This window comes from Phaseolus vulgaris, chromosome 1 (genome assembly GCF_000499845.2).
Source record: "Phaseolus vulgaris cultivar G19833 chromosome 1, P. vulgaris v2.0, whole genome shotgun sequence".
NCBI classification, from domain to species: domain Eukaryota; kingdom Viridiplantae; phylum Streptophyta; class Magnoliopsida; order Fabales; family Fabaceae; genus Phaseolus; species Phaseolus vulgaris.
The window spans coordinates 38,511,954-38,654,740 of NC_023759.2; the positions used below are offsets into that span (position 1 = coordinate 38,511,954).

The following is a 142,787-nucleotide window of genomic DNA, read 5'->3' on the forward strand; positions in this document are numbered from 1 at the left end:
GCTGGTTTTTAAAAAGACTCAATCCTCGTATATTCGATTGTAATAAATAGTTGTTTTAATGCAGGAGTAAGTATCCATAATATTATATTAGTATTACATGAAAACTTATAAAATAAATTCTACTACAAGAATCCGGATCCAAGAAAGTAATTTTATGAATATTTTCCTCACTAAACAATTTTTCTAGTTTTTATTTAAATTTTTATGAATATTTTTTCTCACTATACTATTTTTTTTTGTTATTATTTAAATTAAATTCCTTCCTGCACAAAAAAATGAAGAATTTATTAGAGCTGAATAAAAATTGGTATAATAAATGTTATGGTTTTTTTAAAAAAAATTTATTCAGATATTGTGAAATTATTAAATAATTTATATTTGGGAATTTTATATATATTAGTAATGTGTATATATATATATATTACTAATTTAATTTTAATTTGTCTTTATAAAAAAATAGGAACATAGTAAAAGTAATTTTCTTAAAAGTTTACAGTGTTTTTTGTTTAAAATCTTTAAACATGTCGTATTAGTAATGTTGTTTATTTTAAATGATTTTTGTTACAATCACTGTTCATTAATTTCTTACACTGAAAGCTACTGAAATAATTAAATATGATTTCTCCAACAAACTCTATTCGCGATCTCATTTATATATATATATATAGAGTTTGATTGATTGACAAGTTTAAATTCTATTTTTTTAACGTTTTATATTTTAATATGAGACATCTTGCGGGCGGTTGCGTTGAATTTTTCTATGATAAATTGTTTTGATTCAATGTACACAAAACCCTTATATGGTAAAGGTCCACAAAACCCTTATATAGTAAAGGTCGTCATAACTTTCTCTGGTTTAGATCTAAACACCTTCTTTGATATCTTCCTTGGAGGATGGCGGCTGCTCCTTTTTCTCAAGGGAATGTGTTTAGAAAGTGATATATGACTATTTATATTTTTTAATTTATATTATTAGACTTAGGTGGGTTTAGGGTTTTTTTTACATGAAGCTCAGGATTCTATTATCAATTTAACTTGATTTCAATTTCAATTGCAATATTTTCACTTTTTTTTTAAATACTTGTGACATTGATACAAGAAGGTATTGCGTAAGTACCTAATCAAAATTATTTGTTTATATGCAACCTAACACATGCTGATTCTAGATTTCCTTATTTCAAATTTTTGATGAATTCACTTTAGAATTTTTGATGTTCAAATTTTGATTTTAAAAGAATTGAGGTTAAAAACTTCATAGATATTTGGAAGTATTTCGAAAGTGATATTTGAAGCAGTTCATTTATTTATATAGTAAAGTATAGTTACTTTTGAAATATGTGTGTAAGTACGTATCTGAAAATTTTAACTGGCCACATATTGGGATTTAATTTAACTCAACTTTTTTGTTCAGTTTTACAAATTTATTTACTTATTTTGAAAACATTTTTTTGTCGTACGCTGATAATCAAATGAAAATCTAAAACAAACAGTAAAGCGTGACATACTGTATAAATCAGTTTGAGTTTTTGTATCATTTGCTTAGTAATTGACACAGTTCTACTTTTTGCGTCGAAGATCGTCACTAGGTAGAGATATGGGGAAAGTTATGGAAAGCTAGTGTAGTGTCATATCCAGCTATCTATGCTTATTATTTCTCATTGGAAAAGTCTCCCATTTTGTTTCCAGATCTGGATGCTGTTGCATGTTTATTTTTCTGAATTGTGAATGGACTTTTTTTCAATTACTTTTGCACGTGGGATTGTTTTTTTTTTTTTTAACTATAAAAACATAGCTTAGACATCATCCCTGTCCATTTTGTTTTTGTTTTGTGACTATGATGTACATCTATACCATGGTTTGGACAAGAGAGAATGGTCCATGCTCAAGTCCATTATAAGAAGAAAATAAATATATCAGGATGAGTAGTGGTTTCAACATACTCTTTTAGCAGGTTTTATCTAACACACTTTCTCTTACTAAAAGTATTAGTGTGTTGCCAGCAAATCTCTATTTTTGTATAGGTAATAATGCGTGTTTCTCTATTCGCATTTAATCTGTATATTATGATTACGAGTAGGATTATCTCCTCCCTTATCAAACTGGAGTATAGAGATGAAAAGTAATGAATTAGAAAACGATAATGGGAGGAACATGTTGCCTACTTTTGTTGAAATTTTCTGTATGCAGTATTTTAATAATGCATTTTTTGCTCTGTAAATCACGCACATTGTATCCATTCTAATGCTGTGCGTTTTTAGAACCTTCTAGGTAGGTATTGTTGGTAATCCTTGGTTTAAGAGACATTACTCTTGTTCATGTTGATGTTGATGTTCATGGAAAGTGTTGTAACAATATGCCGTGATGTTGTTGTCTTTTTGCAGGTTGTGTGAAGATGGGGGCTGGTGGCCGAACCTTTGTCCCTCCTGCCAACAGGAAATCAGAGGCCGACCCTCTGAAGCGGGTGCCATTTGAAAAACCTCCTTTTAGCCTCAGCCAGATCAAGAAAGCCATCCCACCTCACTGTTTCCAGCGCTCTGTTCTCCGCTCATTCTCTTATGTCATTTATGATCTCACCATAGCCTTCTGCCTCTATTATGTTGCCACCCACTACTTTCACACCCTTCCCCGTCCTCTCTCTTTCCTTGCATGGCCAATCTACTGGGCTGTCCAAGGTTGTATCCTCACTGGCGTTTGGGTCATTGCTCATGAGTGTGGCCACCATGCATTCAGTGACTACCAGCTGCTCGATGATATCGTTGGCCTTGTTCTCCATTCTGCTCTCCTAGTCCCATACTTTTCATGGAAATACAGCCATCGCCGTCATCACTCCAACACCGGTTCTCTTGAGCGGGATGAAGTATTTGTGCCAAAGCAGAAATCCGGCATGAAGTGGTACTCTAAATACCTTAACAATCCATTAGGCAGAGTCCTCACACTAGTCATCACCCTCACTCTTGGTTGGCCCCTGTACTTGGCTTTTAATGTGTCAGGCAGGCCTTATGAAAGGTTTGCTTGCCACTATGATCCTTATGGTCCTATTTACACTGATCGTGAACGAATGCAAATATATATATCAGATGCAGGAGTACTTGCAGTGTGCTATGGCCTTTTCCATCTTGCAATGGCAAAAGGGCTTGCCTGGGTGGTGTGTGTTTATGGAGTTCCATTGCTAGTGGTCAATGGATTTCTAGTGTTGATTACATTCTTGCAGCATACTCACCCTGCATTACCACACTACAATTCCTCTGAGTGGGACTGGTTGAGAGGAGCTCTGGCAACGGTTGATAGAGATTATGGAATTTTGAACAAGGTCTTCCATAATATTACAGACACTCATGTAGCACATCACTTAATCTCTACAATGCCGCATTATCATGCAATGGAGGCTACAAAAGCAATAAAGCCTATTTTGGGAGAGTATTATCGGCTTGACGAGACTCCATTTGTGAAGGCAATGTGGAGAGAGGCAAGAGAGTGCATCTACGTGGAGCCAGATCACGGTACTGAGCACAAAGGTGTATTTTGGTACAAGAATAAGTTGTGATGATTAGTGCTGCGGACGTCTCAAGTTTCCTTTGTGACTGTTAAGTATGCAAACTTGGTTATTGGGAATAATTTCACTGAACCCTAATGTTGCTAGTAGTATCTAAACAGTAAGTAGTGTAGCGGTTTTGTTTGCAGAATAAGATATGGCATCTCGGAACAGTTTAATTATTGCACCAAGGTTTGAAATCAGTGCATGTAGACCAAGTCTCTCACGGCTGTGGGGAAACCTTATTCTTGTTCTAGTTTTTTTATTGCTAGTAATTCGCATTTTCTGTTATTGCCTCACAATTCTTAAACTTCTCTCGTGTTTTCTACTCATTCGCGTGTTCTGTTTTCTCAATATTAGCATCTTAAAGTTATAAAATCATTATTCTCAAACGACTCACATAATTATTAGACTTGTTTTCTAAATGTTGAGGGGCATGAATAATGAACTTTTAATATTGTAAAATAAACTTAAAATATGATATACTTTCTATTTTTAAAATAAGTGAATTACGTAAGCTGACCCGTCTTACCAAATTTACAGACTAAACAAACTGAATCAAGAATAAATGATTGAATCAACTTATCCCGTCTAATCCATATTATCATCCTAATATTAGAAAAATAAGAAAACAAACTATAAATTTTATTATAGTCTCCTATAAAATGTCTCTCTACAAGTACATATTAAGATTTATCCAAAAATATTTTTTTCATTACACCTCTTCTATCTTTCACCTGAAACAGGATTTCACAACTTAGCCATTAAGTGAGGACATGAAACTAACTTATTTTCAAAACTCTGAATAATAACAACATAAAAGTTAAAATTCGAATTCTTAGTATAGTCCAATGAGTTTGCTATGTTCATGTTATTTCTATACTGATAAACAAATATTTTAAATTTTAAATTTACCTCTTATGAGTATAAAACTAGTATGTAGAAATGTGTAATGTACGGAAAATTTTACAACATTTTATATATAAATATTATTATGATAATTAAAAAAATATTATTTTTTTACATATAATAATTATAAAACTGAAATTAAAATGTTAAATTAACTTATCATAAATTTTCAAGGTTAGTAGTCCACAAATTAATTATAAGTAAAAAGGAATGAATAAATTTTTGCCATAACAAATATATTAGAATAAAAAACAATAACTTGAACAAATTTACATTATATAAATAATTATCTAATATTATGTTCCCATAAGATATTTATGGGAAAAATGAAGTACGGTTCACCAACTTCATGCTGTAAGTTAATCTACAAAAATCTCTTAAATTAATTATTGCTTTTAATTCATTATATTATACCAAGTATAGTAATAATAAAAGTAATAAAAAAAATGTGTGTTTCTTCCAGAAACATATTGTAGGCGAAAATCACTTTAAATTATGAAGTCACCTTTTGTCATATAAATTAAAATATAATCTAATACAAATAAAATATGATAAAATATAAATACGATGAAATACTATTTATAGAAATAACTAAAAATCTTAAAAACCATACTGCAAAAATAAACATATATGCATCAACATGTTTCTACGAAAAAACAACCAATTTAATACTTCAATTACTAATTAATAATAAACAATATATAAAGAATACAATGAATATAAGCATTTCATAATATTAACACAAAATATATAACATAAAAAATATGATCAAAGATTTTTACGACTTTAATATACTGACAATTCTTATAGAGTTAAACATATGTAATAATGCCAACACATTATAAATATGTCACACGATGAAACAAAATTGTAATAATTTATGTATGCACATTGCAAGTAATGCATGAACAAATAGAATATGAATACTACTAAACATAAACATATAGTCAACAAAAACATAAATAGCACTTAACTATTCAGGTTTCTAACAAAGGGAACAAAAATAAATATGTTTGATCTTTCATAAGTACGGATAACTGTTACCCTAAGAGAATAATAAAATAAATTATCTAGGATAACTCAAGTAACAAAACTCTGATATGAGAAGAAGGATTTCTGGTATCACATTCAAAGATAATCTTGTATCCTTCACAGAAAGAATGAAGACGACAAAAATTCTTCGACCCGCTGCCAAGTTTAATGGCTCTAGAAGGAAACTTCCCTTTTAACACCTTGCATGTCACCTCCATTAGTAGACATGCAGAGTAACCTTATTGAATCTCCCTTGTCGAATATATTGTGCAAATGGAACAAAAAGATCCTACAACAATTTTTCGTGAAGGGGATGCGTGTGCTAATAAGTTGGCTAATTTAGGATTTATTCATAGAGAATCATTTCATTGGTAAAATAGGCTTCCATCTAGTCTGTTCTTATAATTCTTTATGAATATGTGTAGTCTACCTATGTATCGTTTTTGTTAACATGAGTTTTGGTCTAGTCCCCCCATATTTTTGTATTATCTTTATTTTTTCTTCTTTTAATAATACTTTTGTCATGTGATGACAAATGATTGTTCTTACTTAAGGTGTCAGCCTAGCTGAGATGTCAAGTTGCATAATGATGCCTAACATGAAAGTTTTTATTAAAAAAAAACTTGTGTAAAGTATAATAACTTCATTATTTTTTATAGTGAATATACATTTTTGTGTTATTAAGTACAATGAAATTCTTGTATTAAAACCATTTAGAAGAAACAAATTTATCAAACTAATATTATAGACAATTAAAATTATTAAAAAGTTATAAATTTATACCTTTCTTGGTTATCCACTATAGTCTCGTTGAAAGATTTACTATCAGAAATAAGAATATCCAATCAACAAACTCTTTTATTTTTGTTGCAATTTGCATTGATTTCTCATTGATTAATTTCATATTCTCTGTAAGTTTCAAGACTTTGCAATGTTTCCATAATTCCGCATAGTTTACTGTTGCCTTCACAATGGCATATCTTGATCCATTTTTTACAACATGCAATATCTGCCTAAAATCTTCTCCCAATACAATGATTTTACCACCAAAAGTCTTATGAGCGTTCTCTTGACTTCCAACCCTCATGACATCCCTTAGAGTTCTATTTAGAGCTTCAAAACAAAATTTATTGATCATTGGAGCTTCATCCCATATAATTAATTTAGTTTAAATCAACAATATGGCACGAAGACTTCCTTAGGGTATGTTGCAGGTTGATTGTTCATTTATTAACAAAGGAATGCAAAAGGTAGAATAAACTGTTTTTCCCTCCCGGAAGTGACAAAGAAGCTACATTCAACATAATCAACCCTTTTTATCTAATGGCAATAGAAAAGTTTTCCACATAAAAGTTTTTCTTGTGCTGCCATAACCGTATAAGAAAAAAAACTCAAACTTCTCACAATATTGTTGTCATTATATTCTCATAGATATCCACTTGCTCAGTAGTTAGAGATTGAAAAAGAAAATAATACATTTCAGACATTTTTATTTTTTCATAATTTAATTCATCAATAATGAATCTATTCTCATAAATAAAAGAATGTGAATTAATAGGTTGTGGTAGACTACTAACGTCTTTTAAAGACTTACCATTTCAAATTAATAAGTCTTTTACTTGTAGAGGACAACAGTTTTGTATTTGAGTATCTTCAATTGTAAGGTCTACCAAAAAATTAATATGTCATATAAAGTATTTATAAACCTTGAGGAAAACATAAAGTTATATTTGGTAGGTTAAACTTTTTTTTTTGGTATACAATGTCATCTAATAGTAACTTCCAAGTTTTGTTCCACACTTCACCAGGTCTAGACATAGTATTCATGAGTAATAGTGTAACAAACAATCTTCTGAACTGAAGTCTCATTGCATAGCAAGCCTCTTTATATGTTTTGTAAATTACCTCATTAACAATCTTGATGTTATCATAATTATAACACCCTTTTTATAATTCAACAATATCCTGAGATAATATAATTCTCCTGACCCAAGAGGAATATATGTAAGCCTTCCAATACTAACACTCATCTTCCTTGGCTTTCATTCTCTTCAGTCTGCCATGCTGGATTAGGATTCCTCAATCATATAATGAAACGAGAATAATGATTAGATAATACCTGGTAAACCCGTGATCGCATGGCTGAGGGACGAAGACATGATCTTGATCGGGTTCCCCTTTTGGGTGTATCGCTTAGAATGAAATTATGTGAGCAGAGAGACAAAGAGATGAGAGGCTCGAAAATCCCTTTAGGGAATGAGTTTCGACCGTGTGATGTTAGAATATGAGAGTGTCTCTTTAGTTGTCTGGTAATCTCTATTTATAATACACCCAAGGGAAAATCCTAATTATTTATGGTAATAGTAATTACATCCATCAAGTAATTACCAACAATATAATAGGATAATTATGGTAATTGATCAATTAATAAGATAAATAATTGTGAGGTGCCACATAATATTCTTACATTCTCCCACTTGGCCAAAGGATTATTTATTATGAGAATTAGATAAGTCTGGCCAGATTTTAATACTCATTTTAGTCCTAAACTGTAATTGTAGCAGAGAAATACAGTCTTTGAATCAGTATTCAACTCAAGACCCCCATTAATCATACTACAATACAAATTTAAAACTTAAGTAAATTTTAGGATCAATTGATAAGTAAGCCCTTTAGACTTTGATTTGTACAGTTAGTGTCTATGTATATTTAGGCATGCATAAACATATTTAAGGACACACAAATCAAGGTAAATGAGGAAATTTTATTAAACATAAGTAAGTACAAATATGCTAAATAAGGTCTTTAGATAATCCCATCTTCGAAACATGTTCTTCGAATACTTTAGGTGGGAGACCTTTAGTCATCGGATCCGCAAGCATATTTTTAGTACTAATATACTCAACACAAAGCTTATTTTCCTCAACTCGCTCACGTACGAACAAATACTTTGTATCAAGATATAATCCAACGCCACTCGAACTGTTATTGTTCGAAAAACTAACGGCAGCTGAGTTATCACAATAAAGCTTCAATGGCCTGGAAATAAAGTTAATGACTTTGAGTCCAGCAATAAGATTTCACAACAACATTCCATGACAAGTTGCATTGTACACTGCAACATATTCTGCCATCATTGTTGAGGTTGTTGTTAATTGCTGCTTATGACTCTTCCATGAGATAGGCCCGCCTGCTAACATAAAGATATACCCAGAAGTGGATTTCTTGTCATCTTTGCATTTTGCAAAATCAGAGTCAGAATAACCCACCACTTCTAAACTGTCACTTCTCCTATAGGTCAACTTATAGTCTTTTGTGCCTTGTAGATATCGCAGTACTTTCTTAGCTGCTTTCCAGTGATCTAGACTAGGATTAGATTGATACCGGCCTAGCATTCCAGCAATGTACGCGATATCCGGACGAGTACAGACTTGAGCATACATAATGCTTCCAACTACAGATGCATAAGGTATCATCGCCATTTGCTCTTTTTCAGCCTCTGTTTTCGGACATTGAAAAGAACCGAAAACATCTCCCTTAATTACTGGAGCCACAGAAGGAGAGCAATGCTACATGTTATAACGAGTGAGGACACAGTCAAGGTAGGCCCTTTGGGATAATCCCAAAATCCCCTTAGCTCTATCTCGGTATATTTCGATGCCAATAACATAAGCGGCCTCTCCGAGATCCTTCATGTCAAAATTATGCGAAAGTATGCGCTTTGACTCATGCAACATGTCTATACTATTACTTGTCAATAGAATGTCATCTACGTAAAGGACAAGTATAGTAAAGTTGCTCCCACTCATCTTGAGGTAGGTGCATTGATCCACTTGATTCTTAAGGAAACCTTGTTTCTTCATAACTTCATCAAACTTTATATACCACTGCCGTGAGGCTTGCTTCAGCCCGTAAATGGATTTCTTCAGCTTGCAGACTAGGTGTTCTTGACCTTCAGGTTTAAAACCTTCTGGTTGTTGCATGTACACGTCTTCATACAAGTCGTCGTTAAGGAAAACGGTCTTGACGTCCATCTGATGTAGCTCTAGATCAAAGTGAGCTACGAGGGCCATTACGATCCTTAAGGAATCTTTTCGAGAGACAGGTGAAAAGGTCTCTTGATAATCAATTCCCTCTTTCTGAGTGAACCCTTTTGCAACCAATCTTGTTTTGAAGCGTTCAATGTTTCCATTCTGATCTAGCTTGGTTTTGAACACCAGTTTAGATCCTACGGGTTTTACTCCGTGGGTAATTATACTAGATCCCAAACATTGTTTTTCTTCATGGAGTCAAGCTCATCGAGCATGGCATTATTCCATTCAGAAGACTGATCACTAGTAATGGCTTTATTGTAAGAGGTAGGATCAATATACCTTCCTGCATCCATTTCTGCTTCAGTCAGGTAGGTTACATAATCATCAAAATTTGTAGCAGTTTTAGTTTTAGATGACCTCCTGAGCTGATTAGCGGGTTTTACATTGTACTGATGTTTGTCGTTCAGGGTGACTTCATTCTCGGATGGATTCAGAGTAGCATCATGTTCTGAGCGTGGAGTAGGTGGCGCAGCGGAAGAGGAGTGGGTACAAAAGGAGTGATCAAAGGCAAATTAGTAGTTGATGTAGATCTCCCCCCGCCTCTTGTACTTCTAGTAAATCCAGGTAAGGATTATCACTGCTCCCACTGATCTTGAAATCCTCTAGGAAATGAGCATGTTTGGTTTCTACAATGCGAGTGACGTGGGAAGGACAATAAAATCTATAACCCTTTGAGTGATCGGGATACCCGATGAAGTGACAAGTTACTGTTTTCATGTCAAACTTCTTTAAGAAAGGGTTATAAACTTTAGCTTCAGCAAGGCAGCCCCATACTTTCATATATCTAAGACTCGGTTTCCTTCCAGTCCAAAGTTCATAAGGAGTTTTAGGGACAGATTTGGAAGGAACTCTATTGAGTATATGAACTGCTGCTTTTAATGCCTCGATCCAGAGGAATAAGGGCAAATTGGAGTTGGCTAACATACTACGCACCATGTTCATTAGGGTCTTGTTTCTCCTTTCAGCAACACCGTTTTGTTGAGGAGTACCGGGCATGGTGTATTGGTTCACAATCCCCTGGCTTTTACAAAACTCATAAAATGGACCAGGGGCTTGCCCCAAATCAATGTGTCTACCATAGTATTCACCTCCTCTATCTGATCGAACAACTTTTATTTGAAGATCAAGTTGTTTTTCAACTTCAGTTTTATAATCTTTAAAAGTTGTAAGTGATTCAGATTTCTCCTTAATGAGATACAAGTACATGTAACGAGAATAATCATCTATAAAAGTGATAAATGAATTATGTCCTGTTATTCCAACGATGCTGTAAGGGCCACTAATGTCAGTATGAATAAGTTCTAATAATTTTGAACTCCTAGTGGCACCTTTCTTAGTTGTGGATGTCATTTTTCCTTTGAGGCATTTGACACATGTTCCAAAATCAGTGAAATCGAGAGATGGTAAGACTTCATCCTTCACAAGTCGAGATAAGCGATATCGTGAAATGTGGCCTAAACGTTGATGCCACAACATGGATGAAGTTTCTAAGTCTCGTTTTCTCTTGGTCTTTGTTAAGTTCTCATTAATATTATATGATAACAAAGATTTGGAGAAGCTATCATCTAGTTCTAACTTATAGAGACCGTTATCCAGAAAACCAGTACCAAACAATTGAGAATTTAAAGAAATAGTAAGTTTGCCATGACCATGGGAAACATAAAAACCATCAATGTCTAACTTTGGTCCTGATACAAGATTCCGAGTAATCTCGGGAATATATAAGGTATCATAAAGTTTAATACATTTTCCAGTTTTCATAAGTAATTCTAAGGTTCTCACAGCTTCGACAAATAGTCCTTGTCCATTCCCCATCTTAAGTGTTCTTTGGTTTCTTTCCAGCTTCCGGATTGTAAGGAATCCCTGGATTGAATTGGTCACATGAACCATAGAACCAGAGTCAAACCACCAAGTATTAGTTGGAACATTTAAATTAAAGGACTCAATTATCATATTTAGATGATTACCTTTCTTAGCCAGCCACTCCTTAAAGCTTGAGCACTCAGACTGCTTATGTCCTACCTTGCGGCAGAACTTGCATTAGGACTTGCTAGTGGATTTGTTAGATCTGGAGGGTGCACTTGCATCAGTTTTAGGGACCTTATTAGATTTCCTTTTATGAAATTTGCCCTTCCGCTTCTTCGATTCAGCAGCCACGAGGTAAGCAACATCTGGTTTCTCCAGCTTCAGGCGCTCTTCTTCTTGAACAGTCATAGCAATCAACTCACTCATGGACCATTTGTCCTTATGAGTATTATAGTTGACTTTGAAGGCTTCAAACGCAGAAGGAAGAGAAGTCATAATGAAGTGGACTAGGAAACCTTCACTAATCTCCATGGCTAATCCCTTAAGTTTACGGGCCATGTCGCTCATCATCAGGATGTGCTAGCGAATGCCGGTGCGCCCGTCATATTTTGTAGTCACCAACTTCAAGATAAGAGTACTAGCATGCGCCTTAGAGGTTCCTTGAAATTGTTCCTCCACAGAAGCTAGATAAGCCTTAACATTAGGTGAATCAGGAATGCCTCCTCTGATGATTGGGCTGATGGAATTCTTGATAAGCATAAGACACATCTTGTTACTCCTTTGCCATTTCTCATAAGCCATCTTATCTTTAGGAGTGCTCTTATCAGTGAGGGAAAGAGGAGCAACTTCAATTAGTGCATGATCAAAATCCAGCATCCCAAGAGTCAGCATCAAGGAATCTTTCCAAGAAGAATGATTTTCACCAGTCAAGGTCTCAATTCCCATATTAGGGGCTGGTTAGACGATGAATTAAGATACTTAGGCTAAGGAAAATGTTAGAGTGACATAGGGAAACTTAGGTCTAAAGCAGGCATAAGTAAGAACCATTATGATAATGAAGCTGTGATAAAATCTATTATAACATCAAAATAATAGACTAGATTAGGTTCTACTTAAATAATCAACTTTCACTTTGGTTAATTACCAATTATTTAAGCATAATGAACAATTATAAGTAAGGTATGTGCAATAAGAATGTGACACATCATCTTTGGACAGAAGTGAACATTTAAGCTTATGCACATATTAAGTTTGCAAAACACAAGTGCAACAAACATCGTTGGACAGAATAGAAGTAATTGTGTTTTTAGGCAAATGTCATGTGAATATTTAATAATTAAGTGTACTCACAAGTAAGTGAAGGTGCTTAATTAGACTCAAATAACAAGACATAACCCATCATCGTTGGACAGAAGGGAGACTCCTGTTATTAAGTTTAAGCAAAAAATTTAATTTTAATTTTGTCAAACTTAATATTTTTTTTTAAGAGTTTAACAAAATAAGTATTTTTTTTTAAACATAATTACGGTATCATGAGATTTACCATATTTAATTCGATAAATAAAAGGAAACGCGTAAATATGTTACTCATAAACCCGATAAGGTGAGTAGCGGAATATTAAGGATTTGATTTTAGATTTGGTCTTCAAAATTTTAATTAGATTGATATGTTTCCAAGTTTGACACGACTGCTATTTTCAAAAATAGTAATAATAATAATACCCGAAAATTAATAAGGCAAGAATATACTATCCTAAATAAGGAAAAACTTGGAGACTAAGATATCAATTTTTATTTATTTATTTATTTATTTTAGGAAAACACAATCAAATCAAATTCATTCATAATTAAGGGAATCAATTGTATTTCGAAAATTTGAATTAAGGAAAAATATTATTTTCGAAATTTCCTAATTAAGGGAATAATTAATTTCCGAAAATTTTTTATTCCTAATTTTTGAAAATTCATACAAACAACAAATAATGATGATGAACATAGAATCAAAATTAATTTCATTCCAAATAAGGGAATACTCACAAAAATTATGAAGAACACATAACATTCATATTAAATTTTAATTTTCAAAATCTTAAAATAATTATGGATCACGAAAAAATTAAAATTTATTTTATGATATCAAGGTGGATTTTCAAAAATAAGTGGTTCAATAATATACCAAAATAAAAACATCGAGAAAATCAATAGGTTGAATAAAAATCCTCGTTTCTTCCAAATTTAGGGAAAACGAAAGAAGAATCGATTAAGCAACATAAACCGCTCTGATACCACATGCTGGATTAGGATTCCTCAATCATATAATGAAACGAGAATAATGATTAGATAATACCTGGTAAACCCGTGATCGCATGGCTGAGGGACGAAGACATGATCTTGATCGGGTTCCCCTTTAGGGTGTATCGCTTAGAATGGAATTATGTGAGCAGAGAGACAAAGAGATGAGAGGCTCGAAAATCCCTTTAGGGAATGAGTTTCGACCGTGTGATGTTAGAATATGAGAGTGTCTCTTTAGTTGTCTGGTAATCTCTATTTATAATACTCCCAAGGGGAAACCCTTATTATTTATGGTAATAGTAATTACGTCCATCAAGTAATTACCAATAATATAATAGGATAATTAGGATAATTATGGTAATTGATCAATTAATAAGATAAATAATTGTGAGGTGCCACATAGTATTCTTACATGCCATCCAAACAAATTGGCTAGGATATTCATAATAGGTCAAATATTGTCGCTCTAGATAAATTTTATTAGCCTCAAACCAAGCTAAAAATAGTGTTCGTTTATGTTCATTTGTGTTCAATATTTCATCAATTTCTTCATTGTCTTTAAATAGAATGAGTTGCTCATATAACAGATGAAAATTCAACCTTTGAACTACATGCCATCTAGTCTAATTGACGAAGTATGTCAAGCAACAAACAATGGGAATTGAATAACATAATTTTCTTACTTTAGCTGGAATAAATTGAGTGTTGAGTAATATTGAGTTATAATATCAACACATTTCAATCATCATTGCAGATAACTTAAATGTAGAACTGGTGGAAGGAAATATATGAAAGATAAGAAACTAATTTTGTACGTGTCACACTTGTATTGTCAAGTCTTAGAAAAAAAAGGAAGTAGAAGTATTATTTTGTCCAAAAGATAGGAATAGAAGATTTTGATAAGACATTATATCCACTGACCGTTGGCTTATAATATTGGCCAAGAAAAAAAAGTAAACATTTGGAAAGTGTTTGACCTTGACTTTTATTTATAATCATTGCAAAGCACAAGGATACTGGGAATTGTCTTCTTTGAAACTTGAAAGGCGGTCCTTAATATGAAGTGTTCAAGTCCATTTTAGGAATGAATATTTTATGACCAATGTTTTTGTCTGTAATCATTGTACCACCAATAACATTCTTCCCAACTCATTAACTTGTAATAATGTGTCATTACATAGTCCATTAGCTTGATCAATATTTCTTAAAAGCATTATTTGGACATTAGTTTTTAGTTTTAGGCAATGATTATGAATCCTAAACATCTAATATCGTTTAAAAACTCTGATGTAAACCACTCAGCTTAATTGTTTTCATCTTCATCAGATTGGCAAGGTGTGTTTGAACTTAAGTAAGTAACTTCTTCTCTAGGGATTAAACACATGATAAATTCATTGACTTTATCTACACATTCAGTTGTCAAACAAAGTATCACACCGTTATAAAAAAAAAGTTAGCACTGTTCATATTATTCAAGAATTTAGGATACACAAATTCAACTAAACTAAGTAGAGGTGAATCACTGTGTTCGACTAAGAGATGTTTGGGTATTTCAATTATGCTTTCACCCATTTCGTTTAAGTTCATATTTCCATCAACAATCTTTAGAATCCAATAAACAAATTCTTTGATATCTGTAGCACTTTCAACTCATTCCTAACTTGTTAATCTCATATTCTCTAGAAGTTTAAAAAATTTGCAATATTTTCATAGTTGAGAAAGGTTATTGCTGCCTTTACAATGTCGTATCTTGATCCCTTCGTGTCAACAAACATAATTTGCCTAAACTCACCTCTTAATACAACAACTTTACCATAAAAAGACTGGTTATTGTTCTCTTAATCTACAACCTTCATAATAATAATATCATAAAATAAGTATAATAAAAATACTATAAAATTGTATATATTGGTTTTAATTCTCATTTTTAGAATGATTTGATATAATATAATGTGTAGATTTTGGAACCTATTAAATAAGTTTCACGTGTAAACAAATCATTACATATTAGTTATAATAAATAATTCAAATTTTTAAATAAATAAATTCTTAAAGTAATAAGTGGAAGTCATTTTTAACAATGTTTACAGCTGTAACCATCTTTATTTTTATAATAATGAGTTTTTATTTTTTTTATGTAGATTTTGTAGAAGTAGCATTGATTTTAATTTGTGACTTTATTTGAACATTTGTTAACATATTTTAAGAAATACTTTGTTAAATTAGACCTAGTTGTAATATTTTGTATTAATGTGAGCTTGATTATTTAAATAAAAAGATAATGACAAAACCATTTTGTTCCAAATAATAATGTGAGATACTAAAAATAAGCACGTGAGATTTTCAATTTATTGAAATTGATTCTGGTTAAAGAAAATCGATAAATATTTGCAATAGATAGAGAAAAATATTTACAATATTTATTTGAAGAATTTTGTTTTAAAAAAATGATTTAAATAATAAACATGAAACAATGTCAAATAAAATATTTCATAAACCACACAAATTTAATTGTTTTCGTTTTTATTACTAATTAACTTATTTTAAAAATCAGAAAAATATTTATGGTTATATGCATATCTATTTGAATTTGTTCAATTAATAAAACATCTAAAATAAATTATTATTATTTGAGAACAAATTTAATATTTATTAATAAAAATAAATTTTATATTATAAAATAAACTAATTTTATGTTTATTATTTATATTATTACAAATATTTAAATTTTGTTTATCAATTGTTATTATTTCCATAAAGTATTTCACATTTGTTACTTCAATATTTGTTTTTTTAATATTTATTGTCTTTGTTATTTTTCATGCTAGGCATTATTTGCATTGTTCAAGAAGAGTCTTTTAACCTTTTTATTTGGGATTCTCCACTAATAATATCAAAAACAAAAAGATGAAAAAAATCGAAAAAACAAGAAACTTTGATAAAAAAATCCAAAAACAATATTATTTTTATGCTACGAAAAAAGCATAACAAATAGAGAAGGGGTGACACCATTAAATAAATTGAGTATTTATGTATTGTTGTTCCGTGCAGAGTTGAAAGAAAGAAAGAAAGAAATAATTGAAGCAGGGAAGTGTTCCCGCCAAGGCCATGAGAATGGAACGAGTGCAGTGTAGCTATGGCTGTCTGGTTAATGCTCTCGCTCTCTTTCTCTCTCTCTCTGATTCATTTGTATTGTGATCTTGATGATGAATGTGTTGATTTGATTTCAATGGAAGCAGGACGAAACGTTCAAAATTAGGAAAGAGATGTTTCACGGCCAACAGTACAGCCATATTTACTTCGCACGCCTTCATTTGATGCGAACTCTGTTGTATTCTCTCGTTCCTCATTGGAAACCTAATTTTCCCGGTACCCCACTCCTTCTTTTTCTACTATCACATCCACTTAGGGTAATATAATACTATCATATTTGTGTGTGCTGTGCTGTGCTGTTTCATTTGTTTTGAGGTTTCAAATAACTGCTTACCGGTTTCTGTTTCCAACAGTGTGCACGGTGCTGGAATTGGAAGAGGGCAAGGAATGTGTCATTGTTGGAACCCTCTACAAACACATGAAGCTCAAACCTTGTATACTTGACGAGTATTCTAAGCAGGTTCCTTTCTGTCTATACTTCATGGGTATCCCCAATATTGCATGTGTGTTTTTTAAATTTTAAGTAAATTGTAACAATATAATTAGAAAATATTACAGAGAATATTAAGAGTGAATTGTGAGTGCATTGACAGTGTAAATGTTTTTTACATGTTCATTCGATCTCAGATTGACAGTGTAAATGTTTCTTACACGTTCAATCAATCTCAGATCGACATGTATGATAATTTGTTGACATTTAAACTACCAGTCTTCAAAGTAGTATCAATGTGGATATCTGATTGGTTCACAGCGTCAAGATAGAAATTAAGTTTGAATTTAGGAAAATTTACTTGTATTGTCAATGATTTGTAAATGTTTCGTTTATGCGCAATGTAAGCTGTAGGAATTCGAGTTTTTGTTTAGGAGATGCAGAGAAGCGAAAGTGTTTTCTGGTTGAATTGCTAAAGAGGAGAAAAAATATTTATTTGGTTTAATATGGAAGCTTTTAAGTTGTGTTGTATGGTACTTTGAAGAGTATATGGTCTCGAGAGTGAGGACTTGAATTCGTTATATAAGGATGAATTGTGAGCTTTCTTCTATGAAATTTGATAATAATGTGCCGTGGTGCTGTATTTTACTATTTTTCTGCTGATAATATGCAGAAATCAGCGGTTCCACTTGTCAAGCCACATAACTTCATGCACTCGGATGATTACCTAGTTTTGGAAGATGAAAGTGGGCGGGTTAAGCTCAGTGGAAATATCATTCCGCCCTCTGAATATGTGACAGGTCTATATGATGAACTACTTATCCTGATTTAGTAAAATAGATTTGGTTATAAGAAGGCAATTATGAAACATGTGCATGTTAATTCCAATACATTAAGTTTAGTTTCCACAATTTCTTTATTTTTCCTTCTTCTGTTTGGATTGCTTTGTTTTCAGATTTGTTTAATATGAGGTACCTAGGAATAATACATGTGGCTACTTTATAGCAATGCAACTTGCCTTCTGTACAAATGACTGTCATTTGAAACATGACAATTTTATACTTACATTATCTGCAACAGGAATTGTGGTTGCTTTACTTGGAAAGGAAAGTGGGGCAGGTGATTTTTTGGTTCAGGATGTACTAGATGCTGGCTTACCCCCACAGATAGAATTTCCCCTTAAATCAGGTACCTCATTTATATCCCTTGCATTTTATAACCCAATAAAGCACACCCGTGACATTTATGGGATTTTTGCCCAGACCTTGCTTACTGATGGTAGATAATGATTTCCCATTTGAGGACGGAAGAATATTTGCTCAATTGGCATCCCGCTTTCCTGCATAAAGTGATGTTTCTGTTATCTGTTTAGTATTTGGTCAGAAGGATTTGTGCTGTTTGAAAATTTTATTATTCACAGTCTGCAATTATAAATTGTCTTCTGTTTCCCTTTTCTTATCATAGTCTCTTTCGATTTGATTGCATAAGATTTTAGTTGTATTTGCTGAAGTTAACGGAACTAGTTTCTTATCTTTTTTATATGGTCAAACTTTGATAAGTTACCCAATTCAAATATGCTGCTTGTTCATTGCTTCTCGTGCTTGTCTTAATGCAGAGATAATGAGCAACATACTTGCCATTTTATCCTTTTAACTTTACATCTTTGATCATCCATACTTCAATATTTGTTATTAAAATTTCAAATTTTAGTGAAATTATTGTCTTGAATTTTCTTTTATTTGGATTCTACAGGGGAAGACAAATACGTTGTTCTTGTGTCAGGTTTAGGGGTTGGGAGCAGCACCTCTAATTCTCTTCGGTTTCAGCTTCTCATTGATCATATCACAGCGCATTTAGGAGATGAGAAGGTTTGTCCGGTTTTTCTCTCAACTTCTCAAGTTGATAATTATGCACCATTACATTTTAACTAATAAAAAGTGACAAATTACACAGGAGCAAAGTATTGCGTCAAAAATTGTTCGAGTTGTCTTTGCTGGAAATTTAGTTGAGATACCTCAGAGACTTCTTAACGGACAGGTATTCATGTTCCTGTATAGGGAGAGAGAGATAGGAAAACAAAAGGATTTTAGAGAGAAATCGTTATTTCTGCATATGCCATTTACTACTTACGTGAGCTTTACTGTGTAAGGAGAGATCTGATTTATTACAGGAAAAGAATAGTATAACTACGAGACAATGCGAGGTTATACAAAAGTAACATAATAGAGTAATATGCACCACTAGTATCTTAATAGTTTCACTGACGAGTTTCTTTAATGATTATGCATTTTTTTCTACTATTTGGTTTCCTATGCCAATATCTCTTTACATAACAAGTTTAAACAATGCATTCAATATAATTCAATAGTTTTACCTTTTTCTTCTTCTAATAAAGTAAACACCTTCGTTTCATGGACCAAAATATGATTACCCACTATTCTCTTGTAATTTGTATTGTATAATCACCAATTAATTTTCTCTGGTATCTGAATTCCTTGATTGCACTTGCTCTCTCTTATTTGATTTAGTTGCCATAGTAATTCACTTTTGTGGAGGAATATTACAGAATCATCTGATTTGTATTAATGAATAATTAGATGAGAAGAACTAAGTTATCCTGCCACTTCTTAACATCTTAGAGTTGCATTTTAGATTCACGCACTTTAGTTGATTATATAAAGTCTTGATTGATATCCGGTTGCTAGACAGCACCCATTGCTAGCAAAACAGCTAATTGAGCTGATTACAGTAAATAATACAACCAGTTGTCTGGCATTTAATCTGTAATTTCTAATGTGATTTTTGGCCTTTTCATCAATATTTGTAAAATTTGGCTTCAAAGGATCTTGCAAAAATGTCTGAGACAATAAGGAAGCTAGACATTCTGTTGAGTCAGGTTTGTTTCATTACATTCATTCTTATGTTGTACTCCTTGTTTTTCTCAATAATTTGCCTAACTTTTACTTGCTTTTCAGATAGCTGCTGGTTTGCCTTTGGATATCATGCCAGGACACAGTGACCCTGCTAATTTCTCATTGCCACAACAGGTTCTTATATTTCTCTTTCAAGGGTTGAGTGCAGATTCTCTGCTGGGTTTTTAGTGTTGTTCCTCTACTGTGCCTTCAAAATACATTGATTTTGATATATTAAAAAAGTTTTAATATATTTTAAAATATCAAAATCAGTGTATTTTGAAGACACGGTAGAGGGATAACACCAAAAACCCAGCAGAGAATCCAAATTCTTCAAGGGTTATATATAGCCTAGGTCATATTAACATGTGCTGTTTTTCTTTGTTACTAAAATCATCACTTGCAGTCATTGCATGGATGCCTTTTCCCCGGGTCTTCCACATATAATACTTTTAGATCTTGTACAAATCCTCATTGTTTTGAGCTTGATAATGTCAGGTAAATACTCTATTCTCACTATTATTGTCTTTGTTGCTAAATGCACTATACATTGAACATGATCCTGCACTGCTTCCAGGTTTCTTGGGACATCGGGTCAAAATGTAGATGATCTTGAGAATTATTCGGATGCAAAAGATAAACTTGAATTCATGGAAAAGACATTAAGGTGGAGGCATTTAGCACCCACTGCACCTAATACTCTTGGTATGTTCATTATGTATGCCTCGATGCTTTTACTCCTTTATTATCAGTAATCTATTTTTTTTTTCTGCTTAGGTCAGAGGTTGAACATTTGTTATATTACCTGCTATTTCTGAAAAGAAGCATAGTTGTTCTTCCAAAAAATAAAATGATTTATTCTGACTTCTGTTACTAACTGTTGCCTTCTAGGGTGCTTTCCTTATACTGAGAGGGATCCTTTCTTCATTGAGAGCTGTCCTCACGTTTACTTTGTTGGAAATCAAGATAAATTTGAAACTCGGATCATAAAGGGTATTTTTATTCTAAAATCAATATTGCAGTTGCAGAAATAAAAGTTACTTTTTTTTTTCTGTTTTGCATTTACTATAATATCCCTTCCCTAAAACTTTAATTAATTTTGCTTGATGATTGCAGGATCAGAAGGGCAGTTAGTGAGACTCATATGTGTTCCTAAATTTAGTGAAACTGGAGTTGCTGTTATGGTGAGCTCCAAATCTTGCACTCTTCATTTTAACTTAGATATGGCCTTTTAATTCTTGTATAAATATATTACTCCATTAGCACATCAGTAACATGTCTCTGTTTTGGTGCTAAAGTAATGGATTGCTGTCCCTATGAACGTACTAACGAGACTCACTTTAGGCATTTCATTGCAGTCAATTAAAAGTTGAAAATGGGTTTCTTTAAATGGTTAATAAGCTTAAAATATGGTTCTTAGCTAGAATTTCAATGTTATCTTTCTCGCTGCTTTTCTCCCGCCTATTATATAATGGAGCAATTTTAAAAAGTTCAATTAAAAGAAAGAACATCAGAAAATATGTTTTTACTATTTTGACAGAACTTTCTATAGATAGAGGGTTCTCTTTTAAGAAAATCATGAAAGGTTTGGTCTTGGTATGTGCTAGATATAACTGGGTGTTTCTAAATATTTTGGTTACGGATTGGTCACGTGAGACAAACAGGTTTTGGTATGTAGATTGTTTTTTTCTACTATTATGGATAGCCGGTATATTTCCTCCAAGTCCTCCAAGCTATACGATGGTTGATATAGTTTCCAGTTTGGTTGAACGTGATGCTTGTAAATCTGTAATTTTGAAATTTAATAAATAAAATATGAAGCCCTGTTGCAATCTTTTTCTCTCCTCGTGTTATTTACTTTGTTAATATGCCAGGAACTTTACTGACCTAGTTAGGTATCTCTTGCCTTCTCTAAGAAGGTAGAAATTTTAGTTCGATCCTACTTGGTTGTCACTGATGCAATCCTGGAAGGATCTATATTTGATGAAAATGTAGTTAAGAGCAATATTAGTTGTAGGATTACTACTGCTGAAGGTTGTTTTCTCTGCTTAATGTTTGGTTGATATATTCCTGGTTTCATCTGATGTAATTCTTCTTTCCCTTTATGCAGCTTAATCTAAGGGACCTCGAATGTCATGCTCTCAGTTTTGGAACCCAATTCAGCTCATAACAGTGCAGAATGAAGTTGTTTTGGTAATTAAATCTGTAAGCTTCTAAATTTAGAGCGGTTCTAGCATGAATATAGTGTTTATATAGCTCTTTCAAACGGAGAAAATGTAGAGTAAGAAAGGTTTACCCCTGATCTATAAAAAGGGTTGAGTCTATGAGGTATTTTCAACTGAAATCAATGGTATACATACACATCCTTATTTTTTTTACTTTACACATGTTATCACATTCAAGAGCCTAATTGGCTCGTTAGGCGTAGCTAGTTAAAAACTAATAAAGCCATTACTGAAGTCATTTTGACGTGTCAGTTTTCCCCTTAAATTTGTTTGAAGATTGAAAATGTCATCCATATATATATGTAGACAGATGATTTGCATTTACATCCAATACAGGTAATGCAAAGTTTGTTTTGTTATTGTGCTGCCATGTATCCTCAGACGTAAAGGGCGAAGAACTGAAAATTGAAGCTTAAAGTTGACAAAGGCTACCTGCGTTTCTTGAGTCTAATATTTATAGTATCCTGATTTATCGATTCCCATGTCCATTTGTCTTGCTAGTTTTCAATGTAACAGTGTTTACACTTGTCCATTTTGTTTGACAATGGATATTTATAACATTTCAATGCATTTTGTTTATAAAAAATCACATTATATTCTTGCTAATTATTTTTGGATTCGTCAAATATCGAATTAGGAATCTCTGAAATACTTAAACGCCCGACACAGTTTTATTATGTTATAAATATTTTACATCTTGGAATTCATACATTGGGCGTTGTCATTTTGCACATAAGATTCTCGTCGAAAACTGTACTAATCTTATTCGTTCTTTTAATTGGGTAATTTTATAATTTAAAAATGCATAAAATTAGTAAAAGTTTCCCCATATATTGAAGAGAATTCTTCTGTTGGTGAAAGAAAAAAAATGACCACCCTAATTAACTCTTATACTAATTGTAAAAGTTAGTTTATTATATTATACATGCAATTTTTTGATTGTGACGAAGATAGTTTATTCATTATATTAGGATAAGGTAGGTAGTAGTAGTACGTCAGAGAGTAGCACTGAAACTGAAGGAGAGCGCAATTGTGGGTCCTTTCAACTTTAGTATTCTATTGTTCCCATCACAACATTCACATGCCATTCCCATCCTTAAACAACACACCACACCACACGAAAATCCAAAACCATACACAAAAATAAGAAAAATCTTACGAAAACTAAGCCAATCACAATTTATTATCCCAACCCAACGGCTATATTTTCTTCCATCTCTCATTCATTATTCTACAATTATCTCTTTCCACTTTTGCATCTCGTAACGGTCCTCATCACACAACATATATAGTCATGTTAATATTACCTTACATAACATAAATAGTGCCAATTATTGTTTCACTTCCAATGGACACTGCTAAGGTTCAACATGTGACCAAACAATCTTCGGATGAGCTTCTGAGGAAGTTTGCAGAAGTGGGTTGTGAGGAGGGTGGAAAAAGGAGGAGGAAGAAGAGGAGGGAATATGATTTCTGTGACAGCCCTTCAACAGGTGGCGCCACCGTGGTGGAAAGGAGGTCCCTTCTGCCGCCCAAGTTGACACGGAGGTCGCTGGTGCTCCGGCAGCTCAGAGTCAGAAACAAGTCATCACTCTTTGGAAACATTCATAAGGTGAGGCCTATTCAATTCATTTTCTTCAGACAAGCCATGTTTTTGGTCCATATATATGATCATTCAAGTCCCTGTAGATGGCCATTTTTTTCACTTTATGTAAATATAACAAATTTGTTATGTCAGCCAAAAAAAAACTAGTTTGGTCGAAGAAACGTATTTTTTGAAGGCCGAAATAAACACTAACTTTCAGAGCTTTGTTTTACAGACTTGGGATTGCAATGAAACTTTTGTTTGAATGTGTCTGAGAAAAAAAAATGCTGGTCTGGGTGTTTCTGAAATTATTTTTCAATTGAAACTAGAACTTTCACCTTAATGGTTTAGTGCCCAGTTTTACTAGTGCATTAAAGAGATGAAATTTGAATTTGAATTCAAAAAAAGCAAGGAATTGTTTTTACATTTTGTCTGGGTTTTTGTCCTAAAATTGAACTTTCAAAAGCAATAATAATAAAAATTATTCTGATTGATTAATTATATGAACTCCACCTTGCTGTTGTGGATAAAATAATAATGTAGGAAAAGCTATATTATAACATGCTTTATTTAGAAGGCATATTTAAGCCTGATTATGGCTTAACTTGAAGCTTCAAACTTCATAACAAAAAAATTAATCAATTACTCCCAAGAGGTAATTTTATTAATTTTGATCACTAATCAATCTTAACTGAATGTTTATTTGTCTCCATTTAAAAAAAAATATAATTATAATAGTAAATGAATTGTTTTCATGACTTGTTGCAGACATGGCGTAGAACTGTTGAAGGTGCTTCGAGAGTTTTGTTGGAAAAGCATTATAATCGCCACAAACGTTTGATCAATGACAGTGTTTAAGCTGTGTTCAGAAATTTACAGCTTCTCTTTGATGCTGCATGTGCGTTAGTTCCTGGTCAGAAGGAAAATGCAAACCTCACTACTCTATGTATATTGTCCCATTATATCTTCTTTAACTCTTTTTCATTCTTTCACTTCCAAGTAATAAAATTTATGTCCTCATTCTCCATTTTGTTACAATATCTCCTTTGAAATACTAAAAACAAATATAATTTATAAATCTTTGTTTATGTCTCTTCTAATATGTAGGTTTTCTCTATTTGAATTTGTCCAAAATACTTGAAATTATGTTTGTTGGACAATTTGCATCTCAATTATTTATAAAGGTTTTTTAAAGTTAAACAACTTGATAAAAAAATATGATTGCATCATTTTAAAAATTTATTTATGATTGCATCATTTAAAAAAAAAATATATAATACTCAGTTTTGTTTCAACGATAAAAAAAATTAATATATTTTTCAATTTTTACTTAATTAAATTTCAAATAAATTTTATTTAAGAATTTGTTGAGTTTTATTAGAAATTCGTATTTTTAAGTTGAAGGAACCGTCTTTGATATCATATTTTTTTCTAAAATTAAAGAAAGTAGTAAAAAAAAAGTTAGTACCAAAAATTCTTTTCAAGATCATTTAGTTTCTCGAAGTTAATTATTAAACAATCATTATTGGAGATGCTATTATGATTTTTTTTCTCTCGAGAAAGATAAGTTAAATTAAGTTAACGTTTTTAGTAATTCAAAAATGTAATAACAGATTCAGAAAAGGCCATTTCACATGGGACTTGTGTTAAAGAGTTTTCCTTTTAGTCTACAAGATAAAATAGCTTCTTCCATATCTAATCAAGAATCTTACAACTTCATGTTTTAAGGCACACTTATTCAATAAGACTAATATTTTATATATATATATATATATATCCACTAGTTAGCATTGAGAAATCATGATAGATATAAATCGGAATTCTCAAAGTAATTTTCTGAAAAAAATAATATATATTAATTGTCACTTCTCAATATACTTGGTTAAATTAGAGAATTCTTTATAATTTACTCAATTTTTAAATAAAATTATAAACTATCATGAAAGTAAGAGAGAAACATTAAATGTAGAAAAGTTTTCATAATGGATGATACACTAAATAATAAATCACACACTAAATTGATACATTTAATAAATTAACAAAAAATTTATTATGCTTTAACAATAATTATAAAGAATTCTTTATAATTTACTCAATTTTTTTATTGTTTCGTTAAGGGTATTCTTTCTCAAGCCACTTTTGGTTCGGCTAAGTATTCTTTATCAAATCATTCATGACTTAACCAAGTACTCTTGACTTCAGTCATTCCTAACTTAACGAGTATTCTTCACTTCAATCACTTTTAGGTTAACGAGTATTCTTTGACATTCATCAACTCCTAACAAACATATAAAGATTGTAAGTTTTATCATCTAATTCAGATCATATGTTTACTCCCTAGGAATTGATTACATCTTTCAATAAATACAAGAGTAAGCTCACTTCTCTAGGTAGTAGGATGAAACTGTTTATAGTTGTTGAACAACTTCAGCTTCTATGCATGTTCATCTTACATCTGACGTGTTTGAATATGGTCATTGCATTAAATTCAATTTTAAATGCTTTTGTTCCTTACAAACATCCCAGATGACTATCAATACACACCTCCCTTAGTAGTTTTTATTTTTTATTTTAAATTTATCTATTAAAAAAGGTTAAATCAAGTTCACTTTGTGATTGCTTTATTTTGAATTTACACTCATTGGAGCTAAATTGGATGATGAGGTGAGTTTCACAAGTTTATTAGTTGAGATGAGATATTCCAATGATAGATAATTCATCTCTTGATAGAAACAATGAGCAAATTTTCTAGAAAACAATTCTAGAAGTTGGCCAAGGAAAAATACAATTACATTTCTCATTAGATGATATCAATAATGATTCAGAAATTTCTTATACTAGTACAAAAGTTTAAAACAATGACCCATTATTTAATGCGGTTTTAGGGTTAGACACCGTGTTTCAAAATATGGTTACATTTTTTAAATTAACTTGATTTAAGAAGGCAACTATGTGTAATAGTCACATTCTTAAATCAAAATGTTTGATTTAAGAATGCGGCTATTACAAATAGTCGCCTTCTTAAAATCATTTTTTACCCTAATTCTGAAGCACACCACTTACGCTTTCATAGTTTCTTTCTTCTTAGCGCTTCCCGTTTTCTCTCTGTTTCTGCTCTGGTGTTCATATCTTCTTCTGCGGGCTTCATTATGTTCTCGTGTCATTGTAAGTTTGTTTCAACCAACTCTCTTTCTTCTTCACCAATAGTTTATAAATTTTTTTCATTTCATTTATTTGTTTGTTTTCTTGCATTGGCGAAGGGTTCTCTGGCGCTTCATTTTCTCTTATGTTTTTGCTCTTGTGCTTCCTTTCGTCTTTTGCGACCCTTCATTGTCTTCTTCGTGCCATTGTAAGTTCGTTTCGATTTCTCTTTCTTTTTCACCATTGGTTTATATATTTGTTTCTCTTATTTGTTTGTTTTCTTGTATTGGCGAAGGTCACCACTGCTCTGTCGTTGCTGCCTCCGTCGTTGCTGCCTTAGGGTTTAGGGTTTAGAGTTTTATTTTTTATTTTTAAATTTAAATAAGAATGCGACTATTTACCATAGCCGCATTTATAAATGGCATTTAAGAATGCAGCTAAATAGCCGCCTTCTTATCTCTTGTATTTACTGTTGAAGATGGTTGTTGCCCCTTCAAGATTGTGTTTGATGAAGACTTTTATGTACATTTCATGTGTATTTTTTGCTTTGCTTTAAGTGTGTCTTAGGTAGTGCTTAGAGGTTGTTTAAGAGTGGGCTTTTTGCTGAGTAACTCACCTCCTAACCACTGGCCATGTGATAAGAACAAACATAAGTTTTCTTAAGCTGTTTTTCACATGTTTTACAAAAAACACATTTACTGCATAAAAATAAATCTGTTCTTTTCTAAATAAACAGATTCTTTTTAACTGATGCCTTGGCTAAGTCCTGTGAAAATTAGATTTTGTGCATCATGTATTTTGACTAGTCTTCTACCTTTCAAAACGATTGTGTTTAAATAGTTAAGCTTTTCTGTTTTCGTTTTGAAAAATAAATCTGTTCATCTGTAAATGAATAGATTCTTTTTGTCTCTGGTGCCATATCTAGCTTAAACGTTTTTCAGTTTTATCTCTGTACCAGAATGGTTGACTAAGTCTCCTCACTTAACAAATTCTCTAACTACTTTTGAAAATAAATCTGTTCATTTTATTCTCAATCTGTTCATTTTATAACAGCTTTAATTGTTTTTCAAAATTCTGTTATAAGTTGGTTTTCTATAAAATGAGAACTTGTTTTTGAGTTTAAACATCGTTCATACATTTGTAAAAACAAGTTTTACAACAGAGAATTAAGAGTTTACAAAAAATTAGCATTTGTTTTTCAAAGATTTCGAAAATTACAAAGTGTTTGTTCTTGGTTTGGTTCCAAAAGCTTGGTGTGAGGTGTTGCTACTGTTCTAGCAATCTTGCCTACTGGTTTAAGGCATATCTTTGTATCCTCAATCAGGTGTAGTCGTTTCACTTTTCATTTCTTGTAATAGTTTGGTTGAACACCCTTCTTGATAGGTTTTCTTGAAGAGTGTGTGTGAGCTGAAATAGGTTTTTTCAGCAAGAGTACCTAAGTTCTTGTAGGTTTCAAGAACAGTGGGAATTGTGTTTGTTTGTATTGTGATTTAGTGAATTTCACCTTGGTTTAGGTGAAGACTGGATGTAGCTCAGTTGAGTGAACCAGTATAACTTCCTTGTGTTCATTCTCTCTCAATCTCTACAATTAAGTTTCTGCATAATTGATAAAACAACAAAGAAATGAATCTGTTCAATTAAAAATAAATCTGTTCTTTCTGGGTACGGTTCATATTGTTCTTAATTTCTAGAAAACTGGTTGATTTCAATAAGAACCCTTATAATATGTTAAAAGCCATTAGAACATGTTGATTGTAATAGATCACTCAATAAACTGTCAAGCCATTAATTGAACCTTAATCACTTCACCGTTTTTTTATATTTTTGCACCAGTGTTAGTGCAAGTGAATTTCTCTAATATATGTCAAGTAGGAACACTTACGTTAATGGTGCAATTCGCTTTCATTATTACGGGTATGATTAATTTTTTTATTATGTATATAGGTAATTTTTGGGTACATGAAACAAATTTATTCATTGAAATTCTTTCGAACTAGCACGACTTCATATCTACGAGAAAGAAGTCGTTAGAGAGAATAATGAATTTGATTATTATTATAAAGTCGTGGGTTACCTACACGAGTTTGTTAAGTTTAGAAATTAATTAATTGAAATTGTTGATGACTATTTTACAGAAAGTATATCGTGTTAAAAGTAATAGTTAGTCCCTAAGGACGGATATTGAACCTATAAGGAATAATTGAATTATAAAGTATAAGTTTCACTAAATAGAAGACAATAAGTAAAAGTTTGTAGGATTTTTGTTATGAATGATTGTAAGAATGTAAATAAAGTAAAGTAAAGAGTTGTTAATTCAATTGGAAAAAATGAGATTGAGGTTCATCCTTCTTACTCTTTTTAATTTTGAAAAACATAATAATATTCTATCCTTGGATTGATATTGATGCCCATATAAAATTCATTTATATGGATTTCTTGCATATAAAATTATTAAGAAAGTTTTCAAATATTGATTTCTCACATATTTATAAAAAAATATTTATCTTTACGATTAGATGTTGATTGCAATTAAAATTTCAAATTTATTCCTAGCATTCAAATATGTTAAGCATTGTCATTTAGGTCAGAAACTTATAAGTATTTTTCAGTCAAATATAAGGATCAAAATCATGGTAAACAAGCCTTCCGAATAAAATGACAATATCAATCATCAATTAAGAACATAATATTATATTTCAATATCACCTCAATACATAAGAGCCTTAACAGATTACTCTCAATTCTAAAGGATAGAATTAGCCACTCATGTTGGTTGTTACAAGCATGGAAAACAAGAAAATAAGATTCAGGATGTTTCTCCTTGACAGCTACCTCCTCTAGGGTTTTTTTTATCACTTTATATTCTTCAATAATGTCTAGGGTTACGTCTCACACCTCATATTTAACCTAGTTGAGCTTGGGCTAAGTGACTAATCGTCTGGCTGTGATTGGGCGAGTTAGACGAGAAAAAACCCAATCTCTTTAGAGTGGTCTCGCCTGAGTGAGAATAAGCTCGTTTGGACAAGTTCCTCTAGAAGGCTTAAGCGAGTTTGAGTGAATGTTGGGGCATTCTAGTTTTCCCTTTTTATCTTGTATATATTCCTTTAGCTCTTTCATCTCAATTTCCCCATAGAATCTTGAGATTAACACAAATTTGGGAATAAATCATTCTTATTCATATTATAATCACAAAATATGTAAAAAAATAAATAAATTCATAAATTAAGGGTTAAATTGTATTTATTTTATCAACAAATACCCAAGTGTCTGTATTTTAATATGTAATATTACTGAGATATGACACTTATCAGTTGTAGGCATGTTGAACGATCCGGGTTTCAAAAAACATGTTTCTCCTAAATGGCTCCAGTTGATTTGAAAATTCAACTTCTTTGGGAGTCGTGCATGTGTTTAACGAGTTTGGTGATTGTGGTACATTTGGTTTATTTCTTAATTGAGTCATGCATTTGGTTATTTGAGCCATGATACAACAATTGGTGGTTTCGTAGTGCATTTGATTATTTGAACCATGGTACAACAATTGGTGGTTTCGTGGTACATGGATGAGTCATTACTTTAATTATTGGAATTTGGCAAAGATTATTAGTTTGGAATTTGGCAAGACGACATCCCGGATAATTTGGTGACAGCGAATAATCTTTAAATTTTTATTAATTACTATTAATTAATATAATTAAATGATATTAATTAATATAATTGAATGATAGTAGTTAATGAAAATAATTATAAAAAAAATAAAAAATAAAAATCAGCAAAAAATGAAAAAAAAATAATTATAAAAGAATGAAAATATTGTTTATTAATATATTTTGCAATTTCTGTTTATTTATTACAGCTATAATTTTTTAAATGTAGGTAATTGTATGAAATTTATTTATTGCGGATTTAAAATAAGAAAAAATATTACGTTAAGTCATGTAATAGAATAGAGATAGAAATTAAATAGTAAGATAAAGTTATCAATGAAATATGAATAAGTAATTAAATAAATAATGTGATAAAAAAATAAAAATTGTTGTATAATAGATATATGGGAACTTTTTTAGGTTTATTGTGATATTCATTACTATATAATATGAATATTTTTTAGATTAATTTGATATTGACTAATTGTGTATACGATTAATAGTTAGTTTTTCAAAAAAAATTGTTGCATAGGACTCAATCTTTGTTTTGATTTTGATTTTTTATTTTTTTAATAATTGTTTTTATTAACTATTATCATTCAATTACATTAATTAATTAATTAGTTACGAGTTTTAGAGTATGAAATAATTGATAACTAATTAGATATCAATATAAAATTTAATTTATAAATTTTATTATTAATTAGTTACGAGTTTTAGAGTATGAAATAATTGATAGCTAATTAGATATCAATATAAAATTTAATTTATAAATTTTATTAATAATAAAGACTACTTATATATTAATAATTTTTTTAGTGTCTACATAGTATATAATTTAGTCAATATAGTGACTAATTATTTTTTCGTCTCTAAGACTGTCTATTTAATGTCGTGGTGATATTTGATAAATTTAATTAAATATTTAAGAAAATGGTCCATATAAGAAAATGTTTAGAGAAAATAAAAAGAAATCGTAAGTGGATTTGAGAGTGAAAAAAAAAATGAAAAGAAATTGAGTAGAAAGTCAGACCCTAAAATTAAATCCTAAAGTTTAATTTGTGTAAACTGCTTTTAAAATAACAACACAACAAAGATTATAGATTAAAAGAATGAAAGAAATTTATAATAATAGAATTATTTGTCTTAACTAATGATTGAATAATTAAATTTTTAATTCTATAATTAAATTTTAGAATGTATAAAGTTCATTTGATTTATTATAATATATTATTTATGTACAATACTATATACAAATATCAGATACACACGCTCATAAATACTTAAATTTTACAAATTATATTTTGATGACATAAATTATTTTAAACTACTTTTGATAATAAATTAATTTTAATAGTAGGTTCATTATTTCTTGAATTATGTTTTCATGTTGTTCTTTTGAAACTACGTGATGTGATGTGAATGTCTTCAAAAGACATATTTCTTATTGTGCTAAATTATATTACTTAACTTGTGTTATTTGGAATACAAAAAGTTATACACCAAAAGAATGAAAGAAATTTATAATGATAAAATTATTTTTCTTAAATAATGATAAAATAATAATATTTTTTTAATTTTATAATTAAATTTTAGAATGGATAAAAAATATTAATTTATTATAATATATTATTTAGTTGTTCAGTACTATATTATACATGTATTAGATACAAACATTTGATAAATACTTGTATTTTACCATTAAATTTTTTATTACATGAATTATTTTAAGTTATTTTAAAATACTGAATAAATATTTTTTCTATCTTGATAATAGGTTTAAATTTTATTAGTTCTTGAATTATGTTTTTTTTGTTCTGTTAGATTCCAAATACATAAAATTTTCCCAATTTTGTTCTTAGTCATTAATATAATTTTTTCAAAATATTAACTGCACAACATAAATGTATTTTTTTTAGTATATTTTATAGTTTGTAATAAATGTATAAATTCAATTTAATATTATTTTAGTACCTGTAAAATTTATTTTATTTCGTGAATTATGAAAAATAAAAATGTGCCGTGTAATGCACGGAAAGAGATAAACTAGTCCTCTATAAAATCACCTGCTTAAACACCATTTTCATCATTTCATTTTCAACACTAGTCTCTTCTATAAGATCTTCATTCTTGTTTTGGAATTTTAATTTCACTACCAAACTCTCTCTCTCTCTCTCTCTTCTCTCTTGACCACTGTCACAAGTTCTTGCATGAACTTCTAGCACATCAAGAAGGAGAGGTTAGTCCAACTGTGATCTTTCTATTCTTTTACAAAATTTGACATGCATTGCAATTTCTCATTCTTTCATGCTTTTCTTTATCTTTCTTGAAAAGTTAAATTTTGTTCTCTGCTTTTTGTTCTCTGCATTTTGTTCTGTTCAAGCTCAATTTTCAATCTTTGCTCACACCCTTCTTTAACTTCCAATTCTTGCTTTTAATACCACTCTAATCACAATTTTTGTTCTTCTGGGTGTTGATCTTGGAATTCAGTAGGTACCAAAGTTTGGGTCTTGTCAGTTCCACCTTGAGGATTTTCCCGCCAAGAATTTAGTCAATGTTGATGTTTACCTGGATTTCAAATATAGTTTTTTCGTGCTTCAACTCTTTGAGGCACTATGCACGAATGGACAGTGATGATGAAGATGAGTCTTCCTCCACTGGAAACTCGCTTATGTGGCGTAGAGACCTTCAGAGGCATTCTTGTGGTGAATTCTCCTTTGCTGTGTGCCAGGCAAATGGAGAAATTGAAGACTATAGCCAAGTTGAAATTGGCTCTAATGTGCTCTTTGTTGGGATTTATGATGGTCATGGTGGTCCTGAAGCTTCCAGGTTCATTAGAAATCGCATCTTCCAACACATAATAAGTGAGTCTTGAGAGTTTCTATGGATGGTTTTGCTTTGAATTTTGGAATCTTCTGGCTGAGTGTTTTCCTATTTTTTTATTTTATACTTTCTTGTTGTTATCTGGTTCTATTTTTGTTTTGTTTTCATTGCATGTTCTTTTGCTGCTGTAAGAAACTGCATGAAGTTCAGTTTGCTTTCTGATGCTTTTCTTTTTGGCTTCCTCTTCTCTGTGTTCATTTCCTGCGTGAACTAGTGTTTTCTGTTTCTGAAAAAATTGAGGAATGAAAAATGAATGAAAAGATGAACCTGAAATTCAAAGGAACCAAGTGGTGATTATATATCAACGGATTTCTGCTATACTTTCTTGTGTATACTTATAATTATGTGTAAGATATGGAAACATTAACTTCTGCATTTCAGGATAAAAAAATGGTAAATTGGTAAATCATGAGACAAATTTATCTGCCAATTTAGGATCGATATGTTTTATGAGATTTTATATTGCCTGCTTTTATTTTCTTAAATTTCCATTTTAGTTTTAATTTGTGTGTAACTAGTGAGTTAACATGTAAAATAATATAAATATGCTTATTTTATTTTGCCATGCTGTTGTTGATGTTCATTGGTTACAGGGATTGCTCAGGAAAGTAGAACTCTTTGTGAAGGAACTCTGAGAGAAGCTATTGCTGCTACTGAGGATGACTTTATGACTATTGTTAGTAGGAGTTTTAGGATAGATTCCTCAATGGCGCAAGTTGGTTCCTGTGTTCTGGTTGGTTTGATCTGGAGAGGGATTCTATATATCGCCAATCTTGGAGACTCCCGTGCCGTCGTTGGTTGTGCTGGTAGATGTAACTCCATCATTGCTGAACAGTTGACTAGAGACCACAATGTCGGTAGGGAGGATATTAGACAAGAACTTAGGGCTTTGCATCCAAATGATCCAGATATTGTAGTCATGAATCGTGGAGCATGGCGTGTTAAAGGCATCATCCAGGTTTTCTTTTGCTTTTACCTTCAGAATGGGTTTCTAGTAATCTGCCTCTTTGATTCTTTATGGAACTTTTTTCCTGTACTTTTCATGTGTAATGACTCCATGGATAAACTGATTGTGATTTGTGACATTGCTCTCCATCTTTTGTTAACAGCTTCCTGTAATACATGATAATTGACCCTGGTTGTTGCAAAACTAATAAATGTTATATGAAACGTAGTAGGCTCTGTTACAACTCACTATTTTGTGTCATGATTATCTTTTGGCTCATTTGAGTTGGTGGAAACTATAACTAGTTATTGATTATGTGCGAACTGCTGAGGTTTGAGATTTATTTCTGCGTTTCAATTGTGTTCACTTCTAAGATAGTCTTTGAATCAGTAGTATAACACTGTAATAACATACGGTTTTCTTTTTGACACAAAAACTGGTATCAGGTATCCAGAACCATAGGAGATGCATATCTGAAGACGCCACCATTCTCTCTCGATCCAACATTCCCTCATATCCCGAGTGGACCTCTCGCTGAACCTGTGCTGTCTGCAGAACCATCTCTATTTTCAAGAATTTTGCAACCCAATGACAAATTTCTTATATTTGCATCCGATGGACTTTGGGAACACCTGTCAAATCAGAAAGCAGCTGAGATTGTTAATCGTTATCCACGAAATGTATGTTTTTCTGTACTTGTCCTTATATTATCTTCACCCTTGTATGAATGAAAATGTTCTTATGCCATGGTTCCAGGGGATTGCAAGAAGACTTGTTAAGACTGCATTAAAGGAGGCGGCTAGAAGAGCGAGGATGGAATATAGGCAGCTTCTGAACGTGAAGGAGGGAGCCAGACGGGTTTATCATGATGACATTACTGTGATTGTTATCTTCTTACGCCAAGAAGCAGATGTTAATGTGCCAGAGTTGTCCGTAAGAGCCTTCGTTGACGCGTCTGGACCATCAAGTTTTCGAACTTTAGGTGATTTGTTGATGCCGTGATTCAAGGATTGTTTTTTCCAGAACTACAGCAAATAAAGTTGATTGGCTCAAAAGGAAACCAATAATCTGTAACATAACACTTACATACAGTTTGCAGCATACTATTCTCCATTTTGAGCACATACATTGCCACCTTATCAAGGTTATTTTACTGTTAAAACTATAATTCCTGTTTCTGAAACTCATTTGCTTCTCATTGGATTAGAAGGCTTTTTCTATTTTGAATGCTAAACCGTTTATCACGCAGTCTTGAAATACACATTAGGAACACTGCCATTTGCTCCACTCCCAAGGTTTCATTACATTTAAACGGGATAAAAGAAGAGCAAGTGGGTGTCAGTTATAAAAGTAGCACCGCACTATTGTTTTATTATTGACTTTTTTTTTCTAATTCTTTTTCGTAACGAAAATTCTTACAAAATCAACCTAAAAAGAAGAGGATCTTACATCATCACCGATGAATCAATTATCTGATCTGTATCATTAAATTTCTTAAAAATTCTGAACTTTTTATTTGGTCTCGTTTTTAGTTTTTAAAACAATTCTTTATAAAACTTTTTTCTTTATAGAATGATTTCTATTCATTTTTCATTTCTCAGTTGATTTATTAAATATCACGGGTTTTTCCCCAATGTTAAGAGTTTTACTTTTATTCTTACATATTGTGAGTTTTTTCATTTAATTTTCAATTTAATAGGTCCTTGTGGAAATTTTGAACTATTTAGAGAGCTTGAATTGAAAAAATAAACAAAATGAATCACTTAGTGACCAAATATATTTTATGAAAAGCTTATTTGAAAAAATAGAAAAATGAAGATCAAATAAGAAAATTACATTTTTTATGGATTAAAATCTTTGATTAAATCCTCTGTAATAATGGACTTATGGACATGTAAAGTAGCAGGAAAATGATTTTTCTTATAATAATAGTGGAATTATAGTCATTTAAACATGCAGTCCCAAAAGGGAATTACTCTTTGGTTCCATTAGAAAGAAATTTTCAAACAGTCAGAGGAATGAATACAATAACCACTCAGTTTTCAAGTTTCAAGCTCAGTAAAGCTGGATAAAGTAATAAAGTTAAAAAAATAACAAACTTTAAGTTAAAGTGAAATTAAAATATGAAAAAGCAGATTCTAGAATGAAGAAGAAAGTAAAACATGATACCCATTTTGAAATACTCAAAGCACACTAACGCAACGCAACCGAAGTCATTTTGGATATTCATCTCTACGACATCACACCACAACTATTCGAAAAAGATAATTTATTTTAATCTAATGTTATATATTATTTTTGGTAAAAAAAACTATTTTCTCAACATTTTAATAAAATCAATCATAATGTAAAACATATTCTTTATAAAATAAAGTTAGAAAAAAAGATACACGAGATCTAAAATTCACCATCAGTAGAAGGTTGCACTCGTCCTCCCTTGTGTTGTGAGACTGTATTCCCTGGATTTTAGTTTGCCGATAAAAAAAATCCCTGGATTTTAGTATTTCCTTAATATCGACAACTAAAATAAAAACAAGAATGACAAATGGGTTCAACTTCTGTGTTTTTTTTTTTTCTGTTTTAACACATTAAACAAGATAATTTGAATTAGAGTTTCCAAGTTTGCCTTAAATTTGGGAAGGAACGAATGGCCATGAGAGAGTAAAAACCCACAATTGAGCTTGACTGAAATTGCAGGGAAGAAATTCCCCATATTGATTGAAAAAAGAACATGCTTTTACTAAAAGCTTTGTCGTTTCTTACGCTAAGTAGTACACCAGCATAATTTTAACAGACTGGTATATAACTTTATAGGGAACAAGTAAATACCAAGCTGGCAAATTGACAGATGAACTGAGATAAACATCAAATGTGGTGATAAAATATTGGACTGTGATAAAAAAAATCACATTTTCGTTGCAGAAAATTATAAATCACGCAAGTACCAGACCACTGCGTTAATCAGAATACTTCATAAAAAGAATTTGTTGATTCAACCAAACCAAAACGGTAACAATGCACATCTCTTCTACTACAACAAAACGGGGAAAAATTGAATCTTACATATCTTGCCAGCCTTCATGCTCTTATCTCAACATATCAAAGAAAGGAAAACACAAAAACATGATAAAAGGAATGGTAAAGAGTAGGAAATGCAAGTTCCTCAACCACTTGATGGTATTTTTGTAGTATTCGTATAAATAGTAATTTCCCTGGTCCAGCTTTCATACTCCATGATTATAACTTAGAAGCATTTCCTGTGTACGATTGATGGCCCAGATTCATCATACTCTGCCTTCGCAATCCACATCTGCAGACGGGAGAGAAAACATTAAAAAGGAGTACACTAAATTTGCTACTTTCAATGCTTTGAGTTGGCTTCAGCAAGTGCTTGCTCTAGCTACGTATTTTAAACGAAAAATAATATATTTTAAACTAATTATATTCCCTTCATCTATAGCTACGTATTATGTTTGATATTTCCTCTAATTTTCTCATAATATTTATTTTATTAAACTTTCTACATATTATTGAAATACAATTTCCCAAGTTATATGCTGTATTAACATTCCAAATTCAACAGCTTCACTCATGCAATTATGGTGATGCATGCAGTTTACCTGTTGGAAGGTGCTGAGGGAAGCCAAGATGGAGCCTCCAATCCAGACACTGTACTTCCTCTCTGGTGGTGCTACAACCTTAATTTTCATGCTACTTGGAGCCAATGCTGTAATCTCCTTGCTCATCCTATCAGCAATGCCTGGGAACATTGTTGAACCACCACTCAAGACAATGTTACCATATAGATCCTTCCTAATGTCGACATCACACTTCATGATAGAGTTGTATGTTGTCTCGTGAATGCCAGGAGATTCCATCCCAATCATGGATGGCTGGAACAGAACTTCGGGGCACCGGAATCGTTCAGCACCAATAGTGATCACCTGCCCATCAGGAAGCTCATAGCTCTTCTCAACGGCTGAGCTAGTCTTGGCAGTTTCCAATTCCTGCTCGTAATCAAGAGCAATATAGGCCAGTTTCTCCTTCATGTCCCTCACAATTTCCCGCTCTGCAGATGTGGTGAAAGAGTAACCACGCTCGGTCAGGATTTTCATGAGGGCATCGGTGAGATCACGCCCTGCAAGGTCCAAACGCAAGATTGCATGCGGGAGGGCATAGCCTTCATAGATAGGAACCGTGTGACTGACACCGTCTCCGGAGTCCAGAACAATACCTACAACAAACATCATAGAAAAATCAACTCATTTCATTCAATACCAAGTCATGTCAACAAATCGAAATCATCATACATCATAGAAACATTCATGATAAAAACACATCGAAATAAACCAAAAGTTTAACTTCTAAACATATTCCCACAACTTCCCCCTCACTACCATGCAACAATCGGAACTCTTTTAGGCTTCAAGGGTGTATTGATTTTTTATTTGATTACAACAACAAGGAATCCTTGCAGTTTAGTTCAATGATAGCGTGATCCATGTAACCGATCTCTCTTCTTGGCGGCGTAATAGAAAAGTAAGGATCAGTTTGGTACCATGTCATGATCCAAAAAACCCAGAAGCTTAAACTAACATGCAAAGACACACGGACCCAGTTCGGATTAGTTTGGAGCTCATGCAAGCCATTTCAATTGAGACAAACACATGATCGGTAACTTCACAAAACATCAAGTTAGATGAGAAAGACAGATCAACAGTTTCACAGCATATCTACAAAACTGGCAGCCACAACATGCATGTTACACCAAATAAACAAGAATCAAGAAAGGTTGATGAAGATCAGTTACCAGTTGTACGGCCACTAGCGTAAAGGGAAAGCACAGCTTGGATGGCAACATACATAGCAGGAGTGTTGAAGGTCTCAAACATGATCTGAGTCATTTTCTCACGATTAGCCTTAGGATTAAGCGGTGCCTCGGTGAGAAGCACGGGGTGTTCTTCAGGAGCCACACGAAGCTCATTGTAGAAAGTGTGATGCCAGATCTTCTCCATGTCGTCCCAATTACTCACAATCCCATGCTCAATAGGGTATTTCAGAGTCAAAATACCCCTCTTCGATTGAGCCTCGTCCCCAACATACGCATCCTTCTGCCCCATCCCAACCATCACCCCAGTGTGACGTGGGCGTCCCACAATGCTAGGAAACACCGCCCTCGGAGCATCATCTCCGGCAAAACCAGCCTAGCAGACAAATTTCAACAACATTCACGTCATCAATAAAGAAAATTCAATTTTCTAACAGATCCTCAACAACATTCCGTTGATCTGAGTGAAACTGAGTTCGGATCTCGAATTCGAGTTTTGTTAATGAAGAAAATGATCGAATAAGACCACACCAAAGATGATCGGTTAGGTTTCAATTTCAATTAACCATCTATAAAACCGGTAAAAATTAAAAGTAAAAAAAAAAAAAACTATGATCTCATTTACTCATACCTTGACCATTCCAGTTCCATTATCGCAGACGAGGGGTTGAATATCCTCGGCATCGGCCATTGTCGTTTAAGGTAAGGACGTTTGTTGCTGCAAAAACACACAAAAGTTGCGTTAATCGGTGGGTGGCTGTTCTTATCGGGCGAACGAAAGAGCAAGAGAGAAGTACCTGCGGAAAGAAGGAATGTGTGTGCGACAACGTGTGTGTATGAGAGTGTGTCGTGTTTTTTCGAAGTTTGTGAAATTTGTGTGTGTATGTGTGTGGCTGAGGTACCCGCCCTGTGGTTTAAAAAAGGAAGGTATGGTCAAATGAAATTCGCCTCAAATGAAGCGCAAATTGCACGTCCTAGGATCCTGACCGTCCATTGCGAATATCGCATCCACGGGCCACATTTGTTGTTGGAAATAGCTGGCACTCTTGCGCTTTTTCTTACTTTCCAGTTACACCCCTTTCGCTTCTCCAATAACCTCACCTCATCTCTATTATTCATTTTCATTATTCCACTTTTCTTGTTTCCATTATTCATCCTATTTTTCTTTTTTCCATTATATCATTTTTAGTTTATCCAAATTTTATGCATAAATAAAAAAAAATCATATAAATTAATCGCTAAACGGATTCAATATTATTTTAAAAAATTATTAGTTTAATATTCCTATTATATAGAAAATAACATCAAGATTACTATTAGTTACATAATAACTCTACACAATGAACATTTAATAAGAGAATAAATCAATATTACTTTTTGAGAAACACACGTCTTATCCCATCACTGAGAAATTATAGTAAGTTTAATATTTTTTATAATAATTATATTAAAAGTCAGATATTTACAATTGAATTAATGACACTTTAAACCTGCTTTAAAATCTGAATTCATTAACATTAAACACGCAAAAATGTTAAACTCGTTACATATTACGAGTTTAATGAATGTAAAGTAGTTTTAATTATTATTTAATAAAGAATTTTAGTACATGATAAAATTATTAAATTTTATAATAATTAGTTAACATGTGTGACCCTCGGACATACTTTAATAATTATTACAAGTAAGCTATATTTAAAGAACACTAAGTTTTATTTTTTATATTATTCATTTTTTATTTTTAGTCCTCTTTTTTCATTATTTCTAACTTATCACAATTTTAAATTCATTTACTGTTTAAAAATGTATAAATATAAAAGTTAAATTTTACAAAAATAGATTGAAATTTTATATTGAAATTTTATATTAAAAAATTGTTTTAATCAATAAACATTGTATATTGTTATCTTATTATCGATTAAAAGTGATATACTAAATTTCATTCTTTTATTAAAATTTTATTATAATCAATAAACATTTTAGCTTAATCAAGATTTTAAAAATAATCTATGGCCATAAATATTTTTTTCATATTATCAACTTCTTTAGTGACGAATTTTTATTATATTATCAATTTTTTTTTAGTATGTTAGTGTAATTATAATTGTATCAATTATATATTGTTTGTAATATTTATGTATAATATTAAAAAGTGTAAAAGATATACAATTTTCATCACTTATATAATTTATAATTTTGAAATAAAAAAAATATAATTATGTAATATGTTTGTTACGAGGATACTTTAAAACATTGAATTGATATCTATGCATATATAAATAATGCTCGTTGATAATATATAAAAACTTTTCATGTTAAACATTACTATGTAACTTTACATCTTAGTTAGGCTAACACATTAAGTAACAACAATCATCTATCATCACATGAAAAAAATATTATTATTAAAAAAAGAAAAAAAAATATAAAATATATGGAAGAATCAGACCAAAATTCATATGTTAACAAAAACGATACATAGGTAGACTATACCTATTCATAAAAAATTCTAAGAACATGTTAGATGGAAGCCTATTATACCAATGAAATGATTATATATGAATAAATCTTAAATTAACCAACTTATCAGCACACACATTTTTTTCACAAAAAATATGAATAACCCTAAACCTGATTTTCTCACGCTAATTAAGACAAGTATTTCATCGATTACAAAGCATTGCTCGTTGACAATGTTGGAGATCTCACATATTTCATTGTATATAAGTGGGTGCAAACCTCACCCCATGAGCCGGTTTTATGGGATTGAATTAGACTTAAAGTCCACTTTGTAATAGGAAACAAGAAGAGGTTTTTGAGGTAAAGATGAGAAATTCACACATAGGAGCTTGTCACTTTTTGGCAACCTAGTGATAAACCTATTGAATTGAACAATATGATGTTTGAACACACATTGTGTTTTATGTACCTTTTTGTATTGTGACATAAAAAGTAAGATGTTATAGAACATTTCATAATGTTTTGTCACCTCCACTTTCCAACTAATTAGTCATATGATCAACTATATGATATGTGATCGATCACACCATGTAACTTCTTCGTTTTAGTGACTCAAAATCGAGAAATTGTATACCATCGAATGGATCTTTACCCTTTAGATTTGAACATGTTGATTTGATATCATATAGGAGTCTCTTCACCTTACCAACTCAAGATTAAATTATTATGTGTCCTCATAAAAAAATATGTTGACATATATAATTAAAAAATACATTAACCAACAAAAACATGAGATATACAAACCACTACACTCACATAACAAATTATCACTTGAAACAAATCTCATATAAATCAGTCACTACATCTTATAACCTTATAGCTTCAAAAACACACACATATATATATATATATATATATTAGATTATAATACAAATATTGTTTACACTGTTATCTAATAAAAAATTATCATAAAGATTATATTTATCATTATCTTTGTAATCAAATCATAATATAAACATTTTAAATTATAATATATAAAAATTAATCTGATCATATTATCAATGAGCATTAATTATATAAAAATTAATATGATCACATTATCTATATAGAATCGATATGAACAAAAGAGAACAAAGATGAACAAAAGAGTAAAAAGAAGACAAATGATATGAGAATGAATATCTCTTTAATTGTTATGAAATCAAAATGAATAGTCTGAATATATACAACTTGTACACTCATTTTAAGTCTAGCCAAAAAAATAAATAATCAATCAATTCATATCCTTTAATATTTCCATTTTCTTGTTTTTATGTTTTGTGCATTTAGGAGATCTTTTGATTCTTAATTTTTTTAAAAAATAGATTATACTCTTAGAACATATTAAATATAGTGAGTGAAACATCTAGTTACACGTATGTAAAAAAGAGTGATAATACATGTTGACACCACTAAAAACCAAAATATATTCATTTGATACTATTAAAACATAAAAACATTCATTTATTTTTAATATAAAATATTAATATATATTACTATATTACTAAAATTAGTTGTTAGGTAAGAGTATTTTTTTTAAAAGTGTCAAAATAGTCTTTCTCATGTAAAAAAATGTAGACCCCTAAGAAATATATGGTCAATCAATAAAATGGAACAAGAGAAAGATACTTGTAGAAGAAGTAGAAGTTTATATATCCAAAAGTAAGAGTGTGTTTAATATTATACTATATTAATTGAATTAGGACTCCAAATTCCACTTTAACCATTTTCCATAAATAAATTTTAATTTTAACTCTAATAAGTATAACTCAAAATAACATTGTCAGGTAGTTATTAAGAAACGTATATTCAATATAAGAAGCTTGAAAGTATAATAATGATCACGTGTGTTTGAAGTAATATGAAATGTGATTTATGATTGTATTATGTTTGATTTATATAACTAAAATTAGGAAAGCAAAGGTCAATGTGTTTTGAAGCATTAAATATGTTTGGTGAGGTGACTTGTTCTGAATTTTGAGAGCAGTTAAAAGGCATGGTATATTCTTAAAATCCGATCCAAACAGACTTTATGAGGGGATGGGAAGGGCAAAGGTGTGGGATTTATTTGAGGAAGTGTTGAGAAGTTGATGCATTATGGTGTGAGTGCCAACTGCACATAGAGTGTGAGCTGGATATTATTATGATATGATGATGAAAGAGGGGCAAATTGGGAAAAGAAAAAGACCCCACATGAAAGGAAAAGTAAAGTAAACCAGGGAGGGCGTGTTGGTAGAAGAAGCAGCTTTTCTTGTTCTGGGGTGTGTGTAATTTTCACTCTTAACTTTTTAGAGGTTGATGATGAAGTGTGGTGTGTTGTGATGTGGGGGTAATCATGCATGGGACGGTGCCAAAAGCGACATGCCACAACATTGCCAACTCACCATTCAGTTTGCAACTGTCCATGGATCGTGTCTCACTCTTTTTTAACCTGCGCTTCACTCCACCTGCACTTCCTGCACCCTCCTCGCTGCGATTGCTTCCTTCCTTCACCGCTTCAGATTCGCTTTCTCATCGGACGCTTCACCCTTCTTCTCGTTGCTATTCCCCAAGACGTGCACCAGATAACCACCAACCAAACAAACAACGTGCTTTCCCGCTTCGGACAATCCCCGTCCCCCGTTGACCACTCTTTTAGGTTGTCCAATGCCTTTTTTATGTCATACCAAATTAGATTAAATATTTTTGTTTGTTTTTTACAATGCTTAGAATAAAAATGTAAAATAAAAATTTTACTTTTTTTATTCGGTTAAGCTTTTCTTTGATTGGTTGGAGAAAGTGAAAGAAACAAAATTAATTATATCAGGTCAATTTTATATCATTTATTTCATAACAATTTTGGTTTAGTTTGTTGTATTTATGAAAATATTTTTTTAATCCTTTCTTTTTATAATTTACTCTGTTTATTATTAAAGTATACTATGTTTTTTAAAGAGTGAAACAAATACGTGAATTCACCTTTTCTTTATCAATTTTTTCACCAACAGTGCTAATGTAATTGAGTAAAAAACACATATGTCATTGCTGAACTAACATTATTAGTAAAAAAATGTTATAACATTTATATTTATTAGTGTAAAGAGAGCCGCATTCCACCACATTTTTCTCTTTTACTTAATTTTTACCATGATAGAAATATAATATACATATAAAAATAATTTTGGATGAGTCTAAATTAAAAAACTTAAAAAAAATGGAGTGCGAAAAGTGATTAAAAGTGGAAGTTATTTTATTTTATATATGAGATTTGATGTGAAAATATGTGCGAATATGTTCTCTTTGTTATCTTAAAATAAGGAACTAAGGGAAAAATGTGAAGTCATATCAAAACTTTACATTAATATTAATTTAAAAAATAAAAAATAAAATATTTTTGAAGTAATTCATATGAAATGAAAAAATACTTAATTTGTATTAATAAAATGAGATATATTAAATAATGGTAAAATCGAAAAAAAATTCTATACACCAAAAAACGATTATTATGAGAAATCCATTTATATATAAGTATAGATATATAAAAAAAATTCTCTTATTTTTTTACACATTTACTTTTTTATTTTATCTTTATACCAATATTTTATTTTATTATTTTAAAAATATAAAATAAGAGGTTTTTTGTCATTTTATTATTATCTTTGACATTTTCATTATTTTCTTTTGTTGGTATTCACTGTTCTTTTCTTAATTAATTCTATCATTTAAAAATCCAAAGTAACTTCTCTAACAATTCCTTACTCCCCTCTCTATCAAAAACTTCTCACTTCCCTCTCTATTAAAAACTTCTCATTCCTCTCCCTTTCTTAATTGTTTCTTTAAACTTTCTTAAGTCTCACTTCCTTCTCTAGCATCATCCTTTTCTTTTAGAGAGACGCACTTTCATTTGTTTCATCTTCTTTACATGCATTATGTTTTTGTATATAAGATTTTGTATATAGTTTTGTATTTAGTTTTGTATTGGTTCACAGTTGTTGTCATCAAGTGACTCTTCGTCAAACACACTCTCTTCCCAATTTCTCTCACTCTATTTTCTCCACTATCAAAGAGTAAGTTTCTCAACTTTTTTTTTCACAACACACTTGCGTTTCAGATATCTTTTTTCACTATTTTTCTTCCTAAATCCCTTTTCTTTCTTTTTTTTCTTTTTATTAAAGACTCATGTTTTTGTTTATTTCATATCAAGAACACTAAAATGACTGTTTTATAAACATTAATCATTCACCACTTTTCTTCCATCTTCAAAGATAATTTTTTAAAGTCTTTAAAACTAAAAAGAGATAAATATTTTGACAGGTAGGATATGACATCCTTACAACACTAAAATTTCAATCTAGATTTGAGAAGGAATTTAAGTTTATTTACATGTTTCTGTTTTGTTCCCAAGTTTCTTAGATATGAAGGTGTAGAAGTCATTAATCCAGAGGGATAAAGAAGGTGCAGAGGAAGAAACACAAAGAGGAAGATGAAAACAAGAGGTGTTTATCTATTTATTTATTTTTTCCTTGGACTCTTTTATGTAAAGGAAAAAGATGGTTAATGGAAGATGATGCAATCATATATTAGCTCAGATGTAACATTAATGGTGATACTAACAATTATTAAAATAAACAAAATATCACGTTACCAATACTTACATTTCAAAACATCAAAATATGAAATATTAAGATAATTTTTTTAATCATTATTAAGTTATTACCATACATATATAACTACTAAGTTTGACAATGTTTCAACCACAATATAAGAGTAGGTGCAGTCAGAAAATTTGTGTGCTTTCTAATGTGCATTCGTATTTATTAAAATTGATTATAAATTTATATTAACAATATAAATGTGGAAATAATATCATCTTTTAATATTAAACATAATTATACGTAAATAATAAAAAAAATGTGAATACACAGATGGATGTTGTCTATCTCTGTTTCCGCTAGTATTATATAATGAGAAAAGTATTTAACATATCAGTTTTTTTGGTGTACAACTGGTTGTAGATTATTTAATATATCTCATCTTATTAAAACAATGAAATATTTTGTCAATTCATATGAATTACTTAAAAAAAATTAATTTTTTAAATTAATGTTAAGGGACAATTTTTATATCAAAATCTGACATATCAAATAAAATAACTTCTATTTTCAATCACCCTCTCCACTCCATTTCAAGCAACTATATTCTATGGTAAAATCATCATTCTTTTGTATACCATTAAGCTTATGTGAACGTCATCACACTCTCTGATCCCATAACCATTAATGGAAGAAGAGAAAAAGCTTGAAGAATAAGAGAAATTCAAATTAGAGGAGAAGAAAAAAGAGGTTGATTGATTAATCAATTCATCATTTTTTTTACATGTTATTTTTTGCTTTTCAATTTTAACTCATACAAAATTATTTCTCTATGTATGTTAAATTTCTATTATGGTTGAAGTGGATGAGATGAGAAGTGTATGCTTCCCCTAGTTTTACTAAATAATTTTTAAAAAATACTATAATACAGATTTAGTTTACTTTTATTTCTTGATTTATAATTTTGATCTTCTTATTTTTTTTTATCCAGAGGTTTTAGTCTTTGTATTTAAAAAAATCCATAATTTTAATATTCAATTTTATATGTTTTAAAATTTGTAAGATTCAGGGTGTTGAATCTATTAAAGATTACAGACCGATTGTTGTTGCTAATTTTAAATTTAAGATTATTTCCAAGATTTTGGCAGATCGGCTTGCTCTTGTGGCTGCCAGAATCCTAATCAGTATGGGTTTGTGCAGAGCAGACAGATTAAAGATTGTATTAGTATTGCTTCTGAAGCTATTAACTTGCTTTCTAAAAAGGTTCACGGAGGCAATGTGGCTTACAAAGTTGATATTCACAAAGCTTTTGACACTCTAAGTTGGAAGTTTTTACTATCAGTTTTGTCACGCTTTGGTTTTCACCCCTCGTTTGTCGGTTGGATTAGTATTATTCTCCGTTCAGCTATGCTTTCTATCAGAATAAATGGTAGTTTTGTGGGTTTTTTTCCTTGTAGTAGAGGTGTTAGACAAGGTGATCCTTTGTCTCCTATACTTTTTTGTCTTGCAGAGGAAGTTCTTAGTAGAGGTCTCTCAAAGCTTGTGAATGATAAGAAGATTCTACATATGGCTAGTCCACAAGGTTTTCTCACTCCCTCTCATATTTTATATGCGGATGACATTTTTATTTTCTGTAGGGTGGATACTAAGTCTCTTAGAAATTTGAGAAATTTTCTTAAAACATATGATGATTTCTCTGGTCAATATGTTAATAATTCTAAGAGTAGTTTTTTCACCATGGATAATTCTACAAGATTTGTCACCAAAATTCAGCGTATTCCTTCTTGTAGTAGTCATGGTTGTTTGCCTTTCACTTATTTAGGAGTGCCTATCTTTGTTGGTGCTCCAAGGGGTCATTTTCTTCAACCTTTGGCTGATAAAGTCAAATTGAAGCTAGCTTCTTGGAAAGGTAAATCTCTTAGCATGATGGGTCGAGTTCAGTTGGTCAATACGGTGATTACGGGTCTTCTAGCTTATAGTTTTAATTTGTATAAATGGCCTGTTTCTCTTCTTAAGCAAGTTGAATAGTGGTGTCGAAATTTTATCTGGACTGGTGATATTCTGAAAAAAGGTATAGCTACTGTTAATTGGGATACGATTTGTTCTCCCCTTGAGAATGGAGGTTTGAAAATTATTAACCTTCACCATGAAAATAATGCATATCTTCTTAAGCTTGCTTGGAACTTTGCTTATAGCAACAAGCCTTGGTCTCTGCTATTGAAAGCTAGGGTCCTTAAATCAAAATATGAGTTTCGAATGGTTTATAGATCGTCATCTCTTTGACCTGGAATTAAGCAGTTTTATTCTACTATACTTGATTATACTTCTTGGACTGTTGGTACAGGTTCTCTTATTAATTTTTGGAATGATAAATGGTGTGCCACTACTTCTTTAACAAATATTGCAGGATTATCTGATGGTGCTAGTATTCCGGATACAGTCTCTCAGTTTTGGACAGGTAGTGATTGGAATATTCCATTGTCTTTACAGCAGATGCCTCATCTTTTTAGTCATATCATGGTTAGGGCGGTACAGGATATTCCTAATTGGATTCTAGATGAGTCTGGTCGTCTCACTCTTAAATCAGCTAGGACTTTTTTCTTGGATCCAGGGGTTTCCAGTGGTTGGGGTAAATTTATTTGGTCTTCATATATTCCGCCTTCCAAAACTCTTGTCCTTTGGAAAGTTTTTCATGGGCGGCTTCCTACATATCAGCATATTCTAAATAAAGGTTTGCATATTTGTTCTATGTGTACGCTTTGTGAAAAGCACGAGGAATCTATTCAACATTTATTTTTTTGAATGTGCTAATGCTTTGCGTATTTGAAGTTGGGTTCAACACATTTTTCCTACTTATCATTTCTCTAATAAGGATGATCTTCTTTCTTTTATTAAGAGTGATGGTAGTTCGTTGGTTAAATTAATTAAGCTAGCTGTGATAACTTTTTCTATTTGGATGATATGGCGTATGAGGAATTATGTTCGTTTTCAGGATAAGATTGAGGTTTCTATGGCTATTTTGGTTATTAAAGACTTAACTTGTCTAGTGGGTAATTCGTGTAAAGCTTCAATGAAGAATGATATGTTTGATTTCAATGTGCTAAAGTTTGTTGGTATTAACACTCGTACTGGTAAAGTTCTACGTCCTCTTCCTGTTAGATGAGAGTTTCCTTCACCAGGCTGGGTAAAAATTAACACACACTGATGGGGCTGCTAGGGGATATCCTGGTCTTGCTACTTGCGGAGGTATTTTTCGTGGAAGTATGAGGGAATTTATTGGAGCTTTTTCTGCGTTTCTTGAAGTTCAGACTGCTCTGGTTGCTGAGTTTTATGAGGTTATACATGCTATGGAGGAAGCTCAAAAGATGGGGCTTACTAATGTCTGGCTAGAATGTGATTCTGCTTTGATTTGTGCTGCGTTTACTGCTAGGACAAATGTTCCTTGGATGCTTCGTAATCGATGAAATGCTTGTCTTAATTACTGTGGGAAAATTAGGTTTACAGTCACTCATATTTTTCGTGAAAGAAATGCGTGTGCTGATAAGTTGGCTAATTTAGGATTTTTTCACAGAGAACCTTTTCTTTGGTATAATAGGCTTCCACCTTGTCTGTTCTTAGAATTATTTATGAATAGGTATAGTCTACCTATGTATCGTTTTTGTTAACATATGAGTTTTGGTCTAGTCCCCGTATTTTTGTATTTTTTTTTCTTTTGTTTAATAATATTCTTTTCATGTGATGGTAAATGATTGTTGTTACTTGAGGTGTCAGCCTAGCTGAGATCTTAAGTGGCATAGTGATACCTAACATGAAAACTTTTATTTAAAAAAATTTGTAGATCAATTAAATTCTACATTTGACATATTTATTTAAAATATAATAAATAAATTATTTAATTATTTAAAATGGAAATGAAAATAAATATTCAAAAAATGTAATTTTATTAGAATGTCTGAGTGGATTTTACCGTTACTTGAAAGAATTTTTAATTTTAGTGATACTTGAGTTTTTAAATTTTGTTTTATTTTATTAAGTTATTTATTTTTTTAGTATTTGTTATGAAAAAAGAATTATTACTAATAATAATGATAATAACAAATTATAGTAAGAATTTAAAATATATGTATAAATTATTTCTCAATACATGTAATAATAATAATAAATTAGCTGTCATTAGTATTAATTTATACCAAAAATACCTTTTTATTAGAAATTATGAGTATGTTATATTTAAGATGAAAATGTTATGATTATGAAAATGTTATGATTATGATTAGGTCAAATAAATAAATAAAGGTTACAAACTTAAAATAAAATCAATGGTGTTCTCATACTAAAAGTAAACATATGAAAACTCATAAATATAATCTTTGTTGTTTTTATAAATACTTACAAGTAATATGATAAATATCCAACAATAAATCCAAACATCAAATACATTAAATTATACTAATTTTTATTTCGAAATATTTAAATTAAATAATAAAATTGAAAAATAACAATAAAATGGCTCGTGAAGAATTTAAATCCCACATAAATAAATAAAATAAACAATACTTAAATAGTTAGATTTTTCAACATCTTGATTCATTTAATCTTGTTAAATTTCTATAACAAGTTCTTGAGTTTTAATTAATTGATTTTAAGATTATAATTCATTTTAAAGTTGAATATTACAGAAAAATACTAAATAATAATTAATTCTAAAAACAAAAAAGAATTAATTAAGTTAAATATTATTTTATAAATTAAAAAATTGTTGATATCTAAAATAATTTATATCATTAATATAAAATTTTAAATTAATATTCAATATTAATTATCAAAATTTTAATTATTAATTAATTTATATTTTAAATTAATTTTTATAGTAACTAATTTGTAATATAAAATATTTAGTAACCAAAACTTGATATTTAATTCATTAGATATAAATTTATAAACAACTTTATAAAATTTTATTAATAATATAAATTATATTAGATAATTAAATTACTTTAGACATTAACAATTTTTTAACTTATAAAATAATATTTAACTTAAAAATATAGTGATAATTTTTTTTTCTAAAATTAATTGTTATTTAATTATTTTTTAATATTAATTTTTTTCTCTCTCTTTTGAATAATACTAGTTATTCTTTTCAAAAAGTCTAAATCATTTACTTTTTTTACACTCTTTACTATTTTTGAAAAAAGATGTTTCTCTCTATATTTTTTTGTCGGGCTAGTTTTGTTCTTAATATAAATTCAAGGTCCTTAACCAATGACACAAGTGTTTTTGAATTTTTTTTCTCCATCCACATGACTGACATTTTCTTCAGTTTTATTTTTAAATATCAAGAGAAAATAATTAAGACTGTGAATATGTCTATCATAACTAAGATGAAAATATTATGAATATGATTAAATCAAACAAAGAAAGGTTGGAAACTTAAACAAATTCAACATATAAAACATCTCATAAATATTATATTTATAAATACCTCCACAAGTAACATGATAAATATACAACAATAAATCCACCATAAAATCAAATTAGACCTATTTTTATTTCATAATATTTAAATTAAATAAATATTTAGAATTTAACAATAAGATGGTAGTATAGTGAAGGATTTTAATCCTATCAAATAAATAAAATAAACAGCTAATATTTTAGAAATGTAAAAATATAATTGTAGATATATTAATAAAAAATTTAAATAACAAAACAACTTGTTCTAGTAACATTTCATAGCAAGTTCTTGAAATTGTCTTATAAAATATTAAGAGAAATGAATTAAAATTATGAATATGTGATAACTAAAATGAAAGGGTCATGAATATGATTATTCAAACAAAAAAGTTTCAAACTTAAAACAAAATTCAATGGTATTCTCACACTAAAAATAAACATATAAAAAACTCATAAATACAATATTTGTTATCTCTATAAATACCTCCACTAGTAACATAATAAATAATCCAACAATAAATCCAAGCATCATATACATAAAACTAAAGCTATTTTTATTTCAAAATATTTAAATTAAATACAAATTTGAAAAATAACAATAAAATGGAAAAATCGTGAAGGATTTAAATCCTACAAAATAAATAATTAATATTTTTAAAATAAAAAATGTAATTATAGATATATTAATAAAATATTTAAATAACAAATAAACTTATTCTATTTGATAGAATACTTTTTTTTTATTGAATTAAGTAAAAATAATGTAATTGTATTTCAATGCGATTGACTAGGATGTGTGTTTGAAGGTGAAAGATATAACAAAAATAAGCATGAGTTTATTCTTATTAATTATAATAGTAAATTAAGGAGTAAGGAATCATATATATTCCACCTACACAGCACGTCAAAAAATCCAAAGTTTCTCTACTTGACTAATACTAATCAAAACAAAACCTCACTATTTATATATTTGCCCAGAAAAAGCTATAAATAATGTTTCTTTGAACATAAAGGACTTGACCCAACCCAATTGAAAGGTATGCATAATGATGATAAAACTAATGCAAAAATTATTAATTTAATATACAATTTCATATAATATATTTTTAAACTAGTATTGAATAAGAAAATTCACGAACACATAAATATAAATATTAAAAATCAATTTTTAATAATTTGAAAATATTTTTTCAAGAAATTCATAAAAATAAATCAAATTTATAGTTGAGAATACTTTCTAATAATAATGATTAAAATAATTTATTTTTCATATATATATATATATGCTCTAAAGATTATTCATTAGTGAAGTATTACATGAGAATAAAGTGATGGAAAGCTCAATTTTTTTGCATAATAAACCACCATTTTAAAATAGTTTGTGGTGAGTTAAGGCCATTCCGATTCTGGTTAGGTCTAACTTAGGATGATTCCAATTTTCGTTTCCGCTTAAACAAGTTCCATCGATCAATCGAAGTGGGGCAAAACGAAGGAGTCGAATTGCAGAGAAAATGAACAGCACCATCTTCAAAGCTTCAGCCAGCAATAATCTCCATTCCTCTCTCAGGGCCGCACTCTTCCATTCAACCCCTCCATTGCAACGTAAACGCCGCAATTTTTGGGAACCCGTTAGTTTCTCTCAATTCCCTATGCTTTATGTTGTCATTTCACTACTTTTCGTTTCATTCAACAATTATTAGATTGGAAACCATTCTCTCTTTTGATAGTGGGCCTCACCGCGTCAATTTTCCGTGTTTCCTTCTGATTTTTGTATTTGGGAACTGTTTGTGACCCAACAATGTTATTTTTTTTTTGAACTAATTAATGAGAGTTTCAATGTCGTTTGGTTGTGTAGAAAGTGTTGTTGATATGTTTTGTTGGGCTGAGAACTTTTTAATTGCAGAGAGGCAACAACCATAAGTCCAGAAGGTTTAAACGGATGCAAGCAAAACATAGAGTAATGAACAGTATCAATGATTATGCAGAATCCCTGTTTCAGGTTCGTTGTTTCATATGTGTGTATGTTTGGGCATGTGCAGTTTCTTGTATTTTTAGCCTGGTTCGTGTTCAGTTATAGTCTAATATAGTGTTGCTTAATGAGGTAGTTCTGTGGTTTTTTTTTCTTGGTTTCTTTCCGGTTGTTACAATCTTTTTATTTCTCCTTTATATATTTTCTATGCTTCACTGGTTTATTTGGAAGAAGTATGTAGGATCAGTGATGAACAGCCTTGTATTTAGCATTTAGGACCTGCTACAATCTGTCTAGATAGGTTAAATATTTGTGTTCTGTTTGAGCAAGATGGTCCTGGACAAACTATATTGTGAATTGTCAGGATGAGATTTCTATGTATAATCTGGTGACACATGTTAAATAAAATGAGGATATTTATGGGCTCGCATTGACTATCTGGGTCCATAAATATACTGTGAGCTTGTGACCTGCAATTTAAGGATAACAATATTGAAGGTTAACATCATCAATGGCCTCTTGCCAATACATCCAGCAATTATGAAAGCGCTGGTCCTTCTTTCTTTCTGATGGACTAAGAAACCATGTAATTGATGACCCCTATCAGATTGAGAATTGAGGCATCAGAGCCATCTATTTGGCTTATCTAAACCCACTCTTCCCCATCAAACTTAATGTAAAATGCATCAATGTCACTGCCAAAGATTGACATTATACCCATTCATGTTATTACCTGTTTTTTTTTTGAATCGTGTGACTTGGGAGGTGCAACATTTGGAGAACCCATGACATAGATTAGGTTGACTGTATTTGATTGTTGATATTCAACTGAGAAGCTTTCATATATATATATAGCACGTACACAAACACACATCAAGTTAGAAGGTCTTTTGTATGCGATCATGAATATTGAATATCAGAACATAAAAGTGTTGTTATTATGTGGCCATGCATCTTTGAATTGCCTTTAGTCTTGACTGTTCATGTACAATTGTATGATCTATATTTATTCCTCTTTCTCTGATACTAAAATGACCCTCAATATATACTGCCGCCCGTATATGGTGTTCATGAGATTGGAAAGGATGGGTTCAGTTTTAATGTAAAATAAATTAATAAATAAAATTTAACCACTTAACTAAGAAGCAAACTCAACCCCTTCTCTTCCGTGATTTTGTTTGTGCTAAATATGTTTTGAAGCTTATGGTTGCTCTTTTTCTGATGGTTTAGAGCTGGAAGCAAGGTATTGATCAGGACGAGATGCCATCAAGTCAAGATACCTCACGGTTTCATAAAAAACAATATTTTGATGGGGGCTCTGGGAGGTACAGGAATGGCAAGCAAGGATCAAATCATCGGTACAGAAGTAAGGATGCTTGAAATACCTGTGCTGTAACAGAATACATTACATGTGTCTTGTAGTACTACCTCTCTTTACTGGTGGTTGTATCCGTAAGAGATCATCCAACTTAATATTGCTGGAAACTTCTTGTTTACTCATTTAGGATTGAGAGATTTCAACTTGCGGAGATCATGAATAGGATTTGATTTCAACTTGCATCATAAGCTTTATGAAATCAGTTTAATTTCTACATTGTTTTTATTATTTTCAACCAAACATAGAAGCTTTTAGATACTTATGAAGTCTACTCTGGAGTCAAATGTATTAAAGGTATGTTTGTAACAAACTTTATTTCTTTCAGGAGATCCTTTGTTTTGTGAAGATGATTTTGAAGTCGAAACCATTTTCCGTTCTGCCTTTGGTGGGAATAGATTCTTCTATTGGTCCTTCATCAATGAGGAAAATTCTCAGTGGGGGAGGTCTGGACGTTTTTCTAATTTTGGGAAATCATGGAATTGGAGACATCAAAGTGAAAATGATTATGACTCTTCATCTGAGTCAGATAGTTCTGACTTAGATTTAGGTCCGGATAGATTAGTCCTTGGATTGACTGCTTCTGGTCCTCTGAAACTTGAAGATGTAAAAAATGCGTGAGTTCTTGCTTCTTCTGTAACCTCGTCTTCATCAAAATTTTAGGAATTCATAGTTCTATACTACGATATTCTTAACCTTTTTATATCATCAGGTACCGGGCCTGTGCTCTAAAATGGCATCCAGATCGTCATCAAGGCTCTTGCAAGGTGCTGCCTTGCTCTAATCACCGATTATATTCCTCCTCCTTTTTTGTTCTATTCGATGTTCACGAGTTTCTATCATTAGTTTGCACAGCTTCCTAATTCTTTTAATTTTTTATTCTGTACATTGATACTTGATAGGCTATAGCAGAAGAGAAGTTCAAGCTTTGCAGTGCAGCTTATCAATCTTTATGTGATAAGCTGGCCTTGGATTGAGGATCCTTCAGGCTCATGCTAATCCTTTTGTAGAATTCTCCAGCCAGATCAAACTAGATGATTGACCATGCTATATTATTTAACACAGCAATCCTGCTTTCACTGTATTTTGTAGTTTTAAATAATTTTATTAGATGATCATGCAAATATCGTGCATGCTATTTTACAATTACAAATGTACCATTTTTTGATAGGTCAAATGTACCATTGTTTACCATCTATTGTCTCAGCTGATGTTAAGAATCTCCTATTGTTCAAAATTACCATTTATTGTCGCGGCTGATGATATCCAGAATCTCCTCTTGGAGTTGCATTTTTTGCAACATTTGAGTTGAGTAGGAGTACCTATAAACTAAATAAGTTTAAATGTAAATTGAAAAAAGAAAAATAAACAATCTAAAAGGAAAAGTATTATTAACGAGAGTGAGTGTGGTGTTTAATATAAAATAGATTTAATTATTTCAAGAATTATGTAGTATTTCTATTTTCAGGACAAGATAAAATATATTTATTAAATTTCTTACTTCTGCTCAAATATATATATATATATATATTGTATCACAGTTTCCCTAAAATCTCAAATAGGTAGATTAGAATTGGAAAAAATGTAAAATAAGAGAAAGAAGTGTGCGTATGAATCTGCCAGTTTTCATGCATAGAATGATGTATCATAATCATCCAACCATTTGTGTACCTGATGATGTTTTTATTTATTTATAATAAAATGTTTTTCGAAAATTCAAAACAGTAAGAGTTTATTTTTGAAGTAAGGGGATTTAGGTCTTATCGTTTGAAGATTTTGGATTAAGTAAAGGGGGGAGGAGAGTGGTTTGTTCTGTTCGTTAAATTGGGTGATTTGAATTTTAAAAGCGAACATTGAAAACTGAAAGGGTTTTGGTTGCGTATAATTGCGTGTGTTCCAATTCGAAACTGAATAACAAAAATGATGGTGAAAGGAATCCAGATTCAGATATGTGGATTGGTAAGTCAACGATGGATCCAGAAACCCCGCACATTCTCATCCTTCTCATTTTCCCCAATTCCACACCCTAATCCTTATTCCAAACTGCTTCCCACCAAAACCATCGTTCGTAGGGTTCGATTCGCGCCATTTCACGCTTCCTCGACACCGCTTCCTTCTGCCGTGAGTTATCTTCCCGCGTTTCTAATGTTAATTTTTTAATATGATATATGTCTATTGTTGTTGATGATGCAACGTTAGAATCTTGCAATTGTGGATTTTAATGGTTCGCTGGAATGTTGTTGATCGTGACACTGTAGGGAAATGTTCGAAACATGAAGTTCTGTCAGTGGTGTGGTGGTTCTACGAAGCATGATATTCCTGAAGGGGAAGAAAAGTTGAGAGCTATATGTACGGTTTGTGGGAAGATTGCGTATCAAAATCCGAAGATGGTGACTGTCTAGAAATATCTCTGTAGCTTCTGGTTTATTTGATTTAGTGCTTGTGAAGTAATAACGCGTATATATGTATTTAACGTAACCGAATGATGTCGTGCATACGTTCAGTAGATTAGAATTCCCTTAGTGAGATAAGATTTTGTTGTTGTTGGTAAAGTAATGGCGGGTATTCTAGTATGTTTGAAGTAAATCTTTTTAAATGTGAATGAATTGATTTACAAAATCAGTGTTTCTGTGATACTGTTTCTAAATGGAGTCTTAGCTGTGTGTGACTTGCAACATGACAGTACTGCAGGTAGTGTATAACTTATTTCTGTACCATGAAATTGGTTTTACTTATTCTTTTATTTGTCATACGAATTATCTGGGCAGTTGATTTTGTGGTTTCTGTTCACCCTTAAATTTGGATTAGTACTCTTTGGATTAAAAATGATTTTTTTTCTTTCTCTTTTGTAATATTTTTTTGTATTTATGGAAGAATAGTTATTTCTGTTCATTAAAGTTTTCTTGAGGACCTTGTTTGTGGCTTTAGTTGTAAGTAACTGGAGAACAGCAGAGTTATGTGTGGATACCTAAAGTTTAATCTGAAGGATTTTTATGGTACAGAATACAGTGCACAGGAAATTGTTGTTTCTTGTTAAATTAAATGTTCTTATTACTTTTCCTTGAGTTTTAAGATGCATTATGAGTAGAGATTTGAGAGAAAGGAAGTGTGATATTAACTTTTTCCCACATTATTCACTTATCTGAGTAAACAGGTTAATTGTAACATCTTTAGGATCAAGGTTTCCTATTTTTTTTTAAACAAAATGGTATGCGATGCATGAATTTGATGCTGAAATAGATATGGAGGTTAAGGTATCTGCATATAACATGATTTAAAATGGTATGGTCATAGCTCTCATTCTTTAAGTAGTTTTGCTTTTCACAAAATAGTTAATGAAAATGTATAACAAATAAGTATTTGGATGAGTATCATATGTTTTTAGATATGTTATCTGAAAGGAAGCACGGTTAATTTAAAATGGTAGCTGTACTTGTATTGGATTTGTATTCATGTTGGACTCTTCATAAACTCCTTCCGCATTTTATAATTTTTTTACCTCTTTTAATGTTTATAATTCCACTATAATTAGATAAAATGATAATATTTCTTTATGTCTACAATGACTCATGATAACTTCTAAGACACGAAATCTCTCTTTTGATTTAAGATTTATGTTTTTATATTATTTTTATACTAATTTTGTGTTGTTAATTTTAAAAAAAAGTTATATCTCCTTGCTGTGTTTTTGAGATTCTCTAACCTTTGACTGGAAAAGAATTATACGGGTCGTTGTAGAATAAACCACCAATTTCGTCCTCGAACTATTATCCTCTGTCCTAAGTAGTCCTTAAACTACTAAAGCCAGTAATCACTTAGGAGAGAGGGTAGTAGACTTCAACATTGAATTGATGATTTATTTTGTTTGTAATAGCTCTTCTTTCACTCCATCAGTTGATACATGATTATTTACTTTCTTCTAAACATGACATGATTTTGGTTGGCAAAGTAGGTAGTTGGCTGCCTCGTTGAACATGATAACAAGGTGCTCCTTTGCAAGAGGAATATTCAACCATCTCATGGCCTTTGGTAGGAATGGTTTTTGTGTTATACTGCCTATTTTTGTTGCTTCTATCTATGTGCATGTTACCTTCCTGTTCCCAGAACTACTTTTAAAACAATGATGCTGTTACTACTAATTTTTTTTATATTATAAATACTGTATCTCTTATCATCAATGAGCTATGTTAATTTCGTATGTTGGTTCAACAAGGACACTTCCTGCTGGTTATTTAGAAATTGGAGAGTCGGCTGTGGATGGTGCCATAAGAGAAACAAGGGAGGAAGCAAATGCAGATGTAGAAGTAATTTCTCCATTTGCCCAACTGGATATTCCTTTAATCGGCCAAGTGAGAAATTTCTTATTATTCTATTTCTTTTTTGTTTATTTCCTTGACTAGTTAGAGAATTTTGATCATGATTATGGAATGTTTGGGGCAGATTTATTTGATATTCTTGGCAAAGCTGAAGAAGCCGCATTTTTCACCTGGTCCGGAATCATCAGCATGCCAACTTTTTCCAATTGACGATATACCTTTTAATTCTCTATCCTTTTCATCAATGGTGGTTACCTTAAGTTTGGTATGATTCAGAATCAGACGTTTCAACTTGCTGACTTTAGGTTTTATTATGTCACCTACTCATTTGTATAACTTGTGTTATTTCTCATGGTCACAGTATGTTGAGGATATTAAGACTGGAAAACTCAAATTCCATTATGGAACCATCAACAAAAGGTATTTTCTTCCCAACTCCGGATTATTCTTCTAAATCTAATGCATTGTCTGGTTTGAGGGCAGGAAACTATTTTGTATGGGAAATTCATTGTACTTTCGGTCAAGACAGAAATCTGTTAACTGGGTTGATCACATTCATCTCATTTAGTTTGCTTGATTTGGTTACTAGTTTAATGGCTGTTCAGGTCCAGTCTGTCCTGGGACAAGTTAGCAAAATGCATGATAGATAAGTTGAGATCTTGCCAACTATTATTATAAGTGCTGGTTAACAATTCAATAAAAAGATTTTTTTTGTTGGAAGTTATGCTTAAGAATGAATAGAAATCATGATGAGACTGCATTAGTAATACTTAACTTTTTTTTTTGTAAAAAGCTCATACTGTTGATTTAATTAGCTGTCTTACCATTTGCATAGTTTGACTAGGACAAAAAGGGTAACACTTTGTGAGTTTGCACCTTCAGTATGTTTTTTGCAAACGCAAACTGATGAAAACAACGGGTGTTTCGTAATATTTCTGATACTTGGTTTCTTAGACCTTTCACGCTGTATAATATTATTCTGATGCTTGTTGTTAGGCCGGGTACAAGTCCTTCTGATATTCGTGCCTATACACTGGATCATCACATGCAGTCATGAGTTATGATAAGAAGGTAAGCCACATATCTCATATGTGAGGGGAAAAAAATAACGAACAGAATGAACTAGGTATCATCATCACATGCGTTTAGTTTTCAATTATCACCTCATAAAAGACACCCCCGCATTGCATCAAAATTATAAAGAGTAACATTGATCCCTTTTATATATTTTTATTTTGAAGATATTAAATGCATTTATTTTTTTATAAATTCTTTTTGTGTATTTAATTTAAGAGGATTATTAAGAGCAAGTTGTAGGAAGATACAACAACATCATTCTTATTTATTTTCCATACTGATTTGCCAACAATATCTATGATCATGGTTTCTTGACATTTCACTTGTTACAGTAATGTATATCAGAAGATTGTTAGTGAAAGGAAAAAAAATTCTCTAGTGAGAAGATTGCACGTCTTCTGCAAGAACTTCCGACTGTTGACTTGAATTCACCATTGTCACAAGCTTAAACTCGACATTTTAACGAGGTAGACTAGCAGTGTTTCCATTCCAGTTGACATGTTACACCAATGTGCATCATTGCCTGCCAATCCCAACTGCTCTTTTGGACCTACCATATCAAATTGCTAGGGCAGTTGCCATTGCAGAAGAAAGAATAACACTTGTTTTGCTATCTGCTTTGGAATTGTAATCATAAACATTCATCGAGATTAATCAAATTATTTTTGAAAATGCCCCCCTTTTCTAAATCAGGCACTCTTTATGGCACTTTTGTTAACATGTACGATGCAATATGTTATGATCAAGACAATGGTACCATCTTAGAACTCTAGAAAGAAAAATATTTTTTTATTTAATTGTATAAAAAGTACGAGAAAAATATTACTGGGGTGAAAGTATATAAATACTTGTAATTAAGGGATGAAATGAGACCATTACCCTTTTTGTAAGAAATATAGGTAGAAAAATACTCAGGCGTTTTTTTATAGATTTGTCATACAATACTAACATCATGGAACAATACGGCGAAAGCATTTCTTAATTATTATTTTTATTATTACTTGTTGATAGAATTAAATCAAGTTTATGAAGTATTATGCTTTGAAGGCATTCCAGGTTGCTTTCCTTACATATATAATCACGAAGTTTATATGGTAATTTTATCATATATTTTTATTTATTAATTTTGCATATTGTTATTGTGAGTCCAAGATAGTGTAAGTACATAAAAAATACTATATTGTAAGCGAGGAACAAAAAGAGTTCTTATAACTCAAAAAATATTATAAGAGAGTAAGATATGACAATTAATTACAATATTATATGATTAGTCTCAAATTACATGGGAATCTATAATTATTGGTAGTTGTTAATGACTACCCATTTAAAAGCTATCAATGTTTAGAGTTTTAGGTTTACCGGATAAAGCTAATAAAGAAATTAAAAGAAATAATTATTTGACAACAAGATATATTTATGATAAAATTGTGCAAATTACACAACTACCAAAATGTGTGATACACTTTAAAGTTATTATACGAAGTAGTAGAGAAGACGCAAAAATCGAAATTGCAATCTCTAACAAAGAGATTATGACAAATGTGAGACATTCAACTTAAAAAATGTTACTATTTTACTTATATTATTGTCCTCGTAAATAGAATGAGAATGTAAGGAGAAGATATTTTTGACAACAAGGTGATGGAGAAAATTTTACCAACTTTTTCAATCAAATATGATCAGTGACTACAATAGTATATTGCCACAACACAAACATTATGTTAGTATCACAATTACATGGAAACATTGAAGAATGTTAGAGAAAGCATAAAAGATAAATAAAGAAACGATAAAGAGTCAAGTCAATTTCAATGAACATAATATAATATAATCAAAGTGTAGACAGGTCGTGATAATTAGCAGAAGATGCTTCAGAAGAAGAGTTTATGGTAATTTTAGAGAAAGAGAATATGGTAATTTCAACAACCAATAGAGAGATAACAATTTCATACCATCTACTCTAATGATTATTGGTTTGCTAAGTAATCATGAAAGAAGTAGAGGTAGTAAAAAATTAAAATTTAATTAAGTGACTTTTTTAATACTAAGAAAAATACTTTAGTAGTTAAATAGTTCTATCCTGATCTTAGTCTGTGTCCACATTAGATGAGTTATTGAACTAAATATGAAGTGAATAGTAAATACAATGCGAGGTAGCTTACTAACTTTTTTCTAATATTAAAAAAAAAAAAAACAGTTTACTTTGACTTCAATCGCGGCATTTCCTGGAACAAGGAAGTTTCAATTTGAGTAACAGAACAAAATCTGGTTGTTTTCCCTTCGCAGCTATATTACAATCCTTCTTCAAACCTAAACTTCAAATCCCTAACCAAATTCCATTGTTTTTTTTTTCTCCTCCGTCGATATTTTCCGGTTTCTAGATGGAGGAAGCCAGAGAGTCTCTCACATCCATCAACGGCGATTTCGGCTTCGGCGGTGCCACTGATCGCCGATTCGCCTGTATGGATATTGGGGACTGAGTAATGTTGGTCCACGTCGATACAAGGTGTCTGCTTCAGTCTTAGTTGTCCTGTCCTTCGAGTTTCCTTCTTCCTCGCGTGCCTCGGTCGGCCGGTGGGGGTACCTGCGATTGTGCTCCGACGCTCAAGTCAGTAATCTCTCTCAGTGAGAATCCTTGATAATCTGAAAAACATACCTTTCTCTCTTTCTTTCTCTTCTTTTGTATGTCCCCTTGGGCTTGGGCCCTCCGGGTCGTTAGTGGTTCGCGACCTGTTTTGTGGTCCTTGGGTCGTGGGTCGTGTTAGATGGTTTCCTGGGATCTAGGGGGTGTTCCCGAAAATCCAGGGAGTGCTCACGTGTGTTTGTTGCTCAGTGGGAATTGTAACCGTTTGTCCCACGTGTAACCACGTTCTTTGCTTAATTAGATAATTTACTTCGAACAACGCGGTCGTCCGGTGCCGACCGGTACACTTGCCCCCCAGGCTCGAAGTCATGGAAGGACGAAGAGTCGTATGAGACGCAGAGGGTTTTTGAGACAATGCTTGATAGCTGGCATCATTAATGTGTGGCAGAGATGTGACGCATGGCAGAGTTGCCGTTTGGGGATGCTGTCACATCTAGATCGATTGAATGGTAGGGATTACGTCCCGTTTCATATGCCGAGCGTGTTTGATCGTTAGATTAGATTTGATCTAATGGTGCTAGACGAACGTAGGGGTTTTGCTTCTCCTATAAATAGTGCTTCATTTGTGGAGTTGAGGGTTTTCCGTTTCTCTTGCTCTGAGTTTCACGTCGCTTGCTTCGTTTGCCAGGTGCTGAGTTTGTTGCCGGTGTCTTCTTCAATTCAAGGTTAGTCATGCCTTCTTCTGAGGGGTCTTCTAGTGTTGTGGGTTCGTCTTTGACTCGCGGTGCGAGTCAGGCATCGGATGGCCCAACGTATGACTGGGTCGATCCTGCCGTCCTTAGGATTCCTAGTAAAATAAAGTCCTCTGATAAATTAGATGAATTTCTTGCTGTCCATAAAAACTTTTTAACACCAGATTGTCCGGCAGAGGCGTTATATGTCGATATATGCGGTATCACCGACCGTGTGTGTCACGGCCGGGAAAATGCTCCGCATGACTTTTTCTTCGTGTATAGCACTTTATTTTCTCATTTGTACGTATCTTTCCCCTTTGATGATTTTACCATGAATATCCTTCGGATACTTAATGTTGCACCAACCCAACTACATCCGAACTCGTGGGCCATTTTACAAGCCTTCCGGGTTATCTGTCAAATTTTTGGCCTTACGCCGACTCCTGAGTCCTTCTTGTACTACTATAATACTCATCCCAGCCATCCTGTGGGTTGGTTATCCCTATCCAGTCGTCCGGGTAATGTGCGTTTCGCTGCGTTTACCTCCTCTTACAAAAATTTCAAAGACTATTATTTTAAAGTTTTTGTGGAGCCGAACGGCCGAGATCTTTTCTATAATGCTGATGGGACTACCAAATTTCCCTTTCATTGGACCGAGAAACCTGCCACGCTTGAAAATCGATTTTGGGAATCTTTATCCCCTATTGATCAGGAGATTTTGATGATTATAAACCAATTGCCGTGTAGACTTCCCACTCGGGAACTGATAGCTCTCTATGGATCGTCCAAGCAATGGGCAGATCTGAACGGTGAGCATCTTTGCCCTTCGCTAGTTCGATTTGATATTTGACACTTATTTAACTGTGTGTGTTTTGCAGATATTGTCGTAACAATGGATCCAAGTTTGAGTAAGTTCATGAACAGCTTGAAAAGACAAGCGAAGAAGAGCAAGGTTGCTGCTATTGCTGGTGTGAAATCGAAATCTCCAATTGCTGTCATCGGGGAGGAGCCGACCGAGACTGCTATTGTTGCCCCAGTTGCGAATAAGAAGAGGGGCCGTCCGACCAAGGTGCCGAGAATCGAGGCGGGCTCTTCTTCTGGAGGCAAACCCATCAGCATGTTGGGAGTTGGGATACGAGTTGCCCCCACCATGCAATTTGATCTGCGACCAGAGGACGAGGGGATATTGGCTGCCGTCCCGACTTTGGACCTTATTACAGAAATGGTAGAACTTCAGTGTCGGGCAGCGGTTGTAAGCCATGCTATTGGTGAGGAGTTGAAGAGGGCTGAGTCGGTCGTGATTCCAAAGTTAAAGCGGAAGCTTGACGACTCGGCCACTTCTTTGAAGAGAGCCTTGGAGTCTGTTGAAGAATGCCAAAGGGAGAGGGAGAAAGATATCCGACTTGCGAAGGAAGAGCAAGAAGCATTGAAAACCGCTTTGGCTGAAATGACGACCGAACGAAATCTTTTAAAGAGAGAAAAAGATGGTCTGATGGTTGAAAAGAAGTCTTTGACCGCCGAAATCGAACAATGCCAAAGTTTTATGCTGCGTGTAAGTGAAGAGAGTTTTAATCAGGGCGTTCGTCAGGTAGCTTTCTTTCATGGTGTGCCGACTGATGATGACCGCTACGACCCGGGTATGGATGTGGTGGATGGCCGCCTAGTACCTCTTGGGGGCGAAGAGGGTGAGGAGGCAGAAGGGGCGGAGGACGAACGTCAGAATCGTGAAGAAATTGTGTCGGAGGCTCCGCAGCAGGATGAAGCCATCGAGATAGTATAATTTGTGAAAATATCTGGACCCGGGTTGTGGGCGTTTGAACAATTTAACTGCTTTTAGTTCTTGCTTTTTTCCGCGCACTTCTATTGTTTTTGAACATATCATGTCAGTATTCGAAGTTATGCGCCCGGACGACACTTAAGTTACTAATTGTATGTTCTGACCAAGTTTGGTAGATAACGTTTAAGTTACAATTCGGATAACTCTAGTTATATATTCTGACCGAACGAACGGTTTATTAATAATTGAATTCCTGACCAAGGTTGGTGAATAACGTTTAAGTTATAATTCGGATAACTCTAGTTATATATTCTGACCGAACGAACGGTTTATTAATAATTGAATTCCTGACCAAGGTTGGTGAATAACGTTGAAGTTATAATTCGGATAACTTTAGTTATATATCCTGGCCGAACGAACGGTTTATTAATAATTGAATTCCTGACCAAGGTTGGTGAATAACGTTTAAGTTATAATTCGGATAACTCTAGTTATATATTCTGGCCGAACGAACGGTTAATGAATTAATTAATTTCTGACCAAGGTTGGTAATTTAAAGTGCCTCGTTAAAACCTTCTCGGTAGAAAACCCTCCTTAGGGATAAAACTACCGAGCGAGGAAAGAGTGCACTAAGTTCATTCATCAACTGTAATAGAATTTGAGATGCGTGGCATTCCACGTTCTCGGTATAGATTTTCCTGACAAATATTCTAAGTAATAAGCTCCTCCTGTTGCTGTGTCGGAGATGCGGAACGGACCTTCCCAATTGCTTGAAAACTTTCCTCCGTCCTTCCGGGCGTCGCTGCGCATGCGCCAAACTAGATCTCCTTTCTGATAGCTTCGTGGCTTCACTTTCGAGTTGTACCTTCGTGCTGCTCGTATCTTGCATGCTTCTTCCCTTATCTTGCATTTGTCCCTTAATTCATTGATGAGGTCGAGGCCGACTAGTAGACTTTCCTTGTTTAAGTCTAGGTCTAATGTCTGTCGGCGTAGTGAAGGCTCGCCGATTTCGACCGGAATCATGGCTTCTGTGCCGTACGTCAGGCTATAAGGTGTTTCTTGAGTCGTTGACTGGGGAGTACAACGATAAGCCCACAGAACCTCTAACAATTCTTCAGTCCAGTTTCCCTTGGACGGGCCAAGTCTCTTCTTTAACTCATTGAGAATAACTTTGTTGGCGGCTTCCGCCTGACCGTTGGTTTGAGGGTGTTCGACCGAACTCGTTATATGTTTGATGTGAAGTTTCTCATAGAATTCAGCTAGCCCACAGTCGGTGAACTGTCGACCATTGTCTGTGATAATGATCTGAGGTAGGCCGAACCTGCAGACAATGTTTTTCCACACAAAGCTTTGTACGTTCCGGGCGGTGATGGCTGTTAGTGGTTCAGCCTCAATCCATTTGGTAAAGTAATCTATACCCACCAGTAGGAACTTGCATTGCCCTTTTCCGGGTGTGAAAGGTCCGATAATATCCATTCCCCATTTCACGAACGGCCAAGGGGATAGGATGTAGTGCAAGTGTTATGGTTTTTGGTGTAATAAGGTGCCGAACTCTTAACATTTCACGCACTTTTGAACGTATTCAGTGCAGTCTCCCCGTAAGGTCGGCCAGTAGTATCCAGCTCTCAGAATTTTGGCGGACATAGTCCGCGCTCCTGAATGGGTTCCGCATATCCCTTCGTGTAACTCGGTCATTACATAAGTGACTTGTTCTGGACCAAGGCATTTTAGGAGGGGACGGGAGTACCCTCTCCTGTAAAGATCTTGGCCAATGAGTACGTATCGGGCGGCTTGTAGTTTCATCGTTTTCTCCAAATGTGGATCGCATACACCATCGGTCAGATATTGTATTATGGGGGTCATCCAGTTAGGTTGCGTGTCGGTCGCCATGCATTCTTCGGTACCAACACTCGGTTTAGCAAGGGTCACATGTATGGCCGACCGATGGACGCCTTTCTTTTTTAGGGTAGCCAATCTCGATAGAGCGTCCGCCCTAGTGTTATTTTCCCTCTGTACGTGTTGGAATGAGATTTCCTTGAACCTGTTTAGAAGATTTTTCACGAAATGAAAATACTGTTGGAGTAATGTTTCTCTTACCTCATATTCCCCTGTAAGCTGTCCGACGACTAGACGGGAGTCGCTCTTACAAATTATATTTGTTATCTCTAATTCAATCGCCAGATGCAGACCTGCGATTATAGCTTCATATTCGGCTTGATTATTGGAAGTTTTAAATTCAAACTTCATGGCTTGTTCGATAACAATCTCCCCTGGTCCTTCAAGTACAACTCCCGCACCGGACGAACGACTGTTTGATGACCCATCTACGTATAGCGTCCATTGGGAAGTTCGTTCGGCCGGATAGGGAGTGAGTTCTGCTGTGAAGTCGGCGAGGGCTTGGGACTTGATAGCCCCCCTGGGTTGGTATTCAATTTGGAATTTTGACAGTTCGACTGCCCAACCTATCATTCGTCCGGCGAGGTCAGGTTTAGTGAGAATCTTCATAATGGGATAGTTAGTCTTAACAATAACCTTGTGATTCTGGAAATACATTCGCATCCGTCGTGCGGTAATGATCAAAGCTAAGGCAACTTTTTCGACCATTTGATATCGGGTTTCCGCGTCGTGTAAGACTCGACTTACAAAATATACCGGACGTTCTTCTGCTTCAATTTCTTGTACTAGAACGGAACTTACTGCTGCATTGGAGACAGCGAGGTAGACCACAATGGGTTCCCGTGGGTTTGATTTCTGGATGACCGGTGGAGACGCCAGAAATGCTTTTAACTGTTGGAAATTTTGTTCACATTCATCTGTCCATTCAAATTTAGTTGTTTTCTTCAGAAGTTTTATGATGGGTCTCGTTCGTTCGGAAAGCTTAGGTACGAATCGAGACAACGAAGTGAGACGGCCGACTAGTCTCTGGATCTCTTTGAGTCCGTTGGGACTTCGCATTTCGGTGATTGCCTTGCATTTTTCTGGATTAGCCTCTATACCCCGATGTGTGAGCATGAAGCCTAAGAACTTCCCCCCTTCTACGCCGAACGCGCACTTCTCCGGGTTTAAACGCATGCGGTATTGACGCAAGGCTTGAAAAACCTCTTTTAAGTCAGAAACATGTTGTTCGCAAGAGTCTGATTTGACGACGATGTCGTCAACGTATACTTCTACATTCCGACCGATCATGTCGTGGAATACGTGATCCATGAGTCGCTGGTATGTGGCTCCTGCATTCTTGAGGCCGAACGGCATGACTTCATAGAAGAAATTATCAGAATCTGTTCTAAACGCGGTTTTTTCTCGATCACGGTGGTACATTTGTATTTGATTGTAACTTGAATAAGCATCAAGGAAACTTAGGATTTGATGACCGGCTGCACCGTCGACCAGACGGTCGATAGTAGGTAGGGGATACGAGTCCTTTGGGCACGCCTTGTTAAGGTCTGTGTAGTCTACGCACATTCTCCATTTTCCATTCGTCTTTTTTACCATCACTACATTGGCTAGCCATGTCGTATAGTGGGCCTTTTGAATAAAACCAGCTTGAATTAGCTTGTCTGTTTCTTCTCGTGCGGCTTTGCGCCGTTCTTCACCTAGTTTCCTTTTCTTTTGAGCGATCGGCCTGGCCTCTGTATAAACAGACAATCGATGGGTAATCACATCTGATTTTACCCCTGGCATGTCTGCAGCCGTCCAGGCGAAAAGATCAGCGTTCTTTGTTAATGTTTTACCGATCGTCTCTCGGTCGTCTGGTTTGAGAGATGTTCCCATGTATGTTTTCCGGTCTTTGTCCCGAAGGAATATGGGTTGAAGATCTTCCCCTGCTTCCATCCGGGGATCATCCAGTCGAGGATCTAGATCGACTAAAGCGACCAAGTGTCTTCTAGATTCTCTCCCTCTAGGATGTCTTTCTGTTGACCGACCTCTTCGCTCTGTGGTCCGTTCGGCTGACGTGGTATAAAGCCTTCGGGTCGGCTCCACCTTCAGGCTAGCTACATAACATTCTCGCGCTGTCTTCTGGTCTACATGCACGGTTGCTATATCTCCATTGACCGAGGGGAACTTCATAGCTAGATGAGGAGTTGAGACAATGGCTTTCAATTTGTTGATAGATGGTCGACCGAGCAAAATATTGTACGATGTATTGGCATTAACGAGTAGATATCGTATGTTGATGGTCTTGCTGAGGTAATCATCTCCGAACGTGGTGTATAGATCGATAAATCCTTTCGTATCCACTCTTTCCCCTGAGAAACCAACTATCTGCTCGTTGTAGGGTTGTATCTCTGCTTCTGGAATCTTCATCTTCTTAAACGTTTCCCAATACAGGATGTCGACCGAGCTACCCTGATCTACCAAAAGTTTTGCAATTGCAAATTTATCTATCTCCACAGTTATTACCATGAGGTCATCTTGAGATGGATCGATTGCTGTGAAGTCTTCGTCAGTGAAAGTGATTGGTGGTATATGCGGTCGGCGTTGTGTGGAAGTCGAATGAACGGATTGAATTGCTCTCAAATGTTTTTTCCTTGCTGAATCAGAGCATCCTCCACCCGCAAAGCCACCTGCAATGTAATTAATTTCTTGAGGGGGCTGACCGAGCGACACCGGTCCAGCGATTGTATTGATGACTGTGCGAACTTTTTGTTTAGTTCGACTTCTACGTTCAGGGCTTTCGCTTTTAGGCCTCGTTCGTCTGATCGGACTTTCGCTTCTTTTTCTTCTGTTTGAACGATAGTGGTTGTCGCGGGTCCGGTCGTCTCTTCGTCCCGAACGTTCACGGGGATCATGATCACGCTGGGGTGACCTGGGTGCAGTGATGGTGGTTTTCACGAACTTGCGGAGATGACCGGCCTGGACGAGCTCTTCAATTTTATCTTTCAGTGCTTGGCATCCTTCGGTCGTGTGGCCATAGTTACGATGGTATTGGCAACGTTTACTGGTGTCGGCATTGGGAGGAGTTTGTGATTGCCTCAATGCCGGAATCAATTCAATCTGCAGTGCTTCGTCGAGAACCTTACCCCTTGGTACAATCAAGGGAGTGTAGTTGTGGAAACGGGGACCCCTATTGGGGCGATGTCGTTCTCGGTTGGTCGGTACTGTGGGGGGACGAATCCCTTTGCTCTTGTCTGTGTTCTCAGCATAAGTTTTTCGATGATAGTTAATATGTTCTTCTATCTGCATGAACTTTGTCGCTCTTGTTCTTAATTCATCCATATTGCACGGAGGTCGTTTGATAAGGCTTTCAGTGAACCTTCCCGGTAGTATGGCCGAGACCAAATGATGCATGGCTATTTCTGGATTAAGATTACGAATGCTCATACACACTTTGCTAAATCTGTTCATGAATGTTCTCAATGATTCTCCCCTTTCTTGTTTGACATTTAGAAGAGACATGGAGGATGTCCGATGAGGTCTACTTGTGGCGTATTGCGTGGTGAACTTCAATTCCAAAGCGTCGAAGCTTGTAATGGAATTGGGTGGAAGGTCCGAAAACCATCCAAGGGGGCCTTCCCTGAGAGAGGTGGGGAAGACTTTACACCATACTGTTCGGTCGGTTGTGTAAATGGTCATTTGAGTTCTAAATATATTCAGATGTTCGTCTGGGTCTGTGGAACCGTCATAAAGGTTTATCGTTAGGCCCCTCCACTTGTCAGGGAGAGGAGTGGCTATGATGTCATCAGTGAACGGATGGCCTTTCGGGTTTGTTACCTTGTTTGGGGTTACTGGCTTTACACTCTGATGGGTGTGTTGAATGAGTGACGTGTGAGGTATAGTTTGGGCTATTGTTTTCGTTCCTGATTGGAACGGTGATGGGGAAGGCGCACGTGAATGTCCTTCACGTTCAGATTGCTCGAGTCTATCCAACAATCTCTTGTTCTGCTCTTTCAATTGGGCTATCTCTTCCGCGTGCCGCTGGCGCTCCTCTTCTCGTCTTTTCCTTTCTTCATCTTGGCGAAGTTGGTCGATGACTCCTTTTTGGAGTAACTCCTGCATCTGAACCTGGAGAGTTTGGAGTATTGTCCTATGCTCTTCTGAGATATCATTGTTGTTGTTTGCCGTTGAGCCCATCTTCGAGCGTTGGGATCTTTAGGTCTGGGAATAATGATTACTCGGCCCCACGGTGGGCGCCAATTATACCTGTATGGATATTGGGGACTGAGTAATGTTGGTCCACGTCGATACAAGGTGTCTGCTTCAGTCTTAGTTGTCCTGTCCTTCGAGTTTCCTTCTTCCTCGCGTGCCTTGGTCGGTCGGTGGGGTACCTGCGATTGTGCTCCGACGGTCAAGTCAGTAATCTCTCTCAGTGAGAATCCTTGATAATCTGAAAAACATACCTTTCTCTCTTTCTTTCTCTTCTTTTGTATGTCCCCTTGGGCTTGGGCCCTCCGGGTCGTTAGTGGTTTGCGACCTGTTTTGTGGTCCTTGGGTCGTGGGTCGTGTTAGATGGTTTCCTGGGATCTAGGGGGTGTTCCCGAAAATCCAGGGAGTGCTCACGTGTGTTTGTTGCTCAGTGGGAATTGTAACCGTTTGTCCCACGTGTAACCACGTTCTTTGCTTAATTAGATAATTTACTTCGAACAACGCGGTCGTCCAGTGCCGACCGGTACAAGGTAGCTTAATATTAAAAAAAAATAAAAATACAGTTTACTTTGACTTCAATCGCGGCATTTCCTGGAACAAGGAAGTTTCAATTTGAGTAACAGAACAAAATCTGGTTGTTTTCCCTTCGCAGCTATATTACAATCCTTCTTCAAACCTAAACTTCAAATCCCTAACCAAATTCCATTGTTTTTTTTTTCTCCTCCGTCGATATTTTCCGGTTTCTAGATGGAGGAAGCCAGAGAGTCTCTCACATCCATCAACGGCGATTTCGGCTTCGGCGGTGCCACCGATCGCCGATTCGCCTTTTCGCGCCAATCTTCCTTCCAACAACCTCACACGCCAATAGACATTCCCGCACACGGCCTACACCACCACCTCTACTGGTCCGCGCGTGACGATAAGCCCTCCGCCTCGCTCCGCCAATCGTCCTTCTCCTCCTTCGTTTTCTCCGTCTTCCGCAACGTTAGATCTGGCCAAAGGTATATGAAAAGGCTCTTCCTGATGATCTCGCTCAATGTCGCGTACTCCACCGCTGAATTGCTCATTGGCCTCTTCACAGGCCGCGTAGGTCAGATTCAATCAACGTTGAATTTTCATTAAATTTTCAAATTCAAATCCTCGTTACTTTTTATTACATATATGCGTGATTTCACGAGTCTTTGTACGTGATGCATTGAAATTAATTTTACTTTTCAAAACCGCTCTCTGATTTTGGCGTAACGATTAATGTAAAGCGAATTTGAAATCAAATCTCTGCTGACGTTTTGATGTATGCCTTTGCCGTTTCAGGTTTGGTGTCTGATGCGGTTCACTTGACTTTTGGATGTGGTCTTCTTACATTTTCGTTATTTGTTATGGCTGCGTCTAGGAAGAAGGCCGATCGAGAGTATACTTATGGGTAAGATTTGTTAATCTATTGCGATGTACTTGTCAACTGTGCTCCTTTAGTTGTTTCTACTTAATTACGTGACACAGTTTATTGTATAACTGAATTTTGATGCCTAAAGTAGGTAGCACTGTAGGAAGGTAGTTGCTTGGACAGTTCTTCTGGCAATACCCTATAAGGCTTTTGTTACTGTTAGAGTTATAATTGTAATGACTAGTTTTGGAAATTTTCATGTATAGTTATGCCATTTATGAAATTGCAGAATTCGTAAGGTATGAGTGAATTTCTATGGCAAAATTGTTCATTGACTACATTCTATACAAAATATGATTGTTTTTTCCCATATGCTAAAGGGAACTTGTTAGTTCTTTACTACCCGACGTTTCTTAGTTTTGTGGGCAGAAGAGTGTACCTTTAGCTCATATGTTTCTTTTTTAACTTTTATTTTCCTGAGTTCTTGTACTGAGAGTTGGTTCTGTCAAAAACTTATTGTGAAAGTTTCTGTTATAATTATAAAAATAAGGAGCAAATCTTATATTATTAGGAACATTTTTATTTGGAGGATATCAAATCTCCTTTATTTATTGTGTTGATTTCTTTTTCTCAATTTAAATAAAACATGTGTGCTGTCTCAAACACCTCAACTTTTGAGTTTCCCCTTCTGTGTATAAAAGTAATCCTTCCATGCATTCTCAACTTGATGTTGTCGCCAATCCTCTTCTCTGATCAGCGCTTACATAAATCTTGATGGTCAATTTAAATAATTATAATGATGTTCAATATAAATTGTTCCTTGTGTGTGCACATGAGCATTTGTAATACTGTAGGTATTTTTTGAACTACGATTTACTTTTTTATTAAGCATTTCAACCCTGTCTACATTTTTAACTAATATGATTTAATTTCAGGTATAAAAGGCTAGAAGTCTTGTCTGCATTTACAAATGCCGTAAGTATTCCTTATTTCCTTTACTTTACTAAAATGATGCTTCTATAATAAAATTAATAACCATGTAAAAGGAAGCTGTGGAGATTATGGTGCTCATCTCTAACCAGGTTTGGTTCCTTTGTGTGGTTTTTGACAAGGTAACATGTAATTTTTATCCTTAATGTAAATATCTACAGAATAATTTTTTTATATTATTGTAGAATTTGTTATTTTTCTTAAAATCTTTAAAATGCTAATGATATTGCATAATAAATTTTTAGATTGCCATGTTTAACTGAATTGAGTTGCTGAAAGCTATCTTTTGACTAAGGATGTGTTTGGATCCAATTCTCCATCAACACTTCAAAAAGAAAAATTAAAAGAGAAAAATGAAATAAAGTAAGCTAAAATTAGCTCATGTATAAGCTAATATTTTGAAACTCTCATGTTAACTTTTTTCAAAAGCTAATTTAATTAGTGTAAAAGTTAATTTTACTTATAGAAAAAATTATTTCATTTTCTTATTATTTTCTTCCCTTATAAGAGCTTACAGAAAAGTTTATTCAAACAGACCCTAAGCAAATGCAGAGTGGATAATACATGGTTTGAATTTTATTTGTTGAGTCTTTGAATGATCACTTGTATAAGGGGCTAAAAGAAATTTCTGTGACTGTTTTAAATGACCTGTTTTAAACATCTTTCGTTCTTTCTCTTCTATTTGGTACATTATATGCGCTAACATATTTAATTTTGCTCTTCTGCTGCTTGTGTAGACAGCTGTTTCTTTTGTTTATGTCATTCTCCCTAGCAGTTGAGGCACTTCATGCCTTCATACAAGATGAATCAGAGCACAAGTAAGTTGTACACACAATAACTGTTGTCTGTCTGTGTTTTATTACTTACAATAAAATATTGTACATATCCAGCAGGAGAAAGATTGACCAAATGATTTTCAAAGTAAAAATTGAATTTTTTGTTGTTGAGCTGAGTTCCATTTGATGCATGCAGAGGATTGCTATTGGTGTCATAATTGATATGTTCTATCCATATTGTGATGAAGGAAAGCACTAGGGGCAGGATTTAAGATAGCAAAGTCAGGGTTTGTTCAGAAAACCAAGGTTATAATATAGGGGTATTGATCTGTGGGGTATGTGGCGATATGGCTAGCTTGTGCACATTATGAGGGCTCAAGAGTTTATCCATGGCTTTGATGGGGCTTTAAACAGTATCTGTCTGGTGATATTAGGATTTAGGATTTGTTGGAATAGTTGAGAAGTTGACCAGGCGGAAGTTCTATGCTTCCTTCGAAAGGGATCAAATATTTGTTAAAATTAAAAAAACTAATGACAGATGATGAAATAATATAAGGAGCAACTTAGGTACTTAACCTAGACTGATAGGCATTCAGTTATAAAGGGTATGTCAAGGGGTTTAAATAGGAAGTTAGAGGGGAAGAAATAGCTAGGTGGAACGGATCCTATTAGTAAAACAGGACAGGTCTGAGTAGTTAGGCAGAAAACTGAACTAGAAGTTAATTGAGGAGAGAAGTTTGGTGTTCTAGAATATGCCTGTGGTTAGTTGTATCTTCATAGCACCTTGTCTAGAGTTCTGAATAATATTCTTGGTGTATCTCTACCCTACTCTTGCATTCATATTTGTTTCTCTTTTTTCCCTAATACCAGTTGAGTTGACCAGGCGGAAGTTCTATGCTTCCTTCGAAAGGGATCAAATATTTGTTATTGAGAAAATTAAAAAAAACTAATGATAGATGATGAGATAATATAAGGAGCAACTTAGGTACTTAACCTAGACTAATAGGTATTCAGTAATAAAGGGTATGTCAAGGGGTTTAAATAGGAAGTTAGAGGGGAAGAAATAGCTAGGTGGAACAGGATCCTATTAGTTAAACAGGACAGGTCTGAGTAGTTAGGCAGAAAACTGAACTAGAAGTTAATTGAGGAGAGAATTTTGGTGTTCTAGAATATGCCTGTGGTTAATTGTATCTTCATGGCACCTTGTCTAGAGTTCTAAATAATATTCTTGGTGTATCTCTACCCTACTCTTGCATCCATATTTTCACTGTACCCAAGAGAAAGAGATGAATTGCTGGCTTATCACGTCACTTATGTAGAACTAGTCAAACTTTATCAAAATAGTAGGACAAAATAAATGTGCCTGTTCTAATAAACATAAAGAAAACTTAAATAACAACAATGACTTTCAGAAATATCCACAAGAACTAATGGCCATTGAAGACAACCTGATTAATACGTTTCTTAAGGATGCCTATTGAAAATTACAATTGACTTTGAGACATCTATCTTCCAATTTATGTATTCTAGATTTTGCTGCTGCCTTCATCACATTTGTAGATCGTGTCCCTTTTAGCATTGGAAGGAATTGTTTGTCTAAATTGTGACCTTTTTTTTATTATGACTGCTTTTTTTTTCCTTCTAATTTTTATTTATGCTGACTATGTTCTTCTTGTAGGCATTACTTGATTGTTTCTGCGGTGACCAATTTATTTGTGAATCTCGTTGGTGTATGGTTCTTCAGAAACTATGCTCGGATTAATCTTGGTAGTATTTCTTAGATGTTCTCAAATTCACTTGATTTAACATTGTCCCTCTTTTGAGCCTTGACCTGTAATAATTAATCATAAAATGTTTCATCTGAAAAATGTCTTGTAGCTTACAGAAATGCAGAAGATATGAATCACCACTCTGTTTTCCTGCATGTCCTTGCAGATTCCATTCGCAGGTAGATATTCTTTGATTTATGCATGTTGTTGGGCACGTGTATGATAGTAAAACCCTATCAATGCTAATGAATTTCCTTTCCTATGTACAAATTATTATCGAGCTTACATACTTTAATGGTTTCTCAGTGCAGGTCTGATATTGGCATCCTGGTTATTGTCCATCAGGTAAATATAATTTCATTTTCTGTCTAATAATCTAGTGTGATATAAAGAAAACGTGAAAAAACAATTGACAGTTTCCTAACATTATCACTTTAGATATTGTAATTTGACTTATTTCTGTTTCCTTCATTATAGGGTTCAGAATGCAGAAGTCTTGTGTTTAGGACTTGTTTCTGTTGCAGTTTTTATGCTTGTTCTGCCTCTCTTTAGGGCAACTGGTGGTATCTTGCTCCAAATGGCACCTCCGAGCATCCCAACTACTGCTTTGAACAAATGCTTGAGACAGGTTGTTACTTTTTCTTGAGCAAAATGTGTTTTGCTCCACTTGTTAAATGATATTTAAGTTTCAATTTATTTTTTGATCTTGGGGCCGTGGTGATAGATACACTTTGCTCACTTTAGTCTGTTATTTAAGTTTTGCATTTTTAATTTGTTACCTGTTGATACATCAACGTGTCACTTCTACATATTGTATGTTCCGTTCAGATTTCTGCTCGGGAAGATGTAGTGGAAGTCTCCCAGGTTCGTTTCTGGGAATTAGTGCCAGGTCATGTGATCGGTTCACTTATAGTACAGGTAATTTATTATTTGTTCTCCCATCCTTTGTCAATACTGGTATATTAACTAGTGGTAACCAAAAACTGAAACTTGATAAGTTTTTTATTAATAGGATATAATAAATAGTATATGTCCGGATTTACATCCTCTTACGCGTTGTCCTGTTCACGCCGGTACCCAAGTGAATCGTTGTTTATCTGTTGTACAGAGAGACCTGAATTTTATTTTAAAATTTTGGTTATGTTAGTGTGGCATGTTTTCTTTTCTTTTTATTTAGTTGATTTAATGTAAATATTGACTATTTAGAGGGTGATGCTGACAGGTAAAGGAAGGGACAAACGATCGGCCAATACTAGAATTTGTGCATGGTCTATACCATGATTTGGGCGTGCAGGACCTTACGGTGCAGACTGATAATGCGTGAGACTCCTTTCAATTTTATGCTAATAGTTATTACTAAGGATTGTATACGCATTATTCTCATTGTTTATCACCGATGGAAAGGACAGTAATGACATTTCTCATTTAAAGCGATTATTGCTTTTTAACCGCCATGTTTTTTCCGTCAAACTTCACGAGCTTAGTTATATGTATAATATATCTGCTCCTTTAAACTAAGAAAGGTTATCTCACATAAAAAGGGATGCATATGAAAATGTTTGAAAATTTCGTGGATGCTCTTACAATATTTTAGAAATATTTTCACTAAAAAGATCATTAAATTTTTTTTACTTTATCAACAAAAAATAATAAAAAATAATTAATTGTTGTATTGAAAAAATTAGATATTATTTTAGAAACTAAAAAAATTATTAATATTTAAATTAATTTTTATTATAAAAAATAATTTTTAATTTGATATCTAATTATATACAAAGTTTTAGATATTAACTTTAGAATTATTAGAATAATTCTAAATAATTCGTAACTAAAACGTAAGTACTTAATTAAATATCAATTTAAAAACTATTTATATTAATTTAGATATTAATAATTTTTTTAATCTTTAAAATAGTATCTAATAAACTAATAATTTTTTATTTTAAAATTAATTTTTATTTAGTAATTTTCTAATAATATTTAAGCGTATAAAAATATTTATATATGTCCAGTGCGTACCACCTATTTGATTTGGAATGTATTTTAGTTTCCTAACATTCTTTAATGAACATATCCAACCTCAAATATTTTTTGGAATTGTTTTTTTATTTTATTTTGTTTTTGTTGAAGGATGCTTAACCAAACTCATTTCGCATCCTTTGGTTGGTAAATAAAATTTCGTAGAAGTTAGGGCTGTATTACGGATGTCTTCAAAATAAATTTGTATATGTTGTTCTGCTCCCATTCATTATAGCTCTTTTAACTTTTCTTATTCAAAATATCAGTTTAATGACTCTTTTTTTTCAATTTTATTAAGAAAATCTTGTTTGAAAATTATTTTACGTTCTAAGTATGTTTGAATTTTGAATTATTTTTTTAGAACTAAATGTATTTTAAACTTTGCTAGAATTTTTAAAATTTTATTCTTTTCCAAACTAAATTCAACTGATTTATAATCACCACATAAGCTACTCGATTTATGTATATTTTGGTTCATATATATAATAATACAATTGCAAATCACGTATTTCTTCTCGCAATTTTTACTATGCTTTTATATTCATTTTTTTTGTTAAATATGTAAAAGCATTTTGGGTTTGCAAGTTCCCAGAATCATAAAAGTTAATGAAAAACAAGAAATTATCCTTTTTCCACTGAAAGGACACTGCAGGTTTGTAACTGCAAACCAAACACAATATATATATATATATATATATATATATATATATATATATATATATATATCAAGTCGTAGAACAAACACAAGCTAAAATACAGTAAAAATATATACTTCACACCTTAATAAATTAATATTTTATTCATTTTTATTTTACTTTTAATTTAAAAATATTATTATATTATTATAAATGGATGTTTTTTACTTTACTGTGTCAATAAAACTTTTCTCCTAAAATAAAGTACTTGCACAGACGTTTGGTTTTTCTTCAGGTCCTCACTTTGTGGTTACATTGGGGGTGGAGGCTAACACGTTTGCTGCATACCTGTGTCTCATAACTCCTGACAACTCCAAATACTTGGCGCTCTTCTTAAATTGTTTCCAAAAGCACTGTCCTTCACGGTGAAAGTAGCTTTTGCATTGGTCACATTCAAGTGTCCAGCCATTGCAGCATTCACCACAGGCTTCACATTTAGTGTTTTGATCAGTTTCTTCAACCAAAGCAAGAGGGTGTGAGTGAACATCATATTGGAAACTGCCTCCGAACTTGACACGCCTAGACTTGCCTTCAACACAATAAGGATGAGCACCAGAATCACAGTCATCGCAGTAATAAAACCATTGTTTCGGACAAGTTTTCTCATTGCAAAGGCCACATTCATATTCCCTCAAACCCTCTTCAGCAGAGTAGTTCAGAATTAGAGGATGCTTGTCATACATGTGCCATGCCTTAAGCGGCAGAGTAGCACATCCACAATCAATAGCAAAATCCTCACAAACATCACACACAAACACATACTTTGACCAATTTTGACAACCTTTACATTGCCTACCAACGGTTGTCTTCTTGAGGAGCAAGGGATGCATGTGACTTTCATGTTCAATTCTCTCTTGAAGGGAACCACAACAAACATCAAGGTCGAATTGACACTCATCACAACGATACACAAAACCATTGCTCAATCTTTTGCATCCATCGCACCTATAAATACCATCATAATTTGGTGCCTTGGGGAGAAGAGTTAGAGGGTGTGCATGAAAGGGGTGTAGCTTTGTTCTTGGTAGTCCAGCACAACTTTGGTGCAAAATGAAGCCACAATTTTCTTCTTCACAAGAAAGTAAAGGTGGCATGATGGGTTGGATACACCCATCACAGAGTTTACCAGAATATCGCAGATCACTCTCTTCGTCCGTCAACTTCAACAAATGTTCATGCCCAAAGAAACTGAAAGCAAAATCAATATCCAAGGATTCACCAGTTTCATCTTCTGTTACGGCCTCCCACTCATCTCTTAAATCTTGTTGTAGACACTTCAAATGCACGGGAAATGTGCACGTTGAACAAAAGTAACCCGCAAAAGCTGCACTCATTGCTCCATTACAAACACCACAAGTTATGTTACCCCAGAAACCATAAACGTGATGAAGGGCATAAGTGAGCTTCAAAGGGTGGTCATGGCTTTTTATTCTAACAGCAAGAGGCAATTCAGCACAGCTAGAATGAACCCAAATCTGACAAATGGAGCATAGGCAAGCGAGACCCTCGTTTCCTTGCAAGCCACAAGCATAACAAACAAACGATTGTGGATTTGTCACTGACATGAACTCGTGCTTATGGCCATCATCAGGGTTGCACTGAGAAGCACATGACACATCAAGGTCATAACTGCAGATATAACAATGGTACACGAAGTTTTGGAAGATGCCTCTACAGGAATCACATACGTAGCGTCCCTCATAAGGGGAAGTGGAAAGGAGAACAAGGGGGTGTTCAGGGTGAAGTGGGTGTTTCACATGGCGTGGCATTTCTGCGCATGTTTTGTGAAGGTTATAGTTGCATTGCTCGCAGCTGAAAACAGGACCTGAAATTGGGTTTTCACAACCTGAGCAAAGGACTCGGTTGTTGTTATTTCTCTTTTCCTGCTTTAACAAAAGAGGGTGGATATGGCTGAAATGTTCCATCTTCTCCATGCTTTGAAATTCTGGATGATCTTCTGCTTTTGTTTTTGAACATTAATATTTAAATATGATTCTTTGGCGTTTGGTTACAGTTTGTGAGGGAGGAAGTCTCTTATAAGCTTTGCTTCATTGATAAGACATCAAAGGTAACATAGACAGATATACTTATTCTTGTTTTAACCCACTAAAAAACACAAGGAATTTCCCACTAAAGAAAGGAAAGGCTTCTGGTTTCACCTCCAAAGTAAGAGACTTCAACTGATGATGAACCTTCTCCAATCAACACATTTCATGCTAAATATTTTTTTATTAAGTTAGATATTGTAAAGTTTTCCATCTGGTCTATTTTTTATAACAATTAACATACTGATATTTTAGGCTCTCTGACAATTTAACTTTACCCAGTGTTGTCTGACCAATAAATTAAATCAATAAATATATTATTTAAGATATTAAAAACAATTAAAGTCAATAAAATATTTTGGAAAATAACAAAAGCCTGTCATATTAATACTTGTACCATCAAAAACTAAAAGATTATAGGAGATGAAGTATATAACAAATAGTTTGCTTCCTAATCAGTTGTGGGCTTTAATAAGAAGCACACTATTTCTTCCCTTCTCTTCGCGTTCTGTTCTTATTATGTGTGTCTTCTGTGATGTCCTTGTTGTCACGTTCCTCCCTCTTTCATTGCTAAGAATTCTTCATGTTTCATCTACTTTAATATCTTTGGCATCATTTCTCCAATATTCTGAAACAAAGGATGAAGAGAAAGATTAGCCTTAAAGCTCTGCTTTGAAAGAGAGCAACACACATATGGGAGGAGGTCAACAAATTTGCCTAAGTGTCTCATCATTTCTTGCTTTGCCAAATAGATTTCACCTTCTGAAATTGTTTAAAAAAAGAGTCCTTCTCCATGGAAGTAGCATTTGCATTGGCCACATTCAAGTGTCCAGCCATAGCCACCTTCACAATCTGTGGTCTGTTTAGTTTCTTCTTCCACCAAAGCATAAAAGGGTGCCAGTGAATTGGAATTTGTCCCCAAACTTTACACACCATAGACATTTTCTAATAGCAAATGCCACATCCATATTCCCTCAATTTCCTTTCAACAATATAGCACATCACATCCAAAGAAGACATATTTCCACCAGAGAAGACAACCAATTGCAAGCCTAGCAAAACCTGTCTTAAGGATTAGGAGGTGCTTGAGACTTTCTTGTTCAACTTTCTTGAAGGCAAACACAGCAAGCATAAAGGTTGAATTTACATAGATCTATATGATCTTAAAAAACAATTCAATAAGCAAAACATCCAAAACATGCTCCAACTATTGACATGTCATAAAAGTAAGAGGACACCAGTTCAATTTGATATAATTGAAGCTTAGTTTACTTCAACTCATTTCAACTTACCCCTTTTCTTCATTCAAGCTCTCACTTCACAAACACAACACAATAATTCAAATAAATAAGAAGCCAAAATATATAGATAAACATAAAAGCAAGAATGATGTACGAGAAAGAAGTATAAAGCATGGTTAATGGTTGTGTGGAGGAAAGATTGGAGACAGAAAGATGAGATGACAGTGAAGAAGTGAAAAGTGAGGAGTGAATAAATTTGGGCAACACTAGCCTAGGTGAGAGCGACCCGTATCTAAGCATTGGATACGCGTATCTCTCACCCAGATCAACGATGGCCATAGACAAACTCAACAAACCAAAAGGAGAACCTTTTCTTGCTTCCTTCTTTTCTCTTTCTGCATCTTTATAATAATCCATAGTCCACACCATGCCCACTACTTCCAAATATCACTTTTATATTCAATATTTTTTTCATACATATAACTTATACCTTATCCTAAACATATTATTCAATTACTTCTATAGCATGTCAAAAATTGACTAGTACTCTTATTTGTTTTCTAATACTATATTATATATGTTTTCTAAGACTATTATATAAATTATTAAATGATTGTTTGACATCCAAGGTGCAATTGAGGATATCGCATCATACAATATGACATTGCATTTTTTAAATCTATTTAACTTATAAATCAGCAATGTGACGTCATTTGTTTAAAAAACTTCAGTTTACTTACTGTAATCTTCCATGGAGTAAATTTTAATATCTCATATAAAGTATAGAATTTTAGTATATTATTTTTTTTATGAGTAAAGAATAAATAAAATAAAATGAGATACTTCGGGGATGTCTCATTCCTTATACAATCCCAACACAAATTTTTTATCACCCAACCAACTGGGGATCAAACATACATTACAATATAGCAGACACGTTAACATACAAAAGCACATCAATATATAATTACATCAACCCTCCAAAGGAACACATTCTCAAAACAAGACACAAAAGTCCAACAATTAAACTCAATCTTTGCCAGCAAACAGAAGTAAACCAAACACCCAAGTGCCAAACCCATCAAACCAACCCTGCGATGAGGATATAGAAGTCAAAAAACCTGCACAAAACACATCACTTCTTTCAAATCTAGACAAATCGTTAAATAAGAATCAACAAACATTAGTCTCTCAAATATCTCATATAACATAAAGGATCTAAACACCAATTTGAGTAGGATAAATCAACTAATCTTTCCTTTACAGTAACCCAAGACCAAAATCATCTCACCGACACTGCCAGAAAGAAATAAAAGTCAAGATAACCTGCACAAAACACACCACAACTGTCAAACCTGGAGAAAACGTTAAACATAAATCACCAAACATCAATCTCTCAAATATTCCATACAACAAAGGGGTTCCAAACACCAATCTGAGTAAGAGAAATTAGTCAATCTTTCCTTTACCTAATGCAAGACCAAGTCTTCATTTGTATCACAGTAAAAAAACTCAACTAGATCAACACACCCATTCTTAAAAATCACCCTATTCCTATGATTCCAAATTTCACCTATAATACCTACCCAAATACCCCCAACACCTAGTAATAACATGTTTCAAACCTATAGGTTTAAACATCTTAAAGTGCATTTGTGCATCACAATGTAATACCGAAAAAGCCCCTAGCCACTCGAGAGACAATCCCCAAATTCTCCAAGAGATCTTACACACAAAAAAAAAAATATGACTTACCGTCTCTTCTTCCACACCACACAAGGGACAACAATCACACACCAGAGAAATACCACGTCTCAAAAGATTGTCCTTAGTGGCAATTGCTTTAGATAACACCTTCCAAGCTGTAATTTGTGTTGAAGGTAAGATTTTTAGATTCCAGAACTCTGCAAATAAGTCTCCATACCCTGCAGACTCCTCCCCCAAAAAAATATTATAGGTTGCCTTCACAGAAAAGTTTGTAATTCTACATCCCTCAAAAACCATTTATCGGCCTACCTTCACCCTTTCTTAATAACTTCTTTTTGTCCAACAATTATGATAAAAGTTCAGCCTGACTAGATTACAAAAAAGGCCCTTCTCCAACTCAACTTCCACAACCATCTATTATTATTCTAAATCTAAACTTGTGACAAAGTGCGACTAATATCTAAAGAGATCAAAAATAGTCTAGGAAATTTTTGCATTAAAGGAACATTGTCCACTCACTTATCCTCCCAAAATTTATTTTCTTCTCCATCTCCTACTTCCCACCTACCTCTGTCATTATAGTCATTATCCCACTCCTCTAGATTTCAAACTTTTCTTATGTCCCTCCACCACATCGACTTCCTACAATTCTAAACTTGGAACCTTAAGCCCCTCCACCCTAGGATATCCTTCCATAAACTTTTTTTTCAGACTTAAGTCTATCCAGAAAATCCCTATTATTATACTTATCTAATATTTCTTTTACCAAGTGGATACTTATAAAATTATATATATTTTTAAATTATTTCATATATCATATTTAGAATTATATTTTTAATTATGAAATCTAATTGCATAAAAATATTGATATTTATTTTATTCAGGTTAGCAGTTAATATTATCCTTTCAATAATATTTACGGGCTTCCCAATGCTAAGTTATACCTGTAATTTTTCTAGAAGTTTATTTTCTGTGGACATTAATTAATTATTATATATATAATATTCGTTGAATCTAAATTTATGATCAGATTACACATGGTCAAATGATGGTTAATCTCCTCTCGCTTTGTTTTTTTTTTTTTTTTAATTTGCTCTCAGTTTTTACATTTTCTTTTTTTTTCTCTATTTTTTTGTGTTTCTTGTTTTATTTATTTATTTTGCATTTTAATATCAGGAAATCAAATTAAAACACATAAAGTCATTCTTATATTTTAGTTTAGGTGTGACTGAGATTTTGAAATATGAAATGAAGTTAAAGAGATTAATGTTGCAAATAATGATAATATAAAGAGAACGTTACTAAATACTAAAAAATAAAAAAAATAGTATCCTCTGTGGATTAAAACATATTTAAATTAAAATATAATATTAAAAATAATTGTAGACGGTTTTGTTTTAACATCTGGGTAAAGATTGGACCACCAAAAAGAAGAAGCAACAATCCTAAAAAAATGAAATCTTTGTTGTTGACCCCTTCATAATTTGCCATGACTGTTTCTTGTCCTGGCCTGTGGTTGGGGAAACTCTTTTTTGGGCCTAGTTGCACGAATACACCTTATTTAAAATGAACACAAAAGTATGAGATTTTGTAAGTATTTTTTGTAAATTGAAAACTTATTAATAGCTTTAGAGTTATCCGCAATATATAAAGAGAAAACATTTATCATTTTAAATTGTTGGACAGAAAATGGTGTAATACTTTGTTAAATGAATTTATTTATATATAAAAAAAATCATTAAATAATAATCAAATTTAGAGAAAAAAATAATTACTTATTGTATTGACTAAATTAGATACTATATCATAGACTAAAAAACTATTAGTATCTAAATTGATTTTTATAATTAATAAAAATTTATAAAATAATTTTTAAATTAGTTTTTAAAAGACTAATAGAGAATAATTTAAAATATAAAATAGTAAGTAGATAAAAGATTGATAGTTAATGATTAATTATTAATTTAAAAATTATTTTATAAATTTTTATTAATAATAAAAATTACTTTAGATATCAATAATTTATAAAATGATCTTAAATTAAGTTAAATAGTAATTAATTATTTTGCTCTATAAAATTAGTTTTTATTTAATATTTTTTTTTAGAGTGATAGGTATCGATGTCAAATTTTTATATTCAAATTACTTTGCATTAATTATTAATATCTTAAAACACTATAAATATGTCTTTCTAAAAGATATCAACTTCATAAAATTTACTTTTAAATATAACTTGGATATATACGTAATTTTAGTAAGAGATATTGATAATCTTATTATTTTAGATTACATAGTATAGTTCTTTAGGATTGCATTAGCTATTAATTTTCATTCAAAAGAAAAAAAAAAGTGAATAACCTTAATTACAAAAATAAATTGAAAAATATTCTTAGACAATCAGAGTTTAGTTTGCGCCAAAATACAACTTATGAGGCGGAGAGAGATATTTATGTGACACACGGACAGTTTTGTCAAGTGGCCAAAACAGATAAAATAGAAAAAATTAAAAATTGTCATGTGATAGGGAATTAATGTGATAAAAATAAAATTGTACAAGTTAAAAGTTTATTCTTTCCCATTTTAAAAGAATCATTTCAATCTTTTAAACCAATGTCAAGTTCTTTAATTTTAGTGTCAATGTAGCTAGTCACAATAAGTGGTGAGCTATGTATGGTGACCTACTACCATATTTTTGCACAGTGATGCAATTTTGGAAATTTTAAATTTTGTTTTGTTCTTGGGTGGGGTGGTGCATGAGGTGTGTGTAAAGTGACCTTAGTGGAGGACACCAATGTCAAGTTCTCTAATCTCGGTGTGAATGTAGTTAGTCATAATAAGTGGTGACCTATATAGGAATAAGTGGTGATCTGCTACCAAGTTTCTACACACTGATCAAAATTTTGAAAATCTGAGGTTCTTGGGTGGGGTGGTGCATGAAATGTTTGTAAAGAGACCTCGGTGGATGACACCAAAGTCAAGTTGTGTAATCTCAGTGTCAATGTAGTTAGTGACAAATACACTAAGTGGTACCTAGGTAGAAATACATGGTGACCTACTACCAAGTTATGCATATTGAAGTAATTTTGGAAATTTTGAGCTTTATGTTGTTCTTGGGTGGGGTGGTACATGAGGTGTGTGTAAATTGACCTCAGTGAAGGACACCGAGGAAAGTTCTCCAATCTCAGTATCAATGTAGTTAGTCACAATAAGTGGTGACTTGTATAGGAATAAGTAGTGACATGCTATCAACTTTCTGCACACTAAACAAATTCCCAACATTTTAAGCTTATTGTTGTTGTTCGGTGTGGTGGTGCATGAGGTATGTGTGAAGTGACCCAGTGGAATGGTGAATTTCTCTTATGTCATTATTATTGGTGTACAATTATCATAGTGGACCAGTAGAACTTGTAGTCGTGTACAATATTTGTAATTTATGTTTTAGGTTGGATAATTTTATTAGTTAGTGGGTCTGTGTTACCAATGTTACATTGTTTAAAATGTTTAAAGTAATCAATTTTATTTTTCATGTGATATCTTGGATGATATAGGCGTCATTGGCAGTTACTTGTATCAATGATTGATAAGACTGTTGTGTGGTTTTGTTCCCTACACAAGAAGATATCCCCAAGTCTTAAATCATTGATACGTAAGTACACTATAAACTTAACTCTGTATTGATGGAAGAGTGCCTTAATCCTTTGGATAATTGTTGGTGGAGTTTGTGGAAGCTCAATGGATGCTCACGGTCAAGGCTCTCCTAGGAGATGTGGCTGCCTTGGAGGTGCAGGTTAGGTATGAAATGTGAGTGGTGACGTCATCTCACTTTGGTAGAATGAAAGTTTGAAGATCAATTGTCTATCCTAGAGAGGTAGGAGACAAGTAGTGAGATTGGCACAAAATTGACAGCAATTCACTATTAGACTAATCTTCAATTTACATGAGCCAAACCCTCTTATTTATAGTGTTTAGAGGGCTGAAAATTCAAATGAAAGTGGAGGGAAATTCAAATGAGAAGCATTTGAATTTGGAGCCAATTCCTAGTCACAAGGGAAGTGTGACTTGGTTTCTTTTTTTGGCACCTCCTAAATCTACACCTACACCTTTTTTTTTATGTCACATGAAAGGTGTGACTTATCTTTATACATTTGCACCTCTTATATCTATATCTACACTTTTCTTTATGTTCTACTAAAAATACTCAAAAGTAATTACAAAAAAAGACATCCAATGATGCTTAGTTGGCACAAATCTTCTATTTGTTGGGCTTGAGCTGAAGCTTGAACTTGTATTTGGACTTGGGCTTGAGCTTTTTCTATCATGGGCCTGGGCCTCTCCCATCATGTAGGTTACTAATTAACCATCTACTAATGAGGTTTTTTGTATTAACAAGTTCATGGTGTGGATATAACATCTTAAAAGGTCGATCCAATTCAAATTTTCAAAATTTGAACTGGATAAGACTAAAAGTTTGTAACTTTTTTCTTTCTCTTTTCATTGTTTATCAATATACTAACTTTTACTTTTTATTGAATAATAGTGTAATAAACAACCAGGAAGCTATGAGTGTGGCTATTACATTATGCAATGGATGATTACCATTGTAAGATTAGGCCTTAAAAGTGATTGGAAAGAGGTAACATGATATGTTAAATTATTTTTATAATATTTGAACATATATGTATCTTAAAACTAATTTATGTCAATCATATTTTGAAATGCAGTTCTTCACGGATGAAGCACCAATGACTTCGGAAGCCATAGCATATGTGAGACATTCTTGGTCCACATATTTCATAAATTTTTATAACTCTATTATAGTTGATCAATAGTGTGGGAATTATATATAATTTGATTAGTGTTTGTAATACATTTTGATCAATATATATTTGATTTTATGAATTTATGTATTTGTCTAGCTGGGTATATATAATTGAACAAGTTAATTTATATGAGAATTAGCACTAAACAGATTGCACTAAAAAAAACACTATTTACAAGGGCGGTTATTTACCATAGCCGCACTTATAAATCCAGCACAAGATTTATAAGTACGATTGTTACCATAGCCGCACTCATAAATGTGATTTACAAGGGCGTGCTGATCAAATGCGGCTATATAGTCGCTCTTGTAAATGTAAAATAGCTACACTCGTTTTGCCTTTCTGCACCAGTGTATAACAACACTGTCAATAAAATCTAATTAAAAAGTATGCTTATGATAAATATTTAATTTATTTAACAATATATTCGACTAGGCTAAATTGAGATTGTAAGAACATGAAGATAGATAGACAACACTTACTAAGTTGGAAGAATTAGTATTGTAATTATTATTAATATTATTAATCTTAACATTATTATTAATAATAATAATATTAAAATTAGTATTAATATTAATATTAAAATTAAAATTAATAATAATATTATTATTATAATTACTACTACTATTATAATTATTATTAATTAATTAATATTATTACTATATAATAATAATAATATTTTTTTTCTTTAATAATAATAATATTATTATTATTAATATTAGTTTTAATAATAATAAGAAATCAAAATAAACACAAAGTTAACATAGAAGAAAAACAAAACTTCCTTGCACAAGAATAAATTTTACAACTATTGAGAAAAACTTAAAAGAGAAAAACTAACAAAAGAAAAGAAAAGTCCTAGAATAAAATCTACAAGCAAATAATTAGAAAGACTTTCAAAAACTCGCGAGGTATTAAATATTAATATCTTTTGTCACATCAACGGTTTATAAATTTTTATTAGTAATAAAAATATTTTAGATATCAATAATTTATAAAATATCTCTAAATTAAATTAAATAATAATTAATTATTTTATCATTAAAATTAGTTTTATTTAATACTTTTTTAGTGATAGGTATCGATGTCATAATTTTTTTATATTCAAATTACTTTGCATTAATTATTAATATCTTAAATCACTATAAATATGTCTTTCTAAAAGATATCAACTTCATAAAATTTACTTTTAAATATAACTTGGATATATACGTTATTTTAGTAAGAGATATTGATAATCTTATTATACTAGATTACAAAGTATAGTTCTTTAGTATTACATTAGCTATTAATTTTCATTCAAAAGAAAAAAAAAAGTGAATAACGTTAATTACAAAAACAAATTTGAGGTATTTCATTCTCTTGTAGAAGAGATAAGGGCAAACCTGAATTCTTCTTGCATTCACACAGCTCGATTAACTTAACCTACACCTTCACATTTCTTATTATGTTAGTTTCACTCAGTCAGTTTAAAGTAACAAAAGGGTATAAGAAAAAGGCAACTTGAAAACACGAATAGAAAGAGATCATATATACAGTTTAAATGCATCCGTTTATAACCTTTTAAAAATTTCTCATTCTCCTTATTCGAATCCATAATTTAAAAAAAAAATATTTCTTCTAATATATATATATATATATATATATATATATATATATCAGTATAGTGTGAATAGAAATATGGTGTGCATTAGTATCGCCGGCTAAAATGTGGGAATCTTTTGTTTGTAAAATAAAAACATAAGATTTTCTTTGGTGACTTCTCCCTTGATGCAAATCCTTTTACCTCGGTTTCAGTTTGACAGATGAAGAATCCAAAACATAAACGGAATTCCCAACAAGAATACGCCACGTGCCCCAACATATGCATTTGAATTTTGGATAAGTCTAAACAGCATCTAGAGAGACAAGAAGACCCGTAACAGCTATAGCTTTCAATTATGCGAATGCCACCTAAGAAAAGTGAAAAAGAAAACATTATTAGATGAGGGAATGCTGCAATATATAGTATATACACACACAGACACAAAGATGGACAGCTTCAATTGTTCAAGTACTTTCACCAAAACAGAAATGGGATCACCACACAAGGACCCAAATGTTTTCCACTTTACCCATCCACATCCTTTGGAATGCACCACCTCACCCTCCACACCAAATATTCTACACTGCTTTGGATGCAAGCTAAAACTTAAGCCTGCTGAGGACTATTACCACTGCAAAACATGTGCTTTCTCTCTTCACCATGTCTGCTACAATATGCCCTTAATCACAAACCACCCTTCACATCCAACCCACCCTCTAAACCTCCTTCTTATACCTTCCACCAAACCCACTCCCAACTGTGCGGCATGTGGCCACCATGTCACGGGCTTTTCCTACCACTGTGCTCAATGCACCATCTTCTTTCATGCCTTCTGTCTTGCACTCCCTCTGTCCCTCGCAATCACATACCATCCCCACAAAATCAAGCTTCAGTTTTCACCACCCTATGACTTCTTCTGTGACTTGTGCAACAAGCCCAGTAATCATAATAACCGGTGGCTGTATAGGTGCAACATGTGTGAATTCGACACACATATAGCTTGTGCCGTTGAAAACCTAGATCCTCGTTTGTTTCATATCCCATCTTTCCCTCAGTCAAGCCCTCTGTTAAGGCAACTTACTAGTCATCAAGTGGAACACAAAAAAATTAGTGCAAGTGTAGGTGATAGTTTCAAAGGGTATGAGTATGGGATCATGAGTTTGGTGGCACAACAAATTGGAGGGGGGACCAGGGAAAATTTTGATAGTACAACCGCTGGATGGGACAAGAGATTGTATAGTAGTCCAAGGAAAAAGCATAACAGAGCTGAGAGTGAGAAGATGAAGAATGTTGAACTTGGATTCCAAGAAAAAGCACTAAGCCCTGCTGAAGTTTTATCAGAACTAGAAGGAAGAACCCCACTTCGGGATAAATGGACTCCACTTTCTGATCACTCGGACGCACCGTTTAGTAACCAATACAGTGACTCGTGTTTTTCAATAGATTTGGCAAAGTCATATTCATCCCATGCACGTAGAAGTCAGGTACAAAAAGAAGGTGGTAAAGACCAGATAACACGAGCTGCAACTATGCCAGAGACACCTAACGTTGGAAGCAATTGTGCACAACGTGAAGAACCATTCGTTGTAGTTAATAATACGCTGAACGCAGCTATTTTCATCAAAGAAGGACGAACTAGTGATGCTGGGAAATCAAGCCAGAGAGTGATGATGAAAAATCGTAACGAAAGGCACGCTAAAAGTTCTGTTCAAGACGAAACAATTGCTATATCGGAGACAGTAAGTTCCAATGAACTACTCTATAGTAGTTTTTATTTCTTCATCCTCCACGCTACAAAATAGAATCTCTTCATTCGATTCTATTTTTTATTTTTTCAGCTAAATGAAAAAAATGAAAAATCATTCCACACCATTATTAGTTACTGTGGAATGTAGAGGTAAAGAGATAGATCAAAAAAATGAATGTAATTAAGCAGAAAAAGAAAGTGGTAGGAAGAAAGATAAATGTACATAGAAAACTTTATTAACCGGAGAAATTATATATTCACAATTTTTTTATAATAATAATTAATAATACTAATAATATTTTTATAAATAATTAAGTAAGTAATATTCAGCTAATTGTATAACTGATTGTAAATATGAGTACTCTTTTAATAAATACATATTGAATATTTATAGTATTTTGATATTATATTTTCTATAATCTTCCATTTTTTCTATTTTATTTTTTTTCATATCTGTGGGTGTTAATGGGAATATTGATGTGTAGCAAATATTATCCTAAAAAGAAATATAAAATTAGTGTTGAAAATATGATATAAAAATCAAATTCGATTCACAATATAACAAGGGAAAGAGAAGGGTGGGTGTACAAGTTTATTTATCTCTTCGTTTTTGTCATAAAAAGGTTGGTGTAGAGAGATAAGGTTAAAATAAAAGGTGTGAATAAAATATGGATTAACACGAATTATTTTGCTTGGTTCTTATGTATAATTATTAGTCATAATAATTAAGTATGGTGCCTTTTGCGAATAGCCGACAGGTAAAAACAGGAAGGGGTCTTTTTCATTATGATGACACTAATTAAAAATAAATTAAATACTAATGTTATATACTTTGATATTGTTTCAGGGAAGAACCAGCTGTTCTTGTTGGAAGAAATTCCTAAACTTCTGCCCTTTAGCATAGACACGTGGCTGGCACACCATGTTTGGAGCACATAATATGAAAACCATGAATAAATTGGTCTGCAAATTTCAGGAGAACAGAAAGATATTGCAAGAAACTAGTCATACAACATAGAGCAATTTGTGTTATTTGTGTAGTAACAAAATAGAGAGAGATATATCTTCTTTGTTAGCTATGATCATGTAATGGAGTAAGCATTTGATTGTGCAGATCATCATTGTGTAGATTTTGTGGAACCATGTTTGATATATATGACTTGGGATTTTGGCACTTTCATTTACTGAGCTATTCACCAATTTTCTTTGCTGCTATTATAATGTTCAGGATTATAGTTATATGGTGGGAATTCAATTTCACTATTTCTCACGTTAGGACCACTGCAAGAGCCTTACTATCCCAAAAAAGTAAATAATACACTTTTAGTGACACATTTTACCGTTTATATTTTATAGTTTTAAGAATTTTACCATCACATTATTTATACATTATCAATCAATTTTTAAAATTTTATGCATTTTATTTTATCACTTTAAAAGGTTGATTCAACACTTTTAGGGAAACATTTGGTTCCTCGAGACATGAATTCTTAAGAACAGACTAAGACTTTCTTTTACTAAAAGCAAAATAAGCAAAATAGGAAATGTCAAAATTTATGTAAACCACCCTCAATATAGAAAGAATTAATGAAAAAATGATACATAGCCAAAAAGAAAAACAACAAATAACAAACAAAAAGTAGAATGAAAAAAGTAGAGAAGTGTTGAAAAGAATGTCAACTATGCACAAGTGTTACAAGAATGAATGATGTCAAAACAAAGTATGAATGTTATCACTTGGAGTTCTAGACAAAAGATCAAGAAAAAAAAATGAAATGAAAAGAAGTATGATTGGAAGTGTAAATGACGTAACAAAAATAGAAGAACTTCATTTTGGTCAATACTATTTTAGTTTAATACAATTATTGTATTTTTTTTTTGTATGTAACTGCAAGTATTATATAATACCTTGAAATTTTTGATTGAGTTTAGAGGAATTAGAAACTATACAAATGGATGTTCGCACAATTGAGATTTTTGTGATCATCCTTTGTTTTTTTTTGTTTTATACAAGGGTTGAAACGTTCCTAGTGTTTCGATATTTAATACATTTTTGTTGTTGATATAATAAAAGAAACACCTTCGTTCTCTAGGACTTGTAATCCATTAAAATAATATATTTAGGAGATAATTACGTGCTTCTTATCGGAGAAGAAGGTTCAAACCTGAAAGAAACAATAGTAACGAATGTGGAATGATTTGAAATAATATTTGTTGTAATAACTCCATGGCCCGAAAAATTCTAATAAAAAATAAACTCGTTTGAATAAGATGTACGTATCCTAATATCATTATAGAGTGAATCATGTTTGGGAAAAAGTTTGTGAGTCTCGGGAAGGTGGCGAACTTGGAGTAGTTAATATTAAGTTTTTCAACTTGGCTTTGCTGGATAAATGGATCTGGCGGTTGGGGTCTAATGAGGGAGGTATGTGGAAGGAGGTTTTAGTGTCTAAATATGAAGGTTGGAGAAAGTTGAAAGAGGACAGGTCAATCTACCATGTTTCCCTTTGGTGGAAAGATTTGAAGAAGATTTGGAAGTTAGAGAAATGGGGTAGTAACTTCGAAGATTGTTTTAGGTGGGAAGTTGGTAATGGGAAGACTATCAAGTTCTGGGAGGACCAATAGGTAATGTTATTTTGAAGAATAAGTTTTCAAGGCTCTTTTCTCTTTGTGTTGAGAAAGATGCGTCATTGGAACGTTGTGGGTTTCAAGCAGACAGTGTCTGAGAGTGGTCTTTGGCGTGGAGAAGAAGTATTTTTTATTCGGAGAAGTACCAAGTTAGACAACTTTTCGAGGTAGTGCATGACTTGTGCCATGTCTTGGAAAAAGTTGATAGGTGGGTTAGAAAGATGCTAAGTTTCAAGAGTTCTCGATTAAATCGACTTACGGGATTCTTAGAGGTGAATCTGAGGAGGAATGGTCGAGGATGTTTAAATTGTTTTAGAGGATTAAGGCTTTGCCTTCAGTTCATCTTACTGCTTGGAGGGTGCCGGAAAATAAGATTTCCACTAATATTTACTTACATAGAAGAGGGATTGCGGTAGGAAGCGTTCTCTGCTGCTTTTGCGGGGTAAAAGAGGAAGAGCTAAATCATTTTTTTTCTTTTTTATTGTAGGATAATCTGGTTGGTGTGGAATCTTTGCTACGTGTGGTTAGGCATTTGGTCGGCTGTCCCTCTTAACTCTAACTCTCATTTTTTGCACTTCATCAGGTTGTGTAATGCTCCTGATTCGGTCAACTTAGGGTTAAGAATTATTTAAAGGTGGAATGTTGCATTACTGTGAGATATTTTCTTTGGCTTAATTGAAAGTCTGGTCTTGGATCACTTCTAAATTTCCATATGCTTGTTTCTCTTATTTTGTTTGGTGTCTTGATCCTTTGACTTGCATTTTTTTTATTTAGCTTATTTGTAGTTGTGGTTTGGTAGGGTGAGTTGAGTAGATGTCTGAAAGGTCTCAAGTTGTTTGGTTGTCTTAGTGTTTTTTTATATGGGTAGTAATCCATATATATTGTTTCTTGCTCATAAAAAAAATTAATGATAAAAGCAATGATAGCAGTTCAACACCGAAAATATTGAAGAAGTGGAATCATGTATTCAAAATTGAAATACAAATAAAAAATTAAAAAAGTAAGAATTTAATGGGAATTTAAAATTCAACAAAACTTATAAAAGTTGTTTAAAAATGAACTAAAATGGTGAGACGCATTTAAATTAAAATAAAATCTTATAAAATTTCTCAAAAAGTTTTACATTAAAAATATTATAATATCAATGGGCACTTAAAAACGTCTCATCGACCTATATTTATGTATATGGGTGAATTCTACTTAATTCGTTTTAAATTTCTCAAGAAGTGCAATAATAGGTCTGATCTAATATAATATTGGGTTGAAAATTTTAATACAACCGTATCACAGTGGTTGGATATTGCCCAACAAATCTTTTGAAAATAAAAAAGTTAAAAAAAATACCAACCAAATAAAAAATATATATATATATATATACATTAATAACTAATTAAATATCAATTTAAAAACTATTTATCATAATAAAATAATCTAAATATTAATAATTTTTAATTTCTAAAATAATATTTAATTTAATTAATATAATAATTAATTATTTTTTCTCTTTACACTTTGTTTATTTTTTTCAATGATCAATGTAACAGAAAAGAAAAGAAGCAATGAGAGAGATAAAAACTTTTATATTAAGTATTATGGAAAGAAAGTAGAGGGATGATAAAGACAATGATTTGTCATCATATAAAAAAAAAATATTATTTAAAAAAATATAAAAATATAAAAAGACTATTTATAAAAAAAATTAAAAACAAACTAGATGTAGTCTACTATACTAAATACTAATAAATAAATTATATATGAATAAATCTTAAATTAATTAACCTATCTTATTTCTCTCACGAGATGGATTACTTATATTTCATACTCTTATCTTAAAAAGAAACATGGTAATGCCTGGAATCACATGCTTGACCATTATTAGTTTTTGATGAAAATTTTAGCGAGGGATTTAAGAGTTGAGAGCAGCATGAGTGCATCTGGGAAGGTGGAATCCATAGGTATAGGAAGAGCATGGTTGTGGAGAAGGAACAGTAATTATGGCGTACTTTCTGAGAGGTATGATGATGATCTCAAAGAAGCAAATGGCATCATTGCAGAATCAGAGGTAGCTAAGAGAGAAGCAGTCCCACCATATTTCTGAATTCACATTCCCCCATTTCAACCACATAGTGCTCAGACACCCAGATCTCACTCTACAGATCAAAATGGAAATGCTAAAGGGATTTATCCATTAATTCTTTTATGCAGTACAACCTTTTTTCGGACTCAAAACGGGGCCTCAGCCTCCACTTTTTCACCTCACCTTGAATCAATTCTCGAATCATTGTGCTTTCCATCATTAACTTCCCACAATTCAAATCTCTTTTCTTCTTTATTCTCTTCATATGTACCCTCACAAAATATATAGCATGAACTACTCTATTCTTATAATCTGTGTAACTTCATATTTTAAAAACTTATGAAATGAGATAGATATAAAGTACTTATTTGTAATTACTTGTGGTGGCCGATTGTCTTTTCCTTTAATAATGTTTATACATGAGGAATGTGAAGAATCAAAACCAAAGATGCTTATGCTTTAGCATGAAACATCCAAAAACTCACCTTGCCAGCTGTCAATGAACATGCAACTGAATAAAAATGTTGCAAAAGGACACCTGTTAACACTGGTTAAGAAAACCAACTTTAAAATTAATACTCATCATTCAAGGACCTCACGAAGGTATTTTTAGTAATGTATAATTGAGCAAGGAAATTTAACACGTATGCAGAAAACAGTTAAGGGATGAGTAAAAAGAAAACAAGTATTTTGTTCAAGGTTTTATCTATGAAGTTAGATACTTTTATGTTTCAGTAATTAGAAAAATGTATTTTAGATAAGAGCTTCATTGAAAACTAAAAAATAGTTTATGTGGTTGATTAGTTTTGCTTAAGTGTGTAGTTTGGTTTGGTGTGGCACTGGTGGACCATGTAGCCACATGCCATTGAATACATTATCCCACTGGGGTAAGTGAAAGGATGGTATTGCCCATTGCCAAGAGTTGCTCTGCTGTTTGGGGCCCTTCTCTTCTCATCAAGCTTAACCATATTTGCCCTTTTCTCTACTGACAAGTGGCATCCACATACCCAAAAGATCAACTTACCTTTTAACCCTTTCCACCAATAACAAACATGTTAATGCATGTGAGTTTCATCATCTATCAAAGTCACAATTTAAGACCCAAAGCAACACGCAATATACATGATCCAAAGAAGCTGTGTTTTTAACAAGTTGGAAGTCTACAAATTTGTTATGCCTCCAATCCTATGTTTCTCCTTTCTTTCTTTTTCATAACAATATTGCACACACACTCCATGGTAACCCCTTTTCTCTTTTCACATTTATATGTAGTAATCAGACTTTCCTTTTCAACCCTTTAGTTCATGATGAATTAATACACTATGATTCAAGCTTTTGTCTTCATATAAAGTCTCTAATTACATTTCTAATTGCATTTAAATGCATGCTTAAACTTTGAGGACTTTGGTTGATGTTGTTTGAGGAACATGACTTAATTGGCTTCTCTAGGAACTATGACACCAGCAACCACAACAGAACCTTGTATATTAATTGTCACTTCTTTAGCCTTCTTTATTCGATTTCAGTATTAATTTGTTCTAGCTAAGACTCCCAGGGCAATTGGGTGGAGGGCATGAGTCTTGTGGTTTGTGGAGAAGTGCTGGTATAGGGTCTCCATCCATCTCAACCGTCTCCATCCAAGAGAATCTCTCTGTCATATTTAATGGCTCAGGCACATAAATGAAAACCAACAGTATTATTTGTATTTTTTCTAACATAAAACAATTCAGTGGTAGTTTTACCTTATGTTTTCTGGGAAGAATATACTCTCATCTCTTTACAGAATTAATTAAATATTAACACTCTTTTTTTTGTTAACATCCCTGTAAATTCAAAATAATATTATAAACATAAAGGTATGCTAATAAATATAACTTTGAAATACTTAGTAAAACTGTAAAAAGAAAAGAAAAGAAAAGTGAGATAGACTAAATGTGTGTTAATAAGAACTAAAAATAGAACATGTCAGATAGAGTAAAAAAGAGTAATTGGAAAGCACAGTGAAAGTCATTTTAGAGAAAAAGAAATATGAAATATGATCAAAGGAAGGAGTATCCTACACTAGGCTTTAAAGACGTGCATATCCAATGCGATGCAACACCTCAAAACATACATAAAATCTGTGTCGATCACCCTCGTGTCCATAGCGTGCATTTCTCATGTCTGTATCTGTTTCTATACTTCTCGCTTTTAGCAGACATTTGCTTTCCTTTTCATCCTTACCCATATTAATAGTACTATAACCCTTTCTTGCCCTCAAACCTTCTTCTTAATTACAAAGTTTTTCATGCACTATATATATATATATATATGTGTATAAAAGAAAGAAAGTGAACAACATGTAATGCTAGGTCTCTTTCTCCGAAACACAGAAAACCTACAATAAACAATCCACAAAACAGAAGGTCCTTGATCGAACAGCTTAATTAATTAGTTTCCTATTCATGAAACCAAAGTGAAACAGCATAATATTAGTTATGAACAAAACCAAAACAAACCAAGTATATTTTTTAGCCCTATATTGCTGCAACAAGTAAAGGATATACATACTAGTCCATGGCCACTAAAAAATATAGCAAATTTTTCGGTGGCTGTCATCTAATCCTTCCCCATCACAAGACACAAATCATAGGCTTTTCTTGATAGTACACCATGTATTTATACTATGTGAAAAATAGGAGGAAAAACATAAGTGGTTTTCATATAAACATTTCCAGGAATTGGCATGGAATTGGCATGGAAATGAAAGAGAAGATATTAAAGAGCTCTTCGGTAGAATGAATACATTATATTATAATTTTAATCAGATGGGCACTACCATACTACTGCAATTAGGCCATAAAAGGCATTCACCATACAAAAAGTTATTCTGCAGGAATGACTTATGTCAAACCATTGAGCTCTTTTTATTTTTAAATTAGTAATAAAAGTTACATGCTATGCAAATTTATACACGGTATTGTTAAGTATGACTTTAGAGGATAGTTTTGTTAAAGAACATAAATCACGGGGTCTACGTTCAAGCTTTTCTTAATAGCTATAGGCAAGAGAAACTTTACCTTTATAGACTGGATAATTTCTTGTACCATTGTATTCTACACTCAACAGTTTTCATCTGTAATATGTTGTTTTATGAGACAAATCCTACATCTTTAGTTTTCCTCGCAAAATGTTAGAACAACAGTGTAGAATAGCCCGAAATCATATCAGAAAATCATAACTATAAATATAAATTCTATAACATATACGACTGCATGATGTTTAATTTGATGGTAAACATAAATTTAATTTTTACGTCTAAATTAGTTATTATTTTTCATGTAAATAGAAGCTGAAAGCAACGAATCATCGTAGAGGTGATTTGAGAAATGGTTCGGTCGTTGGTTTTTCTGTGGTCTGCGAGGATTTCCTTTTTATAATAATCTTAAAGAAAATAATTTTGGGGTACTTGACCTGCCATATGTAGGTCATGTCATCGAAGAAAAAGGGAGCTGAGGGTCCATGCATCTGAATCAAAAGCTGTTGTTTCCCATGTAGCTCTTAAAACCAAAAAATTTGTGGCCAGTGAAGACAAATTATAATTTCAGAGAGTACAGAAACAAAAAGACTTGCCAGGTTCACTGAGAATATTGTAAGTCATTAAACTCTTTACAGAATTGTTTCCAACGGATTTATACACGTTTCTCAAACTTTTCTCCCAATTTGATTGCAAAAAGCGAAGCAAACAAATTATTTCCACCTCGAAACTTGTCATGCCATTTGTTTTAAAAAGAAACAAATTATGGATAATATACTTCACATAGATGTGTTCGTCTCCAGTTATAGCCGCAAATAATTTCCCATAATTGCTTATTATATTCAAGAACAGGTGTTCCACTTAATGCAAGCCATAAAACAGCACAATATGGAACTTTTGAAGACTGAAACAAGTGGTTGTTGTTTAAGTATCTGCCACACATAATAATAAAGACAAACTATTTGACTTACTCAATATAGAACTACCTAAATTCTCAAAATTAATTTATGCATGTTTGATTTCGTATAGAATCAAATTAAAAACAAAACCATTACTTCAATCTAAGTTGAAGCTACTATTAGTAATATCCATTTTTCATGTCCGAAACGTTGATTTGAGAATCCAAATACCAATTCACGCACTTAGAGGATAGAGATATACTAACATTTTATGGATCCTAAATAAAGCATTATATAATGGTTCTTTATATATAAACAATTTTTTTCTATTAAAAAGGATTTTTTCATTAAAATATTTTAAATAATAAAGTTATAACAAATTTTAAAAAGATGTTACCTCTTTTCTTTTACTAATTCTTATGTCATCTTTTTATTTTGTAGTTCCTTTTATCACCTATAATAAAATACACAAATAAGAAATAGTTCCATGCATCAGTTCTATAAGCTAAACTATTAATAATAACATTATCTATTATTATCTAAAAGATTAGAAGGTATTTTATTGTTTAATGTAAAAATGTGTTTTATGAATGTAAAAAGCATTCCGTTACATTAAATGTTGAAAAGAGTGAAGAATACTTCCAAAAACATGCAAAAGGTTGGAATTTATAATAGTTAGTTAAATAATTAAATGACAAATTTAAAAAAAAAAATGTAAATAGTACTTTTCTTAAAACATCAAAATGACCACGCGGATTGCAGAACTAAGCGCACTTGTATATATAAGTAAAGGGTGCAATTGTTGACACCATGCATGCACGGTTGATATGTACATCAACACCAATAACAATAATCTTAAACTGCGTCTTAATCTACAATCCCTGTAATTTCCTTTCTCTTGATAACAATTTTTGGATTGAAGAATATTTTTCTTGCGATAGTCCAAGCTGTTTCCTCGGTCAAAGGACACACAGTTATCATGATCGAGTCCAAAACAAAACATTCCAGTGCAAAATCAGAACATGTCCCCCAGTGCAATGGTTTCAAAACAATCGCACACAACGTAACGAATTGCATATTAGGAAGTAAAATATAAACATCAGAACGAAACAAAGTAAAGCACCACCAAGTTGAACAAGATGCAGTGGCACCAAGTATTAAGACAAACTCCAGTATTAAAATTTCTCTCAGGCACAAGTACATGAAATAATAACCGTTTTCTGCACTTGTACTACTTATTAGACTTACTTGCTATTCTCATGAGCTACAGCAGTAATCTGGGTGTTTGTTTGTCCTAGCAAACTGCTTATGGAACGCGCTTTTACCACGCCAAGCTTCATCCTCTTCTTCGTGATTATCTCTGGCTTCTTCTCCTCCTCCTCCTCCCCAAAGGGCTCAGCAACACTCGTGTTTTGCTTCTCAAGAGAAGAAGAAGAAGAAGAAGAAAGGTGGTGTATGTGCACCTTCTTTGGTGCAGTTGATGCAATGGAACGGCTTCTAACACTTGTCATGCTTCTGAGTCTTCCCTTCCCCAAGTGATGCTCACACAGGGAGTAACCAACCAGCGTTTGTTGACAACACCTCCACCCCCTCCCGTTCACACGACTGCACCTAGAACCTTCCATCAGTGCACTACCCCTTACCCTCTTCTTACTCACACTCACATTCACGTTTACATCATCCACTTTTGTTTCTTCTCCCTTCTCTTCTTCATCTTCCTCTTCCGTGCTATCCTCGTTGCGAGAGGAACACTTCTTGTTCATCTTCGTCTTCATCTTCGCCTTCATCTTCTTGCTATGAGTAGCAGCAGCATTATTCTCCTCGAGTGCCCCTCTCCTTTTCTTCAGCGGAATAGCTTTCTCTTCCTCGTACCATCTATCTGAAACGCATGAATAACACTAACACGGTCAACACCAGGCAGAAAGACACAGTCACATGCATTTAGTCTTGGCCATTTACCTTGAGTAGAAGAAGGGCTTAACGGCGACACCACCCCAGCTAGAGTTTCCAAAGCCAAGTTGCGTCCTTTCCTACAAACAAAGCAGACCCAGAAAGACCCACAACCATTAGATATACATAGATGTACGTGAATACATAAAATTTACGGTAAAGGATGGGAGTTGAAGTGAAAATAATAGTGCAAAACTTGGAAAGCAGAAAACACAGTGTAGTTGGGGACCAGCATTTGGTGGTGGCTACTTGTGCACCTCTAGTGCAAACGGTAGATGTCCAATTTTGAGAAAATAACCAAGGACTTTGGTTAGATATGTGGGAGAGTATATATGGTGGCTACACAAACCTCTTCATCAAAACAACTTCAACAGTGTTTTCCACTGATGTATTTTTATAAATAATAATAATAATAATAATAATATTTTCTTTTTTCATGCTAGTTAAAAACTTCAAATCTAGATATGGGTCACAGTTTTTTTAACCTTTTTTACTATGAGACTTCATGAAAGAACAAGAGAGGGGAAAAACGATTTCTCTTTTTTCGTTCTTACCTGGTATGATTACCCTTCTCTCTGGAGTCTTCTCCACTTTCTTCCCTTCCAACAACCTCCTCCTGCAAAAACAAAATATACATACGATCTTGTTCTTGTCCCAAGCGTGCCCCTTTCTGGGTGTGCGAAAAACAAATTTATTAATTTAAAAAAAAAAGAATAAAATAACGAATTTGAGACCAACGGGTAACCACTTGCTAGAAATTGGACAAAAGTGCACTTGTAAAAGCCCGCATCATGAAATTTCGAAAAAACAAAACGGAAATAGTGAAACAATTTTTTTTTAAAAAGGGGAAATAGAAATTAAACAATTAGTGTTTGTGTGTGTTTTTACTTACCAAAGGGTCTTGCTTGTTGTGCTGTCTGTGTGCCCCACTTTCACCGATGACGGAGGGACAATCCCAGCCGTTGCTTGGCTTCCCGATCGAAGGGAGAGACTGATTGGATGGCTGGCAACGATCCAAGCTCCACGAAGCAGCATGGCGATGGAGCACTGCTGAAGAAGAAGAAGAAGAAGGAGAATGTTTCGCTGCGGTGGAAGCAGCCTCGTTTAGTTGCACCACCACCGGCGACCGGCTGATCAGGTGTGGATCTGACAGAGGCGAGAGCGACGACGGGAAAAGAACCGGCCTTTTCCGGATCCTCATCGGTGCAAAACAGAACAAAAAAAAAACACAACCCACCACGAGATTCACTCACCCAAAACCGATCTTGAAGTTTCAGATTTCAAACAAAAACAAGGTAGAAAGAAAGATAAGGAACGGTATCCATAAACCACTCTATAGCTACTGCATCTACATGCCCCTTCGAAGACCAAGAAAAAAAAAATTATGCTTTTATCAACTCTTTCTCTCTCTTTCTATCTCTCACCCTTCACACACAAACGCATACCTACACTCTCTCTTTCTCTCTCTATCCATCTCTATCTATCTCCATATATATTGCTTCCTTGAGTTATTATTCTCTCTCTAACTTTTATTTGTTGCACCACAGAAAGGGAGTTGTATGGGTGAGGGACGGCACGTGCGACGGAGTTTTTGGGAGGAGGGGGCACGTGTGAGAGTGGCACCGGGTGGGACGGTAGCCGGTAGAAGAGAGAGAAAGAGAAAGGGACAGAGTACGACGAGGAAATGAGAGTGGAAGAAAGCATTACATTACAAAATTACACCAATTTTTAAAAAAAAGGAAAAAGAAGAAAAATTTGATAAGAGAAGAAGGGAGTGGGTGGTGGCGTTATCGTTTATACTTTTAAGATGAGAGACGGTGGGGCCCGCAACCCCAACCCTCCTTAACCGTAACATTAACCTTCTTCACCTTTCTTCATGTCTTCTTCTCTTCCTCTTTTGTTCTCTTCTTTTTTTTATCTCTTCTTCTTCTTCTTCTTCTTCTTCTTCATCTTCTCCGTTTATTGCTCAACTGTTTATATCCGACAAAATTCTTGTCTGAACAAAAAAAAATTGTGTGAAAATGATGAATATGTTCTGGTTTATTTGGCTTTAATATGCTGCTTAAAAGGTGCAAAGAATATGGACTTTACGTCTGATGCTAAGATCAGATTTATAACCTTTTTGTATCAGATCAGACTCCAAGCACTCCTTTAAATATACCCTCAGGACTAACAACACTCACAAAAATTCATACAGGATCTTCCCGGGTTAAGATTGTTTTTCGAAAATTGTTCCTTTTTTAATTCTGTTATCAAGTTCATAAAAATAACTCTGTAATAAAATAAAAAAAATTAGATACCATCTTAATATCATTACACCAATTAAACATGAATCTTAGTGTATGATACTCTTATTTTCTCACTTCTTTATTCACAACACTTGCTTCAATTCCTTAACCACCGTTTCAACTTCTCCCCAGAGTTCAGAAATGCTAGCAAAATACATTTTGGATAAATTCTTTATCATTAATGAAAAGCTATGGAGAATAATATGTGGAGTTCATAAAATACACAAATGTGGTTCATCAAAATTTATAGTTTTTAACTAATTTTAATTAATAATAAAGAGTGTATTTAAAAAATTATATTTAAAACTTAAAAGTATTGATATTGATATTTAACTTCTCTGAAATGAGAGGTGTTGCAATTTAGATAATGAAATGCACTTGTTTAATTATTTAGTGGAAGATTAACGGTTGAAAGTTGAGATAAAGTAAAATTTAAATTTAATCTTTGATTTTTTATTTTTTTAAAAGATAATTACGATTGTATTTTATATTTTAAAAGGTATATATTCTTCTGAAACGTGAATCATATTTTAATTTTAACACATTAAATTAAGTTCAAAAGCATGAAAAGTCAACTGTGTTTGATGACATAAATTGACGATGATACATGTGTGTCAAGACTATGACTTTCATTGATTTTTCAAGACAGATTGAACTTATGAAACAAACTCATTGTAATCATATTGAAATGGTTTTCCGAAAAATAATAAAACTTTTAGGTTTTAGGTTTTAGTATAGTTAAAGTTTTATGAACGTAGCAAAATTGTTCAATGAGTTCCCCTTTACCAAAATGTCATTAAGAATAAACAAGGGAAGCTTATTTGGCTTAAGATTAAAATTTGTATTACTGTTATTATTGTTTCATCTTATAGCTTTTGCTATTTATACCTTCCAATAATGCTTATGAAAAATAAAATAAGAGAATAAAGTTATAAGGATAATAAATAAAAATATAACAAAGTACATTTTGGATTAGGTATACCTTTTTCTATAAAGTAATTTTCGACAACACTAATGAGTTGTTTGGATGAGGAAATGGAAATGAGGAAGTGAATTTGAGATGATTAGAAGAAAAAGTGTAAAGAAAGTTAGGATGTTTGGATTAAGATAAATAGAGTGGAAAGTGTAGGAAAAATTTATGAAAGTTTGTGAGTGATGTGATAGGTATGATTGAGATTATATTTTTTTAATTGATAAGAATGTAAGTTTACAAATTTACCCTTATATCTACAAATTGTTAAAAAAATAATTTAATTTATTTACTTATAAATTATAATTATTTTAATTTAAATATTTATAATTATAAATATTTGATAAAAACTTATTTTTATATTAAATAATATTATTATTTTTATCTTTACTTTTTGTAATTAATATAATTATTATATAAATTTATTTCTATATTATTAAAAAATATTTTATTATTATTATTATTTATATTTATAATTTATTAAATATAATATGATTAATTATGTTATTTTATAATAATTATTTTTTATAATTTTGATTATATTTTATATTTAAATTATAATTTTATTTTAAATAAAAATAATAATAATTTAAGTGTAAAATGAAAAGGGTAAGAAAGTAAATTGTAATTAATTAATTAAGTAAATATATATTTATTTAGTAAATTGCAACTTTCTTCGCAATTCAGCGAAGAAAATTTTGATTGAATTTTTTTTTCGATTTCCGTGTGTTTTTTGTTGTATCTACATTGGTATTTACGCTTTCTTCACAAATGGTAACCTTTTCATCGCCTTAAACCAAACGGTGATGGAAGAGGGCCAAACACCAACTCAAAAGAGAGTCAAACATCAAGACATATTTGGCCAACTACAAGGGTCATGGCTAAGAGGCTTGATGAGGATTGGAACACTGCTACTGATGGTAGAGAAACTTACCTCTACATGTTCCAAGAGGTCCAAAATCAAGCGTAGCATAGTCTTTAAATTCTTGTCAAATTAGCATAGGAATTTCTTTTGTAAAATTGTTTAATTTGTAATTAGGTTGAATATTGGCTTCTAAAAACCAAGCTAAGTTAGATTAGGGTTTCTAGAAACACCTAATCTAACTAAGGCCGGTCATTTAGACCTAATGGCATCACATGAGACACACCTTGTCACACTTGCCATGTGAGCTACCATTAGGCGCCAACTTTCAACTCATTAGGTTTTGAATTTCCCACCATTTTGTCTTGGCCATTTCCGGTCCTCCTTGGCTATAAAAGGAGGAGCCTACCTCATGTTTCCACAAGATTAATTCATTAGTGAAATGCTGCCAATTTTGTGCCATTCTCATTCTTTGCCTAAGACCTCTTAGGATTAGGCTTTTAATCTTCCGAAACTTTCACCTTCCAAGTGAGATGGTCTCACCACTCACTCTTCATACTTAGCATACACCTTCAAGGAGTCCAGCTCTCTACGTGAGATCCTTGTTCCACCATCAATCCATGGAGCTTCCGCAAATTCACTCAAAAACCGCAAAGAAGAAGACACAAATCCATCAAACGGGGCCTAAAAGAAGTCACACATGAAATGTAGTAATTTATCTTTAGATGAAATAAATGTCACATGACTTATTGTCCAAACATTACCTACAATATCTTTCAATATGCCACATATAAGATTGATTGTAAGGACTGACAAAAATAGTTTTGAAGTAGAAGTGATACAATTAAAATGACACTTCAATATTTTATTATTAAAGTTAAAAGAGTGTATAAATAGAAATTCAGTTATTCAGGTTTCATTTTAAAATAACCATCATCTTTCTAAAAAAAACTCATTTTTTTCTTTTCTTTGCCTTCTCTCTAAGACTCTGATCTTCTCGCTCATCAGTTTGATGATCGGAGTCCGCCATCAGACTTTTGGCAGTGAATAACTACAAGACTGCCCGATCAGAATCTTTAATAGAGTAAGTTCGTTTTTCTCTTCTCTTTAAGTTAAATTTTGCACTTGTTAGGTTTGTCTTTGCATGTGACTCTTTTAGTTTCAGGATTAATCTCTGTTAACTCAAGGTCCTACTTATATAGTTAGATTTTTAATCAAGACTCTGTGGTGCAACTTAAGCTACCCTTAAGCTTTTGGTAGGTTTTGAGCTCTTAGTGAGCATATGCTCAAGTTCAAGTAAGGGAAACTAGTCTTAATTTCCAATAGAACCCTAGGCTAGAAGATATGGATGTGGGGTTGACGTGGTCACCAGTCTCAAACTTTCTTGCATGCTGGTTTGTTTTAAGTATATTAGAAGTTGTTTGAGATTTGAATGTGAAATTTTATATATGGTAGATGTTATAAAATGATATTGTTTTTTTATTTGAATAAGTAAATGAATGTATTTAAATAGTTTGATGAATCACTTAAAGGATAATTTTGTTGAGTATTTGGTTGTTTGATGTTATTTAGAGTAATTATTCGACTGTAGCATGGACTTTGTTACTTTGTTTTAGTATATTTGATAAAATAACAATTTGAATGTAAATATTAAGTGTTCTCGAGTCCATCTTCGGTCAAACAATATAGGATCTCATTCAAGCAAAAATGGTTAAATTATGAGGTACTTTCTGGTCTATTTTCGCTCAAATAAGATGGAATATCGTTCAAGCGAAAATGGGAAAAACTTTGGAGTGACATTGGTTAATTTTCGTTTAAACTAAAGATTTTCGCTCAAACCAAATTTTTGGGTTGCTCGCAGGTGCATTTTCGTTCAAACTAAAGATTTTCACTCAAGCCAAATTTTATGGGTTGCTCACGGGTGTATTTTTTCTCAAGCAAAAAATTATTCCAAAAAAAACTTAATTTTTATTTTTTATTGTGAAAGCCTAGTGTATTATTGCTTATTGTTTTTAACTGGATATTATACATTTTATTTAAAAGTATGATTAAAAGAACTTAGTTATATGGTAATTTTGATATATGTTTGGATTGTTTAGAAAGTTTAAAATATACCAGGTCCCAATTAATGAGATGATTCTGACTCTACGTATATAATGGAAGTTATTCATTTGGTGAGAGTCGAAAGAAGTTCATAAGACTTTGTCTGTGGTTTGAAATATAATATGCTCTTTCAAGTCACATGAATTTACCCTGTCATACTACATGATAAGATGATGAGATATTGAGAGGTTTATGTGCATGACTACGTGGATTTCACAACAAATAGTATGACATGTGCAGGTCTCATGTTAATTTCAATACACGAGTCTTCCGGAAGTAGAGTCAAGTGTCTATGTGTTGTGAGAAAGTAGAAGTCTGACATGAGAAAAATGAATTGTGAATTTCGATAAACACTTTATGGTTATGTGGAAATGCATGAGAATTGATGACTTTATATGAATATTTAAAGTTATATTTATATTAGAAGTTTTAAAAATAGCTAGTTTACCCTTGGTTTTGTTTTATGGTTGTATTCGTGTATTTACACAAGAAAAGATGATGTTACAGGTGATAAAGCTTCTCAAAGAGAAGCTAGATGATGAAAATGTTTATTTTCTTTTGAATATTTTTTTTAATTTTATGTAGATATTTAAAGTCCTATGAAGAAGGTTATGTTTTGAAACACTACATAAAAGAGTTGTAAACATATTTGTATTATGTTTATATATTTATTTTGATATTTCATACAGATTATGGTTACTAGATATGAGAAAAATAAAGGGATGTAACATTGATGAACTATTTCGAACATTATATTGATGAAAAAACACAATCAATATCAGTTTTGATAGAAAATGTTGTCTAATCAATTAGGGAATGCATGTATAATTATATTCTTTTTATTCATAAAGAAGAACAGAGAGGGAAGAAAATAATTTAAATGATGAGAGGAATAAACAATATAAGGAGAAAAATAGTATTTAAACAACAATAAAAATAGAGATGCAAAGCAAGAATTAAGAATAATGAAGGTAAATGAGAAAAAAAATAGAGTACTTATTTTTATAAAAAAGGATATTTTACTAAAGAAAATATATGTTAAAAAAAGGGTACTAATTAAATGTGGGAATTTTTATTTTTTTTTTGCATTTTCTTATTTTCCTTCTACACCTCATCAAAATGAAAATTTCCGCTTTATCTCTATAGTTTAAAGTTTTTTTTTGGATTTTACAATAAAAAAAATACATTGTGCAATTCTAAAAGCAAAAGTATCTTCTGAATTACACAATTATGAAATTACTTTTACATAAAAAAAATTAAAGATTGCATAATCCAGAATATCTTCTAGAATACACAATTCATAAATATTTGTTGCATAAAAAAACATCTAAATTACACATTCTAAAAATCCTTCGTTTTAACATCTTGATTGTACAGTACAAAAACTATTTTCGACTCCTGATTGTACAATCTGATTTTTTTTCATAAAAAAAATAACTTTCAAATTATGAAATCCATAAATCATTATTAAAGAGTGAAAAAATTTCAACAAAATGTAATGTGATATATTAAACTCTTCTAAATAGAAAAAGCGTGAGAGTTACAAAATATAGGGTCAGAAAAAGACATGATCTCACGAACAAACACAAAAAGACGAGAAAAGTCTATCGATGACAAACAATGTACAAGAAAATGGTAGAGATTTAAGATATTTTTATCTGTTACATAGCCATGTGGAGGTGTACAAAAAGAAATACCCTATGCTTTCACATAATGGAAAGCCCTATTCTAATTTCTTTGACATAATGGAAAGGGTGTTTCTCCCTACACCCCCAACAAATGGCTTCCTGCACCCCATTATTTTCGAAAAATATCATTTTATCCTTTTTAAAAATGACTACTAGATTACTTTTTCTTGAATATTACCAGAACATACTTTTTGGAACACATTTTATGAACTCTGGATTTAAGTAAAAGATGTGTTCCAAAAGAATATTTCGAAATGGTTTTTTGCCTTTCAGATTTCCTATTTTGGAAACATACTTTGTTTATGGATCTCTTTTTCCAGAAACAGTTTTTACTTACGGTACCTCTAATCCAGAATCACCCAAAATTATCAAGAATAATTCTGGTATTTCAAAGAAAGTAGGGGTACAGAAAATAAATGTAGGGGTACAGGAAGAAATATCCATTAGGAAGTCCAAATGAACTTAAAGGACTTGAAGGCTGAGTTCATTTTGGGCAAGGTTATTTCATAATAGAAGATGTTCTGTAAACAAAAATATTTCTAAAATAGTAAATTTAGAAGATAAAAAAATTATTCTGAAATATCTTTTTTTAATATATTTTTTTATTTAAGGTGTAATTGAGAAATAAATATGATTTAAGTAAATCTTTGAAGTTATGAAATAAATTGAATTATGTCTACATAGTTTTGTTTATGAAATTTTGTTGTTGTTGATGTATAATTTTAATTTAAGTGTGATATAATAATTTTGTAATTAAAACGACTATGTTTTGGTTCAATTTGAGTGGTTAATGTATGCAGGTATTTACAAATTTTCTCAACTAATTAATTATTTTGCTTAAATTTTCCTAGGAGATTTTTTTTTAATAAAAGTGAGTAATACGAAAATAAAAATATTATTATTTAGTTTGGGGAAGGATATTCACTTGACTAAGAAAAGATGAAAAAAAATAATGATAAGACATAGGAATCTTGATAATGACATGAATAATCCATCTTCTCTTTGTTTTTTTATCTTCTCATGTCCACGAAAGTTCAGTATTCTTAACTAAAAAACATGATAAAAAAATTAGAAAGAAAAGCCCAAAATGATATTATCCCTCTAGATCATATCATTAGGTTAAGATGGTTAATGAAAATTATATTAACATTAAATTACATGGCGATATATGATAAATTACTTATCAGCATTTCTAAATTAAGATTAAAAGTGGGTACTTGATCTTAAATCACAAGTGGATTATTAATCTTAAATAAATAAAAAATGAGTGATTGATCATAAATCACACCTTGATGATTTGGATATTATAAAAAAGGGGAAATTGTGTTTGTTAATATAACGTAAATATTGATTTATTTTAAGCACAATGAGATGTTAGGTTCTAATGATAACAAAGATAAAGATTTTTAGGTGATGAGAAATTGATAAAAGTTTATTTTTGTGTAGATTTAAATAAACATGAATTCTCATAATGATTTTAAATAACTATCCTACGAGAATATGAATCTTCCATGAGGATGGAAGTTGAGATGATATGTGTTCTTCACTTATGTTAGTGCAAAGAAATTTTTAGAAAGTTATCTATCTAAAATTAAATAATATCAAATTAATGGAATGATTTTATTGAATATTAAATAAAATATTTTAAATGAATTTTATTATTGTATATTTATTTAAATTAATTTACCCTTTGTGTTTTTGTTATGTGGTGTTTTTATATATTATGATCATGCTTTTGAAATTAGAGTCAACTGTGATACTAGAGCATAAATATCACGAAGACTATAGAAGAATTTTTCAAATATTTGCATTTTCATATATTTTGAGAAAAAAAATTATAAATATAATCTATTTAAAGTACTTATATAAATATTGTGGAATTTACCTTTTCAAAATTATTGAAATGACTAAAATTATAATTTTTAAAACAATATTTGTGTCTAAGAGTTGAACTTATGAAAAAAATAATATTAATATGGGTTTTTATTAATATTTTTTTATTATTTAGCTAATTTAACAATTAACGTTATCTTACAATTTTATTAAATAAGTTAATTTATTAACTTTATACTATTTTTTCAGTTTTTAAGAAAAAACATATTTTACTATTTTCAATTGTTTTACTATATATTTGGTAGAGAGAAGAAATATAAAAAGAGAAAATAGGTAATCAAGAAAAGAAAAAGAAAAAAAAAGGAAATATAGTGAATATATAGATATATATTAATTATATTATTTTATACAATTGATTAATGATTTTTTTCTATTATTTTGTAATTTTCTCTTTCAAACAATGGAAAATTTCTCTTCCTTTTCCTTCTGTAAATTGGATTCGTGTTTCAATGCATAAAAACACAGCAAAAGTCAAGCTAGCATTTTAATAGACCCTTTTACCCATCTCTCGTGCCACTACGTGATTATAAAGGAGTGATGATATATGATGTTTGCATTTATATATTATGAATTTTCTATAATTTAATATTAAATTTTGCACTCAAATTTATTTAAATACTTGAAGAGTAACTTTTCTTTTTTTTTAGATTTTTTTAATTTGTATTCAGATTATTTTACTTTAATTTAGATTTTTAACAACTATTTTTTACACAATCTTATTTTTATAAAAATAAGGACTTTCCAAATATTAAATAATTAAAAATTATTTTTTAAATAAATATCCAATTTATCAAATATTGTGAAAAAGATATTTATGTATATTCATTCAACGCATGTTTAATGTTTATGTACAATCAAATTAGAAATATATGCTCTATATAATTCGCTATTTCATATATTATGCTTATTTATCAACAATTATATCTATTTATTGTCTTATTTTTTTCAAGTATATTATACATTGATACACTTTATATATATATATATATATATATATATGGAAAATATAATAATTTCAATACTTCCCTCAAATTGGTAAGTAAATATTATGGACTCTCAACTTGTTTCACAAAGTCACAAATTGATCTTTCGCGAAAGGCTTAGTAAATATATCTGTTAACTGACAATGTGAAGAGACATGTGATGGACTTATCATCCCAATTTGCGACTTTTCCCGTACTATGTGACAACAATCTATCTCGATATGCTTCGTACGCTCATGAAATACAAGATTTGCTGCAATATGGAGTGTCGCTTGGTCATCACAATACAAAGGTGTAGGCATGCTTATTGGAACCTTGAGATCTTGCAAGATATAACATAATCATGTTAGCTCAAAACAAGTTCTTAAACATAATATTGTAGCAGTTGTGCATCATTTTCAAAAAAAAGGGATAATATTTCGAAAGGCTGTAATGCATCCTTTATAGCTTTAGTACCTAAGTGTGTGACCTCACAAAACTCGACCAATATAGACCAATCTCCTTAGTGAGTGTCTTATATAAGATCATTTCGAAGGTGTTATCTTGCAGAATTAAGAATGTTCTCCCTTCGGTAATTGATGAAAGTCAATCGACATTCTTGAAGGATAGAGGGATGCTAGATAGTGTCTTAGTGGCCAATGAGGTTGTAGAGGAGCTCATGAGGTATGGAAGGAGTGGTATATGCATGAAGGTGGACTATGAAAAGGCACACGATTCGGTATAGTGGGACTTCTTATTTGATATGATGCATAGATTGGGCTTTCATAGTAAGTGAATTAGAGGATACATGGAATCTGCATCGATCTTAGTACTAGTTAATGGAAGCCCCACTGCGAAATTTAAACTAACGAGAGGGTTGAGGCATGGAGATCCTTTAGCTTTGTTCCTATTTATTGTTGTAGCTGAAGGCTTGGTTGGGTTAGTAAGACAAATATTAAAGGCCAATATGCTTAAAAGTGTGAAGGTTGGTAGGTATGAGGTAGAGTCATGTATGCTTCAATTTGCTGATGACACTCTCTTTCTGTGTGAAGCTACCTTTTATAATGTTATCACTGTGAAAGTTATCCTTAGATGTTATGAGCTTGCTTTTGGGTTGAATATCAACTTCCATAAATCAAAGTTGACATGCATAAATGTTGAAAAGAACACTCTTGTTTGTTATGAAATATTTAAATTGAACACAAATGAGAGTACCTTTTAAATATCTGGGGTTAGAAGTGGGTAGTAAATCAACGAAGAAGCAGTTGTGGGAGCCAATTTTGAACAAAATAAGTGTTAGACTTAGTGTTTGGAAGGGGAGATTTTTGCCTTTCGTGGGAAGATTATGCTTAATCAAGTCGGTGTTCACAACGCTACCACTCTTCTACTTGTCCTTTTTTAAATCCCCATAATCGGTGTGTAAAAGCATCATTAGTATTCAAAGGAGTTTCCTCTGGGGTTGGGGGAAGGCTAGCAGATCTATATCACGAGTAAGCTAGGAGAACTTGTGTAGACTTAAGGATGAGGGAAGGCTGGGAATTAAAGATATCTAAAAATTTAATGGTGCTTTTCTGACCAAATGGAAATGGTGACTTTTGAGTGATGAAAAAGGGAAGTGGAAGGAGTTATTGTTATCAACATATGGCATGGAATTAGGTCAAAGTCAACCCTAAATGAAATTTCAATCTTGGTGGTGGAGAGACTTATCTAAATTATATGGTGAGGGAGAATGAGTATGATGGTTTCAAGAAACAATAGGATAGGATGGAAAATTGGTTCTAGGGACAAAGCTAAATTTTGGGAGGACGCCTGGGTTGGCAGTAATAACCTCAAAACAGTGTTTCCTAGATTGTATTCAATATCTTTGGATTAGGGGCAAAAGGTGGGAGAGGTAGGTGTGAGAGAAGAATGAGAATGGCAGTGAATTTTAAGGTGGAGACGTGTCAGGTTCGAGTGAGAATCTATACAAGAAAACAAATGCTAAGGTACCTATCTAGGGTCAAATTGAATAAGGAGGTGAAGGAATTATAGGTGTGGAGAGGTGAAGGACTTATAGGTGTTGGGAGGTGACGAATCAGGGTTGTTCTCTGTGAAATCAGCTTTTGGACACACCTTGTTAAGGTTTGTATAGTCTACACACATCCTCCATTTGTCGTTATCCTTGTTGACAATGACTAAGTTGGTCAATCATGTGGTGTATCGAGCCTCTCGTATAAACCCGACCGATAGAAGCTTCTCGGCCTCCTCCTTAGCTACCAATCTCTTCTCTTCGCCAAGCTTACGTTTCTCTTGCACGACCGAACACACTTCCTTGTAAATCGAAAGCTTGTAAGTGATGATATTCCCGACATATCAGATGTTGTCTAGACGAATAGATCAACATTCTTCTTCAACGCCTAATGTATCACCTCGGCCTCAACCGTTGCTATGGTCGTGCCTACGCAGGTATTGTTTCCTCACCAAGAAGAGAACCCTGACGCAATTCTTCCTTAGCTTCAAGTCGTGGCTTGACCTTTCAGTGATCCAGTTCTACTAAAACGATTGTGTGCTCTCTGCACACCAACTGAGCTTCTCTTTGAGGGGACCTCCGTCCTCGGAAGGATTTACACCTAGGGGATCGACTGCCATAGGCGTTCTGACGCGTAGGCTCTACCCTTAAGCTCTCTGCGTAATATTCTCATGGCAGTTTCTGGTCTACATGCACCGTGAGAATGTCTCTCGACGCCGACGAGAACTTCATTCCCGGATGAGGCGTGGAAACGATCGCTCTCAATCTATTGATGGATGGTCATCCCAGTAAAATGTTGTACGAGGTGTTGACGTTGATTACCAGATATCAGATTTTAATGGTCTTGCTCGCCTTTCCCTTGTCAAAGGTGGTATAAAGCTCGATATACCCTTGGGTACCCACTCTCTCACCCGAGAAGCCACGTGATCGTCATATGGCTTCATCTCCTCCTCGGCTATCCTCATCTGCTTGAACGTCTTCCAGTAAAGGATATCCACCGAACTTCCTTGGTCCACCAACGTCTTCATGATGGTCAACTTGTTGATGTCGACAGATATCATCATGGGATCGTCCTATGAAGGGTTGACACCCTTGAAATCTTCATCAGTGAAGGTGATGTGTGGCATCCTTAGTCGGTGTTCACCTGATGTACTTCCCTCAGGTGTTTCTTCCTGGTGTTGTTGGAGCTACCTCCCCCGGCAAACCCCCCAGCAATGGTGTTAATGACCTATCGGTCACCCCTTCCTCCTTCCCTTCTTGGAGGGTCCTCCCGTCTCGACCGACGCTCAGGTCGATGGTCGTCTTCTTGCGTTCTTGGAGGGGTGTAGTCTCTTCGTCTCGTGTGCTCTTCCCTTCATGGGGACTGCTTCGTACCTCGACCCCCTTGTACAAACTGGCAGAGATGCCCGACCTGGATAAGTTTCACAATCTTATCCTTCAGGGCCTACTACTTCTCAAGGGTGTGTCCACTATTTTTGTGGTACTGACATCTATGAGTCATCTACGAATCCAATCGGCGTTCACAAGACTTTCAACCCTTATTGGTGGCGGAATCAGTTCGACGCTCAAAGCCTCATCTAAGATCTTTCCACTGTCTGCGCTCAATGAGGTATATCTTGTGAACCAATGTCTTTGGTTGTCTTTGCGCCTATCTCCTCGACCAACAACTGGCCTGTTCTGACGCTCCTTCTCCTCCTTCCCCTTATCTCCACTCAGCCCGGGCCTAATTCCTGAACTCTTTCAGCTCTTCCAACTACATGAACTTAGCGACCCTCCACCTAAGCTCGTCCAAGTTTGCGGCTGGTTGCATGCACAAGTTGTCAGCAAAGGGTCCTGGTCGCAAGGCCGTAAGCATGTGAAGCATGGCCACGTCCGGACTCAGATTCCGAATACTCATGGCTACCTTTTTAAATCTATCAATGAACTTCCTTAACGACTCTCCTTTCTCCTGACGAATGTCGACCAGGGCGATGGAGGTTAGATGATGTGGTCGGCTGGTGGCGAACTATGTCTCAAACTTGGACACCAGTGTTCCAAAGCTGCCGACAGAGTTTGGAGGAAGCTTCGTAAACCGGCTCAAGGCTCCTCCTTTCAGTGATGTAGGGAACACTCAGCATAGAACTACGTCGTCCGAAGTGTACAAACTCATGTGTGGTGTACACATCCATGTGCTTGTTAGGGTCCGTCATACTGTTATAACGGTCCTTGTTAAAGCATTTCCACTTATCTGGTAGCGACACTCACTACACCATTTTCTATCTATGGTAACATTTTCCTAGTAACATTTATTTAAAATGTTACAGTATATCAATTTTAATTATTATAGTAACACTTTTTTTTTATATAAATGTCACTATAAATAAAATAAACATAAATTTTAATTATTATAGTAACAATTTTGATATAAATGTCACTATACACAAAAGAAACAGTAACATTTTATAAATAAATATTATAATTTGTAAATTTAAACTACTATTTTCTCTTAAATTTTTTAACTTATTAAATTTTTTAAATATTACACTTTACTAAATTTATACAAAACATACTCTCAATTTCAACTTAATTTCTCATACTGTTTTTCTTTCTCACTCAATAGTATTTTTTCAAAGTTCCTCTTTCGAAGTCACTGATTCTCACTGTGTTTGCCCTCACTGTTTACTCTCTCAATCTCAGTCTCAATCTCAATCTCAGTCTCTCACGTTCCTCTTCCTTCCTCTCAATCTCAATCTCTCACATTCCTCTTCGTCACTCTCTCAGTCTCGTCGTTGATCTTCCTCACTCTCACAGTGCCCTTCCTCTTCTTCAGGTTTCACTCTGTTCTCTGTGCTTCATCTACGTCCTGCTCGTTCGCTCGGTCAAACGACTACTGCTACGTGCGTGTGTGTGATAGTCGTTTTACTGTCAAATTAATATGATTCTAGCGTAGACTTGTCTAACACTAGAGAGATAATAGTATAATTGTGGTCAGATGACCCCAAGTCGTTTCCCAACGAATCCAATAGTAAAATCAGTTGATCAGGGTTTAAAATCTATCTGCAAGCAATAAAAGTTAGCAATAACAATAAAGATGAAAATGGGGTTTGAGATAGTTGTGCAAAAAATATAAAAGATATTAAAATAGCAAATAAAAAGCGGTTGATCCCAAGTTCTTCCACCATTGAATTCTTCACAGGTTCTCTAAAGATTAATCTTTTCTCAATCCTCCAACAGAGTTAAACCAGATTGAACATGCGCCGATCTGATTGAACTGAAACTCACCAGTAAAGCATGCGTCTACTAGTTTAATCAATACCCACTTTGTTCCATGCGTATACTCCATGGGAATGCTTACCTCCTCTCCCTTGAATCATGCGCCCAAGAAATTAATTAGAACAATGCGAACTAACTAAGAAACCAAAGTTTAAGATAAGGAAGACTCCCAATCATGCGTTCAAGTACAACCTCTCACAAAAACCAATTTTCCAGGAGATCAGACAATAAAAACAACTGCTATAGAGAATTAAAAATCGAAACTTTTATTGAACAAAACCTCAGAACTCAATGGGGAATTACTAAAGAATCAACCAAAAAGGTTTAGCCTTCCATGCGGAGGCAAAACAAAAGAATTACTAAGAAAAAAATAAACTAAGAAAACCCTATGAAGCTCTCCCCTTTTCTCCTTGATGCTTGTGTCCTTTTATAGGCTTTTCTGCTCCAAGGATCTTGAGAGAATATTGTAGTTTATATTTTGTTAACAGTTTCCAAGTTTCTATCTTTCCATAATTCTTGTATTTTGCAAAAGATTTGCTTCCAATTCTGTTTCTGAGATATTGTAGATTTTATTTTTTCTTTCTTCTCCTCATAATTTGTTTCCTGTTTTGGTTCAAGAAGCAACTTGGACTTTTGCATATTTGGCCCATTCACAAAGGTAGATGCTTCCTCCGGATAATTTACTCTAAAAACACAAAATTAACAATAATAATAGTTAAGGCCTAAAGAAACCCAAATATAAGAATATTAATTAAAACAATGGATTTATTTATTATTATAGTCCAATAATCTATGAATAAGGCTAATGAGTGTAAATAAATATATGCTCATTAGTGTGTCATTGCTACTGCTACGTGCATGTGTGCCACTGCTACGTGCGTTGTCTCATTCTCTCGGAGGTAAGATTTCCTCTATTGTTCAAACGCTTCAATTTGTTATTGTTTTCATTTACAGTTTTTATTTCTCACATTTGAACCTTGGATTAGTGTTTTTTTAGTAGGTGATTATGGCGGTCTCATTTTTTATGATTAATTTGTGTTTGATTTCAGTATTAAAATGCTAATAATTAGTGATTCTCTCCTTGATTTGGTACAAGACGTGTTGATTCTGATTTGGCAGTGATATGATAATATTAATTATTTTTATTTGATAGATCTTTTCTTCTATTAGTAATTGGAGATTTTGCTGATTTGCTTTTTATTTATTTCTTGATGCAGTTAACCCTGCTCCATTTCCAGCTCTTGCTCAAGTGATAACTGTGCATCTCTATTTAAGACTATAACTGAAGGTATGTCTCGGAACATTACTGTTCCAGCTGCTATCTATAACCTTTTTCTCCATGTTTTCCCTGCCTTTTCAATGATTTTTAGTATTAGGATGTCTTCGTGGAAAACTAGAAATAATGTTGTTAATGAAAGAGAATATGTAACATGTTGGATTTAAGGATTGCATAGCAAATAAGAGAGTTATGCATGTGAAATAATGAGCCTAGCTAGCTGGTATACAACAGGACTCAATTAATTTCTCGCTGCAGTGCCTATAGTCAGTTTTGTGTTTAGCAAATTAAAGTCTACCCTAGATAGCTAGTACCGAAGTTTATGAAACATTGGCAAAAACCACTCCATGGAATTCTAAGTAACATGCTTATTTAGATTCGGTGGATGGTGTAATCAAGAGAGAAGAACCTTTATCACTGTGTGTACAATTTTGATAACCATGGAACTGAATTTTAACTTTGTCACAGAGCTCAACGAAACCACAATATTGGATACATATCATTCAGAATAAGTAGAGGAACCAAACTTTTTTAAATTTTTTCAAGGGGTTTTATCAACTATGCATGCCTAACAGTTACGAGTATGTCTATACTCATAAATTAATTTGACAAATTAAACTCAATTTTAGTGATTTTGTGACAAATCATAGACTAAAAAAAATATAGTAATATTATTGCAAACGTGTAATTGGTACGTATAAAGAGAATGTGAAGTGATGAAAGAAATTAGAGAAGAAGATAACAATGGAAAAGGATGAAAATAAGAGTGTTACTGTATATAAAAGCCATATATAATACAATTAGGTACAACACACTTGATGTAACTAAATAATATAATTTGGTAGCAGCATGTTACATTATTATAATCACGTAAAGTTTAATTTAACATCAATTCATAACTACCATGAAGTGAATCCAAATCTGATTCTTTATATGTAATTGAGCAAATTTTAACTGACAAACAAAAAAATGGATTAGATGTGCGTGAAATATGAGAAACAGTTTTAAATATCAAATGAAAATGATATTTATGGAGTAAATAAATTGGCAAAACCTGTTGAAGGAATAAAAAAAGGCACATGCATGGTACCTTTCGTGAAAAAGTTTTTTTTTTCAAAGTCTAAAATATGTAGAAGTGCTAGAAACTTAGCATGAAAATTGCATCTAAGGCCGACCACAGTAATAGGCTTTCAAAGTATTTCCTCTGTTTCAACAAGGATATGTAATCATTCATCTTTATAAAAACAGGTTGATATATTATGATTTTTTAACTATTCTAACTCGACCTAACCATGATTATATATGGAAATGGAATATTGTGTCATCATAATTTACGCATATTGAATTTTAAATATTAAAGTTTAAAATATTATATCTTATATTTTCTAATTTTTGAAACATGTATTACAGTAAATGAGTTTAGCAAACAGGTGCAAAAGTGTCTAAGAAATCAAGTCCTTCAACTTGGGTGAACCCTTTGGCAACAACTCTAGCTTTGTGGCGCTTAACAGTGCCATCAGAATGATATTTGATTTTATATACCCATTTACAACCAATAGTTTTCTTTCCTGGAGGGAGAGGGGTAAGTTGCCAAGTATTGTTAGCAGCAAGAGCTTGAAGCTCAACTTGTATGGCAGATTGCCAAGAAGCATGTTTGGAGGCTTCGGTATAGGTGCGAGGTTCAGGATGAGAATTGATAGAGGAAATAATATTTCTAAAATTAAAAGATAAGGAATTGTAAGACAAGTAATTATGAATAGGATATCTACTACTTACAGTGTTGGTTGCTGTGTGGAAATCAGCAAGATAGGCAGGTTGTCGGTGAGGACGAGTTGATCTTCTTGGAAATTGGGGTGAGGTGCTTCCTGGAGGTGCAGGAGGTGATGATGCTGGTGGAGGTGCAGTGTTGGATGCAGGAGCAGAGACATTATTTGCTGGAAGATCAAAGGATAATAAGGCTGGTGGAGGGGCAGTATTGGATGCAGGAGTAGAGGCACACGGCTCGGCAGGAGGTGCAGTATCAGAAAAAAAATCAAGAGCAGAATTATATGCGTTGGAAATAGGGAGAGATAAAGTGTTGGGGTCCCTAGGCAAGCCACCATCCAATTTATATGGAAAATGGGTTTCATGAAAGATTACATGTCTTGATATCTCTATGCGATGAAACTTTAAATTTAAGACAATATAACCTTTTGTATTTTGCAGGAAACCAAGAAAAATACCTTTGATAGATCTATCATCTAATTTCTTCCTATGTGCAGTAATGGTACTAGCATAACATAGGCAACCAAACACTTTTAAAAAAGAAATGTCATACGGTTTTCCAAACAATTGTTCATGAGGAGTGATGTTATTAAGTAATGGAGTAGGAATAGAATTTATTAAGAAAACAACATGATTTACGGCAAATTCCCAAAAAATAGGAGGAAGATTTGCTTGAAAAAGTAAGGCCCTGGTTACATTTAGTATGTGTTGATGTTTACGTTCCACAATGCCATTTTGTTGTGGTGTTTCAACACAAGATGTTTGATGTATAATTCCCTTTGAAGCATAAAAACTGGACATAGCAAACTCAACACCATTGTCAGTACGAATCGTTTTGATATATGTTTAGAAATGATTTTGAACAAAAACAGTGAAGTTAATGATGTGCGAACGCACTTCAGATTTATTATGCAACAAAATAACCCAAGTATAACGCGAGTAATCATCAACAATAGTTAAGAAATAACGAAAACCTTACATAGAAGTTATGGAACAAGGTCCCCAAATATCAAAGTGTACAAGATCAAAAATAGCAGAGGTAGCAGTAGTACTTAAAGTGAAAGGAAGTTTTCTCTGTTTTGCACGACTACAAGTGTCACATACATGATGAGTATCAATAGTAATAAAAGGGTATTGTTTACGTAAGACATGTAATCTTTCATGTGAAGGGTGCCCCAGTCTATAGTGCCACAATGTTTTGTCCGTGATATTACAATTAATAAGAGGAGCAAAGTTATGTGGTTTAGAGCGACTAGAAGCAGGCAAGGTAGTGACAGGGTACAAGCCACCAGTGGCTTCAACTGTACCAATCCTCTCTTGGGTGAGATTGTCCTGTATAATGCAGTGATTTAAAGTGAAAGTTAAAGTGCATTTAAGTTGGTGTGTGAGTTTAGAAACAGATATTAAGTTTAATTGAAAATGAGGCACATATAACACATCAGACAAATAAAACTTGGCCGAAAAGTGTACTAAACCAGACTATGTGGCATAAACAGTTTGACCATTTGGGAGACTAATTAAGACAGGTTTGATTTTAGTCCAAGTAGTAAAAGCGCTCAAATTGTGGCAAACATGATCAGTGGCACCAGAATCAACAAGCCAAGATTCTTTTATAGCAGATAGTGAAGAGAAAAACTTACCCGTTGAAGCTTGCTCGGTATTGGTGATTTTGCCCGTCGAGAAGGTTCCGACTTGATTAATTTGAGCGTGAGGGACAGGATCCTCAAGGTTTTGCTGACGCAAAATGTTGGTCAGGAATTGACACTGTTGTGATGTAAGTTGAATCCCCTTTACATCCTGTTCTTTAGAAAAAGACTCAGAAGAAGAGTTAATAGTAAACATATTGTTGGCTTGGGATGTCCTATTGATGGATTTGTAGCCAGGAGGAAACCCATGCTTTTTATAACAGGTGTCGACAGTGTGGCCAAGACGATTACAAAAAGTGCAATTTTTTCTAGTAGAAGAAAACTTTGAGGTTTTAACATCACCAGAAGGAAAACCCACTTTTCGAAAACAAACAGCTTCAGTATGACCGTATTTACCACAAAAATTGCATGTAGTAGTGCGACTACTATTAAGACTATGAAGACTAGGGGCAGGAACAACAGTGGATAATTGTCTCTTTTGTTGAACAACCAAGGAAATTTTTTTGGATATGGCAGGAATGGGATCCATGAGCAAAACATGAGAACAAATATTTTTATACTGATCATTTAATCCTCTTAAAAATTGCATAGCACGATCCTCACATTTTCTTTGATTTATAATAGAAATGACAGAACAAGAACATTTTACTGGGCATGTGCACACAGGATTAGGTCTAAAATTCTCTAATTTGTCCCAAATAATACGCAATTTTGTAAAATACTCTGTGACAGACATATCCCCTGGTTTAAAGAAATAGCTTCAAATTGCAAATCAGAAATGCGAGATAAATCCCCTTGTGAATATCTAACTTTTAAATCATTCCAGATGTCAAAGGCTATGTCCATCCAAACAATGCTTTGCCTAATAGGGATTGAAACAGAGTGTACTAACCAAGAGACAATCATGTTGTTACAGCGTGTCCAAGACGAGAAAGTGGGATCATCCCTTTGTGGGCATGGGTGTGAGCCAAGTATGAACTCCACTTTGTTCTTGGCACTAAGAGCAGTGACGAAGGACCGACTCCACGAATGGTAGTTTGTTGAATCAAGAACAGGCGACACCAACGAAGCTGCGGGATTCTCGCTTGGGTGTAAGTATAGGAAATTGTTCATCGACTGTTCTAAAAGGGGCATCAGTGTAGGGTTTCCATTTGAAGAGGAAGCCGGTGTGGGATTTGCATTAGCCATCGCCTACAAGGATTTAAAGAAAGAAAAAAATAACAAGAAAAAAATAACCAAGAACAGCAAAGAGGGAAATAAATATCAGAGAGAAGCGCAACAGAGCTCTTCATTCGAAGAGCTCTGATACCATATTACAGTAAATGAAGATGATGAATATTCCTTGCCTGATGTGATGCTTTAATGTAGTGTACGTAATTGTACGTAATCGTAATGAAAAAGAGGTTTTGATAAACCCTACTTGTAGAGAAAACTAAATATAAAATAAACTTTTATTCACTTGTATATTAAAGAGTAAAATACATGGTGTATATATAAGAGAAAGATTAAGACCTAACTAAAATAGAAAAGGAAAGTTGGGCCAAAGAAACAAAGCCCAATAATTTACAATAGAAAATTAAATATTGTAACAACATGTTTACAAAAATAAAAGAATTGGAAAAAAATGTAAAACGCCTTTCATGAATCTCAAAACTTTACTTAATTCTCAAAAATAGATTGAATGGTTTAATTGGATTGAGTAAAAGAGAGGCTAATCTTTATCTTCCTTATCCTCTACCGAGGAACCATTTTTCCTACCTTCAATGCTTCATTGTTATTTCACATCATGTTGGTTGTATTTTGTATTCAAGTTTTGATCTTTTTTTATTCTTAGAATTTAAATTGTTGAATAGTTACTCTCCTTTAATTCCTCAAGTTCATAGATAATTTTGTTATTAATAGAATTTTTCATTTTTTATCAGGTATTTCATTTTTAGCTTTAAGACAACATAAGCATGGACAAGAATTGGGTGGTAGCACCTAGAACATCTACTAGGTATTTAAATGGTTTGGAATATTAAGTAATTTAATATTGATTCACTTAATTATGATATTTGAATCAGGCAATAGAACTTTATTTCAATAGAGCAGCCAGACTAAGAGGAAAACTACATTTCAGTACAGTAGAAGAAAGGTTATTAGTGTAATTTATTATAAGATCATAGTTTTATATGTTTATTTTGTTTCATTATTATTTTGTTAATGAACTCCATCTAACACAAGTATTAAAATCAGTGGTGTTCAAAAGAAACAGATTGGAAAAGGAGAACGAAAACCAAAGCTTCATTTTGATTGGACGAATTAAAGTTCATGATTAGGTAATCAGATTTTTTTATACTCTTTATTATAGTTGATGATGGTTCCATCTATTTGTTTTCATAGTTTCTTCTTTCAATTTTCTTTCTTCTTTACAATTGCTTTATTGGAATCAAACACCTTGAACAAATAGTTTTAGCATTTGATTGAGTGTGACATCATTGTATTTCATATGATTTTGAAAATATGAACAAACATGTGGCCACCTATAGCCTCCTGGAGTCACATTGCCCTTCCATGTGGAGGAAGTTACTGCAGCAACTGTTTGCTTGCCTCATAAATGTAACATTGTTGCTTCATTTACATTAATCATTCATTTAAGTGACAGATAAAAGCATTGACAGGAATTTCCTAAAAAATGAGGTAAATTTAAATTTAAAAGCATAGTCCGTTCAAGCATTTATTTTTCTTTTTCTAAACCCAATTGTTGATATTGTTGCAATAAGTTTTGCTTCACTGCTATCTTCTTTCATTCACCTACACACCCTAAAATGGATGACAAAACTTCCCTTTTTCTTGTTAGAACCTTTTTGTGGTGCCATGCCTGCCTACTCACTCCTATTCACATAATTTTCTTTAATTCAACATTTGGTTATCATCATCATTCACACCATAGTTAAATAAGTAGAGAAAAAACAAAGATACATTCACTAAAGTGTATACCAAATGTGTGCATTAAAGGATCGCAGAAATTATTAAAATGAAATTGGGTTTCTGATTTGAAAATAACAGGAAAAAAATAATGTACAAGTTTTGGTCATAAATTGAATGTAGTTAATATTTGGTACTATAATATTTCTTATATTTTTGTAAGAAGGGTACATCTCTCACTTCTGTGTTGTGCAACTATTTGATTGATGACAAAGCACTATTTGATTGATTCCTGCCATGTCTTTGATACTGTGTGCATTTCTCAATCTATGACCAGTGAAGGCCAATGAGGCATTTTTTGTTGTTCTTTTTTCTTAGTTTTTTAGTTAGTATGACATTAAGAAAGACAGTGTACTTGTCAAGAACAGGAAGTGAGGATTCTCCTAATGCTTAAAACAAGCAACACTGTAAAAACAAATTACCCCTTTATTCTGCAAAAAAAAAAACTACCGTCCGCCTATACTCCCCCTATTAGTTGTTCTGACTATCAACACTTCATTTGTCTTTCTTAGGATTTGAGATGAGATAAACTCTTGACTAGTCGCAAGCTATATTTGAAGTGTGTAATTTTAGAATTTTTGTCATTGTTTTTTTCTTGAATATCTAAATAACTTATAGTAAATGTCTACACATGTATGTTATGAGTTTAGTTGGTTCAGAACTATTCTTGGTATTTATCCTGTATTGCATTGAATTCAATTGATATTTTAATTACCTCTGTTTTTCTTTCAGATTGGATATTTGCTGACTAATGTCACAAATCCAGTGTCACCAAATTTGATCCCATTGGTGAATGACTGTCATTCCCATGAACTGATTGTGTGATTGTGAGACTCATTAAAAATTTTATATGCTAAAAATTTTATGTGTGCTAGATGGTAAACAAAAGTGATAATGTATTGACAAGATATTTCTAAATTCATTTTCAATGATTGAAAATTCATTAAAATTATGATAGATTTTTATTACTAGCTTGTTTATAAAATAAAAACATCATGATTGAAAATTTAAGTAATTTATATAATTTTTTAATAAAAAATTTAGTAGCATTTTTATAATGTTATTTTTTATTAAAAAAATATTACTAAAAAAATTTAGAATGCCACTTCTTTATTAAAAAAAAGTTACTAAAAATTTTTAGTAATATTTTTATAATGTTACTTTTTAAAACAAAAATATAACTAAAAAGATTTAGTAACATTTTAAAAATGTTACTTATTTATTAAAAAAATTATTAAAAAATTTTAGTAATATTTTTATAATGTTACTGTATTAAAAAATATTACCATTTTTAAAATGTCACCTCTTTAAAAAAAATTACTAAAAATAATTAGTAACACTTCTGTAATGTTACTTTCTTAAAAAAAAATATTACTACAATGATTTAATAACATTTTTAAAATGTCATTTTTATATTAAAAAAAGCTACTACTATGTGTTACTTTTTATTAAATAAATATTATTAAAAGGATTTAGTAATATATTTTTAAAATATTACTTTTTCATTAAACAAATGTTATTTAGTTACATGTTTGTAAATGTATTTATTAAAATGTAAAAATGTTATGTTTGTAAAATGTATCTATTAAAATGTAAAAATTTTACCAAAAATCTTTAGTTATATAAAATATATTTTAGTAAATCTTATTAGTAATATTTTTTTTGATTTAATAATATTTTTATATTTGATAAAATGTTAGTAAATTTTATTAGTAATATTTTCTTTGATTTAATAACATTTTTTTTATGTTACTAATTATTATATATGTAGTAGTGATTTCGATTATGGATGGGTGCTGACGGAGAATGTCGGTCGTAGGGATCGACCTATTCGATTAAAATTTACCGTCAACTTTTTGGGTGTGAATTTTATCCTTTAGTCCTCAACAATCCTAGAATAATGGAAGTGGTGAAAGACCTCCCAACAAGGTTGGTCGGTCCGGCGGATGGACCCTCCTCCACGAACTTCCTTTTTCCTTTTCATCTCTTTATTCTCTTTTCAGAGAGGTAGGATCTCATCCTCATTCATCCGCGCTGGACCTCCTCCACGAACTTTCCTTTTTCTACGAACTTCCTTTTTTTCTTTTCATCTTTTCATAGAGTTAAGGATCTCATCCTCCTTCATCTCAGCCATCTTTATCTGAGAGTTAGGATCTCATCCTCATCCGTTTGATCTCCTCGTTCATTTCCTTCATCTCAGCCACCTTTATCTTGATCTCCTCGTTCTTTTTCTCATCTCAGCATCTTTATCTGTAGAGACATTAAGGGCATCATCTGTTCAACATTGGACATCTTTTCATTCACCAGCACCTCACCCTTCTTCTTGAATCAAGCACCTCACTCCCTTTGGCGGCTCTGCCTCTCTAATGATAGATACAAAAAAAACACTGAAACACTCGTAATATTATATAACTTACACTCAAACACTCAAGTAATATTATATAACTTATCTGATTCCCTTTTACTATTGGCTCTCATTTTCGTGAACTCCATTTTCGTGAACTCCATTTTCGTGAACTCCAAATTTTTGGATGGCATATAAAAAAAAACACTCAAACACATAATTTTTAATTGTTTAATTGCTGTTAGGATTATTAATCCTGTTTAAATGTTGAGTACATTACCTAATACTGATCACTAATTAATCAAATTACTTAATCTCATTAATCTATTTACGCATAATGATCGTGCGGACTTGACTCTACCAATAAGGGAAATATCATGATAAATAACATGTTTAAGAATAGAAGGCAAAACTTATCGACATAAAGAACCATGATGATGTATCTTTTGATTTAAGAGTAGGTTCAAACTTCAAAATATGGAAAAGGAATAGTTGGTGACTTGTATCTTTTGGAAATACTTCGATTTTGTTTACTCATTAGATAAACAACATTGGCAATTTATATATGCCTTTTATTTTCTTCATTAAGTTTTTACAAAGTCACAAATTTATTCACAAGAGTATTATATAACTGTAACATTCTCGCATTTGTTAATATATTATTCTCGTAATGTATGCATTTTAAATAAATAAGACACAAACAAACATTAACAGATTGTCATATAAAAATAAAAAGACAAAAGATATTGAAAATCTCATGATAATAATCAAGGTAAATTTCGTAAAAAATAATTTGATAATGTATAATAGAATATGTGTGATCTATTACCCAAACAAGATCTTATTTATTTATTGAAACAAAGTGATACATAGTGAAAAACCTTTTTAAACCAGTAACAACACCCATTCACTCTCCATGGAAAAAATGGAGAGAAAAAGAGAACATGGCACAAAAACCAACTACGCCATTTTTATTAAACCGTTGCTAATAACCTTTGATGATATAATCATCATTATTTAATTGTAAGTACCCCCAGTCCCATAGCCATAATCATTCGGGTTACCACCTGCATGGGTATTATGGGCCGTAGTCGTCCCACCCGGGCCTCGATTGGTCCCAATGGGATGCGAGCCCACCACTCCCTCGGTCACGTGGCCCGTGGGCTGTCCAGTTCCATGACCTGGCATCGCCGACGTCTGGTGGAGCCCTGTGTGATGGCCATGCTCCCCGGTGGCGGAGTGGGTGGCCGACTGCTTGGCCGCCGCGTTATGCTCACGCACCGCCTGCTTGTCGAGCTCGGCCTGGTTGACCCTTGCTTCCTTCTTTTGGGTTGCCACTTCCTTTTGCAACGGATCACGTGCTGTCAATCTTTCTGCCTGGTTATAGCACGTGCACATTTATTGGTTCCATAATTTATGTAATATGATAGTAGTATTAATACAATGGTTGTATAGAATGATTGAAAAATAAATGGTTGGTACCTTCTCTTGGACAGTGGCCTTAGTCTTCTCCATGCCAGCTTTGGCAGAAGCACCCATGTTTGAAGCCGTTTCCTTCACGGATTCTCCTGCTTTCTTTCCTCCCTGCATTTTCAACGATCGATTCTGTTTTTTTCTTTCTTCTTCTTTCTTTCTCAGATTACTTTTCTTCAGCTCAGTGTATCAGACCCTAACACCACACACCAAATAAATAGATTTAGGTGCTACGCTAACTTTTCCACACGTGTACATGTAGTACGCGTGGTAAGTTTTTGTCATTCCTCTTCTTACACGTAATTGCCGCGTGTCTGTTAGCTAGCACCTTCATCACAGTTGGGGTTCCAATGTTAGGGACACGTAGCAGACAACCACTCTTGTAGTAGTTATATTTTTGTGGGAATAACTGTTCAGCGGTGCTTTAGATTAGGTGTTTCTTTCTCTAGCCGATAAAGTTCTTTATCCCTTTTTAAATGATTTTTGAATTAGTTTTTCTGAAATTTTTCTCGACATCCATTTCGGGAATTTATAAATGTAATTTAAAAAATGTTTTTTAAAAATTTTGATTTTTTTTTAAAAAATGTTTTGGACTAAGATTTCTCCTAAAATGTGGCTTTTAGAATAAATTTTGTAGAATGTATTTCAGAATAACATCCCTTAGATTATTAAAAAAATATCTAAAATAGATTATAGGTCCACCTTATTTCAATGGTCTAATAAGAGAACATGATTTTCCTTGCTTTTATTTAGATATTTAAATGCTTTAAAGAAAAGGTACACATTTAAAATATTAATTTAAGTTATATGTTATAAGGAAAAGGTAAACCTTTGAACTATTAATTGAAGTTATAATCTGTAAGATATTAATTTAACTTATAAATGTTTTATGCTAAAATTAATGTTTTTGACTAAGTAGTTGAGTAATAACTGTTAAAATAAAATTTTAATAAAATTTTAGTATAATTATCTTATTTGTTAAAAAATCAATTTTATTTTATATTTTTATTAAATATATACAAATTGATCCTTTGAGTTACGTTGCATCTTATGACGTCAAATGTTGTTTATATAACTTAGAGATGGAATTGAAAAATGTGATGTGTCACAATCAGGTGTTGACATGACATTTAAGTCATTGTTATTGAGATTGGATATCGTTCACCACCACTTTTCTCCACCTTCCACCACCACCTTTTATCCCTTTTTTCCTCTCTCCTCCACCTTCCGGTGAGAGAAACACCAGACAGGGTAACATCCAAAGAGAAATCAGTGAAGCGACACTGATATTTGCTCGATAAACACTTGCATCGATTCATGGTGAACGAGTCACACTCGTGCTACAACGAATCTACTCGGCAACAAAGCCATCGTCGGCATCCCTGACTTCGATTCCGACATCCTCTTTTTAAATTCATTTAATTTGCACTCATGATACATCTACAAGGATGTTACTCTAGTAGATTCTGTCGTAAAATTGTATGAACAGACGAATGAATATATGTTGAAAAACAGAAACAAAGTATGCAACAGGGTATGCGCAGAAAATCTAGCCGTTTCGATGCCGTTGGAGGAGATCTCAGAAGTGCAGCCGAGAATGTTGCGCGACATTGGCCACTCCACCCCGATTCGTAGCCGCACGACTGGGAACGTTCATGCCTCAGCTCTGCTGGTCTTGCAGAACCTTGAGAACGTTGCAAGAATCGTGGGTGGTTGGCTCCTCCTTTCCCGTGGGTCTTCCTCCATCTCCTGCGGCGGTCACGACTCCATTAAGGATTGAAGATGCGACAGTTTTGGGTTTCTTCATCTATAAATACCGCATTTCATCCTCTTCCTTCACACAACTCTCACTCACAATTTTCATCTTATTTGAAACCCACCACTGTGCCTCTTCTCCTCCTTCTCCATTTTTTACTTTTTCTTTTTCTTTATCATCATTTATTAAATTATTTTATTATGAATACTTTTCTGGGTTCATTACATGTTACTCTTTTAAGAGTTACTTGCTAGTTTTGATTCTCGAAAATCTCCGAAAAGTTCTTGTTGTATCCTGGGGGACTTGCGCAATACATCGTGGATTAGTCCTTACGGACAGTGATTACTCACGCCTCGGGAAACCAATTTTTGTTCGTTTTAAAGCCTCATTTACTACAATCGTAAGGACTTATGTCTGAAAATGCGAACAACAACAACGCTGCTCTGGAAACGTCAAATGTTGTTTCCGCAACGCAATCCATTTTTGCGAAACCATTTACGGATGTCTCAAAAATTGAAGTCTTCGTCGGTCAGAATTTCCAACATTGGCAAGAACGCGTGTCCACCCTATTGGACATGTACGGAGTTGCTTTTGTACTTACAACTTCCAAACCCGACTCAACCACGGCTGTAAAACAAGTTGATGATTAGATCCATGCAAATAAGGTATGTCGTCACCCCTTACTCATTGTGTTATTTAACGATCTGTTCAATGTCTATGCTTCTTATAAGAATGCAAAATATATTTGGGATTCTCTTATCCTCAAATATACTGTCGAAGACATCGTTAGACAAAGTTTCGTAATTGCAAACTACTACCGTTGGGAGATGATTAAAGGCAAATACATCAAAATCCAGATAAATGAATATCACAAGCTTATTGAAGATATCAAAGTTGAAAGCATAACTTTGCTGGATGAATTCGTGTCCGAACTCTTGATCGAAAAACTTTCGCAATCTTGGACGGATTACAAACAACAACTGAAGCACAAACACACATAGATGTCACTATCAGATCTGATCACCCACATCATCATCGAAGACACAAACAGGAAGGAGTGCGTTGCTGCAAAGGCCAAAACTTTGTCTGTCAAAGCAAACGTGGTAGAAGACAAACTAGCTCCAAAACGTTACGAGAAAAATTTTGATCATAAAAAGAAATATAATAAATTCTCTCGTCCCAATGGAACTAACCCCACTTTCAAGAAAAAGGGTAATTGTTTTGTCTGTGGAAAGCCAAGTCATCATGCACCTCAGTGTAGACATAGGGCCAAAAACGACTATCCTCCTAAGGCAAATCTAGCCGAAGGAGAAGATACTATTGCGGCAGTCGTTTCACAAGTAAATCTTGTGACAAATGTGAGCAAATGGGTGGTAGACTCTGGGGCTACCAGACACATTTGTGCAAACATAAATGTGTTTACCTCCTACACAAGTGTGGGGGATGGAGAAGAACAAGTTTATCTCGGTGACTCCAAGACAACTCCAATCCTAGGAAAAGGAAAAGTTCTTCTGAAGCTCACATCTGGTAAAACTTTGGCTTTGAGTGATGTGCTACATGTGCCATCAATTAGAGTTAATTTGATCTTTGTGGCATTGCTAAGTAAATTTGGGGTTAAAGTGTCATTTGAATCTAACAAGATTGTTATGACAAAAAACAATGTTTTTGTGGGGAAGGGATATTGTGATCAAGGTCTTTTTGTATTGAACATTTTTGAAGTTATGAATGAATCTGAATCTTCTGCTTATATTGTTGACTCGTATAATATATGGCATGCTAGATTAGGACATGTGAATTCTTCGTATGTTATGAAATTACAACGACTAAGATTAATCAACATGCATGACAAACAAAATAGTAAATGTGATGTATGCGTAGAATCTAAAATAACAAAGAAAACATGTCATTTTGTATAACGCTAAACTGAACTTCTTAGTTTAATTCATATTGACCTTGCTAATTTAAAACAAACCATGTCTAGAGGTGGTAAAAATTATTTTGTAACTTTTATAGATGATTTTTTTAGATACACCAAAGTGTATTTAATTAAACATAAGGATGAAGCTTTTGACATGTTCTTAACTTATAAAGCGGAAGTAGAAAATCAATTGAATAAGAAAATTAAAAGAATTAGATCAGATAGAAGTGGTGAATATGTTTTATTTAATGATTATTGTATAAAAGAAGGTATTATTCATGAAGTAACCTCATCGTAGTCACCCGAGTCTAATGGAGTAGCTGAAAGGAAAAATAGGACTCTTAAAGAAATGATGAATGCCATGTTTATTAGTTACAATTCTCTTGATAATTTATGGGGTGAATCTCTACTTACTGCGTGTTTTTTGCAAAATATGATACTACATAGTAAAACCGGTAAAACATCCTATGAGTTGTGGAAAGGTTATCAACCTAATATGAAAACCTAATTTTGTGAGGGTGTTCAGCTAAAGTGATGTTACTTGATCCTAAGAAAAGGAAAATAGGCTCTAAAACATTTGATTGTATGTTCTTAGGATATGCAGAACATAGTGTTGCCTATAGGTTTTTAGTTCTTAATAGTGATATAATTGAACGTAACACTATAGTAGAGACGAAAAACACTAAGTTCTTTGAACACATCTTTCCTCTAAAGAGTAGTGGTACATCTGAACAACCTATAGATAATACTAGTGATGCCTTGAGTGAGGATGTCAGTAGAAGGAAAAGATCGAGAAAGGAAACCTCATTTGGAGATGACTTTTACACTTATCTAGTTGAAAATGATCCAATAAGTTTTATAGAAGCTATTAGTGCTCCAGATGCTAAACATTGAGATAAAACCATTAAAACTGAGCTTGATTCAATTAAGAAAAATAATACGTGGACCTTAGTAGATCTGCCTAAAGGAGCAAAACTCAATGGTTGTAAGTGGATCTTTAAGAAGAAGTATTATCCTGATGGATCCATAGAAAAATGTAAGTCAATATTAGTAGCTAAAGGTTTTACTAAAAAACATAACATAGATTACTTTGATACTTTTGCACCTGTTACTAGGATTTCCTCTATCTGGGTGTTGCTAACCTTAGCATTTATCCATAAGTTAGTAATTCACCACATGGATGTTAAAACAACTTTTCTGAATGGTGAATTGAAGAGGAAATTTATATGACTCAACCTGAAGGATGTGTAGTTCCAGGTCTAAAGGAAAAAGTATGCAAACTTTTAAAATCTTTGTATGGTTTGAAACAAGCACCAAAACAATGGCATGAAAAACTTGATAATATTTTACTTTGTGAAGGTTTTTCTACCAATGATGCTGATAAATGTGTGTATTCTAGATCTGAAAATGGTGAATATGTCATAATATGTTTGTATGTGGATGACATGCTAATTTTTTGTACATGCAATGATAGTTTTTAAAACAAAATTATTTCTTGGATCTAAGTTTGAGATAAAAGACATAGGGGAAACAAGTGTGATTCTAGGAGTTAAAATCAAAAGGAAGGGAGATAATATATTACTATCCCAAGAAAAATACACTGAGAAACTTCTTAAGAAGTTTGGTTACTATGACTTTAATTCAGTGAGTACCCCTTATGATGCTAACTCTAAATTAAAGAAGAACAGAGGAAAATCTATTTCTCAAACTCAATATGCCCAGATAATTGGGAGCTTATTGCATTTAATGAGTTTTTCTAGACCAGATATTGCTTATGCAGTAGATAGACTGAGTAGATACACTCAATGTCCTAGTCATGATCATTGGGATGCACTTGCGAGACTCATGAAATATTTAAGAGGTTCAATGGATTATGCCATTGAATATAATGGATTTCCCGCTATGCTAAAAGGGTAGAATGATGCTAACTGGATCTCTGATTCAAATGAGACAAAATCCACTAGTGGTTATGTATTTACACTTGAGGGTGATGCAATTACATGGCAGCCAAACAAACTACTATTGCAAGATCAACAATGGAATCTGAGTTTGTTGCTCTAGAAATGGTTGGTAGTGAAGTTGAGTGGTTGAAAAACTTTTTAGCAAACATTCCATTAGGAATGAAACCAACCCCATCTGTATCAATGCATTGTGATTTCCAATCGGCAATAGCTATAGCTAAAAATAAAAGTTACAATGGAAAGAATAGACATATACAATTGAGACATAATTCGGTGAAACAACTATTAAAGAGTGGAACGATTTCTATTAACAATGTCAATTCATAACAGAATCTGGCAGATTCTTTGACAAAACCCCTAGGGAGAAAAATGATTTTAGAAACATCGAGGGGAATGGGCTTAAGCCACTTGTAAACAAACAAGTGATGGAAACCCAACCTTTGTGATTGGAGATCCCATGAATAAGGTTCTTATGGATAAAAACAAGTCACTTGTTAGTTCTGCTAACACTAATATTGATTCAAAATCAATTTTGTCCATTCCTATGGTGTGTGTGAAAGTGCTAGATACTGCATTATCGAGAGGATAAACTTTGTGGTTAAAATTCAGAGGTAAAAGAGTTTTAATGATTTACAAAGTTTTAATGATTTTCATATCCCTTATGGGTAGTGTATGATTTACAACATACACTTGATGAAATCACCTATATGAGTGTCAAGTGGGGCCGCTTGCATGAGATCTTGGCAAAATCTCTATAACACTCATGAATATCGGGAACGCGCATGGCCTAGTAGCGCAACACAGCAATAACAACAAGTAATGTGACTGATAAACCTCTAACACATACTAAGTGTCTTAGTTCATATAGCTTGCTATACCAACTACACTATGTGTTAAGTTCATCAATCTAAGTCTGGTTCATATAGCTTGTTATACCAGCTTTGATGCATTACATCCTAGATGAACCCAAAAATAATTTTTCTTTCTTTATCTCTATGTTTTATCTTTTGCAATATGTGGGGGATTGTTGTAAACTCGTAAGAACATACAAATATATATTGCAAAACAGAAACAGAGTATGCAACAGGGTATGCGCAGAAAACCTAGCCGTTTCGATGCTGTTGGAGGAGATCTCAAAAGTGCAACTGAGAATATCGCACGACGTTGCTCACTCCACCCCAATTCGTAGCCGCACGACTGAGAACGTTCATGCCTCCGCTCTGCTGGTCTTGCGGAACCTTGAGAACGTTGCAAGAATCGTGGGTGGTTAGCTCCTCCTTTCTTGTGGGTCTTCCTCCACCTCTGGCGGCGGTCACGACTTCATTAAGGTTTGAAGATGCGACAGTTTTGGGTTTCTTCATCTATAAATACCGCATTCCATCCTCTTCCTTCACACAACTCTCACTCACAATTTTCATCTTATTTGAAACCCACCGTCGTGCCTCTTCTCGTTCTTCTCCATTCTTCACTTTTTCTTTTTCTTTCTCATCATTTATTTGTTTATTTTATTATAAATACTTTTATGGGTTCATTAGATATTACTCTTTTAAGTGTACCTTGTTAGATCTGATCCTCGGAAATCTCCAAAAAGTTCCTGTTATATCTTGGGGGACTTGCGCAATACATCGCGGATAAGTCCTTACGGACAGTGATTACTCACGCCTTGGGAAACCAATTTTTGTTCGTTTTAAAGCCTCATTTACTACAATCGTAAGGACTTATGGCTGAAAATACAGACAACAACAACGCTGCTCTAGAAACGTCAAATGTTGTTTTCTCAACGCAAACCATTTTTGCGAAACCATTTCTGGATGTCTCATAAATTGAAGTCTTCATTGGTCAGAATTTTCGACGTTGGCAAGAATGCGTGTCCACCCTATTGGAAAGTGATGTAGTGATGGCAGACGATGGTGGTGGTGGTCGTGACGGTGAGGGTGGGGGAGGGAGATGAGCACCACCACGACGTCATTGTTGGAGTGAGTGAGTGGTGTTTAAGTGATATTGAAGGGTACACTTCCAATCCCAATTTCAATGGTTCAACTGCCACATTGGCACTGATCTTGACATGTCACATTTCTCAATCCCACCTCTCTACCATATAAGTATCATTTGACGTCGTAAAGTGTGACTTAACGAAAAAGGTAATTATACCTAATATTTTTTTATTTATGATTAAAATTTTATATTTTTCTTTGGTAGGATAATTTGGACCATTAAGGTGTTCGATCATCTCACCCAACTCTTCATGTTGGGAGTCTTATGCTAAAAAGGTTTACAAAGGATGATCATGATTAAGATTTTGATATATATTTTTTTGGTTGACCGTTTTTTATGTGATTGTTGATTTGAAGGGATTTGGTGGTTGGAAGGTGACAGGATGAATTGATTGAGTTTTTGCGCTTCAACATCTATAAATAAAGGCGAGTCTTTAGTAGTAAGACCACTTGCATTTTTTATTGATCTAAGTAGTGGTTAGGTGCGGAGAGTTCACATATATTTGATATTAGTGATGTATTTATCTTTGAGTGTATGAACATCTTTGGATTGATGCACCTTGGGGATTCTGGTTAGTTGGTCCCTGTTGTGGGGAAGAGTTCGACCTCTAGGTAGGGGAATGTAGGGTACGCTCTTGGTCGAGTTAAGAATCTTGTTGTTGAGCAAGCGAGAGTGATCCCCCTCTTCGGTCAAGCTGTGAGTGGGTAAATACACACATCACCCATTATTTTCGAAATAGCAATGGTCGTCTGATAGATTCATATGTCACGAGCGTCCTGATGCTCAAAAGGGATGTTGAAGTGGACATAGTTTCTCTCGAGCGATGTATTGTCACTGACAATGTATCTCATGGTTGGAAAGGGGCGTCGTCCAAGTTCCTCTATGTGTATAATTGTTTGTTCTCAAACACCCATGTTCGAATTTCCTTTGATGAGTTTACCATGAGTGTTTTGCACACCCTTAATGTCGCTTCTACACAACTACATCCAAATTCTTGGGCCTCAGTACAAGTCTTTTGCTTGGTATGTGAGAGTTTCAGTTTACTTCCCTCTCCTAAGGTTTTCCTTCACTATTATAATGCTCGGCCTACCATTTCAATCGCTTGGGTATCACTTGTAGATCAATGGGAACATGTTTGTTTGCCCCTATATTTCATCCTATAAAACTTTAAGGGTGTGTTTGGATTAGAAGTTGTGTGTGAATGGAAAGTTGAGGGTATAGGTGAGTGGAAGTGTAAAGAAAGTGTAGAGAAAGTTGAGGGTGTTTGGATTGGGAGATGTTAGAGTGGATGTGTGAATACATTTTTTTGAAAAGTGTGAATGATATGATAGTTGTGAGAGTATTTTAATATATTTTGAATAGTGTAAATTGTAAGATTACTAATTTACCCTTGTATATAAATAAATAAAAAAATGAAATATTAATTAGTTTAAAGAATATTTAAGTTAATTAAAATAATTAGTATTATATTATTTAATTTCTATTACATTATATATAATAATAAAGTATACTTTTTTTGTCCATGTGTAAAAAAATAATAATAAAATGATTATTACTTTTGTACATGATTTTCATAATTAAAATAATTGTAAGTTTCAATTATAACTTAAAAAATAATATAAAATTGAAATGAATTAAAAAAATAAAATATAGAAATGAAATATGAATTTATGTCCAATCTAAAAAAATATTAACTAACCCTAAACCCTAAAAATATTATTTACAAATAAAAAACTATTTCTTATAAAGAATTTAATTTTTAAACACTAATAACTATCTACAATAATTATTAATTTTTATCTACAATAATTATTAATTTTTATCTACAATAATTATTAATTTTGTACATATTTTAGTTAATTAAAATAATTTAAAGTTTTATTTATAAATAAAATAAAAAAATATAAAATTCAAAAAATTAATTAAATATAATTTTAAATATAAGTATAATTTTATCATTTTCTATCATTTTCTTCTCTAAACCTTGACTGTGTTTTTAATTACTACAACCTTTTTTATAATTTTTTAATTATAAGATTATAAATTATGTATAACCTAACAAAAGAAACACTAAACATTATTATTATTACTATTTTTAAAATACGTATTCATATCTATAATTTCAATTCATCCGTAACAAAATAAATATTCATATTTCAATATAATCTTTCCTTCTAATACATAATTACACAAACAACTTATCACAATAATTAATTTACTAATATAATTAATAAATTTCTCCTAAATATTCAGATCTAAAATTACAAAGTAATTAACATCAATAATTATTTTCAAATAATTTAAACAAATTCAATTACAAAGAAAATTTAAACATAAATCTGAAAACTATGAACATAATCGATTATCAGTTCCCTTCAAAAAGCCACATTATCGATTATCCACAGACATAATCGATTATGCTTGTAGTGCAAAAACTAACATAATCGATTATGTTAGTTTTATAATCAATTATGGTCAAAATAACACATGACCCATAATCGATTATGGTTGCCAAAAATTTCCAGATAGCCGATTATGTGAGCAAACATGAAACTGAAATAATCGATTAGGTTCAAACTGAAATAAAAAAAACGTAACCCAGGGCACACATGAACCACCAAACTCACTCTCCTACCTCTATTCTCACTGAAGACCCTCTCCAAGCACTATATCAATGCAACTCTTTCTCTGTCAAGGCTAGCCAGATGTATATATGGTGTAGATATGGTGGTCTTCGAAGTGGTGTAGATATGGTGGTCTTTGAAGGCACTTAGATAATGGTTCATCATGGCAGAAAGAGTTACTGTGCGTAACGTGAATAAGGGGCAGCATGGTAAATGAAGGAATCCTACGTGGCTTTCCACCCTTCTCACCCTCCTATCTCCTCATATCACAGATGAACCAAAAACCACTCTCCTTTCCACTCACCCTCACCCTCACCCTCACCCATCTACAGATCCAAACGGGGGTGGCACCCAACATCCGTCTGCGCCTACAGTGTCACCCCCAAAAGCAAACAAGCCCTAAGGGTGGATTTTTTAAGGTTATCGTTGTCTAAAATATTTTCATCATTCGGGAAAAATCGAAGTTCTCATTTTATTGAACATGGGACTTCGTCCAGTATCATACTTGGCTGAGGTTTATGATAACCTTCAAAGATAAGAATGTCTTTAAAGTCTTAGATCTCCTTCCGAAAAGATTACCCACTCAAAAGGTACTTTCAATTTATCTTTCCCCTCAATGGGTGAATTTGATTGGTATGTTTCGATTGTATTCTCAGTAGGTGTTAATTTTGTTGAATGATTTCTTGCTTTTTAGGCATCATGGATCAAACAACACTTAACTTCATGCAGGGATTGAAGGGTCGATTGGGTGACAAGAGCTCAAATGACGTAATTGACTCCTTTGCTCCAAAGGAGTGACCTTCTTCTATCGCTAACATTAACCTTGCACCTCCTTCAATTCACAAAAAAAAAACACAAGAGGAATGAGAGGTCCAAGAAGCATTATTCTTCGAGAAGGTCCCCTAAGAGGTCTCAACCTTTTTCTTTCTTATGTTAGGACCAATGTTGTTGTACCCCTACTCGACAAGGGAGGACTAAACACTTTTCAAAGGTGTGAATATATATCTAACAACTGCCAAAAAGGAGGTACTACTCTTTGATTCGTTTGAGGAACTCATGGTTGTGTGCTTAGAGATGCAAATTTGAATCGTGGTATTTACTCAGATTCTTGGTTCCAAGTTCTCCAAGGGTTCAACTTTTGAGATAAAAAGTTGTAATAACAAGGATAAAAAGAAGCCTCATCTTGGACAAAAAGGAAAAGTTATTGATTCTAACATAAAAAACTTATTAGTTAAGATGAAGGAATTGAAGAAAAATATTATTGAAATGACCTTGGCTAAAGAGGAGTCCACCTCTCAAAAAGTCAAGGTCGAGGAGGAGCTATCGACATTTAAAGGGTATGTTCTTAGGATTCATGTCAAGGGCTTCAACCAAGATATTCGTTAACCAATCATTAAGTATGGTATTCCGATGGCAGAGGGACAATTTGATGTTGGCAATGATGTATATCGGGGACAACTAATACTTATTGAAGACACCAACTTCTACTGAAATCATGGCATGGATTTGTATGTCAAACTAAAGAGAGATTCTTGTGTTGTCGATTTAAGTGTGCACATGTATGCTCATAAGACCTCAAACAACTTTTTTGTCCACTTCCCTTTAATGACCCTAATCATTTTTTCAACTTGTTCAAAATACCTTGTTGGTGACCTCACTTGACCATTGGTTTTGAGGGGGCTCTATCGAGTTGGTGATGTGATGAATTTCAAGACCTTTATAAAACTCGATTAGACCTTGGTCGACAAACTGTTGTCCATTATTAGTGATTATTGAATGAGGTATGGCATATCAACATATGATATACTTCCATACAAATCTCTAGACATTTTTT

At 33.0% G+C, this 142,787-nt stretch overlaps 16 protein-coding genes and 1 long non-coding RNA gene across 23 annotated transcripts in view; 9 read left to right on the top strand and 8 right to left on the bottom strand.

Moving 5' to 3' along the window:
* The window catches only part of LOC137814138 (omega-6 fatty acid desaturase, endoplasmic reticulum isozyme 2), a 6,028-nt gene extending 2,194 nt beyond the window's left edge, over positions 1-3,834 (top strand). Inside the window, exon 2 of the mRNA XM_068616713.1 lies at positions 2,382-3,834. Within this exon, the coding sequence (XP_068472814.1) occupies positions 2,393-3,544 (1,152 nt within the window). The 5' untranslated portion in view covers positions 2,382-2,392 and the 3' untranslated portion in view covers positions 3,545-3,834. The remainder of the gene's footprint in view (positions 1-2,381) is intronic.
* Positions 3,835-8,265: 4,431 nt separating this feature from the next.
* Positions 8,266-8,955, bottom strand: LOC137816017 (secreted RxLR effector protein 161-like). The gene is made up of 2 exons (XM_068619118.1): positions 8,684-8,955; positions 8,266-8,512 (listed from the first exon to the last, which is right to left on the bottom strand). The coding sequence occupies exons 1-2, from the start codon at positions 8,953-8,955 to the stop codon at positions 8,266-8,268; spliced, it is 519 nt and encodes a 172-aa protein (XP_068475219.1).
* A 2,997-nt stretch (positions 8,956-11,952) lies between these two features.
* On the bottom strand, positions 11,953-12,318 carry LOC137816018 (uncharacterized). Its single transcript, XM_068619120.1, has one exon. It carries the CDS (start codon positions 12,316-12,318, stop codon positions 11,953-11,955), a length of 366 nt encoding a protein of 121 aa, XP_068475221.1.
* A 4,360-nt stretch (positions 12,319-16,678) lies between these two features.
* Positions 16,679-22,991, top strand: LOC137814133 (DNA polymerase delta small subunit-like). Of its 3 annotated transcripts, none has more exons than XM_068616707.1 (15): positions 16,679-16,812; positions 16,905-17,034; positions 17,172-17,278; positions 17,922-18,048; positions 18,329-18,436; positions 19,001-19,116; positions 19,202-19,285; positions 20,091-20,144; positions 20,224-20,295; positions 20,567-20,658; positions 20,738-20,865; positions 21,052-21,153; positions 21,277-21,344; positions 22,271-22,365; positions 22,722-22,991. In XM_068616707.1, the coding sequence occupies exons 1-14, from the start codon at positions 16,774-16,776 to the stop codon at positions 22,328-22,330; spliced, it is 1,287 nt and encodes a 428-aa protein (XP_068472808.1). In that variant the 5' UTR covers positions 16,679-16,773; the 3' UTR covers positions 22,331-22,365; positions 22,722-22,991. The 3 variants fall into 3 exon arrangements, with proteins under 3 accessions (XP_068472808.1, XP_068472807.1, XP_068472809.1); XM_068616706.1 differs by having other exon boundaries at positions 22,271-22,353; XM_068616708.1 differs by having other exon boundaries at positions 22,271-22,353; positions 22,767-22,991.
* Positions 22,992-23,733: 742 nt separating this feature from the next.
* On the top strand, positions 23,734-24,828 carry LOC137816019 (uncharacterized). Its single transcript, XM_068619121.1, has 2 exons — positions 23,734-23,997; positions 24,739-24,828. The coding sequence occupies exons 1-2, from the start codon at positions 23,734-23,736 to the stop codon at positions 24,826-24,828; spliced, it is 354 nt and encodes a 117-aa protein (XP_068475222.1).
* Positions 24,829-32,866: 8,038 nt separating this feature from the next.
* LOC137816174 (probable protein phosphatase 2C 43) lies at positions 32,867-35,713 on the top strand. Of its 2 annotated transcripts, none has more exons than XM_068619256.1 (5): positions 32,867-32,997; positions 33,252-33,622; positions 34,235-34,599; positions 35,034-35,267; positions 35,344-35,713. In XM_068619256.1, exons 2-5 carry the CDS (start codon positions 33,313-33,315, stop codon positions 35,587-35,589), a joined length of 1,155 nt encoding a protein of 384 aa, XP_068475357.1. In that variant the 5' UTR covers positions 32,867-32,997; positions 33,252-33,312; the 3' UTR covers positions 35,590-35,713. The 2 variants fall into 2 exon arrangements, with proteins under 2 accessions (XP_068475357.1, XP_068475355.1); XM_068619254.1 differs by having other exon boundaries at positions 32,872-32,997; positions 33,249-33,622.
* A 1,844-nt stretch (positions 35,714-37,557) lies between these two features.
* Positions 37,558-40,353, bottom strand: LOC137814134 (actin-3). Of its 2 annotated transcripts, none has more exons than XM_068616709.1 (5): positions 40,213-40,353; positions 40,047-40,133; positions 39,398-39,791; positions 38,208-38,821; positions 37,558-37,897 (listed from the first exon to the last, which is right to left on the bottom strand). In XM_068616709.1, the coding sequence occupies exons 2-5, from the start codon at positions 40,104-40,106 to the stop codon at positions 37,832-37,834; spliced, it is 1,134 nt and encodes a 377-aa protein (XP_068472810.1). In that variant the 5' UTR covers positions 40,107-40,133; positions 40,213-40,353; the 3' UTR covers positions 37,558-37,831. The 2 variants fall into 2 exon arrangements, with proteins under 2 accessions (XP_068472810.1, XP_068472811.1); XM_068616710.1 differs by having other exon boundaries at positions 37,558-37,902.
* Positions 40,354-53,246: 12,893 nt separating this feature from the next.
* Positions 53,247-56,480, top strand: LOC137814135 (uncharacterized). The gene is made up of 6 exons (XM_068616711.1): positions 53,247-53,570; positions 53,846-53,941; positions 55,142-55,277; positions 55,615-55,903; positions 55,999-56,053; positions 56,189-56,480. Exons 1-6 carry the CDS (start codon positions 53,454-53,456, stop codon positions 56,261-56,263), a joined length of 768 nt encoding a protein of 255 aa, XP_068472812.1. The 5' UTR covers positions 53,247-53,453; the 3' UTR covers positions 56,264-56,480.
* A 354-nt stretch (positions 56,481-56,834) lies between these two features.
* On the top strand, positions 56,835-61,351 carry LOC137814136 (nudix hydrolase 23, chloroplastic-like). The gene is made up of 8 exons (XM_068616712.1): positions 56,835-57,407; positions 57,545-57,676; positions 59,239-59,315; positions 59,500-59,635; positions 59,727-59,867; positions 59,964-60,022; positions 60,599-60,673; positions 61,012-61,351. The coding sequence occupies exons 1-7, from the start codon at positions 57,207-57,209 to the stop codon at positions 60,657-60,659; spliced, it is 807 nt and encodes a 268-aa protein (XP_068472813.1). The 5' UTR covers positions 56,835-57,206; the 3' UTR covers positions 60,660-60,673; positions 61,012-61,351.
* A 1,907-nt stretch (positions 61,352-63,258) lies between these two features.
* LOC137814139 (uncharacterized) lies at positions 63,259-65,854 on the top strand. 2 transcript variants are annotated; one of them, XM_068616714.1, is made up of 2 exons: positions 63,259-64,806; positions 64,876-65,854. In XM_068616714.1, the coding sequence occupies exons 1-2, from the start codon at positions 63,996-63,998 to the stop codon at positions 65,775-65,777; spliced, it is 1,713 nt and encodes a 570-aa protein (XP_068472815.1). In that variant the 5' UTR covers positions 63,259-63,995; the 3' UTR covers positions 65,778-65,854. The 2 variants fall into 2 exon arrangements, with proteins under 2 accessions (XP_068472815.1, XP_068472816.1); XM_068616715.1 differs by having other exon boundaries at positions 63,695-63,988.
* Positions 65,855-67,328: 1,474 nt separating this feature from the next.
* LOC137816020 (uncharacterized) lies at positions 67,329-71,846 on the bottom strand. Its single transcript, XM_068619122.1, has one exon. The coding sequence runs from the start codon at positions 71,844-71,846 to the stop codon at positions 67,329-67,331; it is 4,518 nt and encodes a 1,505-aa protein (XP_068475223.1).
* Positions 71,847-72,429: 583 nt separating this feature from the next.
* Positions 72,430-78,222, top strand: LOC137814140 (metal tolerance protein C2). Its single transcript, XM_068616716.1, has 10 exons — positions 72,430-72,948; positions 73,170-73,278; positions 74,175-74,214; positions 74,971-75,047; positions 76,684-76,772; positions 76,884-76,953; positions 77,081-77,119; positions 77,252-77,402; positions 77,603-77,692; positions 77,997-78,222. The coding sequence occupies exons 1-10, from the start codon at positions 72,606-72,608 to the stop codon at positions 78,096-78,098; spliced, it is 1,110 nt and encodes a 369-aa protein (XP_068472817.1). The 5' UTR covers positions 72,430-72,605; the 3' UTR covers positions 78,099-78,222.
* A 1,375-nt stretch (positions 78,223-79,597) lies between these two features.
* Positions 79,598-81,516, bottom strand: LOC137814141 (uncharacterized). The gene has a single exon (XM_068616718.1). It carries the CDS (start codon positions 81,420-81,422, stop codon positions 79,728-79,730), a length of 1,695 nt encoding a protein of 564 aa, XP_068472819.1. The 5' UTR covers positions 81,423-81,516; the 3' UTR covers positions 79,598-79,727.
* Positions 81,517-81,833: 317 nt separating this feature from the next.
* LOC137814142 (uncharacterized) lies at positions 81,834-82,957 on the bottom strand. Its single transcript, XR_011081608.1, has 2 exons — positions 82,293-82,957; positions 81,834-82,161 (listed from the first exon to the last, which is right to left on the bottom strand). It is a non-coding gene; the product is annotated as an uncharacterized lncRNA (long non-coding RNA).
* An 8,383-nt stretch (positions 82,958-91,340) lies between these two features.
* Positions 91,341-93,807, top strand: LOC137816175 (uncharacterized). The gene is made up of 2 exons (XM_068619257.1): positions 91,341-92,625; positions 93,481-93,807. The coding sequence occupies exons 1-2, from the start codon at positions 91,375-91,377 to the stop codon at positions 93,535-93,537; spliced, it is 1,308 nt and encodes a 435-aa protein (XP_068475358.1). The 5' UTR covers positions 91,341-91,374; the 3' UTR covers positions 93,538-93,807.
* Positions 93,808-102,294: 8,487 nt separating this feature from the next.
* LOC137814143 (uncharacterized) lies at positions 102,295-104,963 on the bottom strand. Of its 2 annotated transcripts, none has more exons than XM_068616719.1 (4): positions 104,096-104,963; positions 103,758-103,873; positions 103,213-103,283; positions 102,295-103,132 (listed from the first exon to the last, which is right to left on the bottom strand). In XM_068616719.1, exons 1-4 carry the CDS (start codon positions 104,402-104,404, stop codon positions 102,498-102,500), a joined length of 1,131 nt encoding a protein of 376 aa, XP_068472820.1. In that variant the 5' UTR covers positions 104,405-104,963; the 3' UTR covers positions 102,295-102,497. The 2 variants fall into 2 exon arrangements, with proteins under 2 accessions (XP_068472820.1, XP_068472821.1); XM_068616720.1 differs by having other exon boundaries at positions 103,758-103,819; positions 104,096-104,881.
* A 25,086-nt stretch (positions 104,964-130,049) lies between these two features.
* Positions 130,050-130,895, bottom strand: LOC137814144 (18 kDa seed maturation protein-like). The gene is made up of 2 exons (XM_068616721.1): positions 130,709-130,895; positions 130,050-130,603 (listed from the first exon to the last, which is right to left on the bottom strand). Exons 1-2 carry the CDS (start codon positions 130,814-130,816, stop codon positions 130,244-130,246), a joined length of 468 nt encoding a protein of 155 aa, XP_068472822.1. The 5' UTR covers positions 130,817-130,895; the 3' UTR covers positions 130,050-130,243.
* Positions 130,896-142,787: the final 11,892 nt, after the last annotated feature.

Coding starts and splice junctions, on each gene's coding strand:
- LOC137814140 (XM_068616716.1), top strand. CDS start 72,606: ATGGAGGAAGCCAGAGAGTCTCTCACATCCATCAACGGCGATTTCGGC. Junction 76,773..76,883: donor CTATGCTCGGATTAATCTTG/GTAGTATTTCTT, acceptor AATGTCTTGTAG/CTTACAGAAATGCAGAAGAT. Junction 76,954..77,080: donor CTTGCAGATTCCATTCGCAG/GTAGATATTCTT, acceptor ATGGTTTCTCAG/TGCAGGTCTGATATTGGCAT.
- LOC137814141 (XM_068616718.1), bottom strand. CDS start 81,422: ATGGAGAAGATGGAACATTTCAGCCATATCCACCCTCTTTTGTTAAAG.
- LOC137816174 (XM_068619256.1), top strand. CDS start 33,313: ATGTTGATGTTTACCTGGATTTCAAATATAGTTTTTTCGTGCTTCAAC. Junction 34,600..35,033: donor GTGTTAAAGGCATCATCCAG/GTTTTCTTTTGC, acceptor AACTGGTATCAG/GTATCCAGAACCATAGGAGA. Junction 35,268..35,343: donor TTAATCGTTATCCACGAAAT/GTATGTTTTTCT, acceptor CCATGGTTCCAG/GGGATTGCAAGAAGACTTGT.
- LOC137816020 (XM_068619122.1), bottom strand. CDS start 71,846: ATGGGCTCAACGGCAAACAACAACAATGATATCTCAGAAGAGCATAGG.
- LOC137816017 (XM_068619118.1), bottom strand. CDS start 8,955: ATGGCGATGATACCTTATGCATCTGTAGTTGGAAGCATTATGTATGCT. Junction 8,513..8,683: donor GACAAGAAATCCACTTCTGG/GTATATCTTTAT, acceptor CTTTATTTCCAG/GCCATTGAAGCTTTATTGTG.
- LOC137814143 (XM_068616719.1), bottom strand. CDS start 104,404: ATGAGGATCCGGAAAAGGCCGGTTCTTTTCCCGTCGTCGCTCTCGCCT. Junction 103,284..103,757: donor GAGAAGGGTAATCATACCAG/GTAAGAACGAAA, acceptor CTTTGTTTGTAG/GAAAGGACGCAACTTGGCTT. Junction 103,133..103,212: donor AAGCCCTTCTTCTACTCAAG/GTAAATGGCCAA, acceptor CATGCGTTTCAG/ATAGATGGTACGAGGAAGAG.
- LOC137814134 (XM_068616710.1), bottom strand. CDS start 40,106: ATGGCCGATGCCGAGGATATTCAACCCCTCGTCTGCGATAATGGAACT. Junction 39,792..40,046: donor ATGGAACTGGAATGGTCAAG/GTATGAGTAAAT, acceptor TTTGTCTGCTAG/GCTGGTTTTGCCGGAGATGA. Junction 37,903..38,207: donor CCCTCAGCACCTTCCAACAG/GTAAACTGCATG, acceptor TTCTCTCCCGTC/TGCAGATGTGGATTGCGAAG.
- LOC137814144 (XM_068616721.1), bottom strand. CDS start 130,816: ATGCAGGGAGGAAAGAAAGCAGGAGAATCCGTGAAGGAAACGGCTTCA. Junction 130,604..130,708: donor AGGCCACTGTCCAAGAGAAG/GTACCAACCATT, acceptor TGCTATAACCAG/GCAGAAAGATTGACAGCACG.
- LOC137814135 (XM_068616711.1), top strand. CDS start 53,454: ATGAACAGCACCATCTTCAAAGCTTCAGCCAGCAATAATCTCCATTCC. Junction 53,942..55,141: donor ATGCAGAATCCCTGTTTCAG/GTTCGTTGTTTC, acceptor CTGATGGTTTAG/AGCTGGAAGCAAGGTATTGA. Junction 55,278..55,614: donor ATCAAATCATCGGTACAGAA/GTAAGGATGCTT, acceptor TATTTCTTTCAG/GAGATCCTTTGTTTTGTGAA.
- LOC137814136 (XM_068616712.1), top strand. CDS start 57,207: ATGATGGTGAAAGGAATCCAGATTCAGATATGTGGATTGGTAAGTCAA. Junction 57,408..57,544: donor CGACACCGCTTCCTTCTGCC/GTGAGTTATCTT, acceptor GTGACACTGTAG/GGAAATGTTCGAAACATGAA. Junction 59,636..59,726: donor ATATTCCTTTAATCGGCCAA/GTGAGAAATTTC, acceptor TGTTTGGGGCAG/ATTTATTTGATATTCTTGGC.
- LOC137816018 (XM_068619120.1), bottom strand. CDS start 12,318: ATGGGAATTGAGACCTTGACTGGTGAAAATCATTCTTCTTGGAAAGAT.
- LOC137816019 (XM_068619121.1), top strand. CDS start 23,734: ATGGACACTGCTAAGGTTCAACATGTGACCAAACAATCTTCGGATGAG. Junction 23,998..24,738: donor TCTTTGGAAACATTCATAAG/GTGAGGCCTATT, acceptor GACTTGTTGCAG/ACATGGCGTAGAACTGTTGA.
- LOC137814133 (XM_068616707.1), top strand. CDS start 16,774: ATGAGAATGGAACGAGTGCAGTGTAGCTATGGCTGTCTG. Junction 17,035..17,171: donor TTGGAAACCTAATTTTCCCG/GTACCCCACTCC, acceptor TGTTTCCAACAG/TGTGCACGGTGCTGGAATTG. Junction 17,279..17,921: donor TTGACGAGTATTCTAAGCAG/GTTCCTTTCTGT, acceptor GATAATATGCAG/AAATCAGCGGTTCCACTTGT.
- LOC137816175 (XM_068619257.1), top strand. CDS start 91,375: ATGGGATCACCACACAAGGACCCAAATGTTTTCCACTTTACCCATCCA. Junction 92,626..93,480: donor CAATTGCTATATCGGAGACA/GTAAGTTCCAAT, acceptor ATATTGTTTCAG/GGAAGAACCAGCTGTTCTTG.
- LOC137814139 (XM_068616714.1), top strand. CDS start 63,996: ATGCCTTCTTCTGAGGGGTCTTCTAGTGTTGTGGGTTCGTCTTTGACT. Junction 64,807..64,875: donor GCAATGGGCAGATCTGAACG/GTGAGCATCTTT, acceptor TGTGTTTTGCAG/ATATTGTCGTAACAATGGAT.